Source organism: Anolis sagrei, chromosome 3, assembly GCF_037176765.1.
Source record: "Anolis sagrei isolate rAnoSag1 chromosome 3, rAnoSag1.mat, whole genome shotgun sequence".
Lineage (NCBI taxonomy): Eukaryota > Metazoa > Chordata > Lepidosauria > Squamata > Dactyloidae > Anolis > Anolis sagrei.
The window spans coordinates 231,368,949-231,513,127 of record NC_090023.1 but is presented as its reverse complement, the minus strand read 5'-3'; the positions used below and the strand labels follow the sequence as shown (position 1 = coordinate 231,513,127).

General features: G+C 38.6%; 1 protein-coding gene across 4 annotated transcripts; it reads right to left on the bottom strand.

Annotated features, from left to right (window-relative positions):
- Positions 1–45,141: 45,141 nt before the first annotated feature.
- Positions 45,142–131,619, bottom strand: PXYLP1 (2-phosphoxylose phosphatase 1). 4 transcript variants are annotated; one of them, XM_067465959.1, is made up of 6 exons: positions 131,529–131,619; positions 96,221–96,352; positions 74,803–74,964; positions 70,046–70,172; positions 50,447–50,586; positions 45,142–47,626 (listed from the first exon to the last, which is right to left on the bottom strand). In XM_067465959.1, exons 2-6 carry the CDS (start codon positions 96,297–96,299, stop codon positions 46,695–46,697), a joined length of 1,440 nt encoding a protein of 479 aa, XP_067322060.1. In that variant the 5' UTR covers positions 96,300–96,352; positions 131,529–131,619; the 3' UTR covers positions 45,142–46,694. The 4 variants fall into 4 exon arrangements, with proteins under 4 accessions (XP_067322060.1, XP_060623887.1, XP_060623888.1 ...); XM_060767904.2 differs by having other exon boundaries at positions 96,221–96,360; positions 131,530–131,617; XM_060767905.2 differs by having other exon boundaries at positions 96,221–96,357; positions 131,530–131,617.
- Positions 131,620–144,179: the final 12,560 nt, after the last annotated feature.

Here is a 144,179-nt window from a genome sequence, read left to right as displayed (position 1 = left end):
TCTGGGATGAGTCCAAAATATAATGAGTGAGAAAATAGCTATTTAAATGCAAATGCATATTGCACTCTGCTTTTGCCCAAGTAAATTGTGCAGCAGTGTTAAAGGTATTAAAGAGAAATAATATGAGAGAACATTATTCCACAATTAAATTATAAAAAGAGCTAATTTAGGAACTATTAATTTCTTACTCTTTAGTTTCAGTATTGTTCAACCACACTAACCACCAGCCCTAAACTATAAGACAAAGCACCAAGGTAAATGGAGAGACTTCTGCCAAACACATATATTCCAGGCCGAACTAGTCTGTTTGATTGCTGAGGTTTAAATGAGGATTTGCACAACCATAGTGTGCTGAATACAGTTGTATGGTCACACCTGGATGTACAATAATGGCCACACCATTGTTCTGTTACATGCTTTGGTCATTATTCAATCAATAAGATTAATAGTTTTGTTTGAACTCAGCATTCAGCTTAATTTAATTTGGTTGCCTGGGACAAAGGCCCATAGGATATCCCTCTAAATTCCACACCAAGCAGGATAGGATAAAGTAGGCCTCTCCAGGTCATACTAGACATGTCTCATTAGCCCAAGCCTACTTATCAACTGGTGAGAAGTGTTGGAAGTGATTGTGCAAACAAATATAGTGGGTTGTACTTTGTCCAGCCATGATATAATGAAGCTTATAATGGGGGCAGCTGACCCTGACTTGAATACATGGCAGTATGATGAAATATACAGTATCCCCCCCCCCCCCAAAAAAAAATAAAATAAATAAATAAATAAAGAAGGAGGTCACTAGGAGGCTCAGGAAGAATGAATGAGGAACTGCCACAAATGTCCCCCTACATCTGGTTCCTCGCTCTGCCTAATTGTAGGGCTAGATCTCTTGCTTCATTCTAGCTTTTGTTGAGGCAGCTTTGCTACCTGCCTGATGCCTAATTGCTCACATACAGTGTTCTGTCACTGTTTCCAAGATCCAGTCATGATATTGCAAATATCACAGCTGCAACATGTCAGAAGTGATGACACTGGAACAGTAAGTCTGAAATCTGATACATTGCATACCCATGCCAAGACGGAAACTCCTAGAATTGAGCTACTCCTGGTGTAGATGGTTAAATCTAGGGCAAATGTAACATGTAATAGATGTTGACTTTTTAAAAGCAAAGACTTGCTATAATAATCTGAACCATTTCTATGCAAGCACTTTAATATATTCATATATTTATTTTATATACCATTTTTCTCCCAGCATGGGACCTCAAACAACTTATGACATAGGCTAAAACAAAATATAGCTAAAGATCTTATTCAGATGTTTTAAAACAATTGAGTAACCTCTAATTTTAAAGCACTGTAATTTAAAACAGTACAAAAGCATTTCAAAACCAAAATAAAAAAGAAAGCGATAGGAAAAGTAATATAACATATTCTAGGAATGGAAAGATGCATTGAAAATATTCCAATGTGGTTCCCAGGTATGGGGAAACACAGATAAAAAGATTTATTTGCAGCTGCTCTACTACATCATGGGATGGGAGCCAGTAGGCTACACTGTAAAAGTAGAGGTCAACTACAACATGCTACCTTATGTGATGAGGTTGTAATATTTCAATCATACACGCCCCCATTCCCCCTATTGTTGCATTGCCTAAAAAACCAACACACAACTACGAAATTGGGATTTATGCCTTTCCTTGTGTACTTCAGAATCATTCTGAGATTACAATATCTATGAGCTCCAAAACATTACTAAAAACACAGACAACCAGTCCACTGCCTCCCCCAACATTATCCCCACTCCTTTTCATTGTTTCTTTTTTGCTGACGGAGGAACAGGAGGTGGGAGAGCTCGACAGGGGGAATGTGTCCCTGTTGGTTCTGCTGGACCTCTCAGTGTCCTTTGATACCGTCGACCATGGTATCCTTCTAGGACGCCTCTCAAGAATGGGCCTTGGAGGTACTGTTTTACAGTGGCTCCGGTCTTTCCTCAAGGATCGCTCTCAGAAGGTGTTGCTAGGGGACACCTGCTCAACCCCACAGCCATTATACTGTGGGGTCCGCAGGGTTCAGTATTGTCCCCTGTGTTGTTTAACATCTACATGAAGCATTTCAGTTATTGTTGAACTCCAACTTGCATCAACCACAGCGAGCATGATTATAAGGGTTATACTGGAATAGCTGCGGGATGGCTCAACATGCCCCACAATTGCTCATAAACTAACTTCAGCAATTTCTTGGAACAGTTCTTCAACAACAGTCTCTCCCACTAACCTTGGGCACACTGACTTATTTGTCCAGAACAGGACACTACCTTCAAGTTTTCTCCTGCAAACATCAGGCGTAGCACTGGAGCAGAAACAGCAGGACAAAGTCAAAGGGGAAACAATTGGCCAACAAATTTAAATCATATCCTGAATTCTGAAGTTCTATCACAGAGATTTTTTTTCCCCCAAAAAGAAGCATATACATCTTCTGTTTCCCTTAAGCAAGCTTGAAGTGAACTTTTATATTTTCCCTTAGGGCAAATTGAGCAGAAACATTCTTAAAGAATACTGATATGCTACAGGAAACAATTCTACATTGACCAGTGTCTAAAGAGCTCAATTTTGCAGCAGGGTAAAGTCTGAAATTATAATTATTATTAATTAGCCAAAATATTATGCAATGTCACTGATAGCAGTCACTTTATCCTAGCTTAATGCTACTACAAAAACATTGAATGATTACATTTTCAGATAAAAACAGGGAAAGTTCTTAAGAAACTTTGGTGAACTAATTGTTAAGTGTGTTTAGGAAAAGGGGAAAAGTGTGAGCTTCTTAATGTTTTGCTTAAACAAATATTCCAAATTTGTTGCATTCTGATCTCTATTCAGATTTGTTTTTCTTGCATTTCTGTTGTTAATGAAATCGGAGTTTCAGTTCCAGATCTGTTAATACATCTAAATGGAGCCATGACAAATACCTCTCCTTACTGGGGTTTTTTTCCACCTTCCATTCTGTTCTGCCTTTTTCAGACTAATAAGGTTAATTTCAGTGCAGTGTATTTTTTTAGATTCCAAAGAATGTTCATTTCTTGCTTCAGCTGCATTTCTCAGATGATGATCCCATTCTGCCATCTACTGTTATACAAAAGAAAAACAGGTTTCTTAATGTGTGAAAAGATTGTTAAAAGAATTATAAGGCAACAAAGATAAACTCACTTTAATGTATGGGTAAAATACCCTAAGATATTTCATTTCTTAAATCTACAAAATTGTTTGGTTGTTTTTCTTAACTATGTATGATTGTAACATGGTTGAATTCCTCAGACATGTCAAAATATCTAACCTTGCATCAACAATAAAAATACAAAATTAAAGCATTGGAAGGGCCACTGAGTCCAACTTTTCACTTAGTGCAGGCTCCCCAACCAAAGCATCACTGGTAAATATCTGCCCTGCCTCGTTTTAAAGACATCCAGAGAAGGAGGCCCCACCATCCATCTAGACAACTGGTTCCATTGCTGAGCTGCTCTCATTGTCAAGGAGTTCTTCCTAAAGCATAATCAGAATCTACCCCCATGAAACCATTAAGCTGGGTTCTACAATCAGGGGCAGCAGAGCACAGGTCTTCCTTCCCATCACAGCTCTTGAAGTATTTAAAGAGTGAATCAATCCATATAAAGACAAAGATCCTCAATAAAGGATGCATTAACAAAGTTCTTTCAGATGGAAATGCTCCACTGCTACCCTTTCCAGAAAACCCACATTAATCTCCTGCAGTTTCCTCCAAATACAGCCACTTATTTGCTGATAGAAAGCTGGGATAGGGAGGAAAACAACATCTGTCCTTGTTCCTACAGCACAAAAAAGCTTGAATAAATTGTTGGGGTGCTTGGAGATCATAGAAGATCTTCACCAGGCACTCTCTATGTTGTGGGGTATAAAACAGGTAAAAGGTAAGCTCATTCAAATCACTACATCAACGTTAAAATTGCTTATATAGGTATACTTTGGAACTGAGGTTATGTAATTCACTAAAAGGAAGTCAGCCCAAACTTTTCTGTTTTACACTTTTTACTAAAAAAAAAAAAACCCCAAAACTACAGATGAGATAATCTAATATTTATCCTATCAGCATGGTGTGTTAACAAATTCAGAAAAAATAGAGAATATACATATTTTAATTTATATGTCATTTTTAGTATCTCTGTATAATCAGGCTGTACTGCCTGTTCCACCATTCAATCAACAACCATTGAGTAGTTCAAGAAAGTATTATGGGTAATATACTGCCTTATGTTGACACAGTGGAATCTTTTAGTTGCTACAGAAAACATCTGGATTACAAAGTCCCTGAATGACTGTACATATTTGTTCATACACTAAGGGGGATCCTGTTAAATTATGTGTAATTATGGATATGTGTATGTGTGTGTGTGTATTCTGAGTTGTGTAATGCAACCAGGGATAGTTCTTCACTATAGTCTTCCACTTAAACTGCACATGGAGAAAAATTCATAAACAAATGTATCAGTACCTGTTTAGTTTCAGCAGAAATGAATACACAGCAATTTCCTTGCCGCTCTCCCTCCCCCAAGATACACGACTATGTGAGGCATATCTATGTCAATAGATATAGATATAGAGAAGGAGAGAGGAGTGGATCCAACCTCCAGAAGCTCCAGAAGATATCTTCAGGTGTTGATGGACTTCAACTTCCAAAAGCTATAGTCAAGTTGACTAATTGTGATGGACTCTGGAAAACATCTGTGTACCTAAAGTTGGGGGCCATTCCTTTAAAATCAAGAATAGAGAACTTGAACATATCATAGAAGAAGGAGGGGAAGTGGAAGAAGAAAAATATATTAATATCTTTTATATTTTAAATAAGGACAAATTCTTAATGAAAAATGTGGTCTTTATGTTGTTCATGTATATGTCGCTGTATCAATGTATGAAATGTCACAAAGACCATCTGTCCCTGTGTGGACATGCATGAGCATATTCCAAATGGATATCAACTAATTAAAGGCAGAACTGACTTGTTGCTTGTTTACGAAATGCTTTCAAAATGTGGTTCACATGCCCTACAGAATCAAGTCCACATTGAATCAAGTCCACATTGAATCAGGATAAGAAATCAACCCAGGAGACTGATTAGACTTGTGATTCTCAAACTTTGGTCCTGGTGTTTAAAGTGTGTTGCATTTTATTTATATTCCACATTTCTTCTGGCATGGGACCTAAAATGGCAAGTCCCAGAATTTCTTGGCATGGTTCAAGCTGGCTAGGGCTTCTGGAAACTGAAGTCCAAAGCTCCAGGAGGAGTTTTTTTTTCTTCCAGTGAGATGGAGCAGTGTAACCCAGTTTTGGGGCCACAATAACCTAACAACCACAATTCAAAACACCAAAACTCCATGCCTGGGTACCTTCATTTAAAGAGCATTGTTATAATCCAGCCTGAAATGAACTAACTACATAAATTCTGTAGTCAGTCCAGAATAGCAATATTCTGGACTGGCCCCTGAAGATGGCCAGATACTCTCCATCTATCTCACAGAGGTGGCAGGGCATAGTCTGTTTCAGTCCTGCTGGATCATCCCCTTACCTTTCCTGTTCCCATTGCCACACTGGATAGCCATAGAGCTCCGGGAAAGCACCAGTAATTTCTAGGAGATTTCTGGAGTTATTTGGCCATATGCCATGGCAATAGATGGGGAAGTTTTGGTGAAACTCCAGAGTTTCCCTGACTTTGCTTAACTTGAGGTTAAACCAGTTTGTCCCATGTTAAGGCCTGGAAGTACTTGGTCATCATTTGGACAGCCTAGATAAATGTCTGGTCCGCTTCAGGTTATAGGGCAGGTATAGACAGGGCCTCAGTCTGTCTTCTCCAGAAAATAATATAATTGGTGAACAAGCCAAAGTTGTGAAAATACAATCCTTCCCACTGCTGACACTCAGAAATCCATGGAGGACAAAAAGCCAATGTGTACTCTTGATTTGCTCAAAACTCTTTTAAGGGAGTGCGGCTTTATTTAGAACATTATTACTAGTTCAGCTTTTCCACAAGCACATCCTCCATACATTCTATACCAGTTTGCCATTTTAATGCTTCCATGGGGCTGAATTCTGGAAATAGTCTGTTTAGTAGTCATATCTTTAAACACTAAAGTTTCATGTGCCCTTGCTCTCCCCAACCCCCAATTTCATATAGATGGTGATACTGAAAAAGAAGGACAAGGCGGAGTCTTACAGAGCTATATATTTTCCAAGCAGTTTTATAACAGACATTCCAAAAGGAAGCAGAACTATTATAACTCAGTGTTTTGCATCCCAGTTACCTTCAAGTGGCCTAGAAGTATACCAAGTTCAATATCAAGAATTGTAAAAATGCTCATGAGAAAAAGAAACACATCATTCTGCCCATCCTGAGTGTAATAGTCCTCTTATCCCTCACAGTTCCCATTATCAACTTTCTCCTTGTTCATATCCAGTGCCTATCCACCAGGTTAATGATGGAAATTCAAATTCAAGCATCTGACTATTTTTTTCCTAAGTGGGGCTTTGTCTCTGCTTTTGTCTATGCACACACCAGCAGCATCAGTTAAATGATTAAATAGTAGATTTACACACACACATACATATATGTGCATAATTAACCTGTGATATGTGCTGCCACAAAATGTAGCAAGGGCTACCGAGGTCCATTGATAAATGTCTAATGCTTTGAGCTCTACTGTTTTGACATCTTGCATTTTTGTTATTGATTGTTTTATTGCTGTAAGTCACCTTGTAAGAATGTTTTCTCCAAGGTGGAAAACAAACATCATGGAATGCTGATGGCAGGATTCTGTCTCTTTCATGGCAATGTGTGTCTCCACACCACTCGTGCAACGCAAGAGTTGTTGACTTCATTTGTTTGGGATGTTTTAAGCCACCCCTCTCACAGCCCAGATCTCACACCCAGTGACTTGTTCACTAAATTGAAGGAACACCTTGGTGGAAAACACGAGGTAAAAATCGAAGTGACAAACTGGCTGAAAAAGGCAGAGGGAAACTTCTATGACACAGGCATCAAAAACTGGTCCCAGGGTTGACAAAATATACTGAGCTGAATGGTGATTATGTGGAAAAATAATGTAATACTAATGCTACAATCCATGTAAGTTTTATTAAAATATATTAATTCTTTGTATTTTTAAAAAATCTTGTAATCTTACTTTCCGGATAACCCTCTTAATCACATTTCTATTGATTCTACTAAACATTTCCACAAAGGTGAAGTTATGAGATTCAAATATGAACAAAAAATATTCTATAACCTATCATGTTACAGTGTGTGCTAAAATACAGCCATATCTGGAGGGACGCTGAGTATAAGCGAAGTGGATATTATCAGGCAAATAGATTTTATAGACTCTGTATTACAGAATGTCAACTATTTTTCTGAAATATTTTGATATAGGACATTTTACTCCCTGAGGCAGAGCAGCAAGTGATACCTCCCACCTACCAATATCAAGGTGCATAATATCTAAAACCAATCAAGTTGTTTTGGCATATAAGGGGAAAACCCCATTAATAACTTTCACTATACCTTGCATTAAAAGCATAACAATTTAAATACCCACCTTTTTATACCTGGCAGCTATCTAATGTAATGATCCCTGTCACATAAGTGGCAGGGATAATCTCAGTCAAAGAATGTTTGGGAGACTAAGTGACTCCATAGGAAAACTGGTGACAACCAGTTCAGTTTCTAGTGGCAAAGTGGTGTGAACTTAGAGCTAACACTATAGTTACCTCTTCTTGATCCAGAGCAGAACTTACCATATATTCTGGTGTATAAGACTACTTTTTAACCCTAGATAATCTTCTCAAAAGTCAGGGGTCGTCTTATACATGGGAGTCGTCTTATACGCAGGAGTAGTCTTATACACAGGGGTCGTCTTTTACTATGGAGTAGCCTTATGCATGGGAGTCGTCTTATATGCGGGAGTAGTCTTATACGCCGGGAGTCATCTTATAGAGCGGGTGCTGAAACTTCCAATCCAGATTGGAGAATCTGTAGTTGCTGCATATTGTGGGGGAAGCTCAAAAATGGCAGTGGCCGCATCCCTGCCGTATGCAGCGACTGCATGAAAGCACTAAGAGCTATACTATACAAGTATGGTAGAAGAAAATCCATTCATCAGGATTCGTGGACTTAATGCAGTCCCGATGGTGAAGTGAAGGGGTGCCTCACCGGGAAGGTGTAAGTGAAGGGCGGAGCAAGCTGCAGGCATCTGTGGTGCTCGGGGTATGGAAAAAAGAGATAGAGTGGCTCTGGGCCCAGAAAAACAGAACTCTTTTACCTGTCTGGCCCGCTCTTGTATCCTATTACCATACCTCCTTCTCTGCCTCTCAGATCTCGCTCCTTAAGATTGCAGTGAAGTGGTGCAGGTGCGCATGCACGAGATATGAGAGGCAGAAAAGGAGGTACAGTAATAGGAAAATTACCATATTGAAATCAAATCTGATGCTTTTAAAAATTTTATTTAGTGTGTGTTGGAAGAGGGGTAGTCTTATACGACGAGTATATCCCAAACTCTATATTTCAACTGGAAAAGTTGGGGTCGTCTTATACGCCTAGTCATGTTATATGCCGGAATATATGGTAAATCAAAGGAAATGTAATCCACTTTAGCACAGATAACCTGAACAAGTGGACGGAACATCTGGAGTTGTTCGAATTTCACATTGTTAAAGATTTGGGTTGCTGTGAGTTTTCTGCACTGCATGACAATGTTCCAGAAGCATTCTCTCCTGATGTTTTACCCATATCTGTGACAGGCATCCTCAGAGGTTGTTAAGTCTGTTGGAAACTAGGCAAGTGAGGTTTATATATCTGTGGAATTTAATTTGGAAACTTACTTGCCTAGATTCCAACAGATCTCACAACCTCGAAGGATGTTTGCCATAGATGTGAGCAAAACTTCAAGAGATAATGCTTCTGGAACATGACCATACAGCCCAGAAAACTCACAGCAAGCCAGTGATTCCAGCAATAAAAGCCTTCGACAACACAATTTTAGATTTGTTTAAATTTTGTATTAGGTATGGTTGGATTTTGAAAAAGTAGAATTTTCTAAACAAAAATGAGGAGTCATTGTAAAAGACTCCCTGATTCATATATATTTGAGTCCCATTTTATCTCCAATTAGACAATAGGAAAGCACATATCCCTGGAGGCTTTTTTTAATTTATAAAAGGGTCATCCTTTGTCCTTCAGCAACTTGCCATTTTGAATAAATTATAGAATTGTTTTGGATAGCTTCTCCATAACAGTTTGGACAGTATATCCAAGCATACAGATGGGTTATTTTGATGTCTATAGTGCTACTCTTAAAGCTCTCTCAAGCTTCTATCTTCCCCCAAAGACAAGAAAATTGAAACGGAAATGGAATGGCAGGAAATAGACTTTGGCATATGTTGAAAGTGAGCAACACAGCATGTATGTTTCAGCAGAGGTGTAATCTATCGGTTTCAACTGACTTAAGGGAGCAATCAGTTAAGCAATTTCCTGAAACTGTGTTTGCATTTAAATTGTGTGTGTGTGTGTGTGTGTGTTGAAAATACATTTTTGAGGAACGAAAGCAAACCAAACAAATTTATATACACATTTTGAACCTTAAACTACCTGCTTCAGAACAATATCTCAGAACTGACATTCACAAGTATAAACCAGCTGAAAAGAGCAATTCAGTCAGCAATTACCAGGGACAGAGATTCTGTAAACATGGAGAGCCCTACAGTGTAATTCCTCTTGATGGTGAAGAAACTGACAGAGTTTCACCTAGCTCAGTCAGTATATCAGATTGGCAATTTCTTCACTAAACAAAATAGGGTTAGGGAAAACAATTGTGGCAATTGTTGCAAGTAAGGAAAAGCAGATCATTATTCTACAGGTACCTACATGGCTCCCACACTTACTCATTGTATCATTTCTGAGGAGGTGTGTGTGTGTGTGTGTGTGTGTGTGTGTGTGTGTGTCTGTAATCAACATATTCCTTCAGTTATGACTTGGTTTTGTTTTTGTTTTTTTGGGTTTTTTTAGTTTCTATCAAGTCAACTCTAGCCTATAATTATCCTGTGTATGAGAGACATCTTATTCACCCTAACATCCACAGCCCAGCTCAGGGCTTGTAGATGTGGAGAAATCGTTTTCTTGGTTTGAGACTATCCCTCTGTAATGCAGTCTTCTTCTTTTTCTACTGCCTTCCAACCAAGCATTATAGTCTTTTTAATGAGTCATGTCTTTTCATGAAGACTTTTTACCAGTTCACATGATCCATAAGACTTTTCTCCAGCACCCCATTTTAAATGAGTTGATTTTCTTCTGATCAGCCTTCTTCTATCAAATGAGAACACGGGGAGCTCCCATGTTCTCAGGGCTCTGTCATAGAACACTGCCCTGCAGGAAGTAGCTGTGCATCCTCTGATGGGATCCCGTGGACTCTGTCCAAGAACTGTGCTTGAAGCATCCTGCAATGGGTAAGAAAACCCATGTGATGAAGTCCCAAAACACTGTGTCCTTGTCTGATTCATGCTTCTCACATTCCATGTTCCTATAATATTTGTTGTGCAGTTACAGACTTTTCTTTCCTTCTGAGTATAACAACTGGTGATCATCCTTTAAGTCTGACTCTATTTATGTAACCATAGTACTTCTTCTGTACCCTAGTGTTTCATTGAGTGTTTTCGGTCTTGGCAATTTCATCTTCTAGTACTCCCTTTTGTTTCATTTTGGAAACTTTCATACGGCTTTCATGGTAAAAGACATTTGAAATGGGATTGCTGTATGTCATCTGTGCAGTACTAACAAGTGTTAACTAGGGTACTACTGCTTTTTTTCCGAGAGATTTTCCATCAGTATCACTCCCCATGACTTGCTGCTCAGTAGTTGTTTGGCAAATTAGTTGTTTGGTTTCTCAGCAAAAGTCTGACAAGAGAGGCCTTACTATCAGCATTAAGACCATCAACATAACCCCACAGGGGCATGCAATCCCACCACTGTGGAAATACAGTTCTATTTTTTACATATTTGCTGACTATTTTTTCTCCAAAAGCATTACACCTTGAGATGTGCCTCCCTTTTTTAGAGATGCTCAGCAGTTTTGATCTCTTGGGCACACCATTAACTTTATTTGCTGCAAATAAAGTATGATTAATTCAATGATATATTTTGAATTCAACTGTTTCAGGCATGTAAATGTGTTACATACAAACTGATATTTGGTGTCTTTCGTGCAAATCTAGGAAACTATGTTGTATATCCACAGTCCTATTCTCCTATGATATGCCTCAGGGTCTTCATAAGACAGAAATGACTTGAAGACGCACAATAACAAATATCTATTCAATAGCTCTTTTTAATATTAAATATTGTTTCTTCTCTCCCCCCCCCCCCCCAGTATTCTCTGATTAGAAGTGGTTTCCAGGAACACAGGCAGAGTAAGATCTTCCTTTTCACTTACCATGTATTATTATTCAAACAACAAATATTAGAGCTGAATCCTGGAACTGCTTGCAAAGCACATGCTGGATCACTGAGCTATGGCCCTTCCATCGTGTCACTGAAAGTGAAATTCTTTCTAATTAGACTTAGATGCATGAAATCATATAAGTCTTTAATTGACTATGCAGGTACCATTAATCAGAAATACCTCATTTCTGATTACTTGGCCATTTAGTCTGCATGTCAAAAAGTGAGCTAGAGCACAATCCCTGTTTCCAAATGAAGTTCTTGATTGTTATTCTAGATGATGAGGGAAAAAGAAGTCTTCTAATGCTTTTCCAAGATCAGGAAAATACTTAAATAACTTACTCTTTCCCTTAAGTTGTTTGAGAATTTCCTCCAAGGAAACCATGTCAAAATAACTATGGAATTAAAAAAATGTGAATTTTGGACTTCAGTATCCCTGGATTTAATCATCTTGAAAATATTTTTTTAAAAAAATAAAACAAATAAAATCTTGATTTTGCCATTTTATATAAGGAACACCATTGTTCTATGCCATTTTATGTAATGGAACTTGAGCATCCATGGATGTTGATATCCATGGGGGAAAGGGTCCTAGAACCAAACCATAGCAGAAATCAAGTATCCAGTATATGTTGCTAAATAGTCACCAAATAAATCTTAAATTTAGTTTCTGCCAGTTCCTGGATATTCTTTTTTCTAGTTTTTGATACTGTTTGCCAACATTTTTCAGCAGACAATTTAAAGATGGAATGGCAGATTCCCTGTTTCTACTTGTTTCCAAATATATTGAGTACACTATTTAACTAAAATAGTCAGGTACTGTAGTGACAAAGAAACATAAGACCAAGCCAGACTGCTAGCAGAGGTGCTATCCACTTGATTGCTTTTCTTCACTTGGTGCTCTCAGATCATAAAAACTTCTTTCATGTTTCTTTCATGCAGCTTTTATTAGTTTAAAAATGATTGATGCACAAAATGTGCCACTTCATATCTTTCCATTTATTTGTTCTAGGTCCAACCTATGCCTATTTATATCTCTTTTGCTAAAGGTAGTCATGCATAACTTTGATTTCAAAATACAATTTTTGTAACTTCTGCAAGGGAAAGTAAAATATGAGCATTGGTAAACTAAAGTCTGCTCTTCAGACAAATGAAAAACAGAGTGTTGTGTGTTCTAATGTGTGAGGGTGAGAAATTGTGAGCAATGAAGGCAGAAGGCAATTAAATCCAAAAGTATATAGATTGTGACAATTACATTAGTATTTACACACACAATCATGTAGATTGACTATTCATACATAAATGTTGATGACAAAACACCAAAGCAATGTGTTCAAGCTAAATGACATAAAATTCTATCACCTTGGGTCAAACCAGCTCAGAAACAGATAATATTATTCTATACCTCCCTTCCATTACAACCAGTGAGTCTAGTCCTCAAATGTTACAGGACTTCAGCTATTCCCACAATTATTGCTGAAGATCTATTAATATCATGGCAAAAATAATCTTTCTCTTCTTTTCACACGTAGATGCCTTCTTCAAGTGAAATATTGAGTCCCATCTTAACAGACTGCCATTATTTTGCATATCTTGGAAAACATTCTGAAAGTTTAATCAAAATCCTTGTCGTACAGTCTTGGATGACCCTGCAGGCTGCAACTCCCATTGGCTCTAATAGACATAGCTGATGTTAAGGATTATGGGACTTTTAATTAAACAACACCTGGAGACCCCTGCTTGGTTGAGCTTCTTTAACATGCTGTCAGTCAAGGAACACAATGACACCTATGTCTCATTGCTGCCCTTCTTCTTCCCTAATCAGAAAGAAGGGCATAGGGCACAGGGCTCAAGATATGCACCTGAGCATGGCATTGAAATTAATTTCTGAGGCATGTTCTTATTGAAATGATCAAAAGTGAAATTTTGAAGATGCTTGAGATTGGTTCTCTTCTTGTGATGTTTTAAATTAATGTTATTAAGCCCTTGAAAATATTATCTTCTAATCTATTTGTTGCTATTGTTCTTTTGTTTCCCCATGAAATGAAACCACAGAGTATTTAATAAAAAGTATGCCAAAGAAAAATGGGTACATGTGTTCTTTGGAAATCATGCTGTACCTTAACTGTAATACTATACCATGTTTTCAGGCCATGCTGAGTATTAAATCAAAGCAGAAATGTCACTTTGTCAGGCAACATTTCTCTTAAGGATGTAAAGGGTTTCAGAAAGATTTTCCTAAGGGATATATCAAATAATGCAATATATATTGCTTGAAATAATGTAAAAAAAGAAGAAGAAAGAAATAAGCTGGTTGTGACGTAACCTCTTTTTCTGCCGTCAAACCTTCCTGGGTCTTCATTTGCCAATATTAAGCTATTATTTGTTCTGTTTTTAGACAAGTATCCCTATTATTTAACTAATCAAATTTTAAATCTCCATTGACCTTCATTTGCTGGGTAATGTACAAATTATAAACCTAAAATATATCCTAACAATAGAATAATAAGAAAAAATTTGGTACGGCAAAAAAAATAATATAAGAAATACATCTTCAAACAAGTGCATCTACACTGTAGAATTATTAATACAGTTTGATACCACTTTAACAAGCATGACTCAATGCTATGGAATCATGGGAATTGAAGTTTAGCACTATTTGGCAGATAAAATCTTGTAAAACTCCAACTCCCATTTGTAAACTTTGTAAAATTGCACTATCAAATCACCATGTTTTGTGGTGATTTGATAGTACCTGATACTAGAGCATCTCAAAACTACATTATATGACTGATCTTCTAGGATCCATCCAGAATGAAGAAAACAGTACAGATAACACACAAACAGGGGAATCTTCCAGACCTGTGCAAAGAGGTGGAAGATCCTATTTCAGTTTTCACTTGAACCAGGAAATTACAAAGACTAGAAAGAGAAACAGCTGAATTGAATTATATTTATACAATCCACTAACAGAAGAATGAAAAAGACAGTGGCTTCCTCTGGCACACTACATACTGGTATATTATTACAAGTATCCTTGCTACTGTAACAGAAATAATCTTCTCAGAGAAGGAAGGCTTTGAATCCCGAGAAACTGAATTTTGTTAAGTATATTTATTCTTTTCATGCATCAGTGCTAATTGACTATTATAAAGACTTAAGAGATCTGCATCACCCCATGCAGCTTTTTAAAAAATTAGAGCAAGAGACATGGTTTGTATCCTCCTGGATCCTGTTACAGTAGGCCCTCCATATTTACTGGAGTTAGGAGCAGAGGACCTTCGTGAAAGTGAAAAATGATGAAATAAAAATGTTTTTAATAATAATAATAATAATAATTTTATTTATTACCTTATTATTATTATTATTATTATTATTATTATTATTATGTTTAATTATATCCCACTTTTCCCCTTCATACAGAGATTCAATGTGGCTCACAATTAAAAGCATTACAAAACAACTTAAAATATACAAATATACAAATATTAAAACAGTTTTAAGCATCATTAATATTAAAAACAATTCAACTTAAAACCATACAGGCATATAAAAATAAATATATTGGTTAAAGACATTAAATGAGATAAATGTTGTGGCTTTTTTAAAAAAATGGTTTTGTCAAAACTTTTTAAAATTCTTCAAAATCAGTAGATGTATGAATACTTCTGAAACTTGGGGAGAATAATCCGATTATCTTGTGTCATTGTATAGAAAATTCAAGGAAATAGCTCTTGTAGTTTTTGAAATGTTGTTTGTTAAACTTTGAAAAATCCCCAAAAATCCATGGATTAGTGAAATATTCTGAAACTTGATGGGCTAAGAATGTTAAATGTGTTCTATAATTGCAACATTTTTCATGCCAATATCTCTAACAATGAGGAAGAAAAGAACCTCTAAAATTTCCCCATTGGCACAATTGCTTAACAAAAAGTAATGAAAAAGTAGTTAACTTGTTATAGTTATGATACAAACCCCATCCAATTTCATAAACTTTTTAGAAATGATTTTTCCCACCCCTAATTTTGTAATGAGTATTGAGACATTTTTTTATTGCTCACACAGGCCTAATGGCTACTTTTTTTAGAAAACTACTCATATTAGTAGCTGATGCTTCTCAATGTGACTTTTGTTTCCATTTGGACCATCTAGTCCAGACAGTATGTAGGCAGTGTTGATACAGACAGAAAGGGCGAATAAAGTTTATGACATTCTAGAGAATTTGGCCAAACATAATTGTGGTGTCCTCAGTGCGTTTCCTTCCCTTTTGGCTTTGGATGCTGTGAGACCATGTGGCCATGCCTTTAAAAAAAAAAAAACAACACTCTAAAAATCACAATGCACTGCAATGAACTGTCTGTATTTCTCCCTTCCTGCTCAGCAAGGTAGATGGTATGCCATAGGCATATGAAACAAAGGAAGAATGTGTTGAGAATATTTACAAAGTGAATTTGACAAGATTCTGTACAATTTGTCTATTTGATAAGGTTTAGGTATTTGGGGAAGAAGCAATTTGTTTTGTAGCCCCTCCTTCTTTCTATGGGACTGCAAAAATATTGTAGGCTATATTTCAGAGGAAAACAATATTAAGCCACTTTTGAGTATTTCTTGCTAAGAAAATGGTATGAAATACATGGGATCACTGTAACATGAAAGGCACCTTAAACATGAAAACATACACACACACACACACACACACACACACACACCCCACCATTTGACCTTAGATAAGACAACATCCAAATTCTCTCTATCATCCAAAAGATAAAACCTACATTACACAACAAAGTTTATAAATATGAAGCAATTAAGATTTTCATGTCATGACTATCCTAAGCCCAGGGATTTCTATAGCAAAACCTGAGATCTGGGAATCACAAGATATGGGTCCTGGTGAAGTTACAGAGGGTGTTACAGCTACTTCCTGGGGATGATTTAGCTGGATTTCCTGCACTGAGCAGGGATTTGGCCTTGATGGCTAATGGGGTCCCTTCCAACTCAATGACTCTATGATTCATAGATTTATATTCTTGTCACATTATTTCTGCTGTCACCTATTATATATTTCTTTCCTCAAGAATTACAAAAGAATTACTTTTTTCTTTTTTTCTCTATATAGTGTATGCCTGTTTTTAAGGTTTTTTTTTTAAAAAAAAGTTGAATACAGATGCAGAGGAATAGCACCATGATGATAGCTAATCAACTAACATAATATTTTTAGAAACTTCAAGGCAAGATTAACTAAAATTATCTCTGAATAAGTTGGAGTATCATAAAACTGTCCTTATTTTATGTTATGGGGAAATTTATGAAAAATGTTTTAATATAAATAATCTGAAAAGCAACTGGTTGCTCAGTCAGATTACTGGATAATCCTGTTCACAAGAACACCAGCTGAATTTCCTAACCAAAGCATGAAAACTCCAGTCTTGTTCTTGTTTCACCACATTATGCTAATAGCAATCCCAGCATCACATTCTTTTAGGACCGCTATCAATCTTCTTGAACCTAATTAAACAAAATCAGCAACAAAAGTGAGGGGGCAGTTCACAAGGTGATACGCAATGTTCTGCTTTCAATTAATTTGCTTAATCTGAGCTGTGCAGAAGCAAATGTGAGAGTGTTTCCCCATTTACATTTCTTTACTCTGTACAAATTATGGCTTTATATCATTATCTGTGAGAGCATAATCATGTATCTTTGAATGCCTGCAATCCTTTGAATCTATGCTTAACCAGATGCAGTCCAGATGCCTCCTAAATGCACATGGCAGGAAATTCTTTGCAGTCTTTTCTGTTTCCCGTATATTATTGGTTTATAATTACTGCTATCCATCATAATTTTTTTAGCTACTGAGGTTGCCCTTGAGGGTTTTTTTTCCCCTCTGAAGAGTTTTGCAGGTGTGTAGATAAAGCCCAGGCCCTGCTAGTTGTGTGACTCTCTCATCAGCATGAACTCCAGCTTGTCATTCCATATAAATATAGCAGCCACAAGAGAATTTTACTTCCCAGAATAATACAAGCAAGGATTGGAAAAAATTGTTCATGTATTGCAACCATATACTACCTTTCTGATAAGTGCACTTTATAGTCGATTTCAGGTGAGATGCTGGTGCATTTTCCTGTCAACCATTTTTATTTATTTCTTGTTTATGAGTTACATATCTAGCCCACATTTCCTTCAATGAGATTAGCAGGACCTACTGCCCATTTTATCCCTACAACATTCCTGTAAAGTAGGGTTAACTGAAAACAAGAATAAAAAGAGCCAAGATCATGGAGTAAGTTGCATGGCTCAGTGTGAACCAGAATGTGATACTTCCTAAAACTATCTGGCAAGGATTTTATTTATGCTTTAACCTACTTAAGAAGTTACCCTCCATGCATCAGAGAATGTGAAAAAGAGGAGAAGTCCATGACCACCGGGCTCATGTTTTCTAACCACACATTACACATCACTTTCATTCCAAGCTTTATCCAGTATCTCCCACCTGTTTAATGGTAGTTCTAAAAGGAAAGCCAACATAAATACAGCTGTGTGTATCCCTCTTCCTCCTCAAACCCTTACTCACCATCTGGAGATCTTGAGACAGAGTGATATATGTAGAATCTTCTAGGATGAGTACTGCTTCATAGGCATTGTTCAGCCCTGTCTCTCAAAAATATAGTTATGCTTTATGAATGGCTAGCCATGGCACTACCTTTCTGTGGATTACATGCTTCTATGTGGCAAGAGGCTATGCTGATGACTTCAGTATTTCTTGGTAGGGCATATCATGTCAGATAAGCTTTTGCTGAGCAACCAGACTATATGTGCCAAAGAGCTGCTGGGCAGCAGCAACAGTAATGGAGGCTGACATTGAAGGAGGACCTCTCAGAGAAAATGGCAATGGTACCATAGATAACATCTGTTACTACTCAACAGAAGGAGCATTTAAATGTCAATAACAATCCAAAATAAAACATGAGACAGCTCTAGAAAATAATTTTCCCAGATTGGAAGGCACTCAAAAAGCGACTGTGGTAAAAGAGAGGACAAGTATAAGTAGCACTGTAATAATGCACAGTGTTTTACATTTAGGTCATTCAGGACTGTGGTCATGCTTGGAGATTAAAGGAAAGTCAAAATCATGTTTGAACATGGAATGTGAGATATGTGAAGCCTAACAGCATGAAATCTGCCTCACTTGTAGGCCATATTTACATAATACGGGACACCAAAATGATATTTTGCACAACCCTAACCATCAATATAATTATAATCCAAGTGTGTGCTCCAACTATGGTATCATAACTCATCTTCTGTTGTCAGAAAATTCAGATGCAGAGGAGCAAATGTGCCTTCTAATGATAATGATCTGAACCCATCAAGCTGGAGACATACACAACATACTCAGGTTTGCAAGACTATCATTTTTTTATCACAAATATATTTGCCAAGGGGTGATTGTATGCATATGGATTACCAAATAGCCAATATATTGATCAAATAGAGTGTATAATTGGAAGCAGAAGATGGAAAACTTCCATCTTTCAGCAAAAACAAGACAAGAAACATTTTGCGATACTGATATCAACAATTATAGTAAAGGTAATGAAGAACACTAAACAACCGCGGAGTCAAAATACAGCCTGAAGGATCTATCCATAAAATTTAAAAATAATATAAGAAAATAAATATGTACTATTAAGTCTAAATAAGCATAATCAAGAAATCTGAATGGAAATGAAGAACATTGTTGGGGGGGGGGGGGGGCGGTGGCGCAAAAAAGACAGTATCCGCAGCCAAAAACAGATAGAAAAGCATCAAGGATGACAGATACATTCAAGGAAGAAACATTTGGAGGTGAACCTTAAGTTTTAGAAACTCAAGTAGCAGCTCCACTTAGAGCACTGAAGAAATAAATCATCTAGAAAAGATGGCATAGGAACAGTACTACTTCAAGCTATAGAGACAGAATCTACTCTAGTTCTGTGGTGAAGAATTCTACAGATATTATGTGCTACTAAAAAGAAAACCTAAGCCAGAACTCTTCCTTATAGCCAAGGAGATTAATTTGAGATGCCATGGCTCACTAGAATAGACAATGATGCTTGGTAAGATAGAAAGCAGTAGGAAAAGAAGAGGACTGCATTATTCATAATCAAGAAAGCCATGGCCTGAGCTAGAACTGTTGATGATAGAGTGACTTGGAGGTCTCTAATTCATAGGACTGTCATAGGTCAAAGTCACCTTGACAGCAGCTAACCACTACAACAACATATAAGAGGCATTTTTAGGACAGGATGGATGAGGTGTGGAGAGATGTTAGCCATGAACTTTTAAATAAAAACCCCAAAAGCAAAGAATTTCAAAGATAAGTGGGATGCAACATGGCAACATCAATCCCATCAAACTGCTTCAATAATGACTGGGTAACTTGTCAGCACTTTAACTTTAGGATTTCAAGACCTGGGCTTTCCTGCATTGGTGACTGCAATTTTGAAACTGCTTCTTTGCTTGAACCATTGATCAAAGAATGCAATCAAATCGCAGGCAGGCAGGAAACATACCCATAAATGCCAAAAAGTGAATCTCACACCTTACCATTCAACAACTGATTCAGTGAGTCTCTGATGCTGCCATTTTTATCTAGCCTTTAGTGCAATCTTTGGACAAGGTAAAGTAAATCATATATTCATAGAATTATACAATTGGGAGTCTCTGAACCAACAAAGCAAAATTCCTTAATATTGCAGAAATTGCTCACTTTAAGTATGCTGGACATGTGGCCATCCAACCTTTATTTCAAAATCCACAGTGATGAAAACTCTTTCACTTTACTGTATATTTATTTATCTATTTATTTATAAAAATAAATAAATAAAGTTGCTTGCATCAGATTTCCAGAATTACCAAACCAACATTCATGAACACACACAATTTCAATATTTATTTCTTACCATTTTTATCTGACATATTGAAAGGGTGCCTAAATACCCTAAAAGGCACCCATTTCTGTTTGATCTTGATAACTACATGAGAACAACTCTGGTTGTAAATGATGATTGTGTGTATTATCATCATCATCATCACATCATTAATTGTTTGTTTGGTTATATAGCACCATCAGTGGACATTGTGCCCTCAAAAAAGAAAAAGAAATAGTTCCCTGCCCTCAGATTTACAATGTAAAGACACAAGACACAAGGAAAGATACAACACACAAGGAAGTAGGAGTTGAAATTAAGCAGATCCAGAAGATGCTCGTACTTCTCCTATCTCTCCCTGGTCCGAACATGGGATGGAATGAGGATGTCTCAGTTGCTTCTAGGACTACACATGGTGGAACTGTGCCTGCCTCTTCTTCTCCCCCATGGACACCAAGGCAGGGGCAGCTGGGATATATTTTATCTGCTTCTGGGTCTAGGCTTGATAGAGCTGTGTTCAATGAAGTTAAACTGTGTTATATGCCAGTGTAGATGGGACCTTACTTTTTCATTCATGAGAAACAGTGACTGATTAATATTGCAGTCTTCTAATTGTTTTACAGACCTTTATCCAAAAGATCAGTTGCATCAAGTGCCCTGATGGCGAGAGAGGCATAAAATGTTGGAAACAAGAAACAGTGTTGGAGAAGTTGAAAAGGGGAATGGGAAAGGAAATAGGTTGATTTCATATTATTTCTCATTCAAGTCTATTGAAAACCATGTTATGGCAGCCCTAAGCTCAGGCCCACTTTAGTGCGGATGGTTCATCAAAGATCTGCCCAACTATATCTAATTTATTAGTGTCTTTTCCTGATATTGGATTTTCTACTGTCACACGTCACTCTGTGCTACAAGAAAAGACCTAGAGCTTTCAGGACTGTAGCTTGTTTGGTGGGGCCCTGCACTGCAGCTCACTGGTCATAGGGGGCTGGATATGTCATTCTTCAGTGCCCTACTGACCAGCACCAAAACACTCCTTTGGTTGGTGCAGCAGCCTGGCTTTTGAAGTTGGTCTTGGGGAAAATTAGGAGCAATCACAATGATACTGAGGTAATAAATGTGAATAGCAACATTTACAAGATGAACTTGTCCAAAAGCCAAAAAAATTTAGAAAGAAATACATGAAGATATACAAAAGATTTTAAAGATTAATATTAAAAAAGAACCAGAATACTTTTTACTAGGAATGTTAGATTTAGACATGGATAAAGATAAAGAGATTTGGTTTAATGACTTGGCCATAGCAGCCAGAATTGTGTATGCAAAGAACTGGAGATCTAAAGAGATACCAAGAAAAGAAGAATGGCAGAATAAGGTCTTAGAGATAATGAATATTAACAAACTGACTTACTGTCTTTCTCCGAATCAAGGCCTACCAAAAAACAAACAAATTGGGACCCAATTAAAGAGTACTTTAAACAGGCAAAAATTAAACTTATAATTTGAAGAAAATACCAGAGAAACACAGGAAGAAGATAGACTATTTTAAACAAACTTTATCGGAGAGAGATGAATCACAACCACCCGAGGATTAAATGGAAGTCAACCCCTCCAATTTTATTTTTATTCTCTCTTTTTTCTTCTTTCTCTTAATTTCCTACTTTTTCTTTAACCACAATGTTCCCCCACTTTTATGCAAAAGAATTTATATATATATATATATATATATATATATATATATATATATATAAAGGTGGTAAGACTAACTTATAATATCATAAGCACTGAACAGGATGCCAGCACAATCATCATCATCACCATTTTCAATTAGGTCTGAGGAAAGTCTAGATTTTCCATCTCACCAGGGCACAGTCAAGTTTTTAGAAAGGATCTGAGTTGTATATACATCGTGCCTTCTGTTCTGTTATCCTCCTGACTGAAGTGAGATCTCTGATGTTGGAAAGATGAAATGAGGAAAATCTTTCAATGACAGTCAAAGCAGGGAATCCAAAATTAAATCTTCTCCTTGAAGAAGGCTTATCAATGTAGCCTCTGTTCCTTAAGGTGTAGTCCAGAGGTATAACTATCAACACTGTAGAATTAATGAAATTTGACACATTAACTGCCAAGGTTCAATGCTATGGGATCATGGGAATTGTGCCTTGGGCAGGTACCAAGACTCTTTGGCAGAGAAAGCTAAAGCTCTTGTAAAACTATAATTCTCATTGTTGTGCAAATGGAACAAAGGATATATAACACTGAGCTATAGCATTTAAAATGGTTTCAAACTGCAATGATTTTACACTTTAGATACATGCCAAGAAAGTGCATGATCAGGGTTTAATTTCTAATCCATGTCTTACAATTGCCTATGAATAAACACTAACAATAATTGGACTTTAAAAGACATTTTTTTCTAAGTAGCACCCCTGTGTCATTTCGTATCTCTACTATGTTACTTTTATGATCTAGCATACAAGTTACCAATAATGTGCTGATTCTGAAAAAAATAGAATGTATGAGTTTATTTTCCCCACACAAATGAAAGTTTAAATTTCCCTAGAACCTTGTCGATACAGGAATTACAGAATACATTAAGGTTCAAAGGTTGACTAAAAAAATTCAAGGTCCCATCTGTTCCTTAAAAGCTCTGAGATGGTAATAGGAAGACCTTAATAAGAGCAAATCCTTCATAGCAATGAACTTATGGCCTTTAAAAAATCTAATTCAACACAATCCCATGACTTAAAATAAAGTTTATACTGCCTATTAGCAGGAAAAAACTGTACTACCTCTTCCATGGATATCCGAGTCCCTATTTACCACTGGTTCTCAAAAAGATGGGGAAATTTCTCTTTCAAAATTCTCCTCTGAAGCTCTCTGTAATTAGAACCACGATAGGACCCTTATGTATTTTAATATGTATTTTAATGTGGGGGAAAGCTGTATTTCCTTGTCATTATTATCTCTTTCTTATAAAGCTCTTCACAGGGTTAGCATTATCACATGTAATATTTCTTTCCTAATGACTATCTCTCTGGTTAACAATTCTCAGTTTTTCCTATAACTAGATGGCAGTGGTGATTGCTGGGAAGGAATTTAGTGGTACCTTGACAACTACCATTAAAAAAGTCGTTATCGTTGCAGTATCAACTAGAGAGCTACTTTAGTGAAAGTGTGTCACTCGCTGTATTGCAAGTGATAAGTCATAGGCTTCAGTGTCCTCATTTTTAATAATATTGATTTGTTATGAGCTTCTAGCAAGCAAACAGGATGGCTTTGGGATTAGAAAATGATCATTTGCCCTGACAAAATGCACCACCCATAAATTAACAGAGCAAAATAAATGTACGTTTGCCATCAATCTTATTTTCTTGCAAATTTATGATGTTGCTCATGCTGAGTTCACTTCATGCTGAGTTATCACAGTAAGTCCTTTCAGGGTGAATAATGAGAAAGAGTAATAACTCATGCCTATCATTGAGCAAATGGCAAAGAGGTGGGAAAGCGGTCAATCAGCAGCAGTCATCAATCCATCTTTCAACAGCCTTTGCCAAGTTAAAACATTTCTAAGTGTAAAAGCATTCAAGCTATTTGAATGACAGAATGTTACACAACTGTCTGTATACCTCATTGTTGTGCAAATGGAAGAATGGATATAATCTCTTAAAAGGTAGGCATTTGCTGGGACAATGACCAAGGTCACCCAGGAAGCCGTGGTTTATGGGGTATACAGACATTTATGTAACATTCTGTCATTCAAGGTCACCCAGGAATCCAAAGCCCCCGATGGTGCAATGGGTTAAACCCTTGTGCCGGCAGGATTGCTGACTGACAGGTCAGCGATTCGAATCCGGGGAAAGCAGGTTGAGGTCCTTCTATCAGCTCCAGCTTCCCATGTGGGGACATGAGAGAAGCTTTCCACAAGGATGGTAAAACATCAAAACAGCCAGGCACCCCCTAGGCAACATCCTTGCAGATGGCTAATTCTCTGACACCAGAAGCAACTTGTAGTTTCTCAAGTTACTCTTGACATGAGAAAAAACAAACAAACCAGGAAGCCTACCTGGTCACATGGGCCACCAGAGAATTAGCAAAGTGATTGAAATACATCCCCACTTCCTTGCAAGGACTTTGGAGAGACAGACGAGAACAGCAAGACTTTGCCATTTGGGGCATTTTACTTGCACAATTCCCAGTTGCACTATCTTTTCAAATCCTGTGTAAGGAGGCATACTGTACCTTCCTACACAGGTGCAAGTTTGCTAAACTCCTCCCAAGATCCAGCATAAATACACTAGGAATTTCTACCCCCACCCCCACCCTTTATTTCAGATATTGGTCAAACAAAAAGTTGTCCTAGTCATAATAATGGAATGCCAAAAATTTGAAAAGGCTGATGCTTTGGTACACAATTCCCCGAGCCTGCCCCGTAAAAGTACCCCTTTAAGGTCAGTCTGAACTGTGTGTATATGTGTGTGTGTGCCCCCTCAAGTAATCTGTCAACTTATGGTGACCTCAAGAATTTCATAGTATTTTTGCCTGTCCCTTCCTCTGAAATACAGCTTACAGCATATGGTATTCATTGGTGGTCTTCCTCCTTACAAACCGAAGAAGTAAAATCACTTATATTCTTACAAACTATAGTAAAAACATGAAGAGGTAAATACCCTCACTATTTTCTGAATGAATTTGGAGGCCTAGGAAACAAAACTTCAGTTGATCCATTTGATCTATAAATTCAGCAAATATTGTGCATACATTTTGTTGACACTGGCAGCTGGTTGTTTTCATGTAAATAGGGGGTGAAATTAGCCTGGATTTTAGTTTGATCTTATGTAACAAACTAGATGTAACCTTTTACATAGTGCCTTTAAAGCTCAGATAAAAACCTGGATAAAGCTCACCATCCCACTGACAGAGAAACTACCACCCACCACTGTTTGTACAAGCACACAGATTTTATGAACTGCATCCATATGGCTGTACATATGTGAAATATGCAAAGCGCAGTGGTTTGAGCTAGTGGACATCCTTCCCACAATGCATTCACTGAGTATAATGTAAAATTGATCTAAAGCTGTAACATCTTCCTTTAAAGAGGTCTGGTGAATCTTCTAAAGTAGTGATCAAGGTGAGGGGAGAAAAAGAGATGAGGGTGACAGTTTACCAGGAAAATGGGAGCACAGAAGAAAAGCAGTTGAATTAAATAAGATTATTCATTCAATATATCATTAGAAATATATCTAAAAGATATTAGTTTTGCCCAGCATAAGCATTATTCAGTCCACATAGCTACATTTGTTTATTGGTAATCACAGGATAGCAAATAGAAAGGTAGTTTTTTGGGGGTTTGTTTGTTTGCAACTGGACAGAAATCACTGTAACAGTTAGAAATATTAATTTCCTATCACATCTGATTTGATTCTTAGTTAGATCAGTTAATCTGTTTGAAATGAGACTATCTCTATGATTACTTGTGTAGCTGTGATGCTGGATTCATAGCCTGCGGTATTTCACAATTGAAGACTGGGACACACATGGACAAGAAACATGAGAATGTGATCAAGATGATAAAAGTTACTAAAGAGGAAGAACACACAACTTAGGACAGACTGTAGCACTTTGTGTTTGTCTCAGCCTACTAGGAAGTCCCTCTCCCCACTGATTTAACCAAGTGCGCATTCTCCACATTTCCAGGTACAGTTCAAAAGTAGGGAATGGAGAATTAACTGAGACTGTCACTGCCCAATCAGGACACTTTGAGGTTATGTGATTTGTCCACACATCTCTTATTCATCAGAAATACTTATGATTCTATCTTGTAATCTAAAACCTACATTTTTTTGCTTTTCAGAGAAACCTGGGATTATGAGCTGGGTTTTTTTTTTTTAAGTACAATCCATTAGTAGAGCTTGATCATTCTGCCTACCTTCCCTAGGAAAAAAGTCTGTTCTTCTTAGTATGTCTGAGCCAGTGCCCCTGCAAAATACACAGCAATGCTGTTCTACTTCTCTGCTTGTTGAAGAAAAAACATTCACTTGGGTTGTACTTTGAGAAATGTGCTGGAAATGAAGGGAGACCTCTGATTCCTTGTGATTGGAATTTGTCTACCCATAGGAAGAGCTTGACAGAAGTCCTTGTTAGACAATGTAAACATAATACTTGGACATACGCAAAGCACATACTAAATGAACACAGGCATGTTAATCAAAGTAAGAGAAAACTGCCAATGTCTGAAAAAGGGCTGCAAAAAGTGTAGTAATGCAGGAGCAAGAGGTCAAAATTACCATTTTACTGAAATGAGGCAAGTACCATACTAAAAGACAAGTGGGCTTTTAAAAAATCTGCAGGTGGTGATGGTGGTGTGCTTTTCTCTCTTATACTTTAAAGTTATCCGAGCTTGCATATGCTATTGATCCAAGGGTTCATTTCCCTCAGCTTGAGAATTTGCCTGATCACCAGCCTGAAAGGAATTAATTGTTAGAAAGGAGCAGGGGTACAATTAGGTTAGGTGACCCTGCCATTAGGAGGAAAGAAAGCAGGAAGCAGGAGCTATTATGTGTTGACAGAGTAATGCCTCCATTCTAATGTATCATTGGGCTAGCTCCGAATAGCTGCTCCATACCCAGATTTCACAATGGGGGTTGAAATCCTGGATCAGGAGATGTACAGCACACACATAACTATAATACATGTCCCATCAAATATCCCTATACACCACCTTTTCTCTACAATGGTTGATCCAATATGATGAGTAGTGCTGTGTCAAAAGGCTGAAGATATTGAGATAGTGTTTTATGGTTTAATGTCTTACTGATTTAATGATTACTATTGTATTTAATTGTGATTTTATTATTGTAATTGTTGGGAAGCGGCATTGCATCGCTACTATATGTAAGCCGTGGGGCTGGGCGGTTTCGTTTCGTTAATTCGTAATTCGTTAATAATTCGTTAATTTTTTTAATTACAAAACGATAACGAACCATTCTGGAGCAATTTTTTTTAAAAAACGAATTTTTAAATAGTTTTGTAAATGCTTCGTATTTCGTTATTGTATTCGTTTCGTTATTGTTTTGAGGTCGTTTCGTTATTATTTCCGCATGTCTCGGGCAAGTTTTATGGTTGCTTTTTGTTTAATTAGTGAAAAAAAAAATTATAATATCACACCAACAGTCAACAACAGAGGGAGAGGGAAGCTTCAGAAGTTTTTGGAGGTTTTTTAGCGTATTTCGCGGTTGCGTCCGCCATTAACGAATCGATTCGTTATTGTTTCGGAAATCGATTCGTTAATGTTTTGTAATTTTTTTCCCATTTACGAAATTTCGTAAATATCAAACTTTTTAAAAGGAAAATTTTGTAATTATTTTAAATAACGAAACGCAAAAACCCCCAAAAAACGAATCGATTTTAGAAACAAATTTTTTTGTTGTTACCCAGGCCTAGTAAGCCGTTCTGAGTCCCCCTTTGGGGATAGAGAAGAGACGGAATAGAAATACTAGAAATAAAGCCAAAAGGACCGTAAGCTCTTGACATGTTCAGATGTGAAAGGAATGTCAGAGGCTACTCTACACATGCATGGAATATGAGAAGCATTAATCAAAGGATGCTAGTCTTAGTGAAACAAGAAATCGGAACATTGCAAAATCTGAGGTGACCAGACTAAAGTGGACACTAATGAGATATTTTGAGATAGTTAATTATAAAGTGTTTTAGTGAGGAGAAACAACTCATTTGAAATGTGGTACTGATGAAGAGTTCTATGGATACCAAGATTTGCTAAAAATACAAATGAAAGGATCCTAGAGCAAATCATACCTGAACTCTCTATAGAAGTCGATGACTAAATTGAGACTTACCATACTTTGGCCACATCATGAGAAGACATGACTCACTAGAAAAGACTTGGTAAGACTTATCAAATACTTGGTAAGGTTGACAGCAGTAGGAAAAGATAAATGCTGCATTTACTAATGAAGGGACTCAATAAAGGGAGCCACAGCTTTGAGTCTTTAAGGCAGTAGCAAGCTGTTGATGATAGCATGATTTAGAGGTCTCCCATCTATAAAGTTGCTATAAATTGAAGTCGGTTTTGACAGCAGTTAATAGAAAGAGCAATATTAACTAACTTTACTTACTTACTTAAGAGATCCCTCCAAGGTTGGTGTGCTGGTGTTGGGTCCATAGGTGACTGTGGAGCCCTATTATTGACCTGCATGTTCTCCCGCAGTGATGGCATCGGTTTCCAGATGGAAAGCAGTCCCGGTCAGAGTTGGCTTGATGCACCTTCCTCTTGGCACATTTCTCTCTTTCGTCCTCCATTCATGCCTCCTCAAATTCTACAGCACTGCTAGTCACAGCTGACCTCCAGCTGGAGCGCTCAAGGGCCAGGGCTTCCCAGTTCTTAGTGTCTATGCCAGAGTTTTTAAGGTTGGCTTTGAGCCCATCTTTAAATCTCTTTTCCTGTCCTCCAACATTCTGTTTTCCATTCTTGAGTTCAGAATAGAGGATCTGCTTTGGGAGACAGTGATCGGGCATTTGGACAATGTGGCTGGTCCCGCAGAGTTGATGGCGGAGGACCATCGCTTCAATGCTGGTGGTCTTTGCTTCTTCCAGCATGCTGACATTTGTCCGCCTGTCTTCCCAAGAGATTTGCTGGATTTTTCAGAGGCAACGCTGATGGAATTGTTCCAGGAGTTGCATGTGACTTCTATAGATAGTCCACATTTCGCAGGCATATAGTAGGATTGGGAGGACAATAACTTTATAAACAAGCACCTTGGTATCCTTACAGATTCCCCAGCCCTCAAATACTCCGTGCTTCATTCAGAAAAATGCTTCACTCGCAGAGTTCAGGCAGTGTTGTATTTCAGGGTCAATGTTGACTTTTGTGGAGAGGTGGCTGCCAAGGTAGCGGAAATGGTTAACATTTTTTAATGTTACACTATTAAGCTGTATCTCTGGCATTGGAGAGGAATTGGCTGGTGACTGCTGGAAGAGCACTTTGGTTTTCTCTATGATCAATGACAGGCCAAGCTTCTCATATGCTTCTGTGAAGGTGTTTAGAGTGGTTTGTAAGTCTTCTTCTGAATGCGCACAGATGATGTTTTCATCAGCATATTGGAGTTCTATAACAGATGTTATTGTAGCCTTGTTTTGGCTTTCAATCTGCTGAGATTAAATAGCTTGCCATCTGTCCGATAGATAATTTCCACTCCGGTGGGAAGCTTCCCATCAACAAGATGAAGTATCATAGCAATGAAGATGAAAAATAAGGTTGGGGCAATAACACATCCCTGTCTGAAATCTGATTCCACATTAAATGGGTCACTTTGGGAGCCTTGCTGTCGAAGACTGTTGCCATCATTGCATCATGGAGGAGCAGCAGTATGTTGACTAAATTTGGTAAGGAGAGGCATAAGCCGACTCACACTACACAATATAGTGCTTTCTTTCAATTTGATGTCTTAAATTTGGAGTTTTTCTAAGTCTTGTGGTTACCACGGGACACCTGGCAAGCTTCGAGTCAGGAATCAGGAACCCGGAATCTCACCAGGTTGAAGGCAAAAGATAGAGTCTTTACTCATTTAATGCAAAAGGGACACTTGTACGGCATGGATGCTCAAAGGGTACAAGTGTAAAAGCATAATCATAAGCAGACATTTTTATACACAAGAGTTCTTATGCAGTAAAATTGTTATGTTTTGAAATTCATTCCCTTTATCCTGATTGGCCAGCGCCAAGAAGCTGGCCAGTGTTTCCTAGGCCTCTAATTGGTCAGGAGGCAGGTCCTAGCCAGCGTGCGCCCCGATTGGAGGAGGAGGCAGTGACATAGCTAGGGATCTTCTTCCAGCTGGACAGGGAGGCCCTGGAGCTTCCAATGATCTGGCAGATGGAGTTTTGGGGGTTTCTCTTCAGGTAACGAACCAGTGTGTTCTGAGTTTGACTTGAAAGAACATTGTCTTTGACTAATGTAAACAGAGTTATGCCTCTTCTTATGCAAACTTTTTTTGAATAGTCTTTTGTGAGCAATTATAACCAATTAGTTTTATAAAATAATTACTCTTTCTGGACAGGAAAACAACTAGAACTAGTTTGTAGGTAGAGATCAACACAAGTGCCCGATTCTTTGGATTCTCCTAAGGGGCTTGGCCATGAGAACTGTCATGATAAGTACATGCACTTCAAAATTGACTAAGATACCACAGAGCTCCAGTACAATAATCATACGAAAAAAACAGAAGTAAGGATTTTTTTAAAAAAAAAAAAAAAGCTTCAAAATGAAAATATCTAATGGCATTTGGAGACCAAGGACAGAACAGGAAACATTTCAACTATGCCTTCCTGTACGCAATAATGACAAACCTCCCCTGTGCTCAGTGGGGCATGCAATTTTCCTGCTTTTATTTTTAGATACCAAATACTGTCTTTGCATCTGTGGCCTTACGACTTTCTTAATTTCTTCTGTATGTAATGTGTTTTGAGAATTTGTAATGAGCCAAACAGCCTCATATTGTCCTAGGCACTGGAGGTCGTCAGAAAAATGTTGACATTAAAAACCACCAGTGTTCATAAATGCTTTTATTACCCTTTCAAGGTTGGGAGAGCGGCTGGAAGCTTTCGCCTCGGCACAGTCATCAGCATAATTTTGAAAGTCAGCGAACCTCCCAGCACCATCTTGTTTCAGACATTTTAAACAGAGAGGGGAATCAAAGTACACTCTTCCCATAGAGTGGGTGTTATTAGTGTCATAAAGTGTGTGAGAAAGAAAGCGGTAAAGTAATCGTAAGGAATTTTTATACAGAAGAATCACTACAGTTGAAGGTCAATTAATGCCCTTGACAGAAACATTAGTACAAATCTTGACATAATACTTACAGGAATAGGAGTCTTGCATGGAGAGAGTGTTAAAAAAATCCCTCCAAAAGAGACAGTGTTGCCGTTACTATAATGAATTGACTGATGAATTTGCTTTTGACCTGCCAACCTCAGAAACAGAAATTGTTCCATCCACCAAAGTCTGTGATCCGTATCCAAGGATTCAGTCAAGGCTTGTTAGCATGGATTTTTTTTTCTTTCAAGGGATAACATTATAATTTATGGACCTATTTTAACCAAGAATGAAGTTTTGAATCACTGTCATAGAAAGGATTTCATAGCCAAGTAGGGGGAAAAATTGGTACAAAGCCCCATTACTACAGCCTATTGAACTGAAGCCAAAGGTAGATTTCTCTCATGTTAGCTGTTAGAAATGTGCCAAGCTTTGATGTCTATGAAAGGCAATGTTCACCAGAGGAGACATTCTGAATGCTTTCCTTTGGGCTAAAATTGGTAACAGGGTATGAAGGCCTATATATATACTATCCAACCTCATGTGTTGAAATATATTGGTAATTCCTATTACAGATGACCTATTGAATCCACTGTTGAAAGCTGAATAAATATATAGATCTGATTTATATTGAGATTGCTAGAATAATATCTGCCAATATCCCCATTGCCTCAGGCTATGGCTATTATTTGCAGAGTGTAGAGTCTGATGGAGTTAGTAGAAACTTCCCATTTGATTAGGAACTCTAATAAGACAGTATTCCAAATTGTTTGATACCCTCTATTCATGATCCCTTCAGAGCTCTCCACTCAAAAGTCAGGGACTGAGAAAATGGGGATGGGAAACTTGGGTGTTGACCTACTACGTAAACCTAGATCTACATAATTCCTAAAGCTTGGCAGTAATTAGAGAACTAATTATTTAAAGCGAATTCCTTTTCCAATGACAATTATAAGTACATTATATTACAATTGTAGGTTACAAATGAATAATGTCATTTCATGGTGCCATAACTGTAACTTTTAGAAGGTTTTTTTCATCATAGTTACAACTTTGAACAACAGAGGGAGGATATCATGTATATCAGAACTAATACTGGGCCTGATGTTGCTACTATGCATTTTGTTGTGGGCACTGAAGTAATTTCAAGCATTTAGAGTTTTTATTGAAAGGAGATTGTAATGATAAATTCAGAACTTTTTATTTAAAAAAATCATAACAATAATACTCAACATTTGCTCTTCATATAGGCAATTACTTTTTAAAGCACTTTTCCAAGGTCTTCTACCCTGCTTTAAGCCAGATTGGGCATTTGGACCAGTTTGATCTAACAAACCTGCATCTAGAATGACACCACAAAGTTGTATGCAGTTCTTCATTTCTCTTTTTGGTATAAAACAGTGGCTGCTTATTTGACCACAGAATCATACTGAAGGATCCATAGATTCCTAGAGAGAATATCTCTCTAGCCATTTATACACCCTCCAGTGTAATTCTATAGTCAACGTAAGGTCAGAAGTTCATCATAAAGTTGTACTGGAGCACAGAGAAATTCCTACTAAGGTGTTTTCTGAGGTGATGCCTATATGTGTGTGTTTTTCTCTTTTTTATTCAGTTTTTCACTTTCACAGTGGCTAGTTTATTTTCTCCAGATGTTTTAGAAAATGAAGTCCTAGTTGGTTGGTTGGTTTTAAAAAGGAGTTTTGGCTTTTTTAAAATGTTGTGCCAACTGTGCAAATTGTTCAAACTGTTCTTGATGGGGGCAGGAGGCAGGAAGAAAGCATTTAATGGGTTGTAATTCCAGTGTTTCCAGATAGCTGTAGGAATTCGGGCTATTATCCGGTAAAGAAGTCTTAATCATATGACTGTTATAGCATGAAATACTACAAGATCTTAATAGGATCAATTTTGTTAAATTAATAGATATATTTATTAAATCTGTATAGTTGTGAATGAATGAATTTGGGACTCCTTTATTTCCAGTGCTGTTGAGATGTATCATAGCAGGACCAAGCTATTTTAGCAACATTTACTCTCTATTTGTCTTGGAAAGAAAATCAGTAGATACAAGATGGAATGCATGAAGACAGGTGAAAGGTAAGTCTCTCTTTTATATTTTTCAAGGCAAGAAAAATGCCGTCACTCTTCACACACCCCTGGGCTAGTGACCTTGGGATTTATTTATTTATTTCTGAAGCATGGTTTTATGCCATATGTGGTTTTGTTGATAAGGAGCATTTAATTTGGGTGTGAGTGCAAGGAGCTTTTGATGCTTACAGAATCATTAGCACATACATTAATGGGCCTTTTATCTCATTTAGTACCATATGGTACATTTGCAGAGACAACGTGGCTTCATTTCACTCACAATGAGAATGGGGAGCATGTTTTAACTTTGTGATTATATGATAATGTGTGTTGGTTGTCCTTCATTTCACATTCAGTCTGGATCTGGTGTCCTGGGTAAGGAACAATGTGGTTTCCACAACTGTGGTGTGATGAACCTGCTGTTATTGTGGAGGAACTATCCTATTTCAGAGAAATTTGGACAACCCCTTAAAATTTTGAAATAAAACTTGAAGTGGAGTTAACACACTATGAACAGAGAAACAACTAGAAGCCCCAGTGTAGACACAGATAAAATGTTTGACTCCATTTTCCTTTCCACAAGTAATAAGCTACACTCAGGAATCAATTAGAGCAAAAGGTTAAGCCTTTTCACTTGCTACAACTTATCTCCAAACCAAATTGTTTGAGTGTACAAACATGCACAGCTAGAGTGGGAAAACAAAATAATAATTAAAAAAGAAAAACAATAGAAGACCTAACACAGTAATTAAAACAAACATAGTTGTCCTGTACTTCAGCGAGCAAGTGTCCTAGGAATCAGATGGCTAGACTACAAGAACTATCAAGTAGTTAATTTAGTCTGGATCATCACAGAATATGCAGAAGGATGAAGGGAGAAGCAAGTTGGTGACTATCAAGCCAGACCCAAATACATTCAGTAGGTCAATAATCCAGATAAATTTAGTCAGGAAAAATTTAAAACAGGGTGGAAGAGTAGTGATAATTGTCAAGAAGAAGGAGTGAAAGCACCAAGGAACAGCTGGGAGATTCAAGATCAGCTGTCTTCAACCACCAGGTGCTTAATTAGGTCAGTGCCTCCTACTTAATAACTGCTGGGAGAAGTGCAATCTCTCCTCCCTTCATCACTTTATGAATGATGGTAATGGGTCTTCAACACCTGCAGCCTCTTGCTGGGGAGCAGCCCCTCCTCTCCACTTCTCTTCTAGCTTCTCTGCTTCATAGATTGGAGTTCCCACCAGCATTGGGAACTGCAATCTGCCTCCTTCTCTCCTTCTGAATCCTTCAACTTCACAGGGTGAGTTATGACAGTAGATGGACTTGACATTCTCAATCAAAGTGGCATTTTCCCAGCTTCCAAGACCTGATCTTCCTTTTTTTAAAAAAAAAAAGTGCATGTCTCTTTCAGCATTTGAATATTTGCAAGCCTTACAGAGTGTTCTCAAGAAAGTATACACAAAACAATGTTTAATATAGTTTAAATGTTTGTAATGGGGGATATATATAAGCACCCTTTAGTAAATGGGTAATGGTTGCATAAAATAGGTAAGTTACATAAAACATATGGTCATGTTGGGAAAAAGCACATTGAAACATATGCACATTTTAGTGTATGAAGAACACATGAAATCCTGCAACTTGATTCACAACTAGGAAGGGGGATGGACGGACCCAGCAAGACTAAGGGGGACATTTGTACATCCCTGCTGTAATCACAGGTTCCAATATCATGCCTATTTTAGTCCAGAAAGAAGCCTGTTTTGTTCTAATATTTGCTATCTCAGCAGCATGAAAGTAGATTTTGATGAGTCAGTCTTCAAAAGAGAGTTCAAATGTAGATTTAATTTAAATTTCTCATCTTAGAATCTCTTCCCTCTAAAAATATATGAAAATGCTTGAACAGTTCTTTTTGTAACAGTCCAAAGCCTGCCTTTAAGGTACCAGAGAATGCTGTGTTCTTTTTTTATTATTATTGTGTCTCAAAACAATCTCTGTAAGGTGGTCAGGATAACTTAATAAAGATTTCAATTTAAGCTTGTTTCAGCTTGTGCATACTTCATGTTTGTCAGTGAATAAGCACCTAAATGTTGCTTTGAGACAGGCTTTCCAAGTGCAAATGTTTTTCTCTTTCTTTTTCTTCTTTTTCTTAAAACAGCCCTTCAGTTTCTCAACAGATCACTCAGGAAAACATTTGAGTTTGATCATGCATGAATCTATCGAGAACAACTCAATTTCATGTCTGAGCAGCACCTCTAGCATATGTTTTAGTAACAAACCACAAACTGTCATCAGCTTACTAGGAAATCTTTCTCAACCTCTTTGGGAAAGAGAGAGCAAATAATGAAAAATAGCAGGTTCAGCCAGCCTTCATTTTTCCCTAAAGAGATTTCTGGCAGAAACACATGGAAGAAATACAGACATTTGCTCTCCTTAGCATACTTAGGTTGGAGAGAAACCTCAAGGTTGCCAAAATGCTGGCCCTTGTTTTGGTGAATGAAAAATCTACAGATACCTGTGATTTCCCATGATCCATTTTGGAAACTTTGAAGAGCCTGAATCCTTGTGAAAATGAGCAAGTCCATGTCAGGAGACTGTCAGAAAGGCATAATCATGTTTATTGGACATTTTGATATATATTTTTTCTGAACTGAAAACATATAGATTTCAGTGGTTAATTTTTTTGTTATTCTGACCGTTTATAGGACATAATGATGTGTTGTCATTCACTGCCATGTTGAATCCTCCTCCCAAAGAAGGGTAATGATGGGCTTGTGGCAAACAGTCCAGTACTATTAAAATGGCTGTGAGATGATTCCAAGCATGACTGGGGAAACAGAAACTTGTCCTTTGATGAAGAGAATGACAGATAGTTAACAGAGAGTTCTTGGTTTTGGAGACTGTGACTTAGGAGGCATTTTTTAAAATGAGCCCAATAGGATTTTCATCTGGATGAATTTGAAAACCTGGAAGTAATAGAGATCCTGATGTTTTCAATTTCATATTCCTAATTTTAGATCTGGTTTGCTGTGGGAAAGCAGAGGAGCAGGACCAATGGAGTATCATTGCACAAGTGATGGTATTCATATCACAGTCTACAAGATGTTGAGCAGATGTAACTTGTTGTCCATATAGATGATGTGCCTCTGTTTTGATGGAGTGGGCTTTTTTTTAAAGGTCCTCTGATAATTTGTCTGATAATTGTGCTATGCTTTCTCAGAAAGCCTGTTGTTAAGCCCAAAACTTGTTTGAATCATAGAAATAGCATTGGAAGAGACCACAAAGGCCATCCAGTTAGCAATACTAAATGCAATTGCCATCACTTGGCTTTCCTTCTAATTGCATCAAATTTACATCTTTCCTTATCAACTAGGGTAACATGGGACGTTTTGTTTTTTTACTTCCTTTTTCTTGGGCTGCTTCCAATGTAATGGAATTAGCTTGAGGATACCTGAATAGAAAAAGTACAAAGGTCTATATAAACTCTAGTGTATTTTTGAAGTAGGTGGAACTGGAGGGAGAACTGCAATAGATGAATTTGGTTGCACTCATTTAAATATGGGATTCATGACAGGAGGTCTAGGGTCTTTACCATTCAGGATAATTGACTGGTGGAAAACTGGATGGCTTTAGCAGGAGAGCTCTTTTTGAAAATGTATAGAAAAGAAGACCCCACTTCAGGAAGTTAGTTCCATTGCAAACTGCTATTACTGTCAAGGTGGGTGACAAAATTTGAGAGCAACCTAGTGTCCATTTCCCTATCTCTCTTCATCTTTTTTTTACAGTTCTTGTTATACTTCTTACCCTGTTTTGCTCTTTATCAGGGTGGATCATTTATATGTTTTTGACCCTCTTGGTATCAAATGTCTAGTGTGATGAGAATGAAGCTTCCAGTGGGGCCAAAATCAAAGTAGAATCTGGTTGAACAGCAGAGTTGGAGACAAATGTGATTGCCACATTATACGGGGATCAGAATGCACTAGTAGATTGAGCAAATCAAAACTAAGAAGCGGACCTGATAGTCATCATGACATAGGGGCATATCTCAAGGCATTTCCCCAAAATGAATGCATGTTGGTATTAGTGTACATTACACAAGGAATATTAGCATAATAGGACTGAATGTAGAATTCAATTTCTGTAACCTTGAGCCAAAAAAAAATATGGAAACTTGGCTTCAAATAAAAAATGTCCAACTACTTCCATAAGGAGGAGGCACAGCAGCATTCATGTAAAAATCTACAGACTCTACATAGCCTATTCTTCTGAAATCCGCTTGCTGGCCACATTCTCCACTCTTCAGGAAACTTACAATAACTTTTTTCATGAAATGACACTTCTAAGCTTTTCCCACAGGAATCACAGTAGAAAATCCACTGTTGAAATAACTGAAGCATGGGTAGTTGAGAGTAAGTCTGTTTTCTTCTTTGAGAAAGAAAACAATTTGTAAAGAGCACTTCTCATACAATTGCCATAACCTGTATTATAACCACTATCACAACTTATATACAGCAGTTAATGCAATGGTATTTTTGAAAAACACCAATCCAGAATGTTCTAGTTTTCTATATTAAGATTGCTGTTTTAATTAGCCTTCACCCAAAATAATAGAAATACCTCCAGCTTTGTTTGCTACACACTGCTATTCCCTTCTCTGCCAGAGCTGTTCCACAAGAAAGAAAGAAAGAAAGAAAGAAAGAAAGAAAGAAAGAAAGAAAGAAAGAACAAGCAATTAACACTTTTTTATGTCAAGGACAGAGATTCAAAGCAGACTGTTTGTCAAATTAGTTTATCCGCTTTTCATGTTTGCAAATTATCCATAAGGAGACTTTGACTTTAATAGGTTTGTTTATTTGCAAATGCGTTGTCTGACAGATGTTAGCCCAAGGCTTTCATGAGAGTGGTTCATCTTGTTTTGGGTTTACACTCTTTCTAATTGACACTTTTTGTCAACCAAATCACATGACAATCAGACTCAGTCCCCAAGGCACGTTAAGGACTATGTGAACCTTCTTAGAGGGCTAGTTTCTACAAGTGTGATTGTATGATCCTTGTAGTTACCTAACATCCATTTTTCCAGTGTCAAAATAACTGACACAGTTGCTTCCATGATAATAATAGAATGTGGCACCTGTGATATTTGATGGTTGATACTTTCCCAAATATACAAGTGTTTTATTTTCTGGTTTCTTTGTCATTTGTCCTTTTTGAAAGCAAGAATATAAATAACCATCATGTCCAGCCATATGAAAATCCTATCTATGTGAACAATTACTACTGTGTAGCCAGAGAGAACATGATGTCTGTCAGTTTTTCTAAGTTGCCTATCACATAAAGTGAGACCCAAACATATGGTGTATTTCTGAATACATGGCTGATGGGGATTCAACTTCTAAAACACAGACATGTGCTTTTCACCTTAAGAACAGACATGCTCTGAGGATTACCTGGGAAGGAATCCTACTGGAGCATTGCAGCGCACCCAAATACCTAGGAGTCACTCTGGACCGTGCTCTGACCTACAAGAAGCACTGCCTGAATATCAAGTAAAAAGTGGGCACTAGAAACAATACAAGTTCTTGGTGGGATGGGCATCCCAAGCCAACTTGTCTCTCTCCTGAGGAATCTGTACAAGGACCAAGTAGCAACAGTATGAACTGACCACGGAACAACAGACTGGTTCAAGATTGGGAAAGGCGTACGGCAAGGCTGCATACTCTCACCCAACCTTTTTAACTTGTATGCAGAACACATCATGCGATGTTCAGGGATTGATGAATGCAAAGCTGGGGTGAAAATTGCTGGAAGAAACATTAACAACCTCAGATATGCAGATGACACCACTCTGATGGCTGAAAGCGAGGAGGAGCTGAGGAGCCTTCTAATCAAGGTGAAAGAAGAAAGCGCAAAAGCCGGGTTGCAGCTAAACATTTAAAAAAACCAAGATTATGGTAACAAGAATGATTGACAACTGGAAAATACAGGGAGAAAATGTGGAGGCAGTGACAGACTTTGTATTTCTAGGGGCAAAGATTACTGCAGATGCAGACTGTGGCCAGGAAATCAGAAGACGCTTATTTCTTGGGAGGAGAGCAATGTCCAATCTCGATAAAATAGTAAAGAATAGAGACATCACACTGGCAACAAAGATCCGCATAGTCAAAACCATGGTATTCCCTGTAGTAACCTATGGATGTGAGAGCTGGACCTTAGGGAAGGCTGAGCGAAGGAAGATAGATGCTTTTGAGCTGTGGTGTTGGAGGAAAGTTCTGAGAGTGCGTTGGACTGTGAGAAGATCCAACCAGTCCATCCTCCAGGAAATAAAGCCCAGCTGCTCACTGGGGGGAAGGATACTAGAGACAAAGTTCAAGTACTTTGGCCACATCATGAGGAGACAGCAAAGCCTAGAGAAGACAATTATGCTGGGCAAAGTAGAAGGTAAAAGGAAGAGGGGCCGACCAAGGGCAAGATGGATGGATGGCATCCTTGAAGTGACTGGACTGACCTTGAAGGAGCTGGGGATGGTGACAGCCGACAGGGAGCTCTGGCGTGGGCTGGTCCATGAGGTCACGAAGAGTCGGAGACGACTGAACGAATGAACAACAACAACAACAAAAACAATATCATACAAAAGCTGACAGGCACGATCTAGGGATCACAACCAGATACAATGAACATCTGCTCTTGCATTATGCTACTCTGTTGCTGAGCATGGATGCCCAACGTGGAATACATCTCACCACACTAAAACAGTGGATGTGGCTCTTAATGAGACATGACGCCAGGCATGTAGCCGGGGGGGGGGGGGGGGCTTGAGGGGCTTCAGCCCTCCCCCCCCCCCCCCGAAATTCTCATGGTGGTTCGCGAAAAGGCCTTACTGGTGCATTATTTAAACTGTTATGTTTATTCATATCATGATCTGATCACCATACTCAATATATCCCATATGCATGGGGGTATTGGGGTAATGATACAAAAGGTTTGCTAGGCTAGATCCTCTTTCACTCACTCAGCCCCCCCTCCGAAACTCAGCCCCCCCCAAAACCCCCCCTGAAAAAAATTTACCCCACCCCGAAACGAAATCCTGGCTACGGGCCTGCATGACGCATTATCACAGGGTGTCTGTGCCCTACACCACTGGAGAAATTACACTGTTTAGCTGGTATTGCACCACCTGACATCCGAAGGGAAGTAGCAACCAATAGTGAAAAGACCAAGGCAGTGACATCTCCGGCCCATCCTCTGTTTGGGTATCAGCCAGCTCACAAATGACTTAAATCAAGAAATCGTTTTTTAAGATCTACAGAGACACCCGCTGGAACACCTCAGCAAGTGAGAATCCAAAAGTGGCAGGCTCAAACCCAGAATCTCAATCAATGGCTGGTACCAAATGAGAGACTCCCTCCTGGACACACAGAAAACTGGGCGACTTGGAAGGCACTGAACAGATTGTGCTCTGGCACCATGAGATGCAGAGCCAACCTTAAGAAATGGGGCTACAAAGTGGAATCCACGACATGCGAGTGTGGAGAAGAGCACACCACAGACCACCTACTGCAATGCAACCTGAGCCTGCCACATGCACAATGGAGGACTTTCTTGCAGGAACACCAGAGGCACTCCAAGTGGCCAGCTACTGGTCAAAGGATATTTAATAGAATACCAAGCCTGCAGACTTTGTGTTTTTTGTTTGTTTGTTTGTTTTTAATGCAAGACAACTGTTTGGTTCACTCCTGACATGATAAATAAGTAACTTCCGGTTCCCTAGAGTTATAGTCCAACACTCAAACCACTACACAACATATAGATGACCTATAAGAACTGCCTGTGAGGACAAGTCAATGCAGTTAGATAAGCAGGCTACAAAACAAGCCTTTCTCTTCCAATCTCTTCATAAACAGTACAGACAACAAAACAAATGGTGAGGAATACTAGGAGCTGAAGTCCAACATCATATAGAACGCTATAATCCTTATACCAGGTTTCTAGCTAATGGATCAGGATAAGAACCTGGGAAAATACTGGGCCAGAACTTTCCACAACAGCCTGTTATTGTTTTGTATTGTGCTAATATACTACTACTTTTGTGGTTATTCCTCTTCCTCTGTTTCCACCTTTTCCTCTTCTTAATCTTTTTATTAATTGCCTTTACGTTGTTTTGTAGTGACAGTAAGACAAAGTTATCATGGAATTTTCTTGGCAATATTTATTTAGTGGGATTTCATCTTCTGATGTTGTGAGGATTTGCCCAAGGTAACCCAGTGAGTTTCCATGGCTGAGCATATATTCAAACTCTCTCCAGACAGTTCTAGTCCAATTCTTGAACTATCTTATAAATACAGTAACTGTATGCAATGCACACAAGTTAATGGGTCATAAATATTGTCACAAATGTTTTTCTCTGGCCAGAATGTCAAGCATCTGCTTCTTTGAGATGATCTCTTAAAAGAAGTGTTCTGCCCCCAAAGAACACATTAACACTTACCAAATGTTTTATCATCTTTGACCACAAGAGGGAAGACTAAGACTAACTTTGCAGTTCCTTTACAGTATTGGAAAAGACAAGTCTACAAAGAATAGAAAAATAATAAACATAACTTGTGGGTGGAGTGAGAGACTGTTGGAAATAAGCTGTTTAAAAAGAAAACGCATGTCTTTCTATCTGTGGTTTCACAGAATGGAGAAATCATATCTGATTTTGTGTGTGACAAGAATGGGAATCTGGAAGTTTTTAAATGTTGTAGGCCTGTAGCCATGTAGTCACCATGGACTATCCTGGCCACACTCTTGGGATTTGTAGTTCAACCAAAAGGAAGGATATTCTATGATTCCCCTGATTCTCATGTCAAAGTTAAGATAGGAACTACTGGTCATCTGTGATACAATTCCAATGGACTCCCACTGCAGGTAAAGTTTTTTTTTTTCATTTCATCTCTGTGTATGCAATTCATTGGTCAGAAATAGAGACATGTGGTTGGTGAGCCATATAAATTACTGGATCATTTTTGTAGCCATCAGTTATTTTCACCTACCCCTTCTGCGTCCATGTTTTTGTACAGATATGTGGTTAGCATATCTGTGATCTCCATTAAGCAGAGATAGTTACACAACACATGTGATAGAGAGAAAAACTACTCAATATCTAAAGTCCTTTTGCATACTCACATTCTGTTTTATAATAGCAAATAGTAATATTGCAAGACTGACAGATCAATTAATCCTGCACAAAGCTAACACCTGCTCCCTGTCAATGAACCATCATCAATTAACTGCAACCTATGAGGGACAATGATGCTGCCTTCTCGAAGTCTCTTGATGGCAGGTCTTTTATTTGACTAGACAGGCTACCAGCCACAAACATTTAGCTGCAGGAGGGCACACAACATAGATTGTGAAAGAACATCTATGCACCTGAGGAAATAGACTTAATGCTACAAAAGCTTGTGCTACCAACAGCCCATGCTACCAATTTCTATCTTTGAATCTCAAAGGTGCTGAAAGATCACTCTGCATACCTCTTCTCCAGATAATGACAGATAACCACAAAAAACTGGGGTTTGGAATCACATTTTCATTTTCTTTAGCCTCCATGGTTTATCAAAGTAGGCATCCCATCCATTGTATTATATAATCGTCTTCCTGTTTCTCCTTATAGGGATGAAATTATTTGGTGAGTTCTTTCTCTTTGGTTCTTGGGATCCCAAGTGTTTTTGTAAGTTTTTGTCTTCTGTTTCATCATAGCTTAATCCTGTTTGCATTTCTTGTTCATTTTCATAGTAATCTGTTTAATAGGTGCCCTAGTTTTTCTAGGTAGCAATACTTATGTTTCCCAGCTGACTCTGCTACCCCAATTTACATTAATATTGTTAGGCATTTGATTCGCTTTCCCAATTTGATTCAAAATCTCATTTTCTTTTGTCCATATACAATTTTGCATTTATTTGGTCTGCCAGCAAAATATTTTATTCATAAAATACACATATATTACACATTTAAAATTACTTTATTACCCATTTCATTCATATTAGTTGAGAAAGCGAATCACTAAATGTAATGCTCATTAGTTCAACCCATTAGTTAAACTCACAATTTTAACATCCCTTATCACACTTGACCATTTGTGTATCTTAATCCAATTGTGGAGCATCTCCATTTCTATTATACAGATAATGAAAGTTGTCCATAGGGCCAAAAGTAAGCAAGCTGATTTGCTTGCACTGAAACCTGTAAGTTTTTATGGGCAAGATGTCAAACTGCCTCACTTGCAGTAAGATCTGTAGGGGGATCCGGATGTTGGTAGTTGACTCAAGCTGTTTTCCACTGTGAGGAGACTCCTATCTGAACCTGAATATCACAGAATATTTGAAAATAGAAATAATAGAAGTATTATAACAGGAAGCAACTCAGAAAGGTGTGCAATCTGAGTCACAAAAAAGGTATAGTATTAAGAAAAACCAAATTCTAGGACTGCAACTTGTCTTCATTGTAGGCAGCAACCTAAAGGTAAAGGTTTCCCCTGACATTAAGTCTAGTCGTGTCCAACTCTGAGGGGTGGTTCTCATCTCCATTTTTAAGCCAAAGAGCCAGCGTTGTCCATAGACCTCCAAGGTCATGTGGCCAGCATGACTAAATGGAGCACCGTTATCTTTCCACCAAAGCAGTACCTATGGATCTACTCACATTTGCATGTTTTCAAACTGCTAGTTTGACAGATGCTGGGGCTAACAGTGGGAGATCACCCCACTCCCTGGATTCAAACCGCCAACCTTTTGGTCAGCAAGTTCAACAGCTCAGCGGTTTAACTCATTGCACCACCAGGGGGCCCCTAGGTAGCAAACTACTTGGGATAATTTGCCACCACCATTGTTACCTTGAGAGATTGCACAAAGTGCTCATTCTCAAAACAGAGGCAGAACAGCCAAAACACCCAGGCATCAGGGACAAAACTGATTAGGGCGGGAACAGAAAGTGTTCAATAGTCTGTCAGCAGCTCTTACGCCTTCTACTGACTCACAAAAGACTAAGGCCTCTTCCACACTGCTGTATAAAATCCCATCAAGTTTCAACTAGGTTATATGGCCGTGTGGACTCAGATAACCCAGTTCAAAGCAGCTATTGTGTATTATTGACTTGATATTCTGGATTATATGGCTGTGTGGCAGGGCCCTAAGGCAGGACACCATATGAGATGGAGTGAGATTGATATCTCCTGTACAACTGAAATCCCAAAATGCCCTGATAAGGCATCAAATGACTTGATTGACCTTAGCCTTGCTCTTTTGTAACTTATGAATGCTCTTGGGGATTTGGAATTGTGTCTTTAAAACTAGGGGAACTGGCAGCATAAAAGGGTTAGGGTTTATTTGACTGCTGCTGTGCTCTACTTCTTAATCTGCTTTCCTGTCTATGTGAAACAGGGCTGCCTTCCTGTGCCTATCAAGCTGCTTTGTAGTAAAATGGTCCTATTGAGATTTTCATTTGATCTCTGCTGCTCTACAAACCATGTGGAAGCCTATTGTTGTTGTCCTTGGCTCATCAAAACATGCACTTCAATGAGTTGTGCAGCTTACTGGGGGTGGGGAAACACAGCTTAACAGTGTGTTTGGCTGTATGTATACTTAGGGAAACAACACAAAATATTTTATAGAAACAGAACAATATATTAAAGAGTTGTTTAACATAGTATACTTTAAATGTTGCACAATCACTCAAATATTAAAACCACAGTTTATATTTTCAACATCATGTATACACTATATAGAAAAATTAGCACTGATGTACCGTCACTGATGAATCACCACTAAGAATTCTTCAAAACTTTATTTATTGAAACATTCAAATGTATCAATGTCAAAATGAGAGTTAAATGCCAGCAAAGTCAGAACACGTCACAGCTCCTTTGAACTGGTAGCACCATTTCTGCTGAAGTCATATCCGACACTATGGTTTTTGGGTGTGTAAAAACGACAACATTATAAAACATAGCATTCCAATAGTAACAAAAAGCTTTTCCAAGCAGTTTAAAAATACCATATGAATAAAATGTTTTAAAATGCAGTTTCTCCTTATTAGCTTTTTAAGTAAAATTGTTCAGAAGATCTTTCTCTCATAAATCTATTTCCCATGGTTACAGGAGAAGGGTTTGAAAACAGCTTTTGGCATCCCTTTATAAAGAAGTTAAAAACCATTTAGTACACTATAGTACAATCACTATACTATAAAAAAAACAAGACTCAGCTTATAAAACCTAGTCTATAAAAGTACTAAATTGGCTACAAAAATGAAGCATTGTCAAGTTCCTTTGGCCACATGCAGCCAATACAACAAACCGCTCAATTCACTGCTTTTTTAAATCACAGCACAAATGATTTGAACACAAAACAGAAAGATAAGGAAATGTATTAAAAGTCAGATATGAAGTTTTCTACTTCTTATGTAATTCCACTACACATAAAATGTGTGTCCATAGTACACATAAAGTGCTAAAAGTGCAAAGAACAGAACTTTCCTTTCCATATATTCTTGTGATTATTTGTATATGATATGTTAGTCTGATTTTTCAAAAAAAAAATGCTTCTAGATTCTAGGCTTGACACAAAGAGCCTTTAGTTTAGTCCACGCTTTCTGCATGGACTAACATGTAATGGTAATTTCAAACAAACCTTTTGGACCCTTACATTATTGATAATGGCAAATAAAATGGCCCATGGCTGATTGGAAATGCAGGGCAAAACATCTGGCTTGTTTCTGACAATACCAGTGACTTTTAAAAAGTCATGACATGTTTGTATACAGATTTTTCACATGTTCAAACCAAACATAAAATGCCATGTGACATTATTGTAGGAGCAGTCTTCACAGGGTCTAAATTGTGCATAAAGCAGCTCCTGTGTAAAGGTCAAATGTTCTCAAGCTTTGTGAACAAAAAGCAAAAAGCATTTGAATATATACAACACTTTTCTGCATACGGTTTGTCCAGAGGACACTGCAGGAAAAACCATGATGAGTTGAGCGAATAAATGCTTTTGGTAAAAATGTTTGTCATTACTTTAGCGTGTCAATCTCTGCAGTGGAACAACAAGGAACCAAAATGTATTCATTCAGTTCTTCAAGCAATATCCATTTTACAGCAGCTAACAGACAAATCAAGTTTAGCACAAAGAAATAGTGTGTGACATAGATTGCTAACAGACATTGTACATTTACGACTTCTTAAATCAATCAAGAACTAATTTTGGTAAAAATAAAACCATTTCAAGCTGTATTCATTTGCACTTAGGCACACAAGGATTTACAGTATCAACCTTCTTCAAAAGACAGATCTTTTGACAAAATAAATGCAATGTTTAACTTCTCCTTTAATATGGTCTTCTGCGACATGCATCATAATAGTTGGTGCTATTAAAGGGAGAAAACATGTCTTTCTTAACAAAGTGGACAAACTTCTCTAAAGGGCACATGAGCTTCCCATAATGTTTGTTATAGTCCCGGCAGAAAGAAGTCTGGAATGTGACATCAATGCCATTATAAAGGATACGAATATAGTGTTCTTTAGATTTCTTTCCATCTGTCCATAATTCAAAGAGTAGTCTAGCTGCAAATCTTGGAAACCTGGCCTCAGTAATACCCAAGGCGCTAAGAACAGGTGACAAGGTGACATCATGAGCAGAATAAAGGGCAAATAATTCTTCTTTTTTGCCATCTGCAATGCGTTGCATTCGACTGACAGTCTGGTTAAGGATAGGATGAGTTGCCAGCAGCGCATAAAAGTAATAATATTTCTTCAACTGCCTCTCTTTTTCATCTTCAAGCTGATGTGTCTTGATCACTTTAAAGTGTTCAATGTCAATGCAACCGTTCTTAGTACATGGAAAACTGACATTATGACAAAAATGGCACAGCATAGAATCTATAGGATTAGAAGCTCTCAACTGCCTTGTAGGTATGCCAACTATTCTTGCCATATCTGTGTATGTTTTCTCCAAATGGATGTTTTTCACCCGGAGGCTATACTGCCGACGCTGTTCCTCCTCTAAGTAATGGTTTCTTATTGGGCAATCACAATTTCCAGAACAAAAAATGGTGCTCCATTGGTTCCTGAAGTTAATTTTTTTCCAGTCAAACTCTGGCAGGAAAGAATAGAGTAATGCCAGTCCACTCTGTAGCGTTCGACTCTTTCCAGTAGTCTCCAAATACAAATGTTTAGCTGTCCAGTCACTTGGTATCAGGTTATGCTTCTTTAAATAAATATTTCGTAGCAGTTGTCCATTTTGCAAGTGTTGTACAATTCCTTAAAAAGAGAAAAAGATAATCATTCTCTCATAATAGCATCTTAAAAGTACATGCTCCCACAAGCACTGCAGATAATTAGGACTTATTAATTTCAATTTCAAGATATCAAAAAACATTATTTTTGTTTCTGGCTAAGTTCTGACCTTATTTAGGATGGCACAGAAGGATCCACTGCCAAATATCTATTAACGAAGATGACAATATTCTGTACTGCTCAATGGAGAAGGGAAACGGAACAGCTGCTTCTGTAACTTTATGATAAACAGCTTAGGCATGAATACTATCTTAAGAGGTATTAAACAAGGAAGTCAGTTTGACAAGCCAGGAAACATACAATGAGCTCTATCCATCAGAGTTGATCAGCTCTCAGATATGACAGCTCAATTTAGTTTCTAAGAAGCAACTCTGTTGATACTGTGTGGCCCAGGGAAATAGACAATACCATAGGAACAACATTCTTACTGAAGACTACATACTTTCAATACTGTTTGTTTGTTTTTTAAAGGGCCTAAACTGTAGATAACACAAGAGAACCATACTGGCTCTTTTCTTTATCTCTATCTTTAAAAAAAACCTTTGAACACAGTTAGGCTAGAACTGACAGTTTCTGTTGTTCATTCTGGAGAAAATTAGGAAATTAATGGTACCACATGAAACATTACGGAGTTTCATGCTCTAGATATTTCCTCTAAATTTGGGACATGGTTATTACTTTTGCAACCAATGTAACCTAATTCTAAATAACAAACAATATTGAGTTGATTTGGACCAGCTCTGTATCAGAGTAGATGTGCATTTACATTTCTATCATCATATAAGAAAAATGCCATATAAGTGCTTAATGGTAGATGATGGTAACCAAGTTCATGGATAGCTTGAACCATCAATGGAGGACATCCATTTCATCAGTCTAGGGGGGCAAGAGTCTCCTCAGCAGTCATAATACTTTGAGAAGGGATTGCATGAGATCTCTTAAATTATATCTTTAGTTATTTCTTTTGGCATTCCTTTGATTGTTTTGTTACTCCTTTATTGCCAGACTGAGAAAGAATAATAGTAAAGTGTGGGTAGTTTTTAACTGTTATTAGAGTTGGCCTTCCTTTTCAATTTCCTTATGTGTTGCTGAAACTAACATAATTTAATCTTCTGTTTGCCTTTGTTGCTACGGTTAATTTAGCTGTTAATGAGGCTGTGTGTATTTAAGTGGTGGGATTTCTTTTCTGCCCCCCCCCCTTCCCCAACTTGCCCCAAGTTATCTTTGTTTGGTGTCAGATGGAAGGAAGGCTGAGAAAACAGAAAAAAGTGTTGTCTGGGACCACTCTGAAGAACAGATCACAGGATAATTATCTATCTACCCTGTAGGCAGGAATATACTGCAAAGACATTACAGAGCCAGCAGTCTGGTCCAATTAAGGATAAACTTCTCTCATTTATTCATTCCCACAGAGGGGAAGAAGTAATTTAAACAATTCTCTCCCTCCTGCACAAATGTCTTTGAAAACTCTGCAGTTTTAGAAGATGTCTCACAAGGAGGCTGAAAGATTTCCTGTCACCTCACCTCTTTCCTTGCCGCCACTGGTGCTAAACCATGTAGGGAGCAGGGAAGTGAAGTGACTTGCCTATTTCTAGCTAACCAGGGAATCCTTGTTCAGCTCCACTTGTCCAGAACCACATATGGCTAGATAGAAGGAAAGTGTCAGGAGTGAATGGAGGAGACCTGTCCACCTATGGTTAGCCCAGTCTTCCCACCCCCTTTCCAGTCTACACACAAATCACTAGTAGGAGAGGGTGGGACAACAGCTTGCCTATTACAGGGAGAAAGGGTACAACCTACCCCCGTAGCTCTCTCTGCCACTGTCTTAACAGCTCGGCAAGCGAGGATTAGGAAATGCTGGTTGAAGGGCCTGTGGTAGAACTGGAGCCCAGCAGTGTCCAGCAGCTCCCTCAGCCAAGCTTTGAAGTAGAATCCATGGAAGTAGCTAGCTGCTACTTCTCAGCTTGCAGAACAAGTGTAAGCAAGTTCCTCTGTGTAGACTGAGGAAGAGTTAAATGTTCTAGCTTTTGTGGACCTGTGAAGAGAGATGTCTCTGCTGCACAGGTCCTCAAGATTAGCTGAGAAATGAGCCAGCAACAATAACACCAGAGAACTTAGGATTTAAGGAGCTCAAATGTGGCACCTTGTTGTTGACTACAATGTTGATGCATGATGCTACAACCTTGGACTCTTACTATCTGACATTTGTGATCCCTGTACTTACCTTTGGACTTTGACAGTCGGATTCTGATTTATCGCTAGACGCTCTTATATTCAACTCTTGACCTTGAAGTAGACACTTGGCAACGCAGTTGGTTTACACATTGCTGGTAATTGGGGTTGAGACTTCTTATAGCCACCTCCTAGGTTTTTTGAATAATTTAATCCTATCTTCAGTTTCTACCATGTCTCCAAATTTGATGTGGATGTCTGAGCTTTTTAAAATTTACATATATTTTTTGTTTCTCAATGCAAATCATGAGGAAACATTGATGTTCCAGATTCTTCAGTCTCAGTCCTGATCTGGGGCCTGGACTGGATCAGATCCTGATTGATTCAAACCAAATCTGGCTCAATTCTGAATTGCTGAATTGAGCTCTGAAGCAAAGACTGCATGCTCAGCCCTAATTGCTATCACAACCAGGAAGGAACCAGCATGCCCTCTAGCTAAATAACTTCTAAACACTTAGCAATCACTTAGGAAGGCCCAATTAAGAGAGAACCAAAGATCCCATTGGCAGACTGATTTTGCTAAAGATGAAAATAGAACAGCTGTATACACACCTGTCTGCGTAAGTTCTCCCATTTCACACTGTGAATGGCTGGGGTAACGAGGCATGATGCTCAGAGTACCATCCATTTGTGCTTCTGCTCCTTTAGACATATGGTTGATAAAAGCTTCAAGCTGAGGATGAGAAGGTTTTCTAAACAGACAAACCAAAAAGAAAAAAAAAACACATACGGCCCTTTTAAGTGCATGTTAAAAGTTGCAAAGATTAAAGTGCTCTAATTATGTCAATTCATATAATTTCATAATGAAGGCACATTTCCTGCTGAGAAAAAGTCTGCTCTTAAAGAAATGGAATCTGTAGCCATGTAAATGGACATTCATAGTCGAAATAAGCATATGGGTGGAAATGGAAGAGAGAAATACATGAGCTGAAATAGAGCAGACAGTCCCAAGGACAACTGTTACATGTTTTTTCTATAATTGTTACATATTTTTTTCTGTAATTTGGGTTGCAGTCTTTCAGATTATCAATTTTGTGGGCAAGACATTGCTAGCCTTCAATAAATCTCTGTAAAACTAACAAGATGGCAGTGTTAGTGATAGTTATTTATTTATTATTTATTTAAGACAACTCAGGGCAGCATACAGATTGGCAATAATTAAATGCCACAGCATATATACATGCATATCAATTAAAAACAGTTAAATCACATAATAAAAATCCATATAAAACCACTTAAAACTATAATAATCAATATCTATCAGTTCAACTCCTTATCCAATTGCATCATCTAAGCCGTTCCATGTTCATTATTCCATCATACTATGTTTGTCCAATTACGTGTTTCCAAAGGCTTGCTCAAAGAGCCAGGTTTTTACTCTTCTCTGAAAGGTCAGGAGGGAGGGGGCCAGTCTAAGTTAGAGTTCATCTTGAATCAAAGTTTGATAATTAATTATTGGAGGATTGTGTGTTTACATGTACTTTACATATGCACACATAATAGTAGTGCATCTTATGGAAAATTCATTAAAATAAACGGATCAAACAAGTGCCAAACATTTTAATTTGTCTACAGTTAGTAGGACTAATGCTGGATTTAACTTAATAGCTCTGAACTGTTTCATCTGATCGGTGGTTGGAAAGAAAGCATCATTTTATTTTTTTTGATAAAATAATCTTTATTCACATTTTCAGTATTATAGCAACAGTACACAATAAACACACAAAAATCGCATTCCACACCATTAAATACAGACATCAGCTTTCAGGGGGAGATGGGGGAGGAATGGGGGGTTGGGGGACTTGGGAGATGGAATATCAGGGAAGGGGGGGGGTACGGTTAAAAACAGACTAACGACACACAGTTGTCACTTCCTAGATAGTTTTGCAGAGTCCTGTAAATTTTTCTCTTTCTAGTTCTTTCTCTTCCTGTTGAGATCCACTGCTTTGCTCAATGACATGCTAGTGCAATGTGCTTTTGTTCTTTATATAAGTCTTTACTGTTTTCCAGTCTATTTTCCTTCTTGGGCTTGTATCGTATATTAGGTTTGCTAGTACGTCCATTTCGATTAGATCACTTATCTTTAGGAGCCATTCCTCTGTGGTTGGGAGGTTTGCACTTTTCCACTTGCATGCTAGAGCGGTTCGAGCCGCAGCTGTAATATGAAATAATATATTTTCTTTGTTGGGTTCAATATCAAAGTCCAAGAGGTGAAGAAGGTAGTAATCGGGTTTTAGCTCAAATTTTGTTTGGATCATTTGCTGGGTCTGTCTGTGTACTTCCGACCAGAATCTTTTGACTTCTTTACATTTCCACCAGGTGTGGATAAAAGATCCTAATTGCTTACCACACTTCCAACACTTATTACTTGCTCCTTTATGGAATTTTGCCATTTTTTGGGGCGTCAGATGCCACCGGTAAAACATCTTTCGCCAGTTCTCCGTAATTGTCACTGGTTTGGCGAACCTGGTTTTCACCTTCCAGATTTGTTCCCATTCCTGGAGAAGGATGGAGTGTCCTAGATCAGCAGCCCAAGCTGTCATGTTTTCTTTGACTAGTTCCTCCTCTGTGTCCCACTCGAGCAGCTTGTTATAAAGTGCTTTGATCAGTTTCTTTTCTTTTACCATTATTGCATCCCAAAAGCTGTCGGGCGGAGCAAACTCTTTTTTTCGGTCTTCCTTAAAAGCCTCCATTATTTGATAGTAGTGAAACCAGGATAAATTCTCATCTGTTTTTCTTAAGGCTTCGAATGATCTTAATTCCCATTGATTTCCCATCTTTGTAATTAAGGTTTTATAGGTATGCCAAGTGTCGGTAGGGATTTCCCTTTTGTGGTAGGCCTCGGTGGGGGATAGCCACATAGGCGTTTTTTGGTATAGGAAAGGTTTGTGTTTTTCCCACACCTTTAAAAGCGCCGCTCTCAGGATGTGGTTGGAAAAGGTCTTCTCGATTTTTGATTTGCCATGCCATAAATAGGCATGCCACCCTCTTCGGATGTTGAAGCCTTCAAGGTTTAGTAATCTTTTCTTCGTTAGGGTGGCCCACTCCTTTACCCAAGTTAGAGCGCTGGCTTGGTAATATAATTGTAAGTTTGGTAAACTCCATCCTCCTCTTTCCTTTGCATCGGTCATTGACTTATATTTAATTCTTGCTCTTTTACCGTTCCATACTAGTCTTGTTACGTCTTTCTTCCACTGCGCAAAGCAATGGTTTGTCCTGAGGATGGGAATCATTTGGAATAAAAAGTTCATTCTAGGGAGAATGTTCATTTTAACGACCGCTATCCTACCAGAAATGCTCAGATTTAGGTGCTTCCAATTGTCTATCTTTTTGGAGATATCTTTCCACGTAGTTTCATAATTGTTTTTAACCAGTTGGGCGTTATTCGATGTTAGGTGTATCCCGAGGTATTTTATCTTGTTCGTAATTTCGCATTGCGATATTTCCTGCAGTCTTCCCTTTCTTGATGCTTCCATATTTTTTGTCAGGATTTTAGTTTTTGTTTTGTTAATTCTTAATCCTGAGATTTTCCCGTAGAAAGCATCATTTTAGAACATCCATTCTGACTAAAGAACGTATCATTTTTGTATACCTTGAACTGGATTTTTAAATTTTGCTCCAAAATAAAACTTAAGCACAGAATAAGTGCTGAAAAAATAGAGGGCCAATATTAGAAAATTAACAGAATATTTATTCTGGCTAAACAAAACCATAAAATACTATCTCATCAGCTTTACATGACATACATTTTCAGTTCATACTTAGTTGAGTTCTCTTGCATGCTAAGAATTGAAAAAGTGGCGGACATTAGAATTTTCAATGAAATCTGTTAATTCAGGACTGGGAAGGACAGCTATAAAGGAATTAGACAAGATCCTAAAGTATAAAAATACAGCATACTACAGTTTGGATTGTTAATGCTATCATATTTCTCATTTCTATGTATGATTACAATAGCTGGACAGTGAAGAAAGCCTATAGAGAAAGGGTTCTATGGATACACTGACTGCTGAAACTACTAAAAATTATGTCATGGAACAGGGGTGGGGAGTGGGGGGTGGAGGCAGGACAACTTTTTTTTTGCCAAGGATCATTTGGATATGTGTAACATTTGTCCCTCCCTCCCTCCCTCCCTCTATTTAATAAAATTATATATTATTATAAATTATAAAATTATACATTAAAAATCAAATGAAAATTCCAAAGTCCACGCGGTACGGACAGCAGCCTGTGAGCAGACATGCTTATTGGCTTCAGTTCAGTCAGAAAAATCTAGAGAGGAAGAAGACGACCCTTGGCAGCTTGGAAAAGTAACAGGAGCCGGGTTAAATGGGTGGACTGGGTAAGGCATCCTTCCCAGCTTCAGGCCCTACCAAATTATTACACAGACCTTATGGCCCGCTGGGAAATTCAAGTCAAAATTGTCATGGGCAGAAACAGCCCAAATTTTAGAGTAAATGCCTGAGAGGTAAAAGCATAGGAATTGGAACCCTATTATTCACTGGATGGGGAAGGAGAGGGAGGAAGAAGGGAAAGGCCTAGTTCAAAAATGGCAACCTGCCTACCACCTCCTGCAGCACTGCCAATTCAACAGTCCGCCTTCATCCCTGTGCCAATCCTGCAACCACAACAAACCAAGCCAAATGGATCCAAGGAAATAATGGCCACAGATCAGCGGTCTCCCTGATCCAGTCTTGGAAAGAGCAGAAAGCGGGCTAGGGGGTGGCAGCCAAGGTTTATAAAACTGCTGACCTCCCGCTCCCCCTGTGACCTGTATAAGCAGGTACATACTCCAGGCATTTGAACCCTTGTCTCTACCCAGGGAGGCCATCAAAGGTGCTCACTCACCCATAACTACAGTGGTTTGGTGTGCAAATTATTTTGCTTTGATTGCTGTTCTAATCCTGCATAGTGGATTTGGAACATATCCAATGTTCATATCATCGACTGAGGTCTTTTCTGTGTACTGTAATTTTCTTAATCTTCACCTGAGATTTGTTTTTTTGTGAGGTTTGTTAAAAGCATCAGATTTGGTCAGACAACATGGTTTCGGGGCTGCATGCAGCCCACAACAGCATAATCCCACACCTGTCCTAGCGAAACTGAACTATTAATAGAAGTCAAGATGATGAAACTGAGAGTGCAGACAGAATTGTCCAGGAAAGCTAAAACATGCTTTGTAAGACGGAAGACAAAAGGGAAAGAGCAAGACTGAATTTCAGGTGGAAAGATCCAATCAAAGAAGCCACATCTCTGAATCTGCAAAATCTGAATTGGTCAGTTGATCACAGGATGATTTGGAGATCTCTCAATCACAGGGTCAACAAAGCTGAACCTGACTTAATAGCAGTTAACAACAACAAATATATACTGATCTGTCAATACTTCATTTTATGCGGTCTTTTATCTAGTATGTCTCTAGAATGAGGCATACCCCACATATTATCAAAGCTGTTTTGGGAGTTTTGATGTACATATTTTAAAAGAAAAAATACAGATCTGAGCCTTTAATAATATTTCTGAACTGCTGCTAATATTTGTCTGCAAATATAGTCTCAGTTTCTAATTCCATCTCTGGTGTAGTAAAAACATTTTGGCATAAAATTCTGTATTCCTTTGAGTCTCAAGATAGTTAATGAAATTGAGTTAGCTCTAAATTAAGTTTCAGTCACACAGAATCAATGAAGAAAAGTTAGTTATTGAGCCACTACAACACAAAATTGTATCCATTTAAATGCATTCATGATCTCCAAAGCAGCTTAAAAAACCATCGGTTAAAATAAAATTAGTCTCAACATATGACATCTATTTAAAGACACAGTGACTTTCATCCAGAGATCTGTAAGAGTTTTGTTGTTGTTTGAAAGAGTGAAACCCAATTGGGTATTTGTTTTCATTTTCAGGCCCCTGCAAAAGTGCAAAGTACATTTTAAACTGAGAATGTACTTTGGGAAAAATCAGAAGAACACAGGCTACTAGAATGAAAATTGCAACAGTGGCACATGATACAAAGTCTATTTGTATCAGTTTTCCTGAACAGATTTGCTCTTTCCAATTAGCGATAGAGGTAGATTTTATTAGCACTACTTCTGGATTTTTAGTTAATATAATAAAAGCTCACAGAAATTTACAAGACATCAGGGTTTATCTTGATCTGCTAACAATGCTTTCATTACACAGAAAAAATAAACAACTTCTACATATTATATATATATATATATATATATATATATATATATATATATATATATATATATATACACACACATATATATATTGACAAGATTTTTTTCCATGTCAGGAGCAACTTCAGAAACTGCAAGTCGCTTATGATGTGAGAGAATTGGCCATCTGCAAGGATGTTGCTTGGGTGAACACCCAGATGTTTGCTGTTTTTATCATCCTGTGGGAGGCTTCTCTCATGTCCCCGCATGGGGAGCTGGAGCTAACAAAGGGAACTCACCCACTCTCCCCGGATTTGAACTGTCATGCTGGCTCATGTTTAACTCACTGCACCACCAAGGCAATTGACAAGATTACATTGCATGTTCCAACTTCTATCCATATACAATTCCTAATGCCCTTTCTGAGTCCCCAAAAGATCACTCCAATGGGCTACCCAGAGAAAGCACTGCGTTAATAAGGGTGCAGCAAACGAACCCTACACATACACATTATTTGCATACAGAGGTACATTCTGGTAACGTTAACAATATAGTGGGATCAATGACATAATTATTAATGGATTGGAATGCCTGACAGTTTTTATTATGCACCTTCATTTCAACAGATATTCATTCTGAATAACTTAGATTCCACAACTTCCCATGCTAATGTGTGTGACCTACATTATTAACATTACAAAAATATCTATTTTACATCCCTAAAGTTCCACATTAAGAATGGGCATAAGAGCACACAAGTCCTCTGCATTTCATTTCTTAAGCCAGACCCCTATAATATTTACAATGGCTACCTCACATCATAATTTTTATGGAAAGTGCCCATGGCAAGCCATAGCTGCCGTCTCTTGAACACAAAAAAAGAAATAAGTTTAGTTTTTTAAAAATCTGAGAAGCACTACTGAAAATATGGGCATACCAGTACTATTCTGCATACACTGTTCTGCAGTCATGGTAAATATATAGTCAACACACTTTTTAAACCTTGCTTAAATAGACATAAGCGGTCAGTGTGACAATTCATGCTCAGAAATCAACTATTAATTCTCTTGCTTGGAACATTTATCACCAGGTAAATCCTTTTAAAATAGGTTTTCTGTTGCTAAGAAATCTTCTCCCAATTACCAAACTTACTAAAGTGCTGCCCTAAGTCTTCCTAACTACCATACTTTTTACTAGTATGCAAGAATAAAAGATGCCACTTCAATAGTAGAAGTGCTCATAGAAAACTATGTGGTATTAAAGAAACACCAGCTTAAAATCATGACCAGTATACACATGGATACCTAGAACACACCTGCTTCTCAAATATGTTAATTTGTAGCATTTGAAAAAAAATCGGTCTAGCATGAACAGATAGTTAGAAAGACAAAATGTCAGTACTAGACTTGAAATTTCTTTTGAAAAGGTAATATAGGTTTTTGAGGAAGGAAAATGAACCTTGTGGATTACTGAAAATATCTTTTCATCAGATGCAGTTAAATGGAAATGAAATGCAAAAATCAGAGTGCCACTAGTAATTTATTATTATTAAACTTTACACCCGCCCCCATCTCCCCAAGGGGACTCGAGGCAGCTAAGATGAGGCCAAGCCCAGCAAAAATAGAGCAAAATAAAATACATACTACAAATAATAACATCAGATAAAATACAACCAATAATACAATAGAGTAAACGCAGGATATGAGATAAAGTAACAAGAATTGAGTGCAGTGGGCTAAGCCAAATGCTAGGGATAAAATTATAAAACCCTGGTTGAAATAGATAAATAGAGTAGTGTAACCGGTGGGTTTAATTTCACTAAAGGATGAGATAAAGTGTATAAAAAGGATATTTTTAAAATATTCATAGGCTTGTTCTATAAACATACACCAAAAATTATGATGACTCAAAAAGTATGCACAATGCAATTTCAATTGAAGTCTGAAATTAAGGGTGTGATAATAGGTATTCTATGTATTGTCGAAGGCTTTCATGGCCGGAATCACTGGGTTGTTGTAGGTTTTTTCGGGCTATATGGCCATGGTCTAGAGGCATTCTCTCCTGACGTTTCGCTGGCATCTATGGCAAGCATCCTCAGAGGTAGTGAGGTCTTCTAGGTATTCTAATTTTTAGGAGGTGAAATCATCTTCAGAGTTTAAAATAAAGCACTAAACAATGCAAAGGAAGACTATTATTTAAACCATCAAATATAGGCTTGCTTTTCATCCTCCATAAAGAGGTTTTACATCAATCCAACACAATAACTGAAATATTATTGTGGAACTTGCAGACCTTATCATTGCTTTACAAGTCATTTGTAAAAAGGCATGTTATTTTGTCTAATGATTTAAACCACAAGAGGGTGCCACACTACCATCTTGTGATGTGCTAGACTTTAGAAATATTCATCAGTTTAATAAGACTTAGTATTATTAAAGCACTTCTGAGCAGCTTGTGGTTCTCTCAATATTGCTGAATTGTGACATCCCTCAGCACTGTTATTGCAAATGGTGAATTCCAGTCCAGCAACATCTGAAATGCTACAATTTCTCAATGTTGCTCAACAGCAAAGACTCCAACTTTAAATATTTACATGCCTGTTTCAATTATTTGAATTGTGACATGGGAGCATAGCAAAGTGCTACTGTGCTCTATTCCTCATTGCATTAGAATACCTATGATCACACCCTTAATTTCAGACTTCAATTGAAACTGCATTGTGAGTACTTTTTGAGTCATCATAATTTTTGGTGTATGTTTATAGAACAAGCCTATGAATATTTTGTTTGGAAATTTCTCACTTTGTTCAAGTTAATGAGCATTTCTGACTGCGTTCTTATTCAGAAAAACACCAGTTTAATCAACAAGCATAGTTAAAATTGCCATAAAGTGCTGCACAAGATTGTCATCTTGTACTTTCCTTCCAACATAATAACTGTCAACAATCTGAGTACACATGCTATCTGCAGCTACTAAACTTCATATTGTGTGATCCCATATATTTGTTGACAGTTACCACCTTACTAAATGTTTAAATGAGCCAAGACAGAGTTATGCCTCTCATACTAAAAAACCTGAATACAAATGGGAAGAAGAACATGTTTCTACACATGCACACAACTAGTACATTCATATATAGTAAGCAATAACCCAATTCTGTCAAGGTTCATGTTCACTAACTTCCAAACAAATGTCAACATTATCATCCCATAAGAAAAAGGAAGATACTTCCAAAATGACTTAATGTGCTTTATCTTAACTGCTATATCAATCCACAAAATCTGGGTTACAAAAACTATAGTAAAGCATAAATTAAACAATAATATAGTGGAAAAATAAAGTTCACCTTAGCCACTGCTTAGAAATGCTGGGGGATTTCAGTTCAATCTCTGATTCTACAGTTCTTAACATAGTGTAGGAGTTGTCATTCCATACCAAGTGGAAAGAAGGGGTAGGAGTGGAAATCAGACAAGGAAAGTAGACCAATGGCATCTTCTGCAGAGATATGCCAGACCTAGGAAAATAATGTCATTGGTTTGCATCCAATTATGGGGAATAGTCAGAAGCTTCTTCAATCCCTTTTGCTTCTTACTTGCCACATAATGGTCATTAGGAGGAGCTATCACAGCAAAACTTTGACTCTGGGGGAGGGGATCCTTGAAGAATATGGGAATATATATATATATATTAGGGCTGTGCAATTCGTTTCGTTAATTCGTAATTCGTTAAAAAATTTGTTATTTTTTGAATTACGAAACGATTACAAAACATTTTTTTTAACCTGGAAGTGTTTTTAAATATCGAAACGGCAGGCGCCAAAAAATTTTGTATTTCCATCCATTTCGGAAATACTAAGATGGCCGCCTGCCGATGCTTGCTGAGAGGGGCGAGCGAGCGGCGAGCGAGAGGGGCGAGCGAGCTTCCTGTTTTGGGTCAAGGCGAGGGAGGCGAGCAGCTGCCCTGCGCTGGAGCAGGGCGCCCGAAGCAGTAGCAGCTGCTGCTGGGCTCCTCCAATGCCATTAATCAACCAACCTGCCCGAGCGGCTTGCTCTCCTACCCCGCGCTTGCTGCCTTTGCTGGATTGATGGCTGGCTATCTCCCTCTGCTTGCTTTCCTCCAAAGTCTCTATCTCTCCTGAGGAGAGAGAACCTGTGCGCGCGCGCGTGTGTTCCTGCGCTTCAGCCCAAGCTCACTTCTCTTCCCCCTCGCTCGCTCGCTGCCTCTGCTGGATTGATGGCCCCCCTGCCCGTCCTTTTCCCAACGCCAGGCGCGATGCTGACGTCCCTCTCTCACTCTCTCTCTCTCCTGAGGAGAGGGAACCCTGCTTCTCTCCAAAGAGTGACTTTGCAGAGAACCAGGCAGCGGGGATAGCTATTAATCCAGCTGAGGCACTGAGTGCAAGGGAACAAACAGAGCGAGCCGCTCGGGCCGGTTAAGAAGCACAGGGCACACACACACACACAGGTTCTCTCTCCTCAGGAGAGATAGAGAGTGACTGCAAAGAAGCAGGCAGGGGGATAGCTATCCAGCAGAAGCACTGAGTGCAAGGGAAGAAGGCGAGCCGCAGGACACACACACACAGGTTCTCTTTCCTCAGGAGAGATAGAGAGTGACTTTGCAGAGAAGCAGGCGGGGGGGGGGGGGGGTGGGGGTGGGGGATAGCCATCAATCCAGCAGAGAGAGCGAGTGCGAGGGAAGAGAGGAAAAAACACAGGAACACACATACCTGCGCTCTATCTCTCATTTCTCTCTGAAGCCCTGCCCCTGCCAGGCTCAACATCACTCAACACCCCCAGCATAATTTATGCCAGTATCCTGTCCCTTCTCCAAAAAAAGGGGAGGGGGGGAAAGGAGGAGGGAGTTCTAGCGTTCTCTACCCACTCCCCGACTCCTCCAGTTTCCCGGGCTTTGAGGCTTCATGGATTCCGTAAAGCAGCAAAGAGAAGAGAGAAAATTCTCTGCTGACACCTACAGGCGCATAGCTGCAACTGCAACTCAGGAAAACTTAAATTTAAAAAATATTTTAAAAATATTGAAAAAAAAAGGGTGCCATCTTTACAAAATGTTTTGTAAATATTTACGAAATTTCGTAAATAACAAAACATTTTTTTGGAAAGTTTTGTAAATATTTTAAATATCGAAACAAAAAAACACCCCAATTAAGAATCGAATTTAGAAACAAATTTTTTCTTGATCAAACAGGCCTAATATATATATATATATATATATATATATATATATATATATATGAATGAACACATATACTGGCTGCATGTGTGGACTTAGGTTCACCTATATCACTAGCAAGATGCCAGACCTGAAAGACTTTTTAAAGATTCAAAGCAATGTTATTAGTTATGAAATGCCATCTCTAAAAACATCATAACTCTACAGCTACCAATCCTACCTTCCGAATGAGGTAAAAAACCCAAAGCAGGACAAGTTTCTCTTCTATAATCTGTCATCATCATCACCAGCTAGCACTCATGGCCAAGTATGATTGTCTTCCAGGATTAGAGTCTTGGCAATGGGTCTGCAAGTTACTGTAGAGACCCATTATAGATCTGCATGATCTTTCCCAGTGATAGCATGCTTTTCCAGATGGAAGATGGCCCCAACAAGGGTTTGCTTGGTGTGCCTTCCTCTTGGCACATTTCTCCCTTTTGCTTTCTATTCATGCCTCTTCAAAATCCACAGTTAGAAAACTCAAGGGCCAGTGCTTCCCAGTTCTCAGTGTTTATGCCACATTTTTTCAGGTTACCTTTAAGCCCATCTTTAAATCTCTTTTGCTGTCCACTGACATTCTGTTTTCCATTCTTGAGCCTACTCTGCTCACCCCATATGGGTAGGGGAATAGAAAAGATGCCTTAAACATAGTCTGTCTCTCTTATTTATACCTGACTAGACTGCAACATCCAGAAGGGTCACCTCCTTGCAGTCAAAAAAGAAAAAAAAACCTATGAACCATATGTACACTGTTAGATAACACAGACAATGAACACCCTGAATGTAGGATTGCTGTTACTGCAAAGGAGTTGAGGCCCTTTAACGTCAATATAGCAGGGTTCCAGAAAGCTATGCCTTCTTTTAGAAGAGATGCCAGAACAAGAAGGACAAATACATGGAGTCAGCTTTGCGATGAAGAACAACCTGGTGAAACATCTGCTGAAGCAACCGTTCGGCATTAATGAATGATTTGAGAACCCTTGGATTAGGGTCTCCATGAGAAGGAATTTACTTGAAGGCGCACAACACCAACAACAAAGAGAAGGCACTAGACAGAAAGGAAATAAATCTATACTAAATTGTTAACAGTTTTACTGAAAATATCAGAATACAGTATCTTTTCAAACTCTATCCAAGTGTGAGGGTAGCATTTCCTGAAAATCATTATTTGAAGGCTACATTTCTAAGTGAAGAGACTGTAGTGGAGCCCCAGGCAACACTCTGCATTCATGAAACACGTCAAGTTCCACCACAGCTTATGTGCCCTATCTGCCACTAGGCACATCCTGCTGCCATTAGGCACAACTCCTACCAATTGCTATTACAGATATTATAGTAGAACTACTAGCACCACTCAATTATTCAGTCCCCACCGGTGTACTCGGTACAGGAATAATTTAGTGACATTGACATGACCTGTCAATTAATTTACATTAATTAATTTATATTTAGTATAAAAACAAACATAAATGTATATAAACCACAATTAAAATGAATGCAATAGTTATTAAAAGTATTATGCAGCCAATAAAACCAACAGCGCCAACAGAACCAACAAAGCCAGAGTATAATACGATCTCCAGTCGGTGGTATCTTAACTATAAACAGACTTCTAATGCTCCTCCTCTCCATATGTAAGTGAGCAAAGATGGATTTTTAATTGTTTTTTAAAGGAGAGAAGGGAGAGAGCCATTTTTATTTCTTTAGGGAGGAAGTTCCAGTGGTAGGGGGTGATCATGGAAAAAGACCTTTCTCTCATTCCCACCAGTCGTACTTGAGAATGTATTCTGAGAATGATTGCTCACAAGAAAAAGGATGGTGAAGGAGAAATACAGATGGCAGCTGGAAGAGTATAGTATTTGGAGACTGTCTGGCCAATTACCTTTTACAAGGACTTTTTCCTTTTGAAAAAAAATAGATTAGCAATCTTGCTGTTGAACTGGCCAATTTACAGATGCCGCAGGAGACAGAGTATCCAGGCAACACAGTGAAAGTGGCTGGGACTGAACAGAATGAAAGAAATTATTCTGTTTAGTTTGATTAAATCTCCAGAGAAATTCTAGTATGGTAATTTCCATAAAATCATGGAAGAATAAAAAGAAGAGATTTAATATGCAACTTGACCTTTCCTTGGTAACTACAAGCTAGGCGTACGACTAGTATGATATCAAAAATTTAAAACATTTTTATAAAATAGCCTTATTTAATAAACTGTCATCTTGATGAAGTGCATTGTTCACAAAAGATATAACTTATGTTTTATTACAGGATGATTTTTGTGATATTTTTACTTTTTTCATTTCAGATCATTTCCAATGCACTAAAGATTTAGAAGATGATGACATATAAAAATCTCCAACAGAATCTGCTACCAATTAGAGCCAACAGCAGCTCTTTTTGAAAGTAAACTGCTAAGAGGCTGCTGCTCTATTTCTATTTTCTCCTCACATTTCTGCCTGCCTTTTCTGTTTTTCTGAATTAATGAAAGAAAGTGTAAATAGAAAACCACCTATTTTTTTTCACTAGGGACTGACAATCTATTGATATAAATCTAGTGTGTGTCCTTTCTGCATATGCTCAAAGCAAAATCCATCCCACTCTGTTTCTGAACTAGATGGATTTTTCTTCTATTACATCTATACAGACTTGTATTTTAAAAACTTAGGTAGTGGTCTAAAAGATGCATTTTAATGAGTTTTATTTTCATTTCTGAAAGTGTATAACTGGTACATGTGGCTAAAAAGGTTGCCTGACAGGGAGCCTTAGGAGTGTTTTGTTTTCTCCACCTCCCATCAGGAAGCCATGTATGATGAGCACCTCACCACACCATGGCCTACTGGTGGGAAAGGACTGGATGTGTCATACTTCATCATCCCACTCACCATTATTTCATAATTCCTTGGTGTCTAAAGTGGTATTTGGGAGAGGAAGCGGAGGTATTTGTGGTCATGACAATTGTGCCACCGCTGTAAATGTGAATTACACACGTTTGTAAACATTGAATACAGTGGTGAATACCAGCCACAAAATATTATCCAAAAATTAAGTGATAAAATGTTAAGAATGTTTAACAGATCACTCATCTTTAAGCACCATGTCACAGCAAGCAGCTAATCATGAAATTCCCTGTGAGGTGGGAGTCCATATATACCTAAGGTAGCCTCTCACTAATGCATCTTGCCTAACTGTTCTCAAGGGGTTTGCTGGTGGACTGTGTATGAGAGAGAGGTGGAGGACAACAGGTAAGATGTTGAATAATATGTACACATAGACAAGATCCTCTGTATCACAATTGTGTATTTAAAGATGATCACACAGTTAGTAGATGTCATAGTTGTTCATTACTACCTTTCAAAACAGTGTTAAAAGTAATCATTTTGAAAGGTTAGCAATATGGAATTACCAGGTGACAGTTTCATTTTTAGACTAAACATGTTGGGTTCCCCCCATCCTTTTCCTTTTGACTATTAAAAGAAAAGCTGAACATCAACTATAATAAAACAAAGGTAATGGTGTTTGGAAGAAGACACTCTCAACACAGATGGTCCATCAGGGGTCACCAAATAGAACAATGTCAGGAATTTAAGTACCTTGGAATCCATTTTACGAAAAGACTATCCTGGAAACCCCATACAGAACACACTAAAGCAGTAGCTTTGAAATCTGTTGGAGCAATACTCAGATTCTACAACACTGCAGGGGGTCATCTAGTTGTCCTAGCCCTTAAAATATTTCAGAGTAAAGTTATAGCCCAGATTTTGTATGGTGCTGCTGTCTGGGGATGGGATGAGTCTCAGACAGCAAAACTGGAGGCTCTCCAGAACACATTTTTTAAGAAACTACTGAGACTCCCCCCGGGCACCCCGGCAGCCTTGGTCCGGGCAGAGATTGGTCTCCCCTCCATTAGATCACGTGTTCATTTTACCCTATTTAATTATTGGAGAAATGTAAAAGACTCCTCAGTTAGGGTTCTTCCCAAGGGATGTTTTGAACAACTAGCAAAATGCAAAGTCTGGAATACTAGATACCAGAAGCTGCTGGAATTTCACCCCACTCTGTCTGATAAGCCTTCTATCTTGAACTCAAGGGTAAAGCTCCAGGAATATTTTTTTAATAATTGTGCCCACCATGATAGGCAGGCCATTAATAACTCCAAATTCTCCCACTGGTTTAGACTGTACAAACTTGACCATGATAGGGCTATCTACCTGACTAGGCTCACATTTCCAAAACTTAGACAAGCCTTCACAGCCCTTCATTTTCAAAGTATGCCCACAGCAGTGATTGATGGCAGATATACAGGCACCCCTCTGGCTCTTCGTTTATGTGTTTGCGGGACCCCGGAAATTGAGGATCTGCCTCACTATTTGCTTTTCTGCCCTTTATATTCTGACCCAAGAACCAAAATCCTGGGGTTTATTCTTCACCTCCTTCAGACCAACACTGTGTCCGAAAAGATTTTCTATCTCTTGGCTGACACTAACCCCGTGGTTACTCACAAGGTGTCTCTTTTTGCCCTGGCAGCACAGAAAATCCGGGCAAAACTAATCTCTGATATTGTAGTTGACTGTGCTGAGGATGCTTTCAACTAATAGTGGCTGTTTATGTAGTTTTAATAATGCTGTATCTATTTGCTTTTACTTGGTTTTTAATTACGCAGGTATGAGTCTATACATTATGTAGTATTTTAAAGGTGCATCTTGCCATCGATATATGTAGCATTTTAATGATTTATAGGATTTTATTGTGTATATATTGTATTTAATAATCTGGTGTTCATGTATTTATTTATTTGTCTTGCCTTGTATGTGAAAGACCTATGGTCTAAGCATTGAATAAACTATGAAACTATTAAAATATTATTCCTTATGGAAATCAATTATGGCATTCTAAGTTGTTGTAGCCATATATAGTATTTCCTGTATTTCAAATTAAAAACAGACCTAAATATTATGTATTTCAGTTATCCCACACTCATTCGCACCCTTTTCCCTCAAAACCAAATTAAACAAAATACTGTGACAGAAAATTAATTGTGCTGGTGAACAATGATAAAAACAAGTTTTCTCCATGGAAATCTACCTTGATTTGAAAATGCTAATTGAAATTTGACAGATGAAATCTCCAAGGACGTTGTGTCTTTCTTTACCTACATTCTACGCTTTTCATATGCCACAATCCTTAATTCGCAAACCTCTAGAAAGACCCCCTAAGCTATCCTGCTTGCCCATTAGAAGTCCATAGGGCTGCAGCATAATCTGCGTAATTAATGAACTCCATCTGTGGAATACTGAATGAAACAGAGAAGGGAACTGAATACAAATGAGATACTTATCATAAAAAAAATCCAAATAGCTTAAACAAATAAGAATTTCAATAAAAAATAATTAAATCTTAAATAGCTGCCAATCTATTTTCAAAATGCATGGCGGGTCTTCTCATTTTTATGTTCTCATTAGAAACTACTATATTTCCATAGATATCTATCAATGCCAACTAACTTTGTTGCATTACAAAACCATCTAAAAAGAGCTCCCAACGTAGTCATGCAATTATTCTGGAATGCATACTATCCTCTTGCCTGTACAGCTGCTGCTTCAATAACTCATGCTGCACTCTCCAGTGTAGAAAAGTCATTCCAAGAGTGAAAGGAAGATAATTACACATGCAATTGCTCATAAATGTAACCCTTATGTCTATGACTGTCATTCTGCCAGTGACTTACATCCACAAAATCCCTTCCTCAGTTTGGGGTACAGAGGCACACTGACTTCCATCCAAAAAACCTATGGATGGAATGCCAAGGGGAAGGGGGATCAGACAGTGAAAATCCAGTTGCTCTGGACTTCTGGAAAGAGAAAAAGATGGGTACACTCTATTTGAGAACACACACCCCCATTTCTCTTTCCTTCAAAACTGCTTCTCTATGATTGGAAATATTTTCCTTCTGCCTCCCTTCCTCATTGATAAGCACATCAACAAAGACACCTCCCAGGGCTTAGTAAGGCCAAGTAATACTAGGACACAGAAGTAATGCCAAGTAATACTATGCACACATGTAGGATCTCACACATATGCACATATATTTCTCTTTTACACATGGACACCTACCTACACTACTTCACATGCACAAAATGCACATTTCATTAGTACTTTCCTGTCTTAATAGATTCCCACAAACTAAACACACAGAGACAGAGAGAACTGGCTATTAATTGTAAACATGTTTTCTGCTTAAGTATCTCTCTCTAACAGAAGGAAGAGTTGGGTGCAATTTACAGTGTCTAATCCTTGTATAGAGGAAAATATTGAACTTTTGTCCATCAGATATCAAAAGAATTTTGGAAAACTCTCATTTACTGAAAATTGCACCTGTGCTTCAGTGTTTGTTTCTAAGAATTCTAGATTTCAATTACAAAGAATTATAAAGTCTAGTAGCTTCACATTTTTCTTACTGTGGAGTAGAAGTCTTTGCTTACTTGCCAGCACATTCCAAACAACTCCTGAAAGCATCTTCCATGCATGATTTCAAGAACGCAAATAGATGCTTTGGAGATTGCTTCAGTTAATAAATTTATTGGTTAACCATGCTTCAGCCACAGATCTCAAGGTAGGTTGCAAAGTAAAACCAAAAACACATGAAAAGATTTCATTAAAATTTATAGGAGAAATGCAATGAATAATTCTAGAAGAAAAGAAGAAAAAAATAAGACTATGCCAAATGAGCCTTTCTGTGACGGCAACTCAAAAGACACATGTGCTCAGAAACCAGGCAATTTTCTCTTCAGATGTTGGACCATATTAGGCTGTCCTTGTTAGGCATGCACCCAAAGCATCATAGGAGAATTTTAATTGGATGGCACAATTTTGTTCTCCTACATGGAAAGTTATTTACTTTTGAAGACCTTTATAGAAATATACTTCTCTTGAATAAGGGCATCATCAAATGCCTTATTCTCTAATCCAGTGTTTCTCAAACTGTGATCCACCAAGTGTTTTGGACTTCAGCGCCCAGAAATCCCAGATAGCTTACCAGCTGTTGGTAATTGTAGGAGCTAAAGTCCAAAACATCTGGAGGAGCACTGTTTGAGAAACTGCCCTATACAACTAGCAATATTGAATGTTCCATAGATTCATAGGAGCTTTACAAAAATATTGAGGGTAATTGATGTACAAGGTACCATTGGAAAGCATAAAAGACTCATACCAGAACATACTGTAACCTTCTCATTTCTCATATCTCAAAAATAATTAATTAGCAATGTCCTTGGACACATCCACAAAATGACTTTCTGTGAAGTGCAATTCTGCTAGGTTTCCTTCTATGGACTTTATAAGGCTGAACATTGTTATTTAATTACTACCATCACAGCATGCATGTGCCCACTCTGTAAAGTGTTCTCTTTAATACTCTACTGCAGATGTTTTAGACCTCAAAATGTCAAGCCCTGTAGAATTTCCAAATGGCTTTGAACTATCTCTCTTCAATTAATGTTTCATTCCCCAGAGTAAGTTCATTAAAAATTGTATCACTGCAATTAGCAAATTACTCATTGCTTATCTTATTATAAAATTTAATTGCTCACTACAGCCAATACAATTTCATAGCACTTAGTAAACTCCATCTTGAAAGATTTAATATATATGCCCTTCTTCAGCATACCAACATTGTTTGTGAAAAAGTGTTTATCACAATATGATGTTTGCTATTTTTCTCCTACTCCTTTCTTTCCCAAATTGTGATTTTATTACAAATTTATCTGCCGTGATAGAAAAAAAAACCCAAAGGTTTGCATGACTGATCATGTTAAATCCCTAAGTCTTATATGAAAACTCATATTCACTGCAGCATTTCAAAACTGGAGTTTATCCCGAATTGCACCCCCACCAATTATAACACAACATAATGCAATATTTCAGTTGTTCTTCTTTAACAATTATAATTAACCTTTAAACAGTCAGTCTGAACTATTCAATCTGGCTGCTTATCACAGTTTCCAGCTAAAGTAAGGAAACATAACAAAGCTGTATCAATAAGAAAATACAGATCCCAGCAATGATATTAATTAATGCTTCATATTGTTTATGTACAAAATATGAAGACATTCCGATGGCCAACATCTCTACTGAAAACAATGAATCCATGTTGAATTTGTCAACATCTCACAGAGATTAAAGGAAATGTAACTCAGGAAAGCCATTGAAACATTTATTACCAAAAGTCAACCAATGAAAAATATACAAAACAGTTCTCAATGACAAAATGGAAAGAAAGGGGATAGTGATTTTTTTTTTTTGGTTCTGCCTATCTCACAATACCTTGATACATTTGGTATCTCATATCCTTTCCAAACACGTCTCAGAAAGATAAGAGAACATTATCCCCATCTATTCATCTGTTAACAATATGCTAGACAGGGATGAGAGTGACTGCAGGGACAGAGAGCTAGAGGCAGTCTTTCAGTGAACTGGGGTTTTCAGAGTTTGGGGTTGGATCCAGTTCCTTTGTTTACCTCTGTTTGGACAACCATTTTAACTCTTTTAAAAATAAAAGAAGGAAACAGAAGTCAGCAAAAGATAAATCACAACGTTGAGTACTATGAATGCAAAGTAAAATGCTAGTATAATGTTTGCAGGTTTCTATTTGTATACACAATAAGTCACTATCTGGACTTTAATTAGATGCTTGTATTCTACTTAATTTTCATATTGTAGTATACATGAAAGTCTAGAGGAAAAATATGACATCAAGAACATTTACCTGCTAGGAACTAAAGTACAGTCAATGTCTGGCCTTTTTGTTTTGGGAATGGCATAAAGAGGATATCGGTCGCCATGACGGATCAGCGCATGAACGGAAATCAGCTTAAAATAATGAGGTGCATGGCCTGTGAGAGGAAAAAATGTTATTTATTATAACAATCACAGGGAGCCCAAGAAGGATGCCTGCACAAATATATAGCAGTTAGTAACGTATAAAACATGCAATGAAAATTCCTCTAAGAGGATGTTCCATTGACATAACTGGTACACAATCACATATACTTCTTTCATTCATTTATTAATACACACACACACAAAACAATTATATTCTAGGTGCATTGACAGATGTAAAATCTCAGAAGGTACCGCATGTATTGAGTGCACTCTACTAGTTTTACTGTCACAGATGAATACTAACTTACAGCTTTCACTCCTTTTTCTCTTTTCTCGCATTCAGAAATAAATAATGATGAAGTTAAGTACCACCTTTATGTCTTGTTCAATTTTCACAGTCTTACTAAAATAAATGACATCTCAAATGACAGGTTTTATTATTCAACTTGTTCAATTTTCACAGTCTTACTAAAATAAATGACCTATCTCAAATGGCAGGCTTTATTATTCAACTTGCCAAGATCCTGCAAGCATAGTGTAGAGACAGAATATTTATTAAATATTGAGAAATGAAATGCTGATAATGTCAGCAATGCATGTTTACTTTAGAGGCCAGTAAAATTACCTTGCTTATGGTGACTCATGGATTGATTCTTAACCATGTAGGCATATTGTGCCTTGACTCCTGAATATAATTTACAGAACAACAGCAAATCATGATCAGATGCAGTGACACTCTATGGTCTGTGTTACAGAAATACATAAAGAACATACAGGCACTTTTGCCACAGCAGACCAATAGATCAACCATATCTGATGGTTGCTCCCCATAACTATCATTCAATAATGGTTAATCATACTGCATCTTTACATTTAAATTCCACAGAACCATTGTGATACCAGCCAACAAGACAACTGTCCACCATGTATATCTCAAATCATTTCTTAATGTTATTCATCCCATTACTCTAGCTTTAGCTAATCAGCTATTTTATAAGGAACTGCTTTACTTTGGCTAATTTATGAAAACTGGGGAAAAATCTAATCAAAACATGAGGAAACAACATTAATAGAGAGTCAGTATGGTGTATTAGTTTGAGCACTGGACAACAACTCTAGAGACCAGGGTTTGGAGGTCTGTACAGCTGCAGAAACCCTTTGGTTGGGTTATTCACACATTCTCTCAGACTCAGAGGAAGACAAATGGCTTAGGACTGTTGAGACCTGGGAATTCAGCAGTTTTAGTAGGAGGACGTTAGGTTCCACACTCTAGTACATATTTATAACAAAAATAGAAAACCTTAAACTGAAGAACAGAATATATCCATTCTTATTTTCTTCAGATGCTCTCAATGAAAGCATACTGTACTTTAGATGGCAGTTACAGAAAACAGAAGATGATATAGGTAAAGCTAAAGGTTTTCCCCTGACGTATTCGACTCTGGGAATTGGTGTTCATCTCCATTTCTAAGCCAAAGAGCTGGTGTTGTCCATAGACATCTCCAAGGTCATGTGGCCAAAATGACTGCATGGAGCACCGTTACCTTCCCACTAGAGCATTACCTATTGATCTACTCACATATGCATGTTTTTGATCTGCTAAGTTGGCCGAAACTGGGGCTGACAGTGGAAGCTCACGTTGCTCCCCAAATTCAAACGTATGACTTTTGGTCAACAAGTTTAGCAGCTCAGCGGTTTAACCCACTGCACCACCAGGTATATTCCACAATAAATGTATAATGCCCAGCAGGTTTTTTTCTAGGTTGAAACCAAGTGACATTAGTTGCTAAGGCTATTCAGACAGTATATTAAAACTCTATACATAGAATATACATAGAATATAGACCTCTGTACATGCTGAAATCTGATGGTATTTCTGCTCCCACCACTTAATAATCAATATGCTATGATGTGCTAAGTTAAAGTCCCACAATACTGGCTGTTTAAATTTATCTGTTAAGACCTATGGTTTCTGAATCATATTCCCAGACCATTGTTATTTTATCTACCTTTTTAAAATTATATAGAAGGTGTTTGCAGTCAATGATATAATTAGATTGCATAACCTTCCATTCACATTCTAGATCTTGTTAATTACAATGCTCTTAAAGATGAGTGTTTTCCTGAGATTCCCTTATGTGAGGTAGTACTTCATTTCACCAGGATTGGTCATCTGACTCGTAGTCTCTATAAATTTGGAGACTGTCAGAGAATAAGCTTTCTGATAAATTAGCAAGCTGCTCAAGAGCTTGACAGCTTTTCTTAACTGACATGTTACTGCCAGGAGATGGAAATTAAATATAATGTTGTCCTTTTTGGCTTAATTCATATTTTATGGGAATGTTTTTCTATTCACACACACATAGACACACACACACACACACACACTTCAGGCAAAAGGGAAGATTCTTACTGAACATCTAGCAACTGCTACATCTCTGTTTCAGCATTTTCAAACATAAGCATCCTGAACAAATTTCAAGATAAAACAAATTACTGTGTCTTGGAACAATCATCCTTAAAAATTAGCCATGAAACTTAATCCTGTATTGTATAAGATGTAACTGTTGTCAAAGTGAACCTGGGCAGAGTCCAAAAAAATCATCAAGTTAAGCATTGACATAAAGGAGAAGCTGGTAATACCATCACAGTCAATTTCAAACGACGGAAAATAATTGTTGAAACATTATTATAAGGACAATTTAAGAGGAACAAACTTCAGATTACTAAAAGCCAGTACAACAGAAAGAGAAAAATCTATGGCACCAATTAGAGTAGCCACAGACAAACTAATAGGACACTACCACAAATAATTAACAGAGCCTATTCTACAAAATAAGCAAGATCTTCTTGTAAAAACAGAAGTGGCTCCACTTGAAGAACAGATTTCTGATTGATTCATCTGTACAAGGATGTTACAAAGATCTAGAATCAAACTAAAGGAGAAGATGAAATACTTTCCTTATGATGGTTATAGTATATGAGACCTTTTTGATATAATTTAGGTAAGGGGAGCATAATAAAGTATTACATACATATGATATAGGGAAGTGGAAAAATATTTATTTTCACCTTGGGCAACAAAACTACTAATTCAGGGGGCCTCAAACTTTTTAAACATGGTCCCTCAGACTATTTTGGGGGTGGGGGGACGGGGACTATAATTTGAAAAAAAATGAACTAATTCCTATGCAAACTGCACATTTTATTTGTAGAGCAAAGAATAAACAATGAAAGAACAATTGAAAACGAAGAACAATTTTGACCAACATAAACTTCCCAGTATTTCAGTGGGGCCTGCTTTTGATTGATGAGATAGTCAAGTTAGTTAGGGTTGCTATTTTTATGTCCCTTCAAGTCGTTTCAGACTTAGGTGACCCCAAATCCAAGATTTGGGCTGGGGCTGGGTAAATGACATGGGGGGGGGGGAGACAATCCAGCCCACTGGCCTTAGTTTGGGGACCCCTAACCTAATTAAACAGGTCAGAATTTGACTGAGATAAAGTAAAACAAATAACTTCACATAGTATGTATTTCTATCTTGATTGTATTTTTCTTTATTTTTTTATAAGTCTATGATTGCTAAGTCCGTGATTGGAGGAAGGAAGGATTAATTAGATATCGTATATATTGTGATATTGTATATATTGTAAACTTTTAATTAAAGTCTTAATTAACTTCATAAAATTTGTAGAATTCATTGTTGTAAGATGTGATGATGACCATTGCATTAGATCAGGGCTTCTTGAACTTTTTCCACTCATGATCCCTTTTTCCCCCCAAGAAATTTCAGAGTGATACCAAGTGTATAAATACCGTAAGTATAAAATTCAACATTTACTGATAATAGGCTTTTTAAATAGGCTGGTTTTCCTTTTTATGAAGCACAGCTAAAGCATTTTCTACAGAGTAAACACTGAATTTGGCTGCTAACAGATGTGTGTCAACATGTGGGATTCAGAACCCTTTTACTATTGCCAATTTTTGCAAACCCAACATTGGCCCATTTGGGGTCAGGATTAACAGTTTAAGAGCAGAGGTTTATTTTCAAAGTGTTAAATAATACATGGGACTGCAATGTAGATAAAATGTGATGTTTCTCGTTCTTTTGTTTCAACAAAAAAAGGCAGTTTTGTGATTCTGGGGGACTTGAAAATCACAAAAACATCATTTAAAAAACAACTGTATACAGTCCCAGGACTGCACTTTGCCAATTGCTTTCTAATTCACTGAGCACAGGTATAATAATAATAATAATAATGAGCCATCTGTTTAAATGAAACATGTAGGTTCAAGGGCAGCATGCTTTTCAATGCTATTTAGCAGGAGGTGGCAAAGTGATTTTTGTGTTCATGCTCGGCTATATGATTCTCAAAATATCTGGTTGACCAGTTGGAAGCATAATCCTGGACTAGACTGATTTTTTTGGACTTTCAAATTCCAGAAGAGTGACCATATCCCACCCAGATTGTTAGCAGCTGAGGTTAATACAGAAGAGAAGTTTTAGATTTTGCATTTTTATTTTAACTGCTACTTCTGTTTCCTTCTAACTGGAAGTTTTCTGACAGCATGCTAGAATCTGAAAACACAGTAAATTATACCAAAATAAAACAGCACACGTCAACACAATGATATATTTACCTTCCATACTGCGTTCAGGTATGCTGGGAATGTTACAATAAAATTTGGCTTCATAAATAGGATCTATGGCAGGTGGCTCTGTCAGTGGATTCGGCATAATTCTCTTTCGATTCTTAGAATTCAAACCATCTTCTTTAACCGGATTAATGGGGATCAAGTGTACTAAAAAAGATACAAAAAAGCAATATTCATGCCTGGATTATTTTAATGCTAGATCACTGATTTGAACAACTCTCAGCAGGTTAGTTTACATGTAATACATAAATATAAAAGAACAAAAGATTGCCGATATAAAACCTATTTAGACTGGTGGTGCAACTTGTAATCAGCTAGTATTCTTGTTCTGCATTAAACCAGAACACCTTGTTGAATAAAGACCAGTCTTTGCACTTCACACATGTGTTTTTGTCAGGAGCAACTTGAGAAACTGCAAGTCACTTCTGGTGTGAGAGAACTGGCCATATTCAAGGACTTTGTCCAGGGAACGCCCGGATGTTTGATGTTTTACCATCCTTGTGGGAGGCTTCTCTCATGCACCCGCATGGGGAGCTGGAGCTGATAGAGGGAGCTCAACCCACTCTCCCTGAATACAAACTGCTGACCTGTCAGTCAGCACTCCTGCAAGCACAAAGGTTTAACCCACTGCAGCACTGGGGGCTCCTAGTCTCCGCACTAAACTAGGTAGATGATTTGTGTCTCAAAGGACTTCAGTTTGCAGAAAAGGGAGAGTCTTGAGAACTAAATTCTAATTTCTTTTCACTAAAGATACTATTTTCCTACATTTTCAGGTAGTTTAATATTTTTCTTCCAGCACAAGCTATTGTAGAAATAAGCTATCATTTCCAATATATGAGTATCCCAGCAAGAGTGAAAACCAAAAAATGTAGGAAAGAGACACGCACAACCATAACCAGATCCTGTCCTCAGAAATGTTTTCCAGTCCTAGAGTGTTTAAAATTACAATTTCAATAATACACATGTATCTCTACCAACCCTACTCTAATTATAAGTAAAAGGAGCCATGCTACATATATTGGAATAGTGAACTCTTTCCCCTCCCCCAGCATCCACTGCTGTTAATAGAAAACATTCGCATTTCAATAGCTAAAATATATACACTGCAACATTTCGTTTAAACAGTGCTATTGAAAAAGGAAAGATGCAATACAAAACACCAAATCAAAGTTAAATCACTGAATTCAAGTTTCATGTATTTAGAATTGACTGCAAAATACTAAGGTGTGTTTTCCTTATGTCTGGAGTGCAAGTATTAGACTAGTAACCCATACAAGCATTATAGAAGAGCATAGCAGAAAGAAAAGCAATGCAGTCAAATCACCATGTTTAGACCAGACTAAATATTTACCTAAAATTAGAAGAAAAGAAATCATATCGGTTTCCCTTTTTCTTTTACCTCCCCAACGCCAACTGTTACAAAAGGAATAAGCACTGCGAGCAGCCATCTTAGCCAGGATTTTCCACCTTGAAGGTTCGTTTCAGACACAGAAGGCTCTTTCAGTTCCATGCAACCAAACTATTTAAAACTATTTTGAACTACACAGTATTTTTTTAAAAAGGTTACGTGGCACATTTTCACCAGTTAAAAACAAAAAACATACACATTAGGTATTCTGGTTAATTATCTCACTTCTACTTCCCTGACCCCAATGCTGTTTTTATGGTTTTTCCAAAATCTGCAAGGGAATTGTCACTTTGTTAAAATAAGTATAAAACATTTCACTTGCATGAAGTAAAATCTGTAAGAGAACAAGTACAGCATCACAGTACAAGACAGAAATAGGCTATATAAGGAAAGGGGTAAATTGCTAACAGCCATACAAAGAGCAGCCTGCAACAGACAGATAAGGTGCATATGGATTAGAACATTGTGAGAGTATAGCAGTAACAATTTGGAAGACATACTATCCTTGAAATACACAACAGAAATTCTTCCCACCTGTTCTTGCTGTCACTTACATACCAATGACTGCACGGCATCTTTATGTTAATCTATTATTTAAATTTAATGCTGGTATCTAATTTGAGTTACGCATTGTGATGAACTGTGAACACACATAGGACAGTGTAACCAATCTTAGTCAGCAAAAGGCAAACTATTTGTGCAGGTTCCCTCAGGCTGCCTGTTTCTTATGAAAATTCAGAGGTGGCATGTCTTTCTCTGAAATATGATTTACAGTATCTGGTATTTCCTGGCACTAGCTCATCCTAGTCCTAACAATGTCTGACCCTGCTTAGCTCTGAAGATGAGATGGGCGATGTTGCCTTCAGAGCAAAATTTAGTAAGCTAACATTCCCAAGCTGAAAAGGATGTTCCAGAGAATGGAGCCCACCATTTTGAGTGCTAACTACCAGAAATCAGAAAAATAATCTGCAAGTTAAGTATCCCTTATCTGAAATGCTCAGGACCAGAGGTGTTTGGGGTTTTTTTCCTCCAGATTTGGGAACACCTCTAAGCCATGAGTTCCATAGTCCAGGTAAATATCAGGAGACCCAGTAAAGCAAGGAGCCTAATAACATAAACTGGCTCAAGGCAGAGGAACTTTCATGAGTTGAGAGGGTGGGCTTTTGGGATTGAAACTGAGAAGTTGCCCACATTTTCTTTTATTCATAACTTTGATGTATGGTAGTAGCATTAAATAAATTTCCAAGATTTCCTTGTGAGTTGAATTTAATTGTTACCAAGGTTTTGCCATCATCACATCTGCTTTGGTTAGAGGCACAAGCCCCCCTCCCCCCCCCAAAAAAAGAGTGGAAAAACTGCATATAAAAGAAACCATTTTTTTTAAAAAAAAAACATTTCTCTAAGAATCTCTAGATCACTGGTTCTCAACTTGTCCACAGATGTTTTGACCTTCAACCCCCAGAAATCCTAACAGCTGGTAAACTGGCTGGGATTTTGGGAGTTGTGGGCCAAAACACTTGGGGACCCACAGGTTGGGAACCATTGCTCCAGATCCTCCAGTACAACTCTATGCTAGAAGCAGACCATAGAGTCACCCTGGAGGTCCTAGAGATTCCTAGAGAGAACATATTAAATCCATGAATAATCAAATTCACAGAATTGACTGGCAAGCATGGAGGGACATATGCATTTGCATGCATATACATAATGGGACCTAAGTCTAAACATGAAAATCATTTATGTTCCACATACACTTTATACATAGCCTAAGATAATTTTACACAATATTTTTATACTTTTGTATATGAAACAAGGTTTGTGGACAATTTCAGATTTTGGAGTATTTTGGAATTTCAAATAAGAGATACACAATCTGTACTGTCATTTACACAAGCTGAGGTGCAGTTTACTCATAAAATAATTAAACACTGAATTTGTTTATATATATATATACATACACACATACATATACATATACATACACATAGTTGTTACAGCTATAAGGTCTTGAACTTTAAGGAACACACAAACTCTTAAAGAATCTCTACTTTTGCCTATGTATGAGAAACAGACAATAAAAAACACAAAAACAGAAAAAAGTTTATCATCAGTAAAACAAAGGCAAACATTTTATTTCCTTCAGTTCTCTACAGTATCACACCCACATAAAAGATTCATTCCTGTGAAAAGAAATGAGAAAAGGAAACCAAGACCAGAAATTGAAATGATTTAAGATACTTCAGTCTTACATAAATGTCTACCTCCTACACAGTTTTTAAAATAATGCAGAGTATATACATGAACATACTGCTTCAAGCATTTATTCATTATTATAAAAGAAAACATCGATACCGTTATACCAACGTTCTTATGCATGCACCTGAAAAATGTTAAATGTGATTATGCATTATGTATAAATCCTTGTAAATGTATATTTTAAATACTCCTGTACCAGGTGCTGTTCACACATAGGAATAATTGTTTGTTCCAGCACAGTGAAGTGAGTCTAACACATTCCCTATCAAATGCTACCAGTAAGCAGCTTGTAGTAGTCTTTTTTTTTTGAAGTAACTAAAAATAAGTTGCAAAACAGATAAGTACACAATTGTTTTTTGTTTTTATTTTTTCTACCTATAATGATGAGTGGCTATTAAGGGATTATAATGCTATCTAAACACTTTTGGGAACTCCACTGTTTATATATTTCAACATATCAAAATGGCTGCTTTTCTAGGGAAAAGAATCACACTGTGGAATAGAAGATGCATAGCAAGATAGACAATGAGTAAGTGGAATCTAGTGCCCTAGGAAATGATAAGGTGTCAAGCGGCAAATGTAGCTCCAATAGTATAGTGGTAAGCAGAAAAATCTGCAACAATAACAGCAACAAAAGATTGTATCAACTCCATAAATGTCATCACATTCTATGAAAATTCAACATGGTGTCTTGTTTGTTACAGAAAGAGAGAAAAACTACAACATATCGAAAACTGCTTACTTCTATTAAGTAACATGAAAAAGATGTCTTCATTAAAATACAAAGGACACCCAATGAAATGCCTATTTTAATCCCACCAAATGCCTTAGAGGAGGAAAAGGAGCACAGATAAGGCATTAGCACAGGAGGCACTGAACCACTTTCCAAGCATTTTCTTTTAATTACCTCAATAAACATTGGCCCAAGGGTCTAAAGATAAAACTCATCAACGGCTATACTATATTCCATCATTTAAATTCTCCTTTGGAAAGGCATTAGCAGTATCTACATGTATCAGGGAAGAAGGTTATACAATGATAAAACAGAACAGTGTGATTGCTTTTCGAAGAAGGCTATGATTACACAGGTGGAAAACATAGGAGAGACATCTATAGTGCAGAATTTACAGTAAATTATGTGTTCTAGGATCCTTTCCTGTTTATACGAAACGTAGCCACAGGAGACTGGCTTCTAATTATGTTTAGAAAAGGAAAATGAAACTTTGAAAAAAGGGGCACCAAAAGTAAATGATTATCCATCATACCAAAGCTGTACATGTTTAGGGTTTCTACTTAACAGACATACAATACTGCTTTACTGGAAAGTGAGGTGTCTGGAATTATCTGGTGTATACAGCAATAATCTGAAGTTCCAGCAGCTTTGCTATACTTCTTCTTTGCTATACATCTACACAGGACTTGTTATAAGGGATTCAAATATTATTTAGAGGTTTTCTCAGCTTCAAGATAAAGGGGTGGGATGGGAATGTGTTGATAACTGAGATACCATTCATACCCAGAATTACAGCAGTTTTACATCACTTTAACTGCCATGGTTCCATTTTATGGAATCCTAGGATTTGCAGTTTGTTGTGGCACCACAGCTCTGACAAAGAAGGGTACATTTCTCATGAACTAAAGGTAAAGTAAAGGTTTCCCCTTAACATTAAGTCTAGTTGTGTCTGACTCTGGGAAGTGGTGCTCATCTCCATTTCTATGCTGAAGAGCTGGTGTTGTCCATAGACACCAAGGACATGTGGCCGGCATGACTACATGGCGTGATGTTACTTTCCCATCGGAGCGGTACCTATTGATCTACTCACATTTGCATGTTTTCAAACTGCTAGGTTGGCAGAAACTGGGACTAACAGTGGGAGCTTACCCCACTCACCAAATTTGAACCGCCAACCTATCGGTCAGCAAGTTCAGCAGCTCGGTGGTTTAACCAGATGCACCATTTTATAAACTACAAACCTCAAAATTCCATAGCACTGAGCCATGGCTGTTAATGTGATGCCAAAGTTCTGTGATTCTGCAATGTAAATACAGAGAAAACCTGTCAACCCACACATTTCCACCCACCCCCTGAAAAGAACAAGAACAGTCAGCTGCCAAAAGATTGTTTTAGATTTTGGGATTCATTTGCAAAGTACAAAATTGCACAAAGAAATATGAGGGGCTGTTTAAGCAGAGAACTCTATTTTGCACAAAACAACAACTGTGGAATATATAAATTATCATCAGACTAATATGATTAACAATAAAGCAACAAATGCATAACCTGACTAGTCTTATAGCTTTTAATTAGTACTTGGCTTATTTTATGTGATACGTTTACTATGTGAAATGATTTGTACAAAAATGATTTTTTTTGCACAGAGTCCTGAAACACAGTTAAAAAAAACACACTGGAGATGGAAATTATTTGCTCTTGCAGGTAAGAATGAATAAACAAAGATTTCCCTCCCTGCTTACTCTCATTTCCAGCACAGCGGACCTAAATTACAAAGTATGAAAATTAAATTGAAGCAATAATTTTTCTTCACCCAACCTTAGAAATGCAAATGCAATACAAAAGAAAGCATATTTTGGTAGACAGTCTATCACGGGCCAAGTATAAACCATCACTAGGAAGGTGGAGATTTCGAATAATGCTTGGGAATGGAAAGAATTCCAATGCAGTACAGTCCAAACCAACTGTCTCAGTCAGGACCACATGGAGAAAATGTCCTTATGAACCATGCTTGGAAGTAATCAGTTAGAAAAAACTAGTTTAGTTGTATTTAACCCCCCTTGGTTAAATATGGTTGCTGATGACACGATAAATAAATAAACCCCCCTTTGCCAGTATATTAATGCTGGATCTTGGGAGGAGTTTAGCACACTTGCACCTGTGTAGGAAGGTACATTATGCCTTCTTACATAGGATTTGAAAAGAAGAACTTTTTATTTTTCTACCCCGCCTCCATCTCCCCGAAGGGACTCGGGGTGGCTTACATGGGGCCAAATCCAGGCAAAGTACAATTAAAACAAAACGGTAGTGCAACTGGGAATTGTGCAAGTAAACTGCCCCAAATGGCAAAGTCTTGATGTATTCAGCTGTCTCTCCAAAATCCTTGCAAGGAAGGGGGAGTGTATTTCAATCACTTTGCTAAATGTCTGGTGGCCCATGTGATCAGGTAGGCTTCCTGGGTTTTTTTTCCCTTGTGTCAGGAGTGACTTGAGAAACTGCAAGTTGTTTCTGGTATGAGAGAATTGGCCAGTGACGCCTGGATGTTTGGTGTTTTACCATCCTTGTGGGAGGTTTCTCTCATGTCCCCGCATGGGAAGCTGGAGCTGATAAAGGGAGCTCAACCTGCTCTCCCCGGATTCGAACCGCTGACCTATTGGTCAGCAGTCCTGCCAGCACAAGGGTTTAACCAATTGCACTATCAGGGACCCCCTTCTTTGCAGTAAATTTATACCTTAATAAGCTATTTTTGCACTTTTAGTTATTTTCTACCCGAAAGGCAGATCAGAACTTATGTTGGGTGGGGTTAAATTCCTCCTGAAATCTCAGATTCATTCCTTGGGCATATCCACAGCTTTAATCATCAATACGTTCTCTATGTGTATTTCTATGTAAACTATGATTTCCACTTTGGAGAGAAAGGTGGAAACGCTGCAGCAGATCTTGTTTCCCCTTTTTATACTGTGGTAATGCTCCTCAGTATGAGGGTTATCATAGTAGAAACCTATGGTGTATTGCTTCATTTGTATTACTATTCTACTTTGGTATGTTGCTTAGGTTCCATTGGTAGAGCAAGACTTAGAAGTTAAGTCTCTCTGATGGGTATATCTCAGGAAGGTTGCGCTGTTAATCTTTTTAATGGTTGAATTTACAATTCTTATGGCATTTAATCAGGTATTTTACAATTTCCTAAAAGTTATGTTTGAATTGTTCTATCTAAATGAAGAACACTAATGTATGGCTACTCTTAATGTTCTGGAAATTTTGCATGTATTCTACTTCAGGTAAAGAGCTGAGTTTCTTTTAGATGCTTTACCCATGTAGTTTTTCGTTTTCATTTCTTTCCCCTTTAAAGGAAAGACAGTAACCTCTATGCTGTCACCTCTCATTTCATCTTCATTTTTGGAGGAGGAGGAGAAGCATTAGTGGTGGGATATATAAGATGGGCAATAGTGTGTGTGCACACACTTACCAATATAAATTGAATAAGTCTAGAGGTGCCAGAATATTTATTCCTTCTTTTTCACAGTGAAAAAGACATAGCTCTTTCTACTAGAGATGCACATTATTTGACAATGTTAAAGCTATGAAGTAAAGCCATTCTCTATCTGCACTTTTCCTCAGCTCAGGGGGCATATTTTCCAGCAATTTTCAATATATGTGAATGCTTCTTTTCTTATCCAATGTAGACTCATTTCACTACCTGAATAACATAACTTGGTTACCATACAGAATTGTACCGTTTGGCATATGTGACGTGTGTGGGATAATTCTGTAAAGCAAAGACAGATGAGGATCTTGCTTCTATGTAAGAATGCCTGGAACTTCAGCTTCAAATACATAGCCTTAGTTTTAACAAGTAAAACTGAGAATATAGCCAACATGAGAAAGAGTACTGCATCCTACGATATCCTATGCTCTACATGGTGTTTGAGGAAATTGGGACAGAGTTGACAAGAAGGAGAGAGGCAATTCAAAATCCACATTTATGAAAATGGCAGCACCTTCCATTAGCATCTTATATGTATTTATTATATTTAAAATACTTGTGTTCTGTCTCTCATTTAGAGTACAAGATTCCATAAGATGAAGCTAAAGCCATCTTAAAGCAGACAACAAAGCTAAACAAGTTGAGTCTCACTTATCTAACCTTCATTTCTCCAACGTTCTGTATTATCCAATGCACTCTGCCTCTCGCCTGGATCCACAGCTGTTTCAACACATTGTGATGTTTTTGTGCTAAATTCGTAAATACAGTAATTGCTACATAATGTTACCGTGTATTGAAATGCTCTTCTGTTGATTTGTTGTAAAACATGTTTTGGATCATGATTTTTAACTGGTGGAATTTAAAAAACATTAAATGTAAATTTTTGAATATTTATAATTGTTTTAAATTGTTGTTTAACTATGATTGTTTAATTTGATGTTCGGCATCTAATGGTTGCCTATTGTAAAGCCGCCCTGAGTCCCCCTCGGAGGGGAGAAGGACGGGGTATTTATTATTTATTTATTTGCTACATTTTTATACTGCCCCTCTCAGCCCACAGGCAACTTGAGGGTAAAAATGCTTGAAACAAATAAATAATTTTGGTGTCTAATTTGTAAAATCATTATGTAATTTGACATTTAATAAACTTTTCCTTAATCCCTCCTTATTATGCAACACTTATGTTGGATAAGCGACTCTATTGTATAATGAATGGGTATTTTCAAACAGTCCTTTTCTAACCTATTAGAAAATAAAATAACAGTGAAGATCTCAAAGGAGTATCTAATAGGTAAAGAAATGGTCTTGGGTATGAAATGTAATACCATTTTTAATCCATTTCAGTTTTTCAGTTCACAACCATCTGACTTAAATGATCAAGAGTCTGGAGAACAAGCCCTATGAGGAGCGGCTTAAGGAGCTGGGCATGTTTAGCCTGAAGAAGAGAAGGCTGAGAGGAGACATGATAGCCATGTATAAATATGTGAGAGGAAGCCACAGGGAGGAGGGAGCAAGCTTGTTTTCTGCTTCCCTGGAGACTAGGACGCGGAACAATGGCTTCAAACTACAAGAAAGCAGATTCCATCTGAACATGAGGAAGAACGTCCTGACTGTGAGAGCCATTCAGCAGTGGAACTCTCTGCCCCGGAGTGTGGTGGAGGCTCCTTCTTTGGAAGCTTTTAAACAGAGGCTGGATGGCCATCTGTCAGGGGTGATCTAAATGCAATATTCCTGCTTCTTGGCAGGGGGTTGGACTGGGTGGCCCAGGAGGTCTCTTCCAACTCTTTGATTCTATGATTCTATAGTTTTAGACTGTAGTGAGCCTTTCTTGTCTTCTCATATTAATATGATAATTTGTGGACTTCTTTATAATGACACAATTGATTTAATTAATGTATAACTTAATTACAGCAATGCATTAATGCTAGAATTTAAACTTTAAATCAATAACTTTAGCAACAAAATAATTAAGTTGTTCCTACTCATTAGCAAATTTCCAACTCAATTCATAATTTATGGTACGTCTATATACTTATTTGGGAGTTGTAACAGGATATAAGCCTGAGTGTTCAAACAAACCATCATAGAAACAACGTATTTAAGTTTCAATCATCACTGCAGATGTTTTCTCAAATTCATTTTCTTCTGTATGAGCCTGTCTTAACATGATAAATTTTTGATTATATAAAAATAATTCCAATGATATTATTGAAATCTCACAGACATGTTTTTACTGGAAGAATAGAAAACTTATGTCTTTAATACACAATTACATATTTGTCTTTCTGATACATATGCTATTTTGGCTTACATATTTGCTTTACATTTACTGTAAAACACAATGAATATAATTTTATGAAAAGAGCTGAATTTTCACTAGAAAATATGTATTTTAAATAATATGTTTCTCCCCCTCTTTCTCCCCGATAGGATTGAGAGGTCCTCATAGCCTTTCTATATTCCTAAATAGAGACTTTACAGAAGTCATTGTTTCAATAGCTGAAACATCAGAAAGTCAGAAATCCAAAATATCTGTAGATACTTAGAAGCATAACTATATGAGGGTCTGTTGCTAATTCTAAGTGCTAATGCAACATCTGCCAGCATGAGTGATTAGAGAATGAGTACAGAAACTTAATGTAGTCAAGCAGAAGGATGACAGACAGCAGGGGACATGGTATATTAATGAAGTAGTGGAGAAGGAGGCATGTAAAAACCTGACTGCAGAAAGAAAGTAGCTATACACTTATAACAGTGCTGCAAATCAAGAGTTTGGGTGCTTAGCAACAGAAAGATTAGTGCAGGAAACGAGTGAGTAAATTGTACAATAAATTTCAACCTATGCCTTACTATGAAGGCTGGAAGAAAAATAGAAAGGTGCTAGACAATGTTTAGGAAAGAGAATATTTGATTTTTAGGGTACCAAACTCTTAACATAATCTCATAGTGTGGAGTGCTTTCATTCAGTACGTAGCCACACCTTTCCTCCACTTCCTCCTGCCCCTCTTCTTTTTTCTAAAACTGTTACTGACTCCCCTCTCCTAGGTTATTTTCAACAATGTCCATGTTACTAGTGGGGCAGGAAGGGAGGGGGTAGGCTATACTTTTACAAGCACGGCAGATCCCTTGAATTTCTCTTGTGTATGGACACTGTTGTTTTGACAACAACTAAACACTCATAGCTATAAACTAACTTTTAGCCTACATCATGGGTGTAGAAAATATTTCTAGGAAGCAAAGAAGTGGGTGAAACAACCCTAGAAGATAACTGCTAGAGCAGAGAGAAATACTAATCCTGTAGGTTTAGAATACATGTATTTGTTAAGGTACTGTATATACTCCGTATAAGCCAACCCTAATATAAGCCGAGGCACCTAATTTGACCACAAAAAAACTGGGAAAATGTATTGACTCGAGTATAAGCCAAGGGTGAGAAATGCAGCAGCTACTGGTAAATTTCAAAACAAAAATAGATACCAATAAAATTACATTAAATGTTTTTGAATATTTACATAAAACTGTAATTTAAAGTAAGAGTGTCCAACTCTGATTAAACCATTATTTTAACCTTCTTCAATGTAAATGTGCTTATGCATCCTTCCAATAATAATAAAGAGAGCAAAATAATAAATGTGATAAAAATAATAATTGAGTAAAATAATGGAAATGTAATAATAATAATAATAATAATAATAGAGTAAAATAATAAAGGTAATAAAAACTAATATATAGAGTAAAATAATAAATGTAATAATAATAATAGGGTAAATTAATGTAAATGTAATAATAGAGTAAGATAATAAATGTAATAAAATAATATTAATAACAGAGTAAAATAATAAATAACCTTGACACGAGTATAAGCCAAAGGGAGTTTTTCAGCCTAAAAAAGGGACTGTAAAACTAGGCTTATACTCGAGTATATACAGTAAATACATTTCATGGGGCTGTGGTGGCACAGCGGATTAAACCGCTAAGCTGCAGAACTTGAGGCCTTGAAGGTCGGCGGTTTGAATCCGCAAATGGGGTGAGTCCAGCTGTTAGCCCCAGCTTCTGCCAACCTAACAGTTCAAATACATTCAAATGTGAGATTAATAAGTACCACTTTGGCAGGAAGGTAACAGCGCTTCATGTAATCATGCCGGCCACATGACCTAGGAGGCATCTATGGACAACGCCAGAGATGATTATAGAGAAATAATCTATACAGCAGGAGTGTCTGGCTATCAAAAAGATTGATATAATGCTGTGCCTCCTTCAAATAATCCAAGCCTCATGCTAATTCTGATGTAATATTTCAATAATGACAGTTATTATTATTATTATTATTATTATTATTATTATTTGAAACACAACAAGTCCACAGCAGACACTCTGCTGGCTGTTGAATTGGATCACACGTCGGACACTTCCCAAGTGTCTAGGACTGTGTGATGTATTGGCGAATAATACATGCAGTTCCCAGTAAAGTGGTCTTCTGCAGCTGGCAGATGGTAATTTTGTCAGCGCCAATTTTGTTTAAGTGCAGGCCAAGGTCTTTAGGCACTATACCTAGTGTGCTGATCACCACTGGGACCACCTTTACTGGCTTGTGCTAGAATATTTGCCGTCAATCTTTAAATCTTCATATTGTGTCAGCTTTTCCAGTTGTTTCTCTGCAATCCTGCTGTCACCTGGGATTGTGATATCGACGATCCATACTTTGTTTTTTAACACGATTGTGAGGTCAGGAGTGTTGTGCTCCAGAACTCTGTCTGTCTGAATTCAGAAGTCCCAGAGGAGTTTGGTGTGTTCTCTGTAACTTTTTCCGGCTTGTGATCCCACCAGTTCTTTGTTGCAGGCAGATGTTATTTGTGGCACAAGTTCCAATGAATCATCTGAGCAACGGTGTTATGACAGTTACTATCATTATTATTATTATTACTATTATTGTTATGTTTGTTATTGTGTTTATCATGTTTATTTATACTGTGCTTTATCTTGCCCAAAGGAGACTTACATTTTACAGTAATCTGAAAATATTTTCCTAGAATTCAATAAATTCAATTGCTTGCAGACCATTTTATAAGTTGAACTGCAAGACAGTTGCAGCTCAGAGATCATCTTTGGATGTGGTCTACAAATTATTCATTTAGAATTGCCTTCAGATGTATATTTACTGGAAAGCTACGATGGATACAACTGTAATTTGCGGCAGTGGACGGACCAACACATCATGTAAAGCTGTGTCAAATCTCCCAGCTTAATACAGTCTATTTCCCCAAAACAATGGAACTTATGTTACAGAAAATGAATATGAATCTGTCATCACATTAAGATATTTATGAGTCAAAGAACGTGGAATTCCGAAAACAGGTCCTATAATCTCGAGAAAAATATAAAATATGATTAAGAAAAGACATGAGAAAATTCAATTAAAACAAGTCTAAATAGATTCCACTACAATTAGGGTCACAGTGGACATGCAAACCACCTACAGAAGCCAACTGCTGTGATAGTGCTGAAGTCATGAAACATACTGTATCAAAACATATGCTTAATAGAAAGCAACAGGCATCCTGCCAATGTAAACATCAAAGCAGAGAAAAAAGTATCAGAAACAAGAAACAAACTGGCACATTGCAGCTATGCTTCCAAGCTACATAGAAAATGTGGTGTTTTTTATTCACAAGGCAAAAAATAACTGTGCTCTATTTGCTCATCACTTCTTCCTGTCGTATTTTTATGCTTTGAGTAATCATGGAAGCAACTTCCAACAGTGATTTTGACGGACCAAATCATTTCTGGTGCTTGTTTGTTTGTCGTGTCAGGAGCAACTTGAGAAACTGCAAGTCGTTTCTGGTGTGAGAGAATTGGCCGTCTGGTGCTGACAACTAAATATATTTTGTTACCTGTTTGTTCCTTATATCTACACATATTCAAATGAGGGAGACTATAGCAATGCATCACAGAGTTACTAGATAAAATGCAAGACACTGGCTACAGAAGACAGAAGTGTGATCCTCTTCGCTCCTCACTGCAATTCCTCTGTCACCAAACAAAAAGCTGGAAGGTGGAGAACCATCCTTAAAACCATGAGATGCACATGGAGGCCCACAATAGGAGGTGTAGAATGTTTTCCAAAGAAAACAGTTAATCATAAGAAACGAAGAGCAAATCCAGTTTTTTGTCTGAGCTGTGACAGTTAAGCTCTGATTGTGTCCCTTATAAATTTTCCTGAAAAACATATACAAGAGGCAGCGTGGTATAGTGGTTTGAGCACTGCACTACAGCTCTGGAGGCCAGAGTCTGAATCCCCACTTAGCCACAGAAACCTACTAGGTGACTTTGCACAAGTCATACTCTCTCAACCTTATGCATCCTAAGTGCACACTTCTCCACCTGATCCCTCTGTTTTTTGTTTTGTTTTTTTATGTCAAAAGCAGCAGCTGAGGCAAGATACTACAAAGGAATGATGGGCAGGGTTGTGAGAGTTCACACACAACCACTAAAAACGGTTATGAACAAGCAACCTGTTCTCCATGGTCTCTGTGACTCACACAAATAGGAGACTAGCAAGTTAATAACCAGAGGAAGGGGGTGTCCTACACCCCCCACCCAATTCAGTCTCTGCCCAAAGCCTACTGTTCGATCTTTCATCCAAAATGAACATCAAAGGCTAGGACTATGTAGCAGTCTTATAAGTGGCAAGCAGAGGTACACATCTCAAAAAGGTCCAACACTACCATTACCCTAAAAGGATTGGTCCTCTGAGCAAGAAGTTGCTTACCAGCAAGTTTATAAACCAGGCAAATAATCATTGCAATCCATTTGGAGAGTCTTTGGGATGAGACAGAAGTATTTTTTGGTGGACAAGAATAACAAGTTCTTGGAGACTGAAAATGCCTCAGTAGTAATGACTGTACTGAGTGATGAGTCTCTTCCCAATGCCAACAAGACTAATAACACTCATCTTCTAGGAAACTGCAGCATCAATGGTAGATGTATTTAAATTTTTATTTATTTACCATATTTGTACCCCGCCCTTCTCACCCTTCAGGGTACTCAGAGCAACTAACATATATAGGCAGCAATTCAATTCCATACACAGTAAAAATATATACACAAAGACATTAAAACAATCATTAAAAAATTAAACAATTAAAACCACTTATTGTGGTTGTTGTAGTCCCAACACAAATAATATTTCAAAAAACTTGTGGAGTAAAGGTTTAGCAATGGGTTCAGGCACCCACATTGTGGCTCTCTGTGAGACAAAAAGGGCACTCCATCCCTCTATGATATTTTTCTCTGCAGGAGGTGTAACATTTAAAGGATAGCCATAAGCCAACAGAGATGGCTACAAAGTGTGACCACCAAAATGTAAGAGGAGATTAAGTAAACGAACAATAACTACAAACCTGGTAAAATGAAGAAGACAATGCAATCAAACAACAAGTCAAAATGAAAACTTAGTGCAAAGCTGAGTCAATTCAAAGTCAATCAGAAATATGATAAAACATCCAGAAGGCACCAGACTGACGGTGATTCTCCAGTGGATGAAAAGAAAGAGAGATTTGGGTGGGGCTTTCAGCAAAGCACCAAAATACCTCTAGTAAGTTTTGAAACACTCCCTACACAGGCACAGAAAACCCATTTGTGTGTGTCACAGAGACCACAAAGAAGCAACAGTACAGCAAAATCTACAACAGGTGGGGAAAAAATTAGGAAATAATATGATTTGCCCTAAGCATATATTACCCACTCCTGTGCAAATAGAAAAGGTCGTAGTTAAAAACAAAGTGGGTTATGGTCACATTTACGTTTTTCATAGTTCTAAAATGTGACGTTTTTATCTTTATCATAAATTTTAAAATGCTTAGCCTTCCTAACATATTACTCCACTGCTTTCAGTTTAATATTACAGCTTTGTCAGTAAGAATACATCTGGCTTTCAGTCTTATCTTTTAAAATATTAGACTACACAAATCTTGGAAGTAATTATTTCTGAGATGTCAGAATCCAAACTACTCTGAAAGCTGTTTTTCATTATAAGCTTATGTAAACATTTGTCACTATAAAAGTATTCTCAGTATAAGCCAAACTAATGAGACTCAAAATGATTTATCCAGCTGACTTTAATTGGACTGTATTAGCAATGCAAGTATGCCAAGCTTGTATACAATAAAGGTACAAAAAGTGTAGTCTGAACAACTATAATAATAATTACTCTTAATTACTTTTAGCTGAGAGCAAACAGAATTAGAATCAGGTTTCCTGGTTGACTGAGAGAGAAAAATACCACCAGCCTGGCCTTAACACTGAATGAAAAGTCAAGTAGAATTTGCAGAGTGAAGATACTAGGGGGATGCGAGTTTGTTTATAGTTTGGCAATCATGATGCAAAACATCTGTTCCTTTGAAGATGAAAAACTATGGTTTTTACAGTCTCATTTAATGAGACCTATCTGATCTGGGTAAGATTCCAGCTGGTCCATATGGTGGACAATAAGAATTGTCAATAAAAATGTCAGGGCCACCACATGAATTACAAAGACAGGATACTGAAATAGTGTTGGATTAGCTGTGCCCTTCAGTACACTTCTGTCAAAGAAAAAAAGATTAATTCCTATCTGTATCAGAAGCCACCTTCTAGCAGAAGTCAGGGCATGGGGAGGGAAACTTGGAAGAAGACCTTTTAGATGGTGAGACTGTGACTGTGGAATGCATTTCACTAGAAAGTAAGGCTGCTTGGTTAATTATTTGTGGCAGCTCTGTGGCTATCCTGGAGTACATGAGGTCTTGGGCTTCTCTTAACAGAAGATTCCCAGCATGGGTGTTGAATCCCCAGCATGACATGCCAGGGGAACCCCAAGACCACTGACAAGAATAACTCAGTCAGTTCAAGAAGAGAATATTCGACAGTGGGCTGAAAGGGGTGTTACACCTAAAAAATGTGTAATCTGAATTACACCTTTACAGAAATGCATTCAAATTTATCATACTGGGGCACAGGGCACCTGATGAAGGAGATATGAGCCACTGTAACTGTACATCCATATTCCCAAAGCCTTGTCTGCTACAATACATTCCTAGGTTCATACAGCTAGATGCACATTTGCACCACAGAATAATAGCACTATTATTCCACTTTAACTGTCATGGTTCCATCCTATGAAACCCTACATTTTGTAGTTTTATGAGGAATTAGAGCACTCTGGCTGAGAATTCTAAATGCTGTTAAAGGTTATTCCCTAAACTACAAAACCCATAATTATGCAAGAGGCAGCAACCGGATTGAAAATGGATTCATTCTCTAGTGTGATGAGGCCATAAGGCATGTTAAAAGCTACTGAGCTGATCAGATCAACTTATTTTCATGAACTTAAACTGAATGGTTATTACTGGAAACACTATAAATATTATTTCTCTGAAATTGTTTCTTTGTTTAAAAATCTCTTTTCATTCCTAAAATATTTATTTAGTTTATCAACCCTCCAAATAATGAAATATTTACTTTTTTAAGTGAATAACAAAACTAAAACAGACTAATTAAAAATAGCAATTGGAGATATCTGAATATCTCCATACAATTATAACGTATTTATTTAAATATAGTAAAATCATCAGCAATGAATATCTATATAACTTAAAATCTCGAGAATGCAGTTTCCAAAACCAAAGCATTCAGAAAACCAAAATCTTCCTTTCAAACAGTGTAGCCAATACACCACAGGTTTGCCATGTGAAGAAATACTCATATTGTACCACCAAGTTTTAAAGTACAAGTGATGAAATCTGTATATAATGAGATTTCAATAGTCAACCAGCTGATTTGTTTTATTCATTTATCTGCATATCATAACTAATGATCAGATAAGGCTCACCAGCATAATACAATTTGTGTTTGTGTATGTGTATGTTATATCAAAATAGTTTATAACATACAAATGAAGATACCCTCCAAAAAAACAAAAACAAAAACACAGGTCTCTTTCAAAATAAAACCTTTTGAAGTGACAAAAGTTATAGACTGGACCAACAGTATTAACCACTGTTTCAACTAATCATGAAAAAAAAATCCTGAGGTCATTTGTTCCTAAGCCACGTACACACATCTTGTCAGCTAAAGCCAGCATATGAGCACATCACTTTTACTGGAAAAAAAATACTGCCAATCCCGGAAAAGGAGGTTGTGTTGGAAGTATAAACAGCAAATTCCACAACTACAATCCAATATAAATAAGAGCATGAATCTTCTCTTTTGTCTCTAATCGGTTTAATTTTTTAAAAAATTAAGAATCACACTGACTTTTAAAAAAAAATAAGATAAAGTATCTTTTTCAGCTTTCCAAAATATAAAGGATGAATCTAAATATATTTATTTTAGGGATAACAGAGTTGTGAAATATTGTAAAATACCTTTTAAATTAGCTTATTCATAATGGTCATCATGTTTATTTTCAGCTGATATATGCTTAAAACATATTAAAGGATTTTAGCAAAATAAATCCCATAGAATATACAGAAATACATTTAAGAGACTTTATTTATAATATAGGAAACATTATAATTGCATAAGTGAGTCGATGTGAAAAGACAAATTCAAAACTCATTCACTTGCTCAAAGTCTGATTTGTTAGATCACTGTGGCTAAATGATCAAAAGAAATGCAGGAAAGTGGCTTGAGCAAAGCTGTATATTGACTTTTTCCTTTTCCTTTGATAATACCTACAATGAATGAAACCATGCAAGATGGACTATACAGGTTATTACAACGCTATTACATGGACAGCAACTTTGTTCAGGGTGACTTAAAAGAAAATGACATTGTCTTAAAGAACAGGAAAAATGTGTTAGCACATACCAGTCAAAGGGATTTTTTTCAAGACACATTTCCTAAAACAAAGAAATTTCTCCTAAAACTCAGAAATAATTTTAACTTTAAAAATCTGGATAGTTTTGGGAGAAATTATCCACTTTTACTTAAACCAGGGGTACATAACATATGGCCTGCAGGCCATATGTGAGCCTCCAAAGAATTCTGGGTGGACCGCATAGCGACTTCTGCCTTCTGTCTACACCCACCAAGGAGGCAGGCATGCAGTGTTGGGTGCATGGCCATCCAATGAAAGGCTTCTGTGCTAGACTACAGGGCTGCCCATTCCAAGCATCACCAGTGGAGGAGGATCCTAAGTGGGGGCTGTGGGAAGGGCAGGGCCTATCACTGGCCTTTCCCCAATGTCAAGCTGGTAGACAGGGCAAAGCCAGCACACTATACTTCAGCAGGGCTCCTTGCCACCCCAGAAACATCAGTTGTAGCCACCTTCTCCTTTGTTGATTCCCTCCTTGCTCACCCAGAGCCCATATATCAGTTGGGTGGCCGGGAGCGGGGGGGGGGGGGGGGGGAGAGAGCAAGTATTAAAAGCTACATTACTATTTTTGTATAGTTTGTAAAGTTAAAAGAATACTGGGGAAAAGGGAGGTGTTTGGAATAAAAGTGGCCTCCCTTTTGCGTTCATGCACTTTCTAGTCCCTGCTGAAATCTTTAAAGAGGGAGGCCCTGAGCTGACACAACTCCACCAGCTCATTGAAAAAGTGTGGGTGATCGAGAAAAACCCAGCAGATTTCAAGGATGCCATCATCATCACCCTCTTCAAAAAAGGGGAAAGAACAGACTGTGGAAACTATCGAGGTATCTCCCTTCTAACCTTTGCAAGGATCCTCGCAAGAATCCTTGCACACCGCCTTCTGCCCCTCTCAGAAGACACCCTCCCAGAATCCCAGAATGGCTTCCGCCCCTGCAGAGGAACAGTGGACATGATCTTCACTGCACGACAGCTCCAAGAAAAATGCAGGGAACAAAATCAATCACTGTACATGGCATTCATTGACCTTGCAAAGGCATTCGACACAGTGAATTGCAGCACTCTCTGGACCATCCTCCAAAAAATCAGGAGCCCTAACAAATTTGTGAACATCCTGCTGCTCCTCCATGATGACATGATGGCAACAGTCTTGGACAGCAATGGCTCCCAACGTGACCCATTTAAGGTGGAATCAGGTGTCATACAGGGATGTGTTATTGCCCCAACTTTGTATGCTGATGACATCATCTGTGCGCATTCAGAAGAAGACCTACAAGCCATTCTAAACACCTTTACAGAAGCATACGAGAAGCTGTGCCTGTCATTGAACATTGAGAAAACCAAAGTCCTCTTCCAGCAGTCACCAGTCAATCTCTCTCCAATGCCAGAAATACAGCTTAATGGTGTAATATTAGAAAATGTTGACCATTTCCACTACTCTGGCAGCCACCTCTCCACAAAAGTCAACATTGACACTGAAATTCAACACCACCTGAGCTCTGCGAGTGCAGCATTTTTCCGAATGAAGCAGTGAGTGTTTGAGGACTGGGACATCCGTAGGGATACCAAGGTGCTTGTTTATAAAGCTTTTGTCCTCCCACCCCTGCTATACGTCTGCAAGACGTGGACAGAGTCCAGACGTCACATGCAACTCCTGGAATGATTCCATCAGACTGGTGACTGCTGGAAGAGGACTTTGGTTTTCTCAATGTTCAATGACAGGCTCAGCTTCTCGTATGCTTTCCTCGGAAAAATCCTGCTAATCTCCTGGGAAGACAAACGGACAAATGTCAACATGCTGGAAGAAGCAAAGTCCATCCGCATTGAAGCGATGGTCCTCTGCCATCAACTCTGCTGGACTGGCCATGTTGTCCAGATGCCCAACCACGGTCACCCAAAGCAGTTGCTCTATTCTGAACTCAAGAATGGAAAACAGAATGTTGGAGGACAGGAAAAGAGATTTAAAGATGGGCTCAAAAGCAACCTTAAACACTCTGGCATAGACACCAAGAACTGGGAAGCCCTGGCCCTTGAGCGCTCCAGTTGGAGGTCAGCTGTGACAAGCAGTGCTGTAGAATTTGAAGAGGCATGAATGGAGGGTGAAAGAGAGAAATGTGCCAAGAAGAAGGTGCATCGAGCCCCCAACTGGGACCGCCTTCCACCTGGAAACCAATGCCCTCACTGTGGGAGGAGATGCAGATCAAGACAGTTACCTACAGACCCACTACCAGAACACTGATCTTAGAGGACAATCATCCTTGGACTACAAGGGATTGCCTAACTGCAAACTGCAATCAACTCTATATTCTCACCACCCTACTGCGATTCCCCTCGGGCACCTGTGCCCCATTCTATGTTGTGCTGGTCATAGACCGTAATAAATCATTGATTGATTGATACTCTCACCACCCTTCTCTATTAGCGGGCTTCTCCCTTCTCCATTGTCACCAGCTTACCACCATGTACATTCTGATTTGAATTTTAAATCACACCGGGAATCAGGGATCTAATTCCTTGCTTTTTGATCTATGAAGAAAAGTTGCAGGAAGACAAGACGAGTATCAAATTGATATATGCCACACGGGATTTGCACAGCACCCATTGGAAAGTTGATGAACTATAGATTAACTATAGAATCTTCATCTATAATATAAGGAAATACAGTATACTTACAGAATTGTAGGCTAAGGCTCAGAACAGCTAATAAGGCTGCCACAGCCAACAAGAACAGGAAACGATTTCGGAAAAACATTATTATTCTTTCTGATTCTTCTTCATGGTTTCAACTCCATAGTCAAGGTATTTATTTCCTGCTGATAGAAACACAAAGGATTTATTATAGATAGCCATTAATCAATTAGTCTTCTAAAAAATATTGGCATTAAGAACAATAGAGATAATTAACAAACTGGGTTGTTGTAGGTTTTTTGGGCTATATGGCCATGTTCTAGAAGCATTCTCTCCTGACATTTCTAGAACATCGCCATGCAGCCCGAAAAACCTACAAAAACCCAGTGATTCCGGCCATGAAAGCCTTCAAAAATACAATTAACAAACTATTATTTCTTTATTTTCCTTACCTACAATGTCAATGTGGAAGAAGTGAATTTAATTTATTTCTCTGATTTATTCTTGCACTTCTTTTTGCCTTTTGGGGCTATTCAGATGCAAACACAGAATCATAGAGTTGGAGGAGAACCAAGGGCCATCCAGTACAACCCCGTCATGAAGGAACAGGGGGTTGGACTGGATGGCCCATGAGATCTCTTCCAACTCTATGGTTCTATGATTCTATGAACCATAGAATCAAAGCATCCTCACAGGTAGCTATCCAGCCTCTGCTTGCAAACTTTTGGAGAATGAAATTCTACTATATCCCTCTGCAGTATATTCCACTGTTGAACAGTTCTAACCATCAAGAAGATCTTCATAATGTTTAGGTGGAATCTCTTTTTCTGAAGTTTGACTCCATCATAGATGGTCTCAAAATAAATAAATTATAGCGCTTTTACCAGAGAAAACACCTCTCTAAGAATTTATAGGTCTTCCTCCACAACTCTATGGTCAATTTCAACGGAAGCTGACCACAGAATCTCATTAAAGAATGTAGAGTGTCCCACAAAGGTGTTTTTAAATCTCTAGGTCCTCTAACATGACTCGAGTTGAACAAAGAGTCACACTGAAGGACCTACAGATTCCTAGAGAAAACATTTTTAATAAAGTCCATAAAAGTCAAAACCACAAATGTGAAGGGATAACTGTACTTCTTCGGTCAACTTCTTCTTTCCTGGCTGGAATAAAGGGGAAAATGGAGAACCTCTGATAGCAACCTTCTCAAAAACCCTCAATTTTCCTCCTTCCCTGTCTCACAGCGATGCAAGAAAATATGATCACGTTTCAGCATTTTTCAGCAGGGGCTTTATGTGTATGCAATGGAGCAAATCTTCAGTATCAAGAAGATGTACAACATGGTTTCACAACCACTGCATTAGAAGTGCAGATGAAGAACAGAAAATAGATATATCATAGAAGCTATGAATGGGTGAATTGGGAGCTAGGCTCAAAAACTGAAACAGAAGAATGCCTCCGTGGCAACATTCTCTCTCAAGTACTCATTCACCAATCACTAATGAGATCCAATCACAGGAACACTTGCAACTGCTGCTATTACTAATCCATTTCTTTTCTCTTCACGAAGCCAAGCAATCATATAGACATATAAAGCTATTCCTCATTTCTACAGCCATTCAGCTCATACATAAGGCATATATAGCAACAGAACAGTGAAAAGCTAGTTCTTCCCCTGTAGAATTTGTTTTTGTATTCACAGGATGTTTGTGACTCTCTGAAGTGTGTGACACAGAACTCACCAGTACAAGAGCAGACATCACAAATATACAGTTATTTTAAAAAGCTGCGTTTGTTGCCAATGTTTGCCTCTAATAAAGGCAAGTGTGGCTGAGTAACATGAAAGGAACTAACTGAGGCAGATAGCTAACTGCAAGTGGTCACTGATAGTTACAATCAATTCCCACAAAGTTACAGCACCACAATGGGATTCCTTCTATACTACAATATACATCTGGAAGCGCTAGGATAAATGCACAAACTAACGTGTAGAAAAATACTTCTGCTAAACAATTGGTCACAAAATGAAGATAAATATGGGTCCCAAACACAGCCTACTGAGGAAGACACTCCTCTTCTCACTGGCTTCCCAATCTGTTATTTTCCCCACAGTGCTCCCTGCAAGATTTTTGCAGTAAATTTTCTGAATCATAGATACTATTCTTCTTAACTGGAAAAATGACATGGCCTGGGTTTTATAGTTTAGGTCATGTGTTAAACTTAAACAGTCTACTTGCAGAAACTGCCAAAAATCTGTTTAGCATTGCTGTATTGTACACAATGGTGGCAATGTCAGAAGGCTGATAACCATCTGGTTTGACTTAATCACTCTGGGACATTACCCTCTTAGGCTGTGCAACACAAAAAGTGTTCATGCTAAACCACATGGTTAGCAGTTTTTATTTTTATCTGGCATACAAAAACACTAGACACTTTTCCATGAGGTAGCTGCATCATTAGAACCAACTCATTATTCTACCACTTTAGAACATCAGCAGCTGTCTCACAGAGAATAAACACATTATTATACTGAATCACTGTGACAACTTAAATAGATTGATTAAAATGCCCTGTCTCCATAATAATCAATAGCACTCTTCAGTGTCTGCCTCCATGAAATCACTGTGCTTATCTGGTATGAAGAATCTAAATGTCACAAAACCACCATGACATGAACAAGCACAATCACTGTAAGGTAGATACTCAAAGATACAAAATAAAAAACAGACATAATATACCTATGGCAGCATTCACTAGAAAGATAAAGAAATAACTACTTCCCACTAATATATATTCTCCAAGAACATTATATAAATTGAGTATCCCTTATTCAAAATGCTTGGTACCAGCATTTTGGATTTCAATTTATATATATATATATATGGATTTTGGAATAGTCATATTTGTTTATTCATAAATAATGAGTTATGTTGGAGATGTGACTCAAATCTCAACATGAAGATCATTTATGTTTCATATCAATTTCATAAGCATAGCTCTAAAGTAATTTTATGCACAATATTTTAAATAATTTTATAGATGAAAGCAAAGGTGCCACTATCTCAGTGAGCCTTGTGGACAATTTGGGGGGTTTCTTTGGAGGATTTTGGAATTCCAGATAAGGGATGATCAACCTGTACTGCGACAACAGTTGGTGGATGCATCTGCTGTGCATAAGTCATGCATCCATTTCTGTGCTTAAAAACACAACTGGACTCTTCTTATTTTATAACAAATAGTGTATATGAACTAACAAACAGCCCTTAATTCATCTCTGGCATAATACTGGGCTTCAACAGAATTCTTGTAAGTGGCTAGCAATACCACTTACAACCTCCAAATATTATCAAGTCACAAGAATGAATACCAGCATTTTATCTGCTGTGAAAAAAGATGCAACCTATTCCTAGAGACCAAATACTGATTTTTATTTCTTGTTTAAACAAGAACTGTGCTGCAAAATGTGGAGAAGTGTGAAATATAGCTTCATTTGCATATTAGGTCAGGAAATTAAATGAGAATTCAAAGGGAAATCAGTATCCAGTACTAATTCTGCTTGCATAATTAGTCTACTGCCCTATTTTCACTTTAAGTTATCACCTCCAAATAAACAACATGTTCAGAGATGCAAGATGTTGTTATTGTGGCACAATAAGTAACAATAACGAACTTGCACTTGTTGCTTATGTAAGTATTCACTCCCTTTACAGTTAGACTAGACACCCCTCGGGGATCCTTCCAATAGAACAATTTTATCTTTGTATGATTCCCCATGTGAAAGGACACTGGAGTTAAAAATGCATAAAAGTCTGAGTGCCAGGAGCTCATCATAAAATTTAGAATAAGCAGAGCACCAAAGTTTTATTGGCAGATTTTATTCCAGGATTGTAAAGTCCCTGTCTAACATCTGAAATATACTTCCAGTATTGTTATCTGTTCAGAAGTGACACCTCTTTGAGTTATAACTAAATCGCAAGAGGAAATATTTGCCCTTTAAATTAAATTCAGAAACTTTATTTGTCCATAAATTACCATAGTTGGATGAATTACAAATAATAATAATAATAATAATAATAATAATAATAATACTTTATTTATACCCCGCCACCATCTCCTCAATGGGGACTCGGGGTGGCTTACATGAGGCCAAGCCCAGACAACATATTACAGCAAAATAAAACCAAAACATAAGCAACAAGCAACAACATCATAAGTACATAAAAACATATGAATATATTAACAATATAACATTACGAGAAACACAATCACAGTGACAGTGGGCGGGCCACATGTGCAGGATAAAATGTTAAAAACTTGAATGAGATAAGGAGAGGAGCAGGTTATTTGCAAAAGGGAGCTCCTAAAACATAAAAAATATGCTTATTTATTAAAGGACATGTTAGCACTCTTCACTAATAAGTCACCTAAAGTACTTGAGGTGGTCTCCCATCGCAATTGATTTCCACCCAACATATTGTGATCAATGCAGGTTCCCTTTGCTATAATATTTTAAGTTCAACAACCCTTTGGTATAGTTTGACTGTTTGTTTTTATTTAACAACAAATCCCAGTGGAAAAATTATTTTACACAGGACCTGAGGTGGCTTACACCTAATTAAAAAAGAAAGATACAGCTAATGAAAACACCATCTGTGCAATGTTTTATAAAACCAATTAAATAATTGTATTAAACACAAAATTAAAAAGTTTTAAACACAAATAAAACATAATAAAAAGATAAATGAACAGCCCCATTAAAAGCCCCCTTTGTCATGTGTATTATAAACCAAAGCTAGGCCTAAATGAGATGGTATCTGCCAGCTGGCAGAAAGAGAAGAGGAATGGCCAACAGACCTTCCTGTGGGAGGAAATCCACAATCTGAGAAGGCTCGCTACCATATCTTTACCAAACATGTCTATCAGGGTGGCAAGATCTAGTAAATGCCCTCCCACAAATACCTCAAAACAGACAGACATAAGCCTGTATACAGACTAGTAGCAATGAGGATGTGGGAGTTATGTGTTCCTGATAACCAGCTCAGCATACTGCCTGCAACATTTTGGACTCAATGAAGTTTTTAAACACTATCCAAAGACAGTGACACATAACAGTGCTTTTCAGTAATCCAATAGGGATGTAATCAAGGCATGTGTTCCCATGGCCACAAACCGGTGCACCAGTTTTAAGTATGTGAAAGCACTCATGACTGCTACCAGAATCTGGACATCTAGGCTCATATTTGAATCCAATTTGAAAACCTGAAATATCAGGGAGAGTGCAATACCATCTGTCACAGGTTGAACCCCTATTCCCTGATTTTCCCTTCAACTGACAAAGAGCACTCTGTCTTGTCCTGATTAAGCTTTACTTGGTTTGACTTCATCAATTTTACTACTGATGCCAGACACTGGTTTAACACCAATATGGCTTCAATGGAGTTAAAGAGGTAGAGCTGGGTGTCATAATCATATTGGGAATACTCAACCATGAAATTCTGGACAATCTCTCCTATTAGGTTCACTATCACCTAATAACCAGAAACACATCATCATCATCATCATCATCATCATCATCTGAAGAACTACCACTATGCCAATATGAGGCAGTTCCATCAATACAGGACAAATAAATCAAAGCAGTTTTGAAACCAGCCTCACTCTCTTGGTTGCATTTCTAATATGAAACATTTACAAGATAAAGAGAGAGATTGAGAGTGTGTATCTGTTTCCTCAGCAAGAAAAACAGAAGAGGTCAGATCTCTTGAATGTTTATCTGAAGCTCAAAAATCAAATCCTGATCTCACAGAATTACATAATCTACAACAGATTGCTATAGTACTGTATAATAAGTGCTCTTCAGTTGGGAAATTGTTTCCCAGAACTACCACCAGTTCTGTCCATTTCACTGGAATCAATATTTTACAGGCCTTCAATATTTTATGCAAATGAAGAAAATATTTCTATTTAGCAAAGATGGATGAAAGCATAACAAATAAAAGAATAAATACCATCCTAGGGAAAGGACATAAAAATGATTTTTTTTCTAGAAGTGCCTGACTAGAAGCTATGCTATTTTTTAATGAAAAAGCAGCAGTGAGGATTATATCATAGTCTGAAAGGATTATTTAGTAATTGGATTCTTGCAAATACAGAGCCTCTAATCTTTCCTTCTTCAAGCCCTTCCTGTCGTCTTTGTCAGCAACCAATATGCTTCTTAGTCATGCTTGTGATCAGGGAATTATGTTCAACATGGCCTTTCACCTTACATTCCCACATCTGACATTCTGAATCTTGAATTTTCCTGCATATAAGCTCCGAGAACAAGTTTCACTCTACATCGCTGCAGTTAACATGCTGTTCCTCTACTGAAGCTCATCTCTGCTCCACAGTTTCTTTTGACAATTGTGGAAATGGATGGTGGAGGTAGAAAACTGCTGACACAACTTGTGTGACCCAATGCACAAAAGTAAGGGACAAGCAATTGACTCCTCCTTGCTGGCTCGAAAGCATTATTTCCATGTTCTAACCATTTTCCTTTTGTCGTTGCTCTACTTTGCTCTTTGGTCACTGGGCAGGATTGATCACATAGGTTGAGTATTACATACCTGAAATGCGTGGGGCTGGAAGTGTTCCATATATTAGTTTTTCTTTTCCAAATGTTCGAATACCAGCACTTGCATATACATGTAATGAGATATCTTGGAGATGGGACTAAACTAAACCAAGTCACAAGTATTTTTATTTAGTGTTTTACAAGAATATCTGGGATTTAGAAGACCCAATTTTGCCTGGGGAAAATATCTTGAGTAAATATGACACCACACCAAAGATACTTTGCTTCCTCTTCTCCAGTGGTATATCATTTATTTCCCTATTTATAGGTTATATTCACACCCAGTCTTCCTTCCAATTAGATCAAGACAATATACTTGATATTCATAACCCTGTGAGGTCAGACAAGAGACAATCCAAGGTCACACAGTGAGTTGGACAGGTCCATCTCACAATTTAAACTCTAACCCCGATAGTTAAAGCAATATTAATCAGGCATGCCCTGCATTTGTATGTACACACATATGTACATGCAGTCACATTCTCTCTCTGTGTATATTATATTCATAAATAGTGCATATGCCAATGGGCCCCAGAATCCCAGACATGTATCAGCCATCTGATACTGAAACCACTAGAGACTGGAAAATCACATTAACAACACTTATTGCAAAGACAGTATTGTTTTGTGTACTTATTTCCCTATATACTCATGTATAAGTCTATATATTTTTTATCTACAAACCTTCCTCTTCTCTGAGAGAATGGTTAAAGGAAAGAATCTAAAAGAAGCAGCTCTCCATTTTGCTCTCTTCATTGTGGTACAACTTCTGGCCTTTTTGAATGCCTAATGAGGAAATGGTGGCAGTAGTCAAGGTGATATTCATACTTTCTTCTCTTCATGGAATGACCCTCTACATATCCGTGGGTGATATCATATCAAAATCTATCATTTTGGTCTCAAAACCTGTCTTTGACTTATACATGCACTTTACTTACACATGTGTGTATACAGTACATTAACTAATAGATGCATATATGTGTCAAATTACCCATAATTTTCTCAAATAAATCCTTCCATACAAGGAGTTCCATATATGGAACATCCCCAAAATGTTATGGAAATACATTGCTCCCATGTTACTTTGAGTGTCTTTTTCTCTCTTACTCAGATTACACAAGTACTCTCTAATAGTCATGGGCCTGGTTACCGTTTCATTTTGTGTTTTTGTACCATCCATCCATTCGGATGGCATGGAACAGTACAACCCCCTCAGAAACAGAAACATCAACAATAAACAAACAAAAAAAGGAGGAGTGAACGGTAGCTGGGTTTTTTGGCTGATTTTTGGTACACCGGCTGTAGGTCCTGCCAGCCAGTGCCTATAGCTTAGTGCTGGGAACCAGACACTCAGCATGCTCAGATGTCGGCCATGACTGGCAGGACCTACAGCTGAGCACTAACCACTTGACGCTTGTAGGCCCAGCTGTGCCCCTTTGGAGGTAGGCCCTGACAGGCAGGGCCTATAGCCAAGCACTTGATGCTCATGGGCCTAGCTGACAGGGCCTACAGCTGAGCACTGAGTTCTCGATGCTCATAGGCCTGGCTGGCAGGCCCTATTGCTGAGTGCTCAATGCTGTGGGATCGGCACTAGGCTATAGGCCCTGTCAGCTGAGCCTACAAGTGTGAAGCACTCAGCTGTTGGCCTGCGAGCCAGAGCCTACATCTGATCAGGCCTGGCACTTGGCAGTAGGTCCTGCCAGCCAGGCCTATGAGTGCTGAGCACTTGGCACTCATAGGCCCAGATGGCAAGGCCTACTGCTGAACACTCAACACTCGTAGGCCTGGCTGGCATGGCCTACAGATGGGCACACAGCAAACCGAGCTGTAGGTCCTGACAGGCCCTGGCGCTTTGCTGCCCAAGGTCCAAAAATTCTTATTTTTTCAGACCTTGGACAGAAAAGCTCATGTGTATAGGTGCCCATTTTTGGAAGAACCAGATGGAAACAGAAACGGGGCCATACAAATGGAACAAACAGAAACAGATAGCGATTCTATACGAAAGCACAAGACTACTATCTAATCTGTTTCCTACATGCTTATGCACACTTACATACAAAATAAGACACAATATTTAAAAGGTAAACTGTAATTGTGTCATGTCCCACAGTTGATTGTGGTTGGTGGTGGCAGACCTAGCAGTTGGTGATGGAAGGGTTAATGTAAGTCTTAGTTCTAAAGGGCTAAGCAATTTCTAAGTAACAGTTTACAGATAAAAACAATTAAGGGTGGAGGCATGCAAGGGATAGGTTGCAGATGGGAGTTACTGGATTTAAGGAGCTAACCATAGGGCTGATCTTTGGGAGAAAAGTATTTGTTTTATCTTGGTGGTAGATGCTGCTGGTTTTTCCCCCAAGTTTCTGGAGTTTTGGTGTCCTGACCTGTCTCCTGAACTCTTGGAACCCTGGAACCTTGAATCTTTGGACTGGCTTTTGACTATAGTATAGACTCTTGATCCCTGGACTTTGCTCACTGAACTCTCAGCATTTGACCACTGACTGGACTGGACCCTTTCACTATGGTGTAGCATTTGCTATATAATGCTTAAAATCCATGTTCCATATAGAATAAGACTGAAACAGTTGATAAGTCTACCATGACTTCATAAGTACATAAACTGTGTCTGCTGTAAAATCATCCTGTCATTACATATTGCTTTTCTATTATCAATTTAGTCTCTGCTTTCTATTGTGTTATTCATGGGGCAATATAGAAGTAACCATCACAAGAGTTACATACCGGTTGATAAAAGCTGCAACTTTCATTCAAGATAAATAACTTTAAATTGTTCTTGTACATGAATCAGTTGTCAAGGAAACTCCCTAAAGAATTTCTTAAACCAATTTTTAGCAGCAGATAACTATAGCCATTATGCCCTTCTTGCAGCTGTCACATAATACGTTGCCACCAAACAAACTTTTGCCACAATTTAATATCAGATCTACTGATATTAGGAAGGGAAATATCAAGCAAGCAGTTAACCAATCAATGTGAAGTAAGCCTCAATTCATGATTAACTATTTGTCAACTTATATTTATAGATACTTTTACATCCCACTTTAAATAATAATTTATATTCCTAAAGGCTCCCCTAAATGACTAACAATTAAATATTTCAAAACAACCATCGACAGGGGCAGAAATTAAAACCACTTAAAGAAGCAAAATCATACACATGTAATAGCTAAAAAACCTGAACAACGAAAGAACAAACATCTCTACCTAGTGACTAAATTTAGCCTTTCTAAAGAAGACACATGACTGAAATCTCCAAGGAAAAAGAACTAGCTTGGATCATCATCAATCTGACTTCTGGTGCTGCATGGGGACAGAAGTAGGGCCTATAAAGACAATCTGAGGGTTGAGTCATCTAATATTGCACGACTTGAGCCATATTGGTTTCACATATTAAATAACCTTGTGCTGTTATTCAAAATGGAAAGGAAGCCAAAGTAGTTATTTCAAAAATAAGATCAAAATATTAAATCTCAAACAACTGTTGAACATTTTAAAGGCACACCCAAAGCCAACATTGTATCTCAAATATAAAATACATGTATTAAAATACACAGTAGAAAGATTAAAACACAATACTAATATAATGTAAAATTAAAGTTTACAGTTTAAACTTGAGTGGACAGGCCAGCAGAGATAAGTCTTTTGAAGATCAATGAGCTGTCTGTCAAAGGTCTTCCAGCAGATCATTACACAGTGTAGGAGCAGCCAATGAAAACCTACTATGGGTGATAGCTGGTAGTCAAATTCTGGCTGGCTGAAGTAAATTCCCCCAGAGGACCTTCCGGATTTTACAAGAGAAGGCAGTCCTGTAGGTAACCTGGATACAAAACGTGTAGGAATTTAAAGTCAAAACCAACACTTTGTACTTTTCTCTTTCTGGGCACTGCCCTCTCCAGGCATTTTATAAGTCTTCCAGCATGACTTTATTTATTTATTTATTTATTTATTTAGGGCATTTATATCCCATCCTATCTCACCTCCTCAGAGGGACTCAGGGCAGCTAACAACCGGCACAGCACAGTGCCCACAACAAGAAAAGCATAAATAAATACATATACATAATATAATTAAAACAGTATAAAACAATATAAAAACATTAAAACACATCACCAAGTTCAGTCGTCATCCTAAAAGCAGTCCTAAAAGCGGACTTGATGGTATTCTTGGGAAGCAAGTTTTGCATATTGTCATGTTGCTAGGGCTCTTCCTTGTTTAGGTAGAGATTAATCAAAATTCCCAGTTTAAACAAACAGTTTAATTAAAACAGCACTTACTTGCTGGCTGTTTTTATAGTCCAAAATATAAAACAAAGAGATAACACGCAGCTACAGAATAAGCAAAACCGATAGCAAAAATAACTTCATAGTCAAAAGGGTCCAGTCCAATAGTCAAATGCTGAGAGTTCAATAACAGAGTCCAGGGATCAAGAGTATACCATAGTCAAAAGCCAGTCCAAAGGTTCAAGGTTCCAGGATTCCAAGAAACAGGTCAGGACACCGAAAATCCAATAGACCTGAGGGAAAAACCAACAACATCCACCACCAAAATGCAACAACTACTTTTCTCCCAAAGATCAGTGCCAAGGCTAACTCCTTATATCCAGAAACACCCAGCTGCAACCCATCTCTTGTATACCTCCACCCTTAATTGCTTTCACCCATGAACTCTTACATATGACACATATCTCTTCAAATTCAGGGAAAATATCCTCCCTGGAAATGAGGGGCATATTGCCACATCATTGTGATGATCACCATTGCCAGGCTGGGAAACTCTAACAGACATATCACCCAAGGCTAGTGAAAAGTGCTTTATGCAAAGAACTCATATTGAGCCACTAAAGAGATGGCCAGAATTAAAAATTCTGAGATGCAATGATGGCAAAAAAATCCCTTCCTTCTTTGCACTTTTATCCTCATCACCAAAGCAGGCTTGGAAAGTGGGCTCTGGCCTGTGTTCTACCAACAGTTTTTTCCACTCAAATCATCATTCTGGCAGTTTCAGTGCCCATAAAAATAACATACAAGCTGCATTCGGGGGAAACCTACTCAAGAGTGATTGTGTCCGTTTATCTGTTTGAAAGTGAGTGACCAAAATACTGTCTGCAGTTCCAACAATCTTTCCCAGGAGTTAAAGAAATACATCTTGATCTATCTTTTCAAAGTGAAATTCTGCCACTGCCACAAATCTAGGCACAACATTGTGAACACTTTCTTCCTCCAACTACTAATGCTCTGGCCGCATTAAAAGATAACCAGGCAGGCAAACCTCCATCACCTCTTAGACATAGTTACTGTAATCATAAGCATTATAATTATGAAATGTGAAATTAATTTTCCCTCCTTTCCACAATCCTTAGATTGCAAGTTTGAGGACATCGACGGTCTTATTAAGTATCTTACTAAGATTCTTATCAAGATTCTTTACACTTTTAGTGTACCATAGATACACACCAGTGCAATTACACTACATTCCAAAGTTGAGCAACTATTAATAGGGCCTTGAACTTACACATTGCCTAATGGTCAATTAGCCTTTGAGCCACAAACCCAAAAATCAGATTGGATCTGAATTTTGGAAAATAACTGCTGCAATATGTACAGTACTTACAAAAGCTCTATGAAATACAGCCTGCTTTGCAAAAAAAATAAAAAATGCTACTTTGATGCTACTAAAGATTTCCAACTTAAATAAACAATTGTTCTTCATATGTGTAACTTTGTCTGTCAGTATTATAAACCAGGCCTATAATGTCTCTACTTAGTAACCCTGATCTGTGAAATTAACCTTCTAATCACAACACAAAAGTTGTAGAGACAGATGTCTAAAAGGTGACATCTAAGCAGTTACATCTGGTATGCGTGTGAAAAGTAATCCAAGTTATATTAGATGCTTCTGTTATAACTCTCATTTTCCAGAAAAAGAAACATAATCTACTCAGTTATGATTTTTTTTTCTTCCAGACCAAAGCCTTGTTGTGAAGAGCAAATCATAAGTGGTGGATCAAATCCAGTGATCACTAGCTTCTACTGAATCCTATTAATTTGCTTATGCTCTATAGAAGGGGTTCTCAAAGTGTGCTCCGTGGAGCCCTTGGGGATCCATGAGTGATAGTGAGGGACTCCATGGCACCATGTTGCTTCCCACTTCCTCTTCTTTCCTCCACCGCCTCCTCCTCCTCCTGAGAAATGTAGGAAAGTTAAAGTCTGAAGCTGCCGAAACAGAAGCAACAGTTACTCCTATTATTGTTGTTGTTGTTACTAAAAAGGCTGGATGGCCATTTGTTGGTGATGCTTTGTGCTTTTACTGCATGGCAGAAGGGTGTTGGACTGGATGGCCCTGGGAGTTGCTCCTTTTTATTTTTATTATTAATATTATTATTACAAATCCTGGGTGACCATCTGTTGGGAGTGTTTTGATTGTGGTTTTCTGCATGACAGAAGGGCGTTGGACTGGATGGCACCTGGGGTCTTCCACTGAAATATTGTTAAGTTTATGTTGGTTAAAATTATTGTTCATTTTAAATATTGCATTGTTCTTTCTTTTTCTTTCTTTCTTCTGCACTACAAATGAGATAAGCGAGTGTGCATAGGAATTTGTTCATGTTTTTTCATCCATCCATCTACTGCTGGCCCAGCCTGTCCATCTATGTAATTTTAAAATGCAATGCTGCCCGTGTCCAAAAGTTTGCCCACACCATCCATCCATGTATGTATGTATGTATGTATGTATGTATATCTCCACATTATATATAATATATAAACATTTATTGGGGCTCCACAAGAAACGTTTGCTTCAAAAAGGGCTTAGTAGCTGAAAAAGTTTGAGGCCTCCTGCTCTACAGGAAAACCAAGTGAGAAAAAAAAATTAAATTATACAAATAGAGGAGTGGTATAAAGAAGCATGGAAAATAGCAATAAATGATAAATTGACATGTATATTAAAGGTTAAAAAAGGTATATGGAAACAAAGCGATTTTGATGCTGTATGGGGAAGATTTGTGGTAAATGGATTAAAAAATAAGGAAGGAAAATTACCGTCACAAGAAGAAATGAAATTCTGGACAGATGAAATGTAAGAATGGTAGCTTGAGACGGGTGGAGGGGAGCACTGTGGTGAAAAAGGGGGGGAAAAAAAAAAGAGAAAAGGGGTGGAAATGTCAGAGCAAAACAACAAAACAACATGTTAAAGAGGTTGATGTACAAAATGTAATAGTATGTAATAAATGTGATAAAACAATAAAAAATTATTAAAAAAAAATTAAACCCACAACAGCATGTTTTGATGTACAGTGGATTGAACTGCAGCAGGAATGGAGACATTCCATACAGCAGGTTGGACAGGGTTTGTAGGTATTACCCATCCAGACCACAAGCTCCACATGTACATATTTCTTAATATACCCTCTTATCTTCACAGGAGAGAATGTCCTAAAGGTCCAGATTTCCTAAAGGCACCAGATCCCATCTGTGGATGGCAGCTAAGTTGGGTCAGTACTGGTTAGTACAGCACTTGAGTGGAAGACTGTCAATGAATACTTTGCTCTATAGACTAATTTCAGCAGAAGAAACAAGCAAAACACTTCTGAGTATTTCTTGCCTATGAAAATCTTCTGAAATTAATGGTGCCATCTTTAATCAATAGGTGACTTGTTTTGCACCCACCTACTAACCAGGGTTGACCATGATTATCTTCCAAGATCAGAAAGGATCCAGTTCCTTTAGAATAGGGGTCCTCAAACAGAGGGCTAGTGTATTGTCGAAGGCTTTCATGGCCGGAATCACTGGGTTGTTGTAGGTTTTCCGGGCTATATGGCCATGTTCTAGAGGCATTTTCTCCTGACGTTTTGCCTGCATCTATGGCAAGCACCTCACTACCTCTGAGGATGCTTGCCATAGATGCAGGCGAAATGTCAGGAGAAAATGCCTCTAGAACATGGCCATACAGGTCGGACAACCTACAACAACCCAGAGGACTAGTGCATGGTTCCTCAGACTGCTGGGGGACCAAGCTATAGTTTGAAAAAAAAATGATCAAATTCCTATGCATAATGAAAATATCTTTTTTATAGTGCAAAAAATAAAGAAAAATACAATATTTAAAATGAAGAACAATTTTAACCAACATAAATTTACCAGTCTTTCCATGGGAAGTGTCGGCCTGCTTTTGGTTGATGAGTTAGTCAAGTTAATTAAGACTGTTACTGTTGTGTGCCTTCAAGTTGTTTCAGGCTTAGGGCAACCCTAAGTCTAAAGTTTAGGGCAAGGGCTGGGTAAATGACCTTGGAGGGCCACATTCGACCTACAAGCCTTGGTTTGGGGACCCCTCTTTAGAACATTCGGGCTCTCAACTAAAGAATTAACTTCATTCATATTTATCTCCTATGATCTTAATATGTATATAACATATGATGATGCTGATGAAATAAAACCATGTCAATAATATTGAAAAGGACATAAAAATACATTAGCAGACATTCCATTTAGCATCTTTAACTAGACAAAAGAAAAGAAAAGGCAAACAATGATTCTCAAATGTAACAACATATTTTAAAATCTGAATTACAAAATTTATAAATTAGCTGTCAGCCTTATCTCAGCAAAATAGAACTAGAAAATATGGGGGGAAATCCATGCCCTTTTCAAAATCTTGCAAAATTCAGAGGTTACTGTGGGAAAGAGTAGAAGATTTTCTACGTCTCTATATTACTCTGTTCATTACAACAAGGGCACAGAAAATTAAGCAATACCAGAACAAAAGCAGAAGCCTTTGAAGACAAAACCCTCTCTCCTTCAAAAAGTCTAAGCATTACTTGTTCAATTCTCAAAATAACTTTCTTCTAGCGCTTTTACATGTGCATTTTTCCAACAGGAATTTTCTTTTCTTTTTTATAAAAATCCTTGTACACATGTCGCCCAAATTTAAAGCCCTGTTAGTTCAACCCAGACTTCTTTCTCACAGGCCTTTCATCTTCTCCAGCCAATACTCATTCAGCCAAAACCCAGCTTTGTTTGCATTAGAAACCACTCAGTATTAGAAACCTTTCTTCCTTCTCTTCTCTTTTCATGTGTTATTTTTCTCTTCTCCCTGTTTCCCACCAATGTTTTCTTCCTTGTTGGTCTATTTCACTTTCCATCTCAATGCTAATTTGGTGTTTCCTCCGCCTTTGTCCTCCCTTCAGTATACTGGCAGGGTTGCTCTCCTTTGTCTCGTATCTGTTATCATATTCTAGATCTCCAAATCCAAGAAGCTACATCTATATATCATGCAAATATTTGCTTACTGCACACATCATAATAATCATAAAGTAACCGATAAGCATATCCACTATGGTATGTATGTAAAGTATTCCTGATAACACTAGGTAATAATGATATTGTTAGAATTCAATAATGCCCCTCTGAAGCTACAAAAACGAACCTGTCAGTTAGATCATGTATAGAATGCTTCCCACTCTAATAGTTTCTTTTGAAAATGGAAATCAATGTGCAATCCTATATGTTCATTCAAATGTAAGTAAAATTGGATTCAATGTCTCATATCTGAACAAATAGATACACAATGCAATTGAAAGACAAAGTGACTCTGAAAAGGGATCTCCCACCTCTGTTCTTCCTTTCTGATGCAACATACAGACATGAACCTCCCAATACAAACAAACAAAATACAGTTTCGAAACAAAGACAGAAAAAGCTGCCACATACTTTTGCCCCACTTTTATTTAACACATGCATGGGCTTTTCGAGTATTTGCATTACAGAGCTGTGCTTTTGATTAAACAGTTATCCAGATAACCCCTCCCCCCCCCCCAGGTATAACCCAAGATCTAGCCCTTGCACTTTACTACTGTTCCTTGCCCATAGATATGTTCTAGTTCATATTGCTCTTCTGCTCCTAATGTGTCATCTGCTTCTGTACTTTATCCACCAGCCCTGTCCTTGCAACTGATTTGCACCAGCCCACCCACCCAAGCTCAGTCTTTGTTTACAATGGCTATTGGTTGTTTGTTCGATGGTTGTTTTATTCTGTTTTATGAATTTTATTGTGTTATATTTTAAACTAGGTTGATTGGGCTTGTCTCCATGTAAGCCACCCTGAGTCCTTTTGGGGAGACGGTGGTGGAATACAAAAATAAAGTTGTTTTTATTTATTTATTTATTATATAGATGCCATTTAAACCATTTTCTAATAATGCTGTTTAATGTGGATGACCACAGTACATGTGTATTCAATGAAGAAATCAAAACATCAAAGCCTCTGAACTGAAGCAGAGATTTAACTAATTGGTCAAAACAAACTAAAAGGTGGCAAGAGCGAGCACAAGACTTATTTCTTGCAATTGCAAAATAATCTTCTATAGAATTTTGAATACAAAAATTGCTTCATATGTCACCTTCTAACAAAGGTGAGAGACTTTTAAAATAAAAGCCAGAAATCACATTCAGCTAAAGTGTTAATGGGCATCAGGTGGCAGCTAAAATTCAGATAAAAGGTAGCCAACCATGTAATATAGCAACTATACTTGCTTTTTGTTTTTTCCTCACATTTGTTCACCTCTATGGTGTTCACTCAGCCAGCCCATCATTGCACTCTCCTTTTTTATGTACCTCATAAGAGGAATGTACACTACTCCTTTCATTCTAACACACACACACATGCACTCACACAAACGCACATACTTGAAGTCAAGAGGAAGCCAGGCTCTCCAGGCAATTATGAGCTGTTTTGTTCTAAGAGAGAGAAAAATCAGTTGAGTTAAAATGGACAAGCCTTTCTCTAGAACTCTGTCCAAAACTATCTGCAAGCATCTGGGCCAAATTTTAAAGCTTCTTTGATTTGAGGACAATCTGTAATTTCAAAGGAGCTCTAAATGAGTCCGGTATCTGCTACCAAGTGACTCATTGGGATACCGTAGAACACAGGCACACAGATGACAATCTATTACAGTTTTTTAAAAGTCAAATATGCTTTTCAAATCCAAGTAACCACGGGAATACACAGCCTACAGTGCCCTTGCAAGAGGGGTGGTCAACCATGGAAATGATTGTGGCAAAATTTCAGTCTTGTAGCTCTGTGGTGGTAACACCGCTACATTTTCAGAAATAACATGAATTCAACTTTTTAGTCATTTTTATAGAAGGGCAGATGGGTGTTTTTATTGGAGAACTGCCTGGGATAATTTGTGCCCACTTTGCAATTTAAGAGGCAGATGCAATCTCTCCATCTGTGGTTTAGTATCTACATCAGTGGTTCCCAACCTGTGATCCATGGGCCACAAGCACTAAAATATGGTCCGTGACCTCAAAGTTACTACACCATTGCAACAAGAGCGACTGGTCTTATTAAACCCTTTTATAGTGCCGAGGCTTATTAAATATGGTTTTCTGGGAACAAGCAGATGACAACTACTGGATGGCTCTACAGAAAAGAGAACTGATGTGGTCTATCCAATTCAATTTTCTGAATCAGCATCCCAAATAACCAAACTGAATCTAAGGTTGACCAAAAATTGATTTGTAACCCTTTTGGTATAAATGTTGAAGAGAGGTCCCTGGTCAAAGTGGTGGTCCCTGGTCACAAAAAGGCTGGGAAGCACTGATCTACATAAAGCTTCAGATATTTATCCATATTTACACAAATCTACTGTGCAATCAAATCTAATGCACACCTCCATTTTCAAAACCCTGAAACCAAAAAAGTATTTGCTGGCAAATGTAATGCTGAGCAGCAAGAAGCACACTCTTTACAATTTATTCTAAAAAGGTGTGCATTGCATTTGGTGTGAGCTTAGAATTCCTTCTCTAAAAATAAAAAGTGTTAAATCACCAAATCCTCCAGCAATGGAAAGTAACATCAGAGATGCGTGATGGGAAGATTGGAAGTAAAGGAGGACACAGAGAAAATGGAAGGAGGGAAGATGGAATGAAAAGAAAAAAAAAGGAAGATGAAAAGGAAGTAAGGAGAATATGGATGGAGGATAGAAAGGGGGTAAGATAAGAGGAGGAAAGGGAAGGAATGCAGGAGGGAGGGAGAAAAAGATGAGAAGAAAGAAAAGGAAGGAAGAATGTTCTACCATTGCAACATGGATCCTCATGATATGAGAACAGTCTGTTGGCCAAGGAATTTGGCTTACGCACACCTATAACCAAATATGACATGTATATTTTTATGATGAGACAACTAGCCACCACAACCATCTTCGTGACATGATAACGTTTTAGTTTGAGAAATGCTATCATATTTCAGAATCTTTCCCACCTCAGAACCTTGGAGTTTCATTTAATTCAAAGTATAATGACAATTTCAAAATACATCTATGGGGAAGATAACATGCACGGATTTCCATGCTGAAGGATTGTACAAATTCATACATTAAAACTCAAAAGTAATTCATAATAATCAAATCAGCTTAGAAGGCTTTTGATAGTCTTAGAAAATCTTCTATAAAATTGGTTTTAATTGAAGTTATAGTCCTCTATCAAGTTAATCCTCTTTGAAAGAAATTTTTAGCAAAATAGACTAAGGATATGCTTTCATATATATCTTCAATAATTCACATATTAGAAGGTGCTGAAATGGTCACAGCATTTTCTACCCACAGGCTGATTTTTAAAGAGTCATAATCCTTGTTTTCTTTCTTCCTTGTACCACACATTTACAGTGTGGATGGGGGAACAGAACCAAACAATTACTTTGTTTTAAATGACACATTTACATGGTTGATAAGCTACAAAAAGACATCAGATCTCCATTGTGATTGGAGCTGCATGGGCAGAAATACAAAGGATTTGGAAGTTGGCAGTAGCTTTTACTTTTATGGTGCTAGTTGGGCACACAAAAGAGAAATATTCTCTATGGGCAACAATTTTAGCCAATTTACATTCCATGCCCATTCAACCAGACTGAAATCTCTAAGGGTACCTTTGTGTTGATTTGGCATCCTTTGATCAAATGACATGAACATTTGGGACAAACCCTTTTGACCGAACAGAGTTTGAAAGGGTCTTTTAAATTTTTTATTAGATAGCCTAAAGAGAGTTATTTCCCTATGAGGGATAATTCCAGCCAAAAAGTTACATTCCATACCCACATTACCAGCTACGCTGATTTCCAGGCTGTTTCTGGATACAATTCAAAGTGCTTGTGATGATCTACAGATCTTTATACAGTGTGGGTCCAGAGTATTTAAAAGACCATGGCCTCACCTACACTGACAATTTAATGAAACTTCAAACTATCTCTGAAATGTGATCGCTAGACCATGCACAACATGAAAGCGCACTGCAGCATGTTGTAAGCCCAATAATCCAACACAAGCAAAGTTGGGGGAAAGTTTGAAATGATGCCCTTAATGTGCATCAGCATGCTGTAGTATAAACCACACTGCATAGTAAACTAGCTCAGCAGAATCTGAATGCTATTCAGATACCCAATTCACTCCACTGATGTGTACATGTACATGCCAGAGGGGATCGTTGTGGGGAAAAAAATCTGCAACTGTTACTGTGGATCCTGGAACCTGTTTGAGGCCATCCTCTGTGTTATGTGTAATCACCATCCATGCCTCAAACTGGTTCAAGGGTTTACAATCTAATCATCTGCACACCCAAACAGTATTCTTCAATACCAGTTAAATGGTCAGTGTAGATGTGCCCCATATTGCCTATTAGAGCTCTCAGATTGATTGACTTTTCTCTTGGTATGAAACCTTTAGGAGGGACCTTCTTTTTGTCCCAAAACCTTCACATAGTTGTTTGATTAGAACAAGGCATTCTCAGCAGCTGCTTTCAGACTTTGAAACTCCATGCTTGCTCTCCTTCTGTCAGCAACTGGAAATACTATTTTCCCATCAGGCTTTTAGAAACTAACTGTGATAGGTTTTTAATTGTGTGTTGTCCTGTTTTGTGGTTTGCATATATTCTAGAGCAGTGTTTCTCCTCCAGGTGTTTTGAACTTCAGCTCACAGAAATACCAGTCAGTTTACCAACTGTTAGGAATTGAGGGAGCTGAAGTCCAAAACGTCTGCTGGAGCACAGTTTGAGAAACTCTGTTCTAGAGTGTTGTAATAATTTTAACTTTATATTTTGTATTAAATAACTTGAATATTTATACTTCTTCAATGTTTTTGTTTAGTTTTCAACCTGGATTATTTTTAACATGTTCCAAGACATCTTGAATCCCATTGTAGGGAAAATGGAGGGATATACATAAAGGGATAAAATAAACACATCATCATCTTGATTTTCACTTATTTACTCTACAGAAACAGATGAACCAGCTACAAGATGCAAAGGGCATATTAAATAAAAGCAATTTCACAGACTTTGTTTCCCTCCATCAGGTGTGCCCTCAAATCATTTTTACTAACCATAGAATCATACAATCATAGAGTTGGAAGAGACTACATGGGCCATCTGGTCCAACCCCCTGCCAAGAAGCAGGGAAATCATATTCAAAGCATCCTCAACAGATGGCCATCTAGCTTCTGCTTGAAAGCCTCCAAAGAAGGAGCCTCCACCACACTTTGGGACAGAAAGTTCCACTGCTAAATAGTTCTCACAGTCACGAAGTTCTTCCTCATGTTCAGGTGGAATCTCCTTACCTGTAGTTTGAATCAATTGTTCCATTGTGCCCTAGTCTCCTGAGCAGCAAAAAACAAGCTTGCTCCCTCCTCCCTATGACTTCCCCTCACATATTTATACATGGCCATCATGTCTCTTCTCAGCCTCCTCTTCTGCAGGCCAAACATGCCCAGCTCTTTAAGCTGCTCCTCATAGGGCTCCTCCAGGTGTGGTCTTACCAATCTCCTCATACACAGTTCTAGTTCAGGGGAAAAAAGCATTCATAACTTTTGATCAAATCTGAGCTATATGATCTTCAGAGACTCTTGTGCCAGTGTTGTACTACTAGATGATGCACCTACTTGCAAAAGTTCATAGATTTTTGTTCCTGTGTTTATTTGAAAACGTTCACAAAAATTCTGTTCTACAAAAAATAGCTTGGAAGGGTGTGTTAAGACAAGGAAAGTTAAGATGTTTTTAATTCCATTGTTTATTTTAACTGAATGTTTATTTTATATGGCATAGAATTGTTGCCAATCTGTAAAGCCACCCTGGGTCGCCCTTCAGGGTGAGAAGGGCGGGGTATAAATATGGTAAATAAATAAAATAAAATATGCAAGAAATTCCACATATTGCAAACTGTTTTCCAAGAAATAAAGCTTTCCTTTTAAAAAAAATCAGCAATTTTAAAATGTTACACATATATAGTAAGCTATATTTATGAAAAGAAAGTCCCATCTTTATTTGCCTACTAGAACCAGTGTTAGATATACCATTTAAAATTTTATTTATTTATTTCATTTATATGCCACTTTTCTTGCCCCGGGGGACTCCAAGGAGTTCACAGCAAAGTAAATGGCAAAATTCAATGCAGAATACAATATTTATTTATTTATTATTTAAAACTTTTATATCCCGATCTTCTCTACCTCCATAGAGGGACTCACATGCAAGTCTCAAAAAGGCCACTGCTCATCAGTTATCTACTATATGTAATAGCTAATGGTTAATGTTGCCACATAGAAATAGGTCAAATATTTCCCAAGCTAGGCAATCCATTTGTATTTTTTTTCTTAACTTGTTGAGAAAACTTCTTTAGAAAGCAATTAAACAAACATGTTTTACATGCTATACTGAGAAGCAATGACAATTCTGTAGCAATATACCAGAAGGAATTGCTAAATGGGATGAAGTTTATGCTTACTCTACTACACAAATAGTGAATACTACAGAAATATTCAGAGTAGGCTTAATATATACACATACACCTTTGAAACCCTTTAATCTGAAACATTTGTGAAAACAAATATTCTAGACTTGAAGATGGAATACCACCAATGTCAATAACAGCAAAAAATAAATAAAAATAAACCCGAAGGTAGATACCGATAACAGTTTCACTAGAAGATGATGCAATATTTGAACAGCTTCTCATTACACAATAATGTATACTAAGTAAAGGTCAGCAGTCCTCACATGGGACAGAAGACAATATTAACAGGAAAGGTATAAAACAGAAGTATAAACAAAAGTTGTGTTAGCTATCAAAAGACTCCGATAAAACAGTGTACAGAATTCCAAGAAAAGACAAATTATTGCTAGGATTGCTTTATTTCTTCAAATGATTTATTCTGTTTTCAATTCTCACAACTGTACTAAATAAGTTTGATTGATATGCTTGACAAGTTACATGTTTAATCATCAATTTACTTTTCCTGAATTAAAATTCATAGTTCCAAAATAATTTACATAGCACCAATATTTATTGTTCCTTTTCAGCTCCATGCCATGCATACTTTTCTCTAAGGCTGAGCCTCAAGGTGAAGCTACACTGTAGAATGAATGCAGGTTGAATCTCAAGTTGGTTTACAAGAGGAGATATAATTAGTCAAATAGCCTGGACGGGAGTCATTTAGAACTTTAAAAGTAATGACCAGGACTTTGTATTTAGCCCATTGCATTGCAGAGAGCATTGCAGTTGTCTAAGAAGGATGTGACTAAGGCGTGGACTACCATGGCCAGATCTGGTTCTCAAGGTACGGGTGCAGCTAGCACACATGTTTTAATTGTGCAAAGGCACTCCTGGTCACTGCTGACACCTGGGACTCCAAAGTCAGTAATGAGTCCAGGATCATACCCAGACTGCGGACCTGTGTCTTCAAGGGGAGTGTGATCCTATCCAACACAGGCTGTAATCCCATACCCTGATCTGCCTTCCAGCTGACCAGGAGTACCTCTGTCTTGTCTGGATTTAATTTCAATTTATTAGCCCTCATCCAATCCATCACTGATGACAGGCACTGGTTTAGGAGCAGGATGGTATCCTTGGCATTCAGTGGAAAGGAGTAATAGATTAGGGTATTGTCCACATAAATTTGCCACTGAACTCCAAAACTCCAGGTGATCTCTCCCAGTAGTTTCATGTAAATGTTAAACAGCATGGGGGACAGAACTGGACCCTGAGGGACCCCACAAGCCACCTGTCAAGGAGTCAAACAGAAGTCCCCCAGCTCCACCTTCTGGGTCTGACCCTCCAGGAATGACTGGAGCCACTGTAAAGCAGTGCCCCCAATCCCCATCCTGGAGAGATGGCTCAAAAGGATAACATGGTCAATGGTATTGAAAGCCATTGAGAGGTCCAGGAGAACTAGTAGGGACACACTCCTCTATCTAGCACTCTCTGTAGATCATTCACTAAGGTGATCAATGCCATTTCTGTCCCATCGCCCCCTTGCAGTGACCAGTTAGTGACCTACACCACACAAAACCTGATTGTGTGATTAAAAATGTGGTTGAGCAATTACTGAAACAAAATGATGTCTGTATATACCTTCATGACATGATAACCACATGGATGTCGTAAGTTTTTCTTAGCAAGGAATATTCAGATAAGTTCTGTAAGTTCCTCCCACTGAAATATGACCTACCATGCTTGATATTCCTTAAGGATCTCCCATAGAAGAGCTAATCAGAATTGATCCAAGATCAGGTACATTTAGGGTATCTGCGTGCATACATAAATAGAAAATTTCTACCCTTCCTAATTCATAAAAGAACAATTTCCAAATTCAGGCCTGTAGCCGGGGGGGGGGGGGGGGGAGGGAGGAAGAGAGTTAAACCCCGAAATTTTTCAGGTTTTTTAAAAAACTGGTTTACTCATGAATTTCAATTGGTTAACCAAATCCCCATGTCAGGTCTATGAGACGCAATACTTAAGAGTCCCTCCAGAACTGCAAGCACTATCTCAAGCAAATATTGGCAATTTATTCACACTGTCATTACTTGCAGCAATAGCTGATGTAGCGAAGCAACCAAGTTGGAGGGGGGGGGGGAGTGTTGAATGCTCTCATTAAGGAGGCCAGACTTGGTGGAGGTGGTTGACAGGGGCGGAGCTGCAGACTGTAGACTGCTCTGCCTCCTGCTGTGTTCTTTGCTTCAGCGTGAGCTAGGAGGCAGATTTCAACCTCCCCATGAAATTTTCAACCCCTCCCCAAAAGAATTCTATCTACAGCCCTGTCCAGATTGGTTTGTTCTTGTGCACCTTCAAATTGTTTCTAACTTGTAGCTATTCTAAATGAAACCTTTCACATGGTTTTCTTGACAAGATTTGTTCAGATACAGGGGGTTGTTTTCCTCTGAGACTGGGTATGTGTTCCTTGCTCAAGATCACCCAGTGGGTTTCTACAGCCAAGTAGGGATTTGAACTCTGGTCTCCAGAGTCATATTCCAGTGCTCAAACCATTACACATGCTCACCTTTTTGCTAGAGAACACCAAATCCTTACCGGGTTAGACAACAAAACTAGGATAAAGCGTACTTCTCATGACTGTCGGGGGGGGGGGGGCACAAAGCCCAAATTCATCAATGACAAAATGAGTGAATTTAAAAATTTTACATTTCATATGTGCAAAATCAATATTAACACATATTACAATACAAATAAAACTATAACTGAAAGAAAAGCTAACAGGGTAATCAGTCTGGTAAAACTTACTGATCAAAGATTCAAATTCATTTTATGTGTCAACTAAGGTTTGAAAGGAAGGTAAAGAAGAGAATGTAGCATCTGTCTACCCATTTTTGCAGTTCCATTTTATACCCTTTAGTTCAAGTATTAAATAACTTGAAATCCATCCAATTTTAGAAAATCACTCTAATCATGCAGTGAGTAGAGAACAGTTCTGTGGGAATAATCAGTTTTAGAATAGAAATGATTACATAGCATTACACACTCACTAGAATTTTAACATACTCATTTGGCTTTTTGAAAGACTCATTCCCTTTGACTAACTTTAGAACACACAAGGAGGTGCCCACAACTGGTGAAAAACACTTCAGAGTTTGGAAAGCAGGAAAAATACAAACAGCTATTCTGTAATCCGGAAGTGGGCAAGTATGGTCCTTTGGAAGTTTCTGGTCTAAAACTCCTATGAACCTTTACTAACCAATATGCTGATTTGGGATGTTGTAAGTTGCAGCCCTACATCCTCTGAAGGTACAAGACTGCCATCCATGTTGTAATCTAGTCATAAATATGTTGCACAAAAGCAAAATCAACAGGAAGTTTCTTTGCAATTATGTTGCTAATATTACAATTATAAGGTATGAACAGTGCTAGACTACTGTTCTAATGCTATTCCTTAACACACAATGGCCATGAACCAGTAGTGCCATTACACTAGATTCAGCACAAACCTGTTGCACCCACAAACACCTGGCATATATACTTCTGTATAAGTCAACCTCATGTATAAAGTCAAGAGCAGATTTGGAGGCCAGAATTATGGATTTTGATATGACCCATAAGTCAGTCAAGAGTTACTCCACAAAAAGAAGAAGGATCAGCCTCTGGAGGCCTGCCATCCCTGGCCACTGCCACTATTTCCCCAGACATTCATAAAGCCTTGAAGTGGCACCAGAGGGGGGTCGGTGCTTCTTCTAGGCTGTTCAGGGTGGATTAAGCCTCTTGCCTTTCACTACTCAACTCAGAGATTGTTACTTTTTAATACAATTTAAAGAGAAGAACTGGTTTTTATATTGATTTTAATTATATATGTTAATAGTTTGTGCTCATGTTTTATGTTTCATTCTGTATATCTGTTGTATTTATGCATATTTGGAAACTGCTCTGAGTCCCCTGGGAGATAGGGCGGTATATAAATAAAGTTATTATTATTATTATTATTATTATTATTATTATTACATTAACCCATCAACAGTTCAACCCAGGGGGGGGGGGTGTCAATTTTTGACTAACATTTCTAGACTCATTGATGAGTATGTACAGTAATTCATGCTTGTGTGATTGGAAGAACTCTGCTATGGCACTGTTTTGCTCCTTTGTTATTTAATGGACATGTCTATGAATATCAAACTCTTTAATACAACCCAGTTAATCTAGTAATCCTCAAAGGAACTGTTAATGGGATCCCTGTGAAAATATTCTATATTACCCAATTATAACAGTATCACAAACTAATTAGAAAGCTACACATAGCATAGCTAAGAAGCGATATGATGTTATACACTAGTTGTGACAGTCACCTGTTTTAGAATAAGGTTAAACCTAACAAGATTTTACTTGTTATCCCACTCACACTACACATTCTGTCTGCTCTAATCCTCTTTTGATACATGTCAAAATAGAACATAAGTGGTAAAGCTTGGTCTACACATGGAAGAGAATGAGGAAGGAATTAGGTAACAGCTGTAACATCTCAGATACATGTGAAAAATTTAAGTGTTCCTTTATGTGGGCAGGACAAAATGTTACTTCCTAAAAACAGAAAATTAGCAACACTGAACAGAAGACCCACAGCTTAGGCTTTTTCTTGCTTGGCTGATTTTCTATTTGTAAGAAGCTATCAAGTGTAACAGGCCATTGTATTAACTTTCAGCTCTGTATATAAATCAGACAAAAAAGAGGCATCACAATTTGAGTGCCACTTCAATTTATAAGTAGAAGAATTGGGTTGCTGTAACTTTTCCGGGTTGTATGACCAAGTTCCAGAAGCATTTGCTCCTGACATTTCACCTGCATCTATGGCAAAACATCAGGAAAGAATGCTTCTGGAACATGGCAATACAGCCCAGAAATCTTACAGCAACCCATTGATTCCAGACATGAAAGCCTTCGACAATACAGTAGAAGAATTGCATTTCTAAATGTTACCTCATGGAGTCTCCAGTAAACAGGAAACTAACACATAATCAGAAGAAGTACTAAGTGCTACTTTCCCTCAGGTGCTGTCTTATATTCAAAGAGATGCCTACATTCAAAGCTTAGCACACCGCTAACCAGAGTGGGGTAGCTATTCCAGGCTATATGCTCTTGGTATACGACTAACTTCAATGCTGGACTAGGTACAATAAATTTTGATTTGGCTAAACAAAGGTCATCATTTGATGTCTTGGCTCTGCCCTGGATAGCATACTTCATGCTTCTACCACATCATGTAGCAAAAGTGTATAGAATGAATTCCAAGAGTGCAAGTAGGCAGGGTATGATGCTCAACTACCAGCAGAATAATTTTTATCAATTGCAATACCTTCACATCCCTTCATTACTACATCCACTTAGTCCATTGATTTCTTCTACTGCTTCTTTCACAGAAGACTAATAAATATTTTGAACTTTAGACTGAAAGCCTTAGACTGAAAGCATCTGCCTGGCGACAGGAAAGCACATATAATAACAATTCAGTCTTTTCCAAAAGGAAATTACAACAAAACTACATTTGGAATGAACTGGGAAATAATTCAACTACATACACTTGAAAAAGCTTCTGTACACCGAAGTCACTGGCACAATTGAGGTGTAAATCACAGTGGATAAGAACTGTGGCATTTAAGTGGATCTTCGGATGATTCAAGGATTGTCAAAGCTTTAAAGACTATTATAGAGTCCCTCCAGCAAAGAGAAAATGCTTTAAACTCAGTTGTGCTTTTGGGTGATAAACTTGATTCTGTATTTGTTTGGGGTTTTTTGTTCCCACAAGGGAAGAGATGGAATTTTAGCCTGTAAAGCTATCCCAAAGTATGGTTTCTCAACATATTAGACTTGATTAGCTAAGACAGATCAACAGTAAGCGTTACTATCTTACAAGCACTCTTTACTTGGATCGCCTCCTCCTTTCTTCACAGACAAAGCTATTCCCCAGATGGTGTCAAGCTCCACTCATCTACTGCCAGCTCAGAAGAACAGGAAACAATGATCACTCAGGTGAAAGACACAAATTGAATGAGCTGATGAAAACTGTACGTACTACACAGCGAAGCTGAATGGTGGAAAATATTCATGTCATAAAGATACCAAAAAAAGTCTGCCCAATTTAAGAGTTTCAAACCTCAGCCTCATCCCAGTCAGATATTAATCCTCAGATATGAAGCCCTCACAGCAAGATTATAAAGTCACCATATGAAGGAAAAAAATAGCATAGGGCACATCACCATTACAAGGTATCCGAGGGCTTTCCACAAAGTAAGCCATCTGCTTCACCAATTTAAAACACTTTTGGACACTACTATTTATTTAAAACTTTTATATCCCGATCTTCTCAACCTCCATAGAGGGATTCAGACCGGCTTACAGCAAGGATTCAATGCTAATAGTACAATCTAAAAACATCATATAATAACAAGTTAAAATACATATCGGTTAAAATTACAAATAAACCAAATTGCCAAGATAAAGAGAGATTTAGACCTGGATATTCAACAGAAAGTCCCATGGAACTCAAAGGGTTTCCCTGTTAAATAGATAAGTAGATGCAGGACTGCAGTCCACACAATGCCACTAGAACCAAGAATGGGTCAAACAGAGATCACAAAAAATAATGAGTTTTGTGTACATTTAGTACATCTCGAAGGCGGTGATCTCCAGCAAAGGATCACCGCCTTGTCGGGGCGCTGGAGCTTGAGCACCTCAATGATGTCATGAGCGAAACCGTGAAGGGCCACCCAAGACGGGACGGTTGTGGCAGAGAGGTCAGACCGAGCGTGATCCCTGGGGAAGGCAATGGCAAACCACTCCAGTATCCTTGCCAAGAAAACTAAATGGACCAGTACAACCAGAGATATGTCGGTATGCCATTGGAAGATGGGACTCCCAGGTCGGAAGATGGCCAAAATGCTACTGGGGAGGAGCAGAGGATAAGTTCAACTAGCCCCAGATGTGATGATGCAGCTAGCTCAAAGCCGAAAGGAAGGCTAGCGGCCGACGGTACTGGAGGCGAACGACGAATCTGATGCTCTAAAGATCAACACACCATAGGAACCTGGAATGTAAGATCTATGAGCCAGGGCAAATTGGATGTTGTTATTGGTGAGATGTCAAGACTAAAGATAGACATTCTGGGGGTCAGCGAACTGAAACGGACTGGAATGGGCCACTTCACATCAGATGACCACCAGATCTACTACTGCGGACAAGAGGAACATCGAAGAAATGGAGTAGCCTTCATAATTAATAAGAAATTCGCTAAAGCGGTGCTTGGATACAACCCAAAAAATGACAGAATGATCTCAATTCGAGTGCAAGGAAAGCCTTTCAACATCACAGTGATCCAAATATACGCCCCAACCACAGCTGCTCAAGAAGCAGAAGTAGATCGGTTCTATGAGGATCTGCAGGACCTACTGGATAATACACCAAAAAGAGACATTATTTTCATTACAGGAGACTGGAATGCCAAGGTGGGAAGTCAAATGACAACTGGGATCACAGGCAAGCATGGTCTGGGAGAACAAAATGAAGCGGGACGCAGGCTGATAGAATTCTGCCAGGAAAACTCGCTGTGTATAATGAATACTCTCTTCCAACAACCTAAAAGACGGCTTTATACATGGACCTCACCAGATGGTCAACACCGAAATCAGATTGACTACATCCTTTGCAGCCAAAGGTGGCGGACATCCATCCAGTTGGTGAAAACAAGACCTGGGGCTGACTGTAGCTCAGATCACGAACTTCTTATTGCCCAATTTAGAATAAAACTAAAGAGATCAGGGAAAATACACAAACCAGTTAGATATGATCTCACTAACATTCCTAGCGAATATACAGTGGAAGTGAAGAACACATTTGAAGGACTAGATTTAGTAAACAGAGTCCCAGAAGAACTATGGACAGAAGTCCGCGACATTGTTCAGGAGGCGGCAACAAAGTACGTTCCAAAGAAAAAGAAAACCAAGAAGGCAAAATGGTTGTCTGCTGAGACACTGGAAGTAGCCCAAGAAAGGAGGAAAGCAAAAGGAAACGGTGATAAGGGGAGATATGCCCAGTTAAATGCGCAATTCCAGAGGTTAGCCAGAAGAGATAAGGAACTATTTTTAAATAAGCAATGCATGGAAGGGGAAGAAGACAACAGAATAGGAAGGACAAGAGACCTCTTCCAGAAAATTAGAAACATTGGAGGTAAATTTCAGGCAAAAATTGGTATGATAAGAAACAAAGATGGCAGGGACCTAACAGAAGCTGAAGAGATCAAGAGAAGGTGGCGAGACTATACAGAAGATCTGTATAGGAAGGATAATAATATTGAGGATAGTTATGATGGTGTGGTGAATGAATTAGAACCAGACATCCTGAGGAGTGAGGTTGAAAGGGCCTTAAGAAGCATTGCTAACAACAAGGCAGCAGGAGACGACGGGATCCCAGCTGAACTGTTTAAAATCTTAAAAGATGATGCTGTCAAGGTGATGCATGCCATTTGCCAGCAAATATGGAAAACACAAGAATGGCCATCAGACTGGAAAAAATCAACTTATATCCCCATACCAAAAAAGGGAAATGCGAAAGACTGCTCAAACTTCCGTACAGTGGCCCTTATTTCTCATGCCAGTAAGGTAATGCTCAAGATCCTGCAAGGAAGACCCCAGCAATACATGGAGCGAGAGTTGCCAGATGTTCAAGCTGGGTTTAGAAAAGGCAGAGGAACGAGACCAGATTGCCAATATCCGCTGGATAATGGAGAAAGGCAGGGAGTTTCAGAAAAACATCTACTTCTGCTTCATTGACTATTCTAAAGCCTTTGACTGTGTGGATCATAATAAATTGTGGCAAGTTCTTAGTGGGATGGGCATACCAAGCCACCTTGTCTCTCTCCTGAGGAATCTGTACAAGGACCAAGTAGCAACAGTCAGAACTGACCACGGAACAACAGACTGGTTCAAGATTGGGAAAGGCGTACGGCAAGGCTGCATCCTCTCAACCAACCTTTTTAACTTGTATGCAGAACACATCATGCGATGTGCGGGGCTGGATGAATGCAAAGCTGGGGTGAAAATTGCTGGAAGAAACATTAACAACCTCAGATATGCAGATGACACCACTCTGATGGCCGAAAGCGAGGAGGAGCTGAGGAGCCTTCTAATCAAGGTGAAAGAAGAAAGCGCAAAAGCCGGGTTGCAGCTAAACGTCAAAAAAACCAAGATTATGGCAACAAGAATGATTGACAACTGGAAAATAGAGGGAGAAACCGTGGAGGCCGTGACAGACTTTGTATTTCTAGGTGCAAAGATTACTGCAGATGCAGACTGTGGCCAGGAAATCAGAAGACGCTTACTTCTTGGGAGGAGAGCAATGTCCAGTCTCGATAAAATAGTGAAGAGTAGAGACATCAGACTGGCAACAAAGATCCGCCTAGTCAAAGCCATGGTATTCCCTGTAGTAACCTACGGATGTGAGAGCTGGACCTTAGGGAAGGCTGAGCGAAGGAAGATCGATGCTTTTGAGCTGTGGTGTTGGAGGAAAGTGCTAAGAGTGCCTTGGACTGCGAGAAGATCCAACCAGTCCATCCTCCAGGAAATAAAGCCCGACTGCTCACTGGAGGGAAAGATACTAGAGACAAAGTTGAAGTACTTTGGCCACATCATGAGGAGACAGGAGAGCCTAGAGAAGACAATTATGCTGGGGAAAGTGGAAGGCAAAAGGAAGAGGGGCCGACCAAGGGCAAGATGGATGGATGGCATCCTTGAAGTGACTGGACTGACCTTGAGGGAGCTGGGGGTGGTAACGGCCGACAGGGAGCTCTGGCGTGGGCTGGTCCATGAGGTCACGAAGAGTCGGAGACGACTGAACGAATGAACAACAACATCCAAAATTCCAAAATGCTCAAAATCCAAAATTATCTACCTCAGTGGCTGAAATAATGACAGCTTTGCTTTCTGCTAGTTTGATGTACACAAACTTGGATTCATGCACAAAGTTATTTAAAATATTGTATTAAATTAATTTCAAGGTATGTGTATGAGGTGTATATGAACCATCAGAGAATTTCATGTTTAGACTTGGATCTGCTCTCGAAGGTATCTCATTATGTACATATATTCAAATACAGATATTCCAAAACCAACACACACACACACACACACACACACACACACAAATACACATATATTCAAAATACCTCTCATCCCAAACATTCCAGATAAAGGAGACAACCGATATCAAGATGTCTTGTTCAGACAATATAGGAGACACAAAGGAAAGCACATAAGTGAGTCTTTGTTACATCTATCCCAAGGTGTCCCAGACAAAAGATACATCCATTCAAAACTATTGTCAGAAGCGCAGGCTGGAGTAAAAGAGATAAAAAATATTACCTCACCTGAGATACCTGCAAAAAGAAACCCTAGACAAGAGGGAATGAAGAAATGCAGAGGGGAAATAAACTGAAGCTGCCTGTGGAGTGGTGGCTTCACTGAATGCAAAGAACTCCATACACACAGTATCCCCCTAAAATACATTGCAGGATTTCAGGAATGCCAGCAGAAGGGAGAATGAGTTGAAAAGAGACCAAGAAAAAAAATGAATTTTGAACATGTTGAGATTATTATTATTATTATTATTAGTTTACTGTTATTATTGTGCATTATTTTGTATTTTTCCTAGTGTGGTTTGTACTTCTTAAGGCACTGAATGTTTGCCTATCCCTGTGTGTAAACTGCCCTGAGTCCCCCTGAGAGCGAGGGCGATCTCAAAATAAAGTTTTATTATTGTTATTGTAGTGTTGAAGGCTTTCATGGCTGGAATCACTAGGTTGCTATGAGTTTTCTGGGCTGTATGGCAATGTTCCAGAAGCATTCTCTCCTGACATTTTGCCTGCATCTATGGCAGGCATTCTCACAAACCTGAGGATGTCTGCCATAGATACAGGCAAAATGTCAGGAGAAAGGGTTTCTGGAACATGGCCATACAGTCCGGAAAATTCATATCAACTCATTGTTGTTGTTGTTGTTATAGCTTCCTATCCAGAGTTTCAAAATCTATAATACCCCAAAACTGTCTACATGGGAGACTTACTTCCTAATGGTTTGGGGTTTCATTAAAAACACTGTACAGCATTACCTTCAGGTTATGTGTACAAGATGCATATGAAATATATATGAATGTATGCAGACCTGAGTGTCATCTCCACAGTATCTCATTCCATACATACAAAGAGGAGCTATTCCACAACCTCTCTCACACACCAAGGGTGGCACAACCTGTAACAAGATGAGTTGCAGTGAGTTTTCCGAACTATATGGCCATGCTCCAGAAGCATTCTCTCCTGACATTTTGCCCACATCTATGGCAGGCATCCTCAGAGGATGTGAGGTCCTGGAGAGAATCCTTCTGGAACATGGCCATACAGCCCAGAAAACTCACCGCAACCCAGTGATCCCCGGCATGAAAGCCTTCAACAACACATTGCCCTCTTTCCTCGTCCAACAAAGGATTTTGCCCAGGCAGCAACCAGTCAGGGTTTGAAGCTACAAGGCCATTCAATGCTAATCAAGGTGGCCAATTGCAACTTTCACACTTGCCTCCAACAGACAAGAGTTCTTTCTCCCACCCTGGACATTCCACAGATATATAAACCTCACTTGCCTAGTTTCCAAAAAACCTCACAACCTCTGAGGATGCCTGCCATAGATGTGGGATAAATGTCAGGACAGAATGCTTCTGGAACAAATCTATACAGCCTGGAAAACTCCACAACAACCCTGCCATGACACTATGTTTTGCAATCCTGGGGGGTTTTTTTGCAATCTATGGCAGGCATCCTCAGAGGTTGTGGGGTCTGTTGACAACCTCTGAGGATGCCTGGCACAGATGTGGGTGAAACGTCAGGAGAGAATGCTTCTAGAACATGGTCATACAGCCTGGAAAACTCACAACAACCCTGCCATGAGACTATCTTCTGCAATCCTGGGAGTTTTTTTGCAATCTATGGCAGGCATCCTCAGAGGTTGTTGGGTCTGTTGACAACCTCTGAGGATGCCTGGCACAGATGTGGGTGAAACGTCAGGAGAGAATGCTTCTAGAACATGGTCATACAGCCTGGAAAACTCACAACAACCCTGCCATGAGACTATATTTTGCAATCCTGGGTTTTTTGCAATCTATGCAGCCATCCCCTTAGGTTGTGGGGTCTATTGACAACCTCTGAGGATGCCTGCGATAGATGTAGGCAAAACGTCAGGAGAGAATGCTTCTGGAACACAGCCATACAGCACGGAAAACTCACAGCAACCTAGTGATTCCGGCCACGGAAGCCTTCGACATCACATTGTAACAAGATGTCTTGTTGGGACACAAAGGGAGGCAGACATGGTGTCTTTGTTGCCACATTCGCCTCCCAAGGTGTCCCAGCAAAACAGGATGCGAGCCTTCCAAAGTATCGTCAGAAGTGCAGTTTAGAGTCAGGAGGGGGGAAAATAATAACCTCGCTTGAGATTCCTTCAGAAAGAAATCCTAGATAAGAAGGAGGAAGGGAAAGAAGATTTTTGGAAGGAAAGAAAGAAGTCTGGAAAGACAACTGGAATGGGAAGCTTCACGTTTGAATGCAAAGAACCCCATTCAGCACATGCAATGTATTTTGGAGACATAAAATACAAAGCCCAAGAGAGGTGTATTTGCAGACAAAAGTATCTATAATATGGTCAGAAAGACAACAAGAGTGATGATGAGGGAAAGGCGTAGAAGGGAAGAAGAAGAAGAAGAAGTCGGGGAAAGAGTGGAGGCTTCACGTCTGAAAGCAAAGAAGCTCATAGACTAGGTCTGTATCGCCCCAAGATAAGAATTCCCCGTCTATTTTGGAGGCACATTCGTGGGGAAAGTGTCAGCCAGGCTCGCTAAGGAAGAGAAGCCGGCGGCAATGGGCACAGTTCCCTACCTGGTCCGCCGCTGCCAACGCCGTGCGACTCCCCCGCCGCTTCCTCCTCTCTCCCGACGCGCTGGTTCCTCTTGCTGATAATGCCCCGTCTTCTAATTTAAATGACTCCGCCTCTTCTTCGCTCTCATTGGCTGCCCTCGAGGGTTCTCAGGCAGCGCCCTCTGTCGGCCTGCGGGGGAGGCCCGCGAGGGTAACTGCGCCTGCGCAAAACCGACCGTTCTCGTTCTCTTTCTCTCTTGCTCCCTCCTCCCCCGCCCCTTCCGCAGGGAGTGCGTGCGTGTTCTGAGCGAACCCAAAGCCAAAGCGGCTTTTTCACTTAGGAGGAGTGTTCTTGCCCAAGGGCTCCGCGCGGGCACACGGACCCCGAGGCGAAGGTTCCTCCTGCTTGGCTCGGAGGCTTCCTCAAGGAGCCTAGGAAGAGGAGGGGGATCTAAAATGTTCGAGGGTCCAAAATTGTTGGCTGAGGGAGTGGCCGCATCTTCACTGTTTGAAATTACAAAGGCAAACTTTGTCCCTCCAGGTGTTTTGCACTTCGAAGCATAGAAGTATAACTATGTGAGAGGAAGTCACAGGGAGGAGGGAGCAAGCTTGTTTTCTGCTTCCCTGGAGACTAGGACGCAATGGAACAATGGCTTCAAACTACAAGAAAGCAGATTTCATCAGAACATGAGGAAGAACTTCCTGACTGTGAGAGCTGTTCAGCAGTGGAACTCTCTGCCCGGAGTGTGGTGGAGGCTCCTTCTTTGGAAGCTTTTAAACAGAGGCTGGATGGCCATCTGTCAGGGGTGATTTGAATGCAATATTCCTGCTTCTTGCCAGGGGGTTGGACTGGATGGCCCATGAGGTCTCTTCCAACTCTTTGATTCTATGATTCTATGAAGCTCGGCCTCTCATTGAACATCGAGAAAACCAGCAATCAGCAGCCAATCCCTCTCCAATACCAGAAATACAGCTGAATGGTGTAACATTAGAAAATGTTGACCATTTCCACTACCTTGGCAGCCACCTCTCCACAAAAGTCAACATTGACACTGAAATACAACACCGCCTGAGCTCTGCAAGTGCAGCATTTTCCCGAATGTAGCACAGAGTGTTTGTGGACCAGGGTTATCCGTAGGGATACCAAAGTGCTTGTTTATAAAGCTATTGTCCTCCCAACCCTGCTATAAACCTGCGAAACATGGACTGTCTACAGATGTCACATGCAACTCCTGAAACGATTCCATCAGCGCTATCTCCGGAAAATCCTGAAAATCACTTGGGTAGACAAGCGGACAAATGTCAGCTGGAAGAAGCAAAGACCACCAGCATCGAAGCGATGGTCCTCCGCCAGGCATGTAGCCGGGGGGGGGGGGGTTAAACTGTTATGTTTATTCATATCATGATCTGATCACCATACTCAGTATATCCCATATGCATGGGTGTATTGGGGTAACGATACAAAAGGTTTGCTAGGGTAGACCCTCTTTCACTCAGACTCAGCCCCCCCCCCCCCGAATTGACTCCGCTGGACCGGCCACATTGTCTGGATACCTGACTACCGTCTTCCAAAGCAGTTGCTCTACTCCGAACTCAAAAACGGAAAACGGGATGTTGGTGGGCAGGAAAAGAGATTTAAAGATGGTCTCAAAGCCAACCTTAAAAACTCTGGCATAGACACTGAGAACTGGAAGCCCTGGCCCTTGAACGCTCCAGCTGAAGGTCAGCTGTGACTAGCAGTGCTGTAGAATTTGAAGAGGCATGAATGGAGTGCAAAAGAAAGAAACGTACTAAGAGGAAGGCTCGTCAAGCCAACCCTTCCACCTGGAAACCGATGCCCTCACTGCAGGAGAACATGCAGATCAACACAGTCACCTACGGACCCACCTCCAGTACACCGATCCTGGAAGACTCGGACAATGAGGGATCGCCTAAGTAAGTTTGGACTTCAACTCCCACAATTCCTAACAGCTGGTAGAGTGAAGAGGGGAAGACTGGATCACAGCAACACGTGGCAGGAGATGGCTAGTAATGTAATACAATATAATACTAATAATAATTCAATATAATAATAATAATAATTATATATTATATATTACATGTATTATTACTAATAACATTACAGTATAGTGGTATAGTACAATAAAGTAATATATAATGCTAATATTGTGCTATGCTAATGTATATAAATAAAAATGTAATGTTCGTTTGTGGGATTAACATAACTCAAAACCCACCGGCCAAATTGACGCCAAATTTGGACACAGGCCAACAAGTGACCCCCAGTGGCGCAGTGGGTTAAAGCACTGAGCTGCTGAGCTTGTTGATCGAAAGGTCGCAGGTTCGATTCCGGGGAGCAGCGTGAGCTTCCGCTGTCAGCCTTAGCTTCTGCCAACCTAGCAGTTCGAAAACATGCAAATGTGAGTAGATCAATAGGTACCACTCCGGCGGGAAGGTAATGGCGCTCCATGCAGTCATGCCGCCCACATGACCTTGGAGGTGTCTACGGACAACGCTGGCTCTTCGGCTTAGAAATGGAGATAAGCACCACACCCCAGAGTCAGACATGACTGGACTTAATGTCAGGGGACTACCTTTACCTACCTTTTACAACAAGTGACCATCACTCATAAAAACACTGAAAAATACAGCAGAAGGAGCTTAAAAAGCCAAAAAAGCAAAAAGACACTACAACACATGCGCAAAAACAACTCCCCCGGCAAACAAAACACACAATATCATATCTACACTTTCTTCCGGACTACATCTCCCAGCATCCCCTAGACCAGGCCCTTTATGAGAGGAGGATATCCAAATGCACTGCTTCCAAGATGCGAGCTTTCTTCTCCTTGAATTTCTTTGAGAGCATCACAGTCCCTGCATATTTCCAATTTCCTATTCTTGAACTGCAACTCCTGGCAATCCTCCAGATAGATAGATAGATAGATAGATAGATAGATTAGATAGAGATAGAGCTCAAATTTTAATGAGACAATTCAATTACTGGTCAAAAATAAACCAGATGAATCCCAGCAGACTTCCTCGCCTATGCCTTGAGGATCAAGTCCTTTGCAACCAAAAGACATCATGGTTAGTGGCTCTAAATAATGAGTTGGCTAAAATCAGCCTGCCTTTACAATTTCTGAATGATCTAGGACCTAAGGCAAAACAAGTGCTCATGCAATGCACTCGAGATATCTATGCTCAATTGGACCTAGCAAGCATAGGTAGGTTTTCTGCCACAAGGATTTTAACTTCTCACAAAAGGAATATTCATTTAGAACACTATCTGACTATCCACTTCCGTTACCCTTAAGAAGAATATATACTAGGGCTGGGTTTGAACAACTCGGTATTATGATGCAAACTGGGCATTACTGTAACATCCCAAGAAGGGAGAGATTCTGCGTTTGGGGAGAACAAGCTGTGGAAGATGTCGAACATTTCTTGATTCACTGTCCAGCATATACCAAACTACGAGACAGATATTTACACCCAATATTGTCCATCTGCAGGTCCTGCAACAGAAGTGATCTTCTGATATTCCTCTTGCAAGGTCAGGAAAGATTCACCATAATCAGAGTAAGTCTTTTTATTCTGAAAGCCCTCAAGGAAAGAGCACATTTCCTGGATAAAGAACCAGGAAAATTAAAACTCTGTGAATAGAGGGTCAGCTGCTGTCCTCACATTTTTGTCTTGTCTTTTACTCATGTTGTATTTAGTATTTTGAAATGATGATATGGCTGATCAAATAAATAATTATAATAGATAGAGATAGGTAGGTAGATAGATCGATCAGGAGGACTGCTGGGAGTTGCAGTCCAAGAATAGGTAGAGAAGGAAGAAAGGGGGAAAAGAGGAAGGGAAAGAAAAGGGGGGAAGGAAGGGAAGAGGAAGAGAAGGAAGGAAGGAGAGAAGGAAAGAAAAAAAAGGGAAGGGAGGAGAGAAAGAATGAAGGAGAGAAAGAGGGAGGAAAGATTCGCCACAGCAATGCGTGGTGGGTACAGCTAGTCTATATAAATACACACACAAAACACATATACACGGACTCACAGCAACCTTATAAATGAATTACCTATTTAGATTTAGCCTCCCATCTGTGTGTTGTCTATGTGCCTTCAAGTTGGTCAGGTTATGGTGACCCCATGAATTTCATTGGGCCTTCAAAGGGAGGGTTTACAGAATGATTGCCATGGTTCAATCCTGTAGAATAATAGGAGCTTCCAGTTTACAAGGTCTTTTGCTTTCTATGGGAAAGAATATCAGCGCCTCACCCAAATACAAATCCCAGGATTGTGTAGCACTGAACCGTGGCAGCTAGAGTCATGTCAAACTGCATTCATTCAAACTGCGTAGATACACCCTTAGGTAAGGAATACTCAAGTTGTTCTTCTAGTTCTTCCTCTCAAATATAGTACTGGTTTCTCCTCCAAGTCCCAATCGGAGCTAGCCCCGCTTAGCTTCCAATATCATACAGGATCTGATGCCTTTGTGTATTTGGTATTTACTCTTGACTGTGCCTTAATTTGCTTGACAACCTCCAGTTCCCAGGCTATTACATTTAGACAGTAATTGAAGACCTCGACAGCCTTCTTGACAACTGCTGGAAAAGGCAAAAAGAGAAATAGAGAGAAACTGAGAGGGTGAGCAAATACATCAGATAGCCTGAGAAGCATTGCTGTAGGGCACTGAAGACTTTATAGGAAAGTGAATTTTTCTGTTGCATTGAGCAGGGTTCTTGGCTTGTTAGCCAGTTCTTTGTCTGGGGAAAACTGTGACAATTGGCTGGAGCCATATTATTCTCGGGCCAACTCTGACATGATCAATTTTCCTTTGTTTGTGGCTGAATTTTTTTAAAAAAGAAATGAGCAATTTGTTGTAAGTTTTTCTGACTGCGTGGCCATTTTCCAGAAGCATTTGTAAAACTATCATTGTAAAACTATCATTGCTACATGTCTTAGCATAGGGCGGTTAAGTGTCATTTTTGACACTTTTAATAAAAGGAAAGAATTAAATGGAAAATATACTTAGTATGTTCTGCTGCTCCCTTACTTGTTCCAAGCCTTCATTTGATTTTTGGGGTTTTTTGGGGTTTTTTTTTGTTGTGTCAGGAGAGACTTGAGAAACTGCAAGTCGCTTCTGGTGTGAGAGAATTGGCCGTCTGCAACGACATTGCCCAGGGGACGCCCGGATGATTTGATGTTTTTATCATCCTTGTGGGAGGCTTCTCTCATGTCCCCACATGAGGAGCTGGAGCTGATAGAGGGAGCTCATCCGCCTCTCTCCGGATTTGAACCTGTGACCTGTCGGTCTTCAGTCCTGCCGGCGCTGGGGTTTAACCCACTGCACCACCGGGGGCTCCAATTTTTGGGGTAATTTGGTCACTAACAATAAATGCTGCCTAAAGCTGTCAGGGGTGCTTTGAATGCAATATTCCTGCTTTTTGGCAGGGGGTTGGACTGGATGGCCCATGAGGTCTCTTCCAACTCTATGATTCTATATTCTTGTGCATTAGAATCACCAGCTATGCTTAATATCCAGGATTGATGTGCTTAAACTGGTTTGCCCAGTATAAGAGGTTGTCCCATTAGACACCACTTTAAAAGCCATTGCTTAGTGCTTTGGTATTAGTTTCACAAGAGAAGATCCTGACCCATCCTGCATCAGGGAAATTGGTTGTACTGTTAGTAGTGAAGAAAGTTCTCACTAATCACCTTTTCCAACCCATGGATCTCCATAGGTAACAAGGCTTTGCACAGTAAACTTTCTGCATTGGACTCTGGTCTAGGAAGCAGAATGGATTCGTGCAGTGTACCACAGACTAGAAATAAATCAAATGTGAAACTTTGGTCTTGTCTACACTTAGCAAAGGCTGTCCATTCAGGATGAGTACACGAGTTTTGTTCTGGAAACTTTGGATATCAAGCAGCTTCATGGCAGCCTAGACAGTTATGTAGTTTTAAATGGCCTTTAGCCTTCTCCCAAAGAGCACTGCCGGTGGCTCTCCAAATTACAATCACCAGACTTCCATAGCACTGAGCTGTGGTAATTAAAGTGGTGTCAACTTGCATTAATTCTACACTGCGGATGAACCTAAAATAGGGTTGGGAAGAAACCTAACATTAAATAGCCTGATTTTGGAGAAATGAGGGGAAAACCTTAAGGACTGTATTCCAGGCCATTTTGGAACACAACATTGCAGCTGTTTCAGAAGAATATTCTGGAATAGGATTCAGATGCCAGTTTCCTTTTTATTTCAGTCTGTTTTCTTAGTAAACTGAAACTGCAGTGTACTCTACCTAAGAGAAATTGATTTTGCTCTCAAGTGAAAATGCCTTTAAAGTAAAGAAAATATTAAATTCCAGGAGCATTATTAAGAAAAATGTGGTTAAAGAAACATTTGTTTTATTTACAAATATGCAAGCACAGCAGGGTACAAACAGACAATACATTTTGTAACAGATTTCCAGGGAAAGGCCTTGCACTGCATAGTACATTGAACAATTCATAGTCTCTCTCTCCACTCAAACTACAGAAAAGTCCAAAACCAATATTGCACTGAAATCTTACTTGTCCTTTGCAAGTTCTTTGCTTTCCCATGAAATGTTGTTTTTTGTTGTCTGCAGTCAAGTCATTTCCAACTTATGGGGAACCTCACCACACGATTTCCTTGGCAAGATTTGTTTACTGAGGGATTGCTTTTGCCTTCCTCTGAGGCTGAGTGTGTCTTGCCCAGAGTGACCCAGTGGAAGCAATTATTTATTTTGTTCTCAACCTTTCTTGCAGGGTTAAAATGAAAAGTGAGTCACAACAAAATTACCAAGATTCTAGCAAAAGAAAAAAAATCTCATCGAAACATTACTTATCAGATAATTGCTGAAGGTCTGTCTGAATATAAAGGTTTTTACCTGCCAGGAGCAGGATAACAAAGTGAGTTCTAATCTAACCTCCTTGGAAAAGAAAGCCATAAAATGGGAGCAACCACCAAAATTCACACCAAACACCATAATCTGGATGGTCTAACAGGCCTTTGATGGTCATTGCTAGCATTTTTTAGTAATGTCCAGAAATCAATAGCCACTGGAATTCTGGTAACTGGGAGTATAAATCCTACTAGCAAACCTGAGCCCTCATCAGCAGTCTGGCTGCAATATTTTGAACCATCTGCACTTCCCACATGCTCTTCAAAGGCAGACCCATGTAGAGTTCATTATAGTAATTCCAAATGCGATATGACTGAGTTATTAGTCATTGCGGTCAAATCAGACATCTCTAAAAACAGGCACTTTAGTTTTAATTGCAAAACTGAAAAATATTCTGTGCTTAATAACTACAGACCAATTTTTAACTTCCCTTTATTGGGCAAGGTTCTAGAGTGGGTGGTCGCCTCTCAGCTTCAGGGATTCCTAGATGACACTGATTTTCTAGATCGTTCACAGTCTGGTTTCAGGCCTGGGCACAGTACCGAGACTGCTTTGGTGACCTTGGTGGATAATCTCTGCAGGGAACTGGACAGGGAGAGTGTGACCCTGTTGGCTTCTCTTGGACACCTCAGCGGCTTTCAATATCATCGATCATGGTATCCTTCTGGGTTGACTCGCTGGGATGGGACTTGGGGGCACAGTTTTACTGTGGCTCTGGTCCTTCCTGGAGGGTTGTTCCCAGTTGGTGAAGCTAGGGGACACCTGCTTGGACCACGGGCATTGACATGTGGGATCCAGAAAGGTTCAATTCTGTCCCCCATGCTTTTCAACATCTACATGAAACTGCTGGGAGAGGTCATCTGGAGTTTTGGAGTTGGATGCCATCTCTATGCAGATGACACCCAACTCTACCACTCTTTTCCATCCAAACCCAAGAAAGCCCCTCGGATAATTGACCAGTGCCTGGCTGCCGTGACCATCTGAATGAGGACAAAGAAGCTGAAGATTAACCCCGACAAGAAAAAGGTCCTCCAGGTCGGTCACACATCTGACCGGGGTACAGGGTGGCAGCCTGTGCTTGATGGGGTTGCATTCCCCCTGAAGACACAGGTCCGCAGCCTGGGGGTCCTCCTAAATTCAGTGCTGACACTTGATGCTCAGGTATCAGTGATGGCTGGGAGGGTCTTTGCAAAATTAATACTTGTGCGCCAGCTGTGACTGTACCTCGTGAGGTCTGATCTGACCATGGTGTTCCACACCTTAGTTAACTCTAGATTGGACTATTGCAATGCACTCTATATGGGGCTACCCTTGAAGACAGCCCAGAAACTTCTATGCATCCAATGCTCGGCGGCCAGACTGCTAACTGGAGCAAATTACAGGGAGCGCCCCCCCCCCCCCCCCGTTCAAGATTCTCCATTGGTTGCCATTCATCTTCTTCTGGTCCCAATTCAAGGTGCAGGTTATTACCTATAAAACCCTGAACAGTTCGGGACTCACCTACCTTTAGGACTGCATCTCCTTCCCTCTATAAACCTGCATGAGCTCTTCGATCCTCTGGGGAGGTCCTCCTCTCACCCCCACCTTTATCACAAATACAATTTGTGGGGTAAGGGAGAAGACCTTTTCTGCTGTGGCCCCTCAGCTCTGGAACTTACTGCCTGGTGGGATTAGGCAAGCCTTACCCTGGCAGTTTTAAGAAAGACCTAAAACCTGGCTCTTCTGATGTGCAAATGAATATATATTCCACTTTCAGTCTGTCTCTACTACAGCTCCGTCCTCATGATGCATCCCCCCCCACCCCTAACGAAGGTTTAACCCCACTGTTCAGCCCTTTTGAGTTCCCCCCTCAGAAACACATTCTCCCTGAGAAACATATTCTTCCTATCTCATCTGGGTTTTATGAATTTTTAACAATTTTATTTCTAGTACATTTGGCCCGCCCACTGTGTCCCAATTTCTCTTTCATGTCATTTTGGAACTGTTTATTTTATTTCGTTATATTATGTATTTATTTTGATGGTATTTTTGCTTCTTTGTATTTTCATTTGCCATATTTGTATTTTATTTCTTGTAATTTTGGGCTTGGCCTCATGTTAGCTGCCCCAAGTCCCCTTCGGGGAGATGGTGGTGGGGTATAAATCAAATTTATTATTATTATTTATTATTAAAAATACACTTCCATCCACTACTGAAACCTGGATCTATAACTTCAAGGCTGAATCTAAAAACCCAAACTCCTTCTTCAATAAACCTTTGTCTTTCGGGGAGCTGTATTCCACCCACCATAGATTTAATTTCTCTTGCCTGATTTGCCTTTTGACTGATCTGTCTTGTCTGAATTAAGCATCAGTGTGTTTCTTCTCATCCTGTCTCTTACTGACTCCAGATATTCCACACCCTCTAACAGTTAATGATGAAAATTCAGACACATGGTCAAGATGGCAAAAATTATTAATGAGGAAGAACACATGAGATAGAAGGGGCTGTAGCAATTTGTTTTTGCCAGATCCGACTGGGAAGAATAAAATTCTACCCCTCCTCTCATTTGAATTACAAATCACAAGCAAATGCTTTATCTGTAGCCAAAACAATACTTATTTTGAGTCCATATTTGTTTTTCATACAAGATGTACACAACACTAATTTCAACATCACATATGACTTGCCTGAGTGCTTTCTTCTTCCAGTACTACAACAAGCAGCCATGATGAAGGCATAACAGATTCATCTTTCCACACATAAGCACTCCAGCTGGAACACTGCCTGCTTACCTCCCAAGGAGTGTGTATGACTCGGTCAAGCTTTGGCACTGTAGCATTCAAACTAGCATAATCATAACGCTGTCAGTGCATCAGCTGTTGCCTGTGAGACCTTTGCTTTGCTAGAATACTAGAGGAAAAAATCCCATACAGTATGACATCTGCTTGTTTCTTTCAGGTCAATGCTTACTCTCCTGCCTTTTAAAAATTATAGACTTTGCACATGGAACTGACACCGTGAAACTCCCAATCTGTTCTGTCCTAATTAAGTCAATTCAATTTCATTAACATAATACTTTTGTTCTGGTAAGTTATATTAATGTCTATATAACATAAACAAACCAGATTAATATACTTTAGTTATTAGAGGTACATGTAGTTCAAATCTTTTCCCCAACGCAACACTTTTTCCTGTGGAGTAGTCATAATATTACAGAATATTATAATATATGATATTATGATATTATAGGATATAATATAATGCATCCCCTCTATCTGTTTCTCTGTCAGCTAGACTCCTCATCCCAAATGTCCAAGTAGGCCATCTGTGAGCGGTTTTTCTCCTCATGGTATACCTTTAGATTTTTGAGCTTTTCAAGATCAAAAGTTCTAGCTCTGCAGGGAAGGATTCATGGTTAGGGTATCCATTTCACTAACTCAACCAACCTTCAGATCTTTTTATTTCCCAGTCTTGAGCCATAGATTTTGCTCATATATCTCAGGCATGTTTTACAGTCTGGAAACTAGGATTTTCATCCCCATTCAATCACCTGCTCAAACTCAACTAGCTAGGCATCCTTGAAGCACAGAACACAGAAACCTAAACGCCATAAGGCAATAGAAAACTTGACAGAGACTAAGCCTTCTAGCAGCCTATTTTTAAAAATTCCCATTGCAACTTTATTTCTTCTGTGGAGTATCCATTATATATAGTACAGCATATAAGATTATATATACTCCTTTTCCTTACAGTAAAATAGAAATGTATCTAATGTAATGTATCCAGTGTATTGTATATGGTATTGGTTGAAAGTTTGGCACTTGTAACAGTAAACGAGTGGTAATAGAAATACTCTCATCCCAACCCCTCATCCAAGCTTATCAGGCTTGTTGGGTCCCTGTTACTGTTAATAGCACTAACCTCCATAAACAACACCTATTTGGAATCTTCACTACTCTATTGCAACCATCAATGCACTAGGAACCCCGGTGGCGCAATGGGTTAAACCCTTGTGCCGGCAGGACTACTGACCAAAAGGTCGGCGGTTTGAATTCGGGGAGCGGGGTGAGCTCCCATTTGTCAGCTCCAGCTTCTCATGCGGGGACATGAGAGAAGCTTCCCACAGGATGGTAAAACATCTGGGCACCCTCTGGGCAATGTCCTTGCAAATAGCTCATTCTCTCACATCAGAAACGACTTTCAGATTCTCAATCCACTCCTGACATGAAAAAAAAAAATCAATGCAATCATCTAGGATTGGTATAGAAAGACATTAAAGTTCCAAATTGTAATCATTGTCCTGGCATTGCTTAAAAGGATGTCAGGACGATAGTCTTTTTCCTCACAATGCAATAGAATAACAATGCTATGGGGAAAATGGGAAGCACTCCTTTGATCTGTGGATAATGCAGGGAACAATCCATGGGTTGTCCTTAACTTCTCCAGATATAATTTCTGAAGAAAGTAAGGAATAAGACTGGACTTGTCCATTTTGCAATGGTTGTGAGAGTATACATGCTCATCTGAAATCTAAGATAAATAAAATAAATTGTTATATGCAATGCTTTCACAATATCTAGACCACAAGGTATATTTTTTGTTTTTTTTGTTTTTTTTAAGAAAAATCCCAAAATGAAAAAATGCCATCAACTTTAATTCAATAATATAGGCTTGTGTCTAAAAAGAAAATGCTATAAATGCCTCCTGAATGTGATGTGGAAAATGCTATAATACTATACACATGTCTCAGATGGCATCATATTCAAGAAAGACATTTAATACCTTCTTTTGCACCTCTGTCTCCAACACGGTCATATAAAACTAATGATTAATGGTTAACCTCCTTCACACTGCTTTAAGTCCCTGTTTGCTGCCTATCTCATTTCTGTCTTCAGATCTGTTATCCCATATCAATGCTGACACTTGAACAGCCCCATGTGTGACATTGAATGTAACCTTTTATGGTGTAATTTTACAGACAACACCAGACCTTGTAAGAATGGGGTCAAATGTTATAACATGTTCAAACACTGCTTTACTAGAATGACTAAGTACAAAGACTGGCAGACTGCTAGTATTTCTTAATAGTTATAGAATAGAGTTTACCTCAACACAATTTCTTATTAATAGATGCTGAATTGTCTGCTTTTAAAATAAAACTAGAAAAGATACAAGATCCCCATCTTCTCTGGCATTCAAATGGCTACAGTTTTCTGTTTTTAAAAAGTGAGCAATGTGCTGAATTTTAATAAGAGAGGAGGAAGAGGAGAAGTTAACATAGGACTGAGAAACCAAAATAACTCTGGCCACAAAATATTCATTGCAGCAATGTCCTAAGGTTGGCCAGAAAAAGTGTTTCAACATTACAAATATGTTGGTAAAGAGCCTCTTAAGAGCCAAGAGGTCACCTAGTTCTCTTTACATTCTAAAAGGCTGCAGATAATGCCCTTTAGGACACCCATGAGCAAGAATTAACAGCTACTACCTTCAGCAACTGATATATAGATAATGGCATAGCATGGCCGTTCAGTTTAGCTGCTGTGCTAACAACTCTTGATAGGCCTATTTGCAATGACTTTTGACTAACCCTTCATATCTGTTCATCTCTCTACTCACTATATTGTTGCATCATGTGTCACTAAAGCTGAACTGTAGTCCCTTATACAGATGAGAGCCCCGCTGGTGAATTTTTGAGTAGATATATATAGAATGGCACTGTATTTTCATCCCCATTGCCCTAGTTTTTTACACTCACCCATAATTACC

Coding starts and splice junctions, on each gene's coding strand:
- PXYLP1 (XM_060767903.2), bottom strand. CDS start 76,265: ATGGCTGCTCGCAGTGCTTATTCCTTTTGTAACAGTTGGCGTTGGGGA. Junction 70,173..74,802: donor ACCTGAACGCAGTATGGAAG/GTAAATATATCA, acceptor TTCCTCTCACAG/GCCATGCACCTCATTATTTT. Junction 47,627..50,446: donor GGGAGAACTTACGCAGACAG/GTGTGTATACAG, acceptor TCTCTTTTTAAG/GAATTGTACAACACTTGCAA.